The sequence below is a fragment of the Xenopus laevis genome, chromosome 6S (assembly GCF_017654675.1).
Source record: "Xenopus laevis strain J_2021 chromosome 6S, Xenopus_laevis_v10.1, whole genome shotgun sequence".
NCBI classification, from domain to species: Eukaryota; Metazoa; Chordata; class Amphibia; order Anura; family Pipidae; genus Xenopus; species Xenopus laevis.
This window is the reverse complement of record NC_054382.1, coordinates 37,031,096-37,175,274: the sequence shown is the minus strand read 5'-3', so window position 1 is coordinate 37,175,274 and position 144,179 is coordinate 37,031,096. Positions and strand designations below refer to the sequence as shown.

Here is a 144,179-nt window from a genome sequence, read left to right as displayed (position 1 = left end):
TTTAATTATAATCTTTTTACTCCAGGCAAAGTGGCATTCTAGAATTTAAATAATTTACAAAATATGAACTTGCGAAAAACACATGTAATTATCTTTAAAGAAAGAATAGTATATAATTCAGCACTGATTTGTGTATTTTACAGACTACTCCCGATTTAATGCTCCAATCAAATTAATAGCCAATCTTGAATTTGATTGGAATCAGTGATAGTTTACAATCTCTTGCTTTTATGACTCAGCTGTATGCTTTGAATATACAATGAGTTACTTGGATAGATCACCCAGTTCCAAACAGAGAATTAAATTTTAAATGAAAGTCACTTATGTCCAAATTTGCAGGATGTTGCTTGCTAATAGTAAATTCTTATTAATTAAGTCTTGCTCTATTTTAAGGTTTTTACAGTATATCTCTTGCATGAAAGCTACATTTTAGATATTGTGATAATTATATTTCTTAATTAAAAATTCAGCTTTACAATCAGTTGCTGAACCTTTATCATATTATTATCAGTTTATTTTTAGGCCTATGGCACACAACGCTTATTCTCTGTCAGTGTTTTCCAGCCAGCGGAGACGCTTTCGATTGTGGCCATTCAGTTCAGTGAAATACACCTGTCAGTAGCTTGCATCATCCAGAAAATGGACCTTAATTTGCAGTCAAACCCCCTTGCAGATCAGAAAGGAACTTAGGAGACTACATTGAGGCCTAAAGCACTAGTGCTGTATTTTAAACAATACTAAAAAATGAATTTATTTGTCTCATACCTAGAATTTAAAAATGGTAACAAGGTTCAGTAACAACAAAAAATTAAAGTGTTTTAAAGGACTAATGTACAGTTTTCCTGCCATAGTAAAACTATACACAACTAAACAAAACTGCTGTGTAGCCATGGGGGCAGCCATTCAAATGCAGGATACACAGTAGATAACAAGTAGTTCTAAAGTACTAACACTTTATATCACACCAGGTACTTTTGTGTTGGCTTAAAAACACCAGCTAATCCCCCCCTTTTTTTTCCATATATTACTTTCAAATTGGGTTAATTGAATTTTTTTTTACATAATCAGGTAAGGCTTAAAACTAAATATTCAAATATAAATGACACTATGCCATACTTCCCCTTTTGCAGTGCCTATACCCAGGCGTACCCACCTCACATTTACTTATTTTGGCATGAAAATATTCAAGTGCCATTTTTGGGCCAACTTCCACCTTTATGGATTTCCATTATACTCTGCAATAAGCAGCACAACATGGTCTGGGTGTTTCCACAAGCGTTACTAATTTCAAAAATAACAATTGGTGGATTCTAATAGCGTTATTCTAAGAATGCATCTCTACAGTAAAAATGTTCATCTGTAACCCTAATTCTGATGATAAAGGATTGAACATGTAGCCAGACATCCTACAGAGTCTAATTGTGTGAAACCAAGAGTCAAGTTCACTTTAAATGCAAAAAGTCTATTAGGATATCTCTTTAAATTTCCACTGAAGCCTTTGGGTATTATAGAACTGAATCTGCGTGTAAATGTTTACATGGAAACAGATCTGATCAATAAGGACACTTGGTTGTGGACCAAAGGTTTTGGGTTTTATTCAGCTCTTGTTCAAGTGATGGAGTTTGATTCATATGTGCAAGCTCCTCTTTTCAGAGCTTGGGGCATCTCTTTCCTATTAATATAGCCAGTACTGTACATAATGTGGTATGGATAAGGGCTCATGGATGTAGATGTTTTTGTCTTTCTTAACTGCAAGAACCTTTGGATGTAGATGTTTTTGTCTTCCTGGACCAACATCAAGGAAATTCTCCCTGATGACAAACAAGGTAGCCTCACAAAGGATGTTATTCCTTTTTGTTGTTTCTAAACTACAGGTAATGCCCTGGTCGAAATCAGACCAACAACTTAAGCAATGCTCATTATTGTATCTATTGCCCATACACAGTTAAGGTTTTTTCTCTCTGTACTTAGGAAAAAATGACTATCCCCTATTTTGGGGTCCTTGGTTTTTCAATAGAATCTATTGGTCAATTGATGATATTCAAACAGCTACATCTATATTTTATTCTTTCTATAGATCAATGTAAAAGTTATATTCAGAAATGATAAGATGTATTGTGACATTTTTAGCAAAAGACCCCTCAAGACAGGGGTCCCCAACCTTGTGTTGCTTGTGAGGAGAAACACAAGCATGAAGAAGTCTTAGGGGATGCCAAATAAGGGCTGTGATTGGCTATTTAGTAATCCCTGCATGGCCTGGCAGCCTACAGGAGGCTTTACTTGAGAGTACACCTGTTTTTTATGTAATTAAAACTTGCCTCCAAGCCAGGCCTCAAACTGTTTGGAGCAACATCCAAGGGATTGGTGAGCAACATGTTGCTTGCAAGCCACTGGCTGGAGATCACTGTATTAAGGGCTTGTTTACAAGATCTATATAATTATACCTCATGCCAGACACTCCCCTTATTTTTTTTATCATTTTATTGGTACCTAGCAGGCCAAAGTCACTTATATTGGGTGTACCCCTTGCACTAACAGGTACCCACTAGGTACCCACCAGGCACCCACCAGGTACCCACCAAGCATCCATGAGAAACTGAGACAATATTGCCTGAGTTTGGATCTTTGAAATCTGAGATCTCATATGACCAAGCAATAAATATGCTTGCAGCCAGGAAATTATTTCCTGGCATATGTACAAGGAATTAATGATTTAAAAAAAAAAAGTAAAAAGTCAATTATCCTGTTTAAAATATTTTATTGATCATCTAATTTTATTAATGAGCTTTATTCTGTACAGTAATGCTTCCTACGACCAGGCGACCTCAAGTCTGAACAGAAAGAGAGGCAAATAATTTTAATGTGTTTAAATATATTTTTTGGACTGTGGCCTGAAAATAATTGAGCTCAAATTTAATAATAATGCATCAGCTACAGTAATAGTATGAGGTAGATTCTCAGTAATACAAAGCAAAGCCTTGCAAGTGCCGTATTAACACAGAAATAGGGTTCTGGAAAACTGTATTATGGTTACAGAGAGAATACTTGAAAGACAATGAATGCTCTGCTAATAGGACCGCTATGAGAGGAATGACAATTTTATCTTTTTTTGTGTAACCTTGCTTATCATGTGGATGATGCCAGTCATACCTAATGACAGTAATGTTATAATATATGTTCTGTTAAAGGTGGACCTGTCACTGCCATCAACACCTCTTAACTAGTAAAACAGAAAGATCTTTTATATTCAAGTGTCCTTCTCCCTGATTCTTCCTATAGAAAATATTACAGTGATTACACATCATAAAGCCTAACTGTAATAAAACGCATCAGCTGGCCAAGGTTTTCATCGCTCACTCAATAATCCATTAATACAGCGATTCTGCCCAGGCGTCTTTATAATACCAACTCAGAGGTAATTTTAATCAGCTGCACCAGCTGGTATTTAACAGCAGCTGCTGGAGTTGCCACAAATATACTCAATAGCTGGCATCTTAATTTGCAGCATTTCACGGGAGTAGCGATCCCCATGTGGTTACTTGTGTTATATGTGGCACATTTGAAAAGAAAAAAAAAGCAATTTTAAGTGTGCATTTATTTTTATTTTGTATCTTTTCTCAATCTTTATTCTGAAGTGTCCCTAACTTGTTTTCCTGGTTGATATGATACAAAGTGGAATGCTGGGTTTTGAAATCTACACTCATTTGCACAGCAATGCAGGGGTCATATTAAACTCATTATGTTACTTACTGTGTACCGGTAATAAACAAGAGAATGTTTTGGTAGTGATCCGATGATATTGCCAGGACATGACCCATGGAGGGGCATAAGCTGCAATACTCATCTTCCATCTTTATGCAGATCAATGTGTTAAGAACAGCATGCATGGAATATAGGCTGATGTCAGGAGTTTAGATAATACGATAAAGTCATTATAATTAGTAATGTTTAGACCTACACCAACCCCTCAAATGTCCTCCCTACAAGACATTGTTGGTATATCATCTGAATCCTTTTGCTTTCACAATAAATTAAAGGGATAACGTCATGGGAAAAAGATTTTTTTTTTCAAAATGAATCAGTTAATAGTGCTGCTCCAGCAGAATTCTGCACTGAAATCCATTTCTCAAAAGAGCCAACAGATTTTTTTATATTCAATTCTGAAATCTGACATTTCAAAATTTCCCAGCTGCCCCTGGTCATGTGACTTGTGCCTGAAATGCTTTCTGGCAGGCTGCTATTTTTCCTTCTCAATGTAACTGAAAGTGTCTCAGTGGGACATGGGTTTTTACTATTGAGTGTTGTTCTTAGATCTACCAGGCAGCTGTTATCTTGTGTTAGGGAGCTGTTATCTGGTTACCTTCCCATTGTTCTTTTGTTTGGCTGCTGGGGGGAAAGGGAGGGGGTGATATCACTCCAACTTGCAGTACAGCAGTAAAGAGTGATTGAAGTTTATCAGAGCACAAGTCACATGACTTGGGGCAGCTGGGAAACTGACAATATGTCTAGCCCCATGTCAGATTTCAAAATTGAATATAAAAAAATCTGTTTGCTCTTTTGAGAAATGGATTTCAGTGCAGAATTCTGCTGGAGCAGCACTATTAACTGATTTATTTTGAAAAAAATCTTTTTTCCCATGACAGTATCCCTTTAAATTAAAGGTTACATTTTTGCATATTTAACTGGACCATACTCCTTGCTTTCCTCTATCCATGGAATCAATGCATGCAAACACACCTTTAAATTTATTGGGGTGCATTTATTAAGGGTACACAGGTTGAGAGCTAGAACCCTCTGAGTGCAGGCCAGATAGACATGACAAGATGCCCAGGGAATATGGGATGCCTAGTACACAGAATTAATGTCTATCATGGTACATCATTATGTACACTGAAAGAAAAATATACAAAATACCATTTACATTATGTGTAATGTTACTTACAGAACGAATTATGTGAAACAAAATTGGGCAGAATTTATAATGGTGTAACTAACTAGTACAGGCCAAGATAGATTTTAATGACTTTTATTTCATAGTATATAAACACATGGACAAGGTACAGTAGGTTTCTTAGTTTGTTATTGAAACTGGAAGCCTCCAGGTAATGCAAGAAGATCAAAAACAGATGAAAATGAATACAGATACATATCGGCATACAACCTAGCTATAAATACACACAATAAATTGGCTTAAATCTGAGAGCACAAACATAAACACTAAATGAGCTCACTGATAACACCAGCCCATATAAATTAGCTGACATAAATTTAAGCACAATGTGTTAAAGTGCACGTATAAACACATAAATTAACCTAACCTAAAAATTATAACTCACACACTAAATTGACTGTGCTCTAATTCAAATCTTTATCCCTGATATAAATTAGTATGTAAATATGTTTATATAGGTTCTGCACTAATTTAGCCTGGATTTAAAAAAAAAAATCCTATATACAAATTAATCAACAGCAATAGAAAGGAAAACACATAAAAATAAAATTCTCATGGCAGGATGTTCTGTATATAAACCTTGGTATTGCACTTGCATTTCTCTTCCTTATACAGGTATAGGATCCTATCTCCCATAGACTTCATTTTATCCAAATAATCCAAATTTTTAAAAATTTGGATAAAATGGAGTCTATGGGAGACAGCCATGCCTTAATTAATTTTTCTCTGTTATAATAAAACAGTAGCTTGTACTTGATCCCAACTAAGATATAATTAATCCTTATGGGAAGCAAAACCAGCCTATTGGGTTTATTTCATGTTTAAATGAATTTCTAGTAGACTTAAGGCATGAAGACCTAAATTATGGAAAAGATCCATTATCTGGAAACCCCCATTCTGGATAACAGGTCCCATACCTGTATTGTACCTACAATACAAATTCAGTCTTATGTTTGCCTCATTTCATGTTTTTTTGTGGCCCTCTGAAAAATGTAAAATGGGTTTCTATTGTATTTATTTCATCCCAGGTATCATATTTACATACATATGGACTAAAGCTGCTATAGTAGTAAGTAAACTAAGAAAATACTGGGGCTCATTTATAAACTTTGCGCTGGGCAGAATGGTCTGCTCAGTGAATATAGTGAATTTGCTCTGCGCTTGGTTATATTTATAATGCTGCATAAGAGTTCTGTATTTAATGTGCAAACAGAATTGTGATTTTTTTTTTCACATTGCAAATGTAAATTAAAGCTTTCTAAATATGGCAAAAATTGCAAATATCTAATATTTATGCGTACACTCTGGGGCAGATTTATCAAAGGTCGAGGTGAATATTTGAATTTAAAAAAAAATAAATTTTCAAGCTATTTATTGTGTACTTCGACTAGGGAATAGTCCAAATTCGATTTGAATTTGGAAAAAATGTGAAAATTCGAATATCGAAAATTTATCATGTACTGTCTTTTTAAAAATTCAACTTCGAACATTCGCCATCTAAAACCTGCGGAATTGCTGTTTTAGCCTATGGGGGACCTCCTAAAACCCTTTTGGAGTCAATTGGTGGACTTTGAAAAGTTTTTTTGGAAAAATGCGCTATTATTCCGATTCATACGATTCAAATTCGAACACGGACCTATTTGGCCAAAAAAAAACTTTGACTTCATTTCAGTTGGTCTTTTTGAATTAGAATTTCTCAGTTTTTCAAATTCGAAATTCGACCCTTGATTAATATGCCCCACTGAGTTTTGACTTACTGTCAATGCTGTTTTCCCCTACAACAACCTTGCACAGTGGTTAGTCTATAGTAGTGGTTCCCAAACTGTAGCGCTGGTTGGAGCAGTTGCAGGAGGAGGTTCAACCAAAAGGCTAACTAGGGTGTGATTTGGGTCAGTTTGCGTCTCTAGAGTCACCTGAAAGCCAAGCTTAAAAGTCATTTAGGCAGAGATTTGGGGGTCAACATTTATTCACTTTCCTAGTTCTTCTTGCAGTTATGGCTGACTGGCCAATGATTTGCTTTATCTGTAACTTTGTTATGAAAAGTTGGACCTCTATGGGGGGGCAAGAACTGCAAAAGTCTGGCAACCACTGGCCTAGAAGTATATATTGAAAACACAAAAACCCTTAAATGCTGTTCTAAGCAAGGACAGGTACATATTTATACACTTAATGGACCAGCAATCTTAAAAAGTGAAAATATTTTATTTATATTTAAAGTGTAGAACGTTTTCATCTAGCAACTACAACTGCTGTTTTGACTATAGTGTGAAGTAACATTTCTGTTATTCTGTATAATACATTCCTAATTCATCTAAAAGTTACAGTCAAACCTGTTGTTTTGTGTTGTAAAATGTTTTTCTAAGCTTCAACCAAATATGGATGTCTCGGCTTTGGACTGTGATTGAGTATATACAGTTCAATCTGGCTACAAAATGAATTACAAGAATAGCGATTTGAATATAAAAATTACAAAGCAAGCACTTTTCAAGTTATTTCTAGTGAAAACAGGCTGTTAAAGTTTGTTTAGTGTGTTTGACAACAGACAGTTTGATGTATTGCTGGGCACAGCAGTAGGTTGGACTTGAGTGGGATTAACTCTGTTTTGATTAATGGTAATTGTTTCGACAAAAAAAGCATGTTTTACATACAACTCATAGTTGTGGAAAGCAGAAGTTGACTTGCGAGATACATAATTGGCGCTCCGTGTTAGCATATAAAAAGATCATGTCGGCATAATATGCTTGTGCTTCTATTGTCTGGTATTGTGCTGCTTATAAACTATTCCTTATATAAAATTAAACCTGGTTATTTATCTTTTGTTTCAGTTAGCATGTGATTTATGAGCTGCAGTCAAAACGTAAAGTATAAAAGAAACAAATAATTGAAATTGTACCTGTTAGGAGGAGACTAAAAGATAATCACATTCAGGAAAGTGTGGGGAAAAGAGCAGGCTATGCAAAAATAAAACCTGGAAAATCACATATTTTTGCATGTAATATTTAATAGTGACAGCGTCAGTATGGATTTTTGAGCCATATTGTCGTCACATAATTTCCATAGTAATTTTGTTTAAATGGATATAAGCACTAGGGTGTTAAAAATCACTGATCTGTTTCAGAGTAGCAGATTGAAAGATAAGTCTGGGGTTGCATTTGCTGCTCCCTGGTGAGCTCTATGGCTGAGCTTTTTGCCCAACACTGTCTCAGAGCAGCACTGACTTGGCGCTATGTTCTAAATATACCTATCGGTAAGGCCATTTGTTAGTATATTCATTCCGTTTCTGGGGCACGGCAGAGCTTATAATAATGGCTGAAGCTTAATCAGTGCTGCTCCAGGCCAATGTTAGGAAGCAAACTATCCATAGGGGTCAGCTTATTCCTGTTTATGCAGCTATCTGGGGGCACCAAGGGTAAACCATGAGGTGACTTTTCCTCACTTAAGGAGTGTAGATTTGTAGTAAGGAATAGTTTGTTGGCATACAATTATTTGTAATAAATGTTCTCTTGGCTACTATTTTTTTTAACTTTTCTTATGTCTTACACTTTTTTGCTTAAACTCTTTTTATTGTCCATCTCTCTCTCTCTCTCTCTCTCTCTCTAGTCTATAGTCATATTGTAGCATTATATGGTCTTCATATTCTGTTAATGACAATTATGACAAACATACGACCAAGCTTTACTAATGAAACATTGCAGCTCCAGTATGTAATGTTCATACTTTATGTGTCCCTTTTAACCGTCTCAGTAAGATTAACAGGTACACTTGGGGGCACATTTACTTAGCTCAAGTGAAGGAATAGAATAAAAAAACTTTGAATTTCGAATGTTTTTTTTGGCTACTTCGACCATCGAATTGGCTACTTCGACCTTCGACTACGACTTTGACTTTGAATCGAACGATTCAAACTAAAAATCGTTTGAATATTCGACCATTCGATAGTTGAAGTACTGTCTCTTTAAAAAAAACTTTGACCCTATTTCGCCAAATAAAACCTACCGAACCTCAATGTTAGCCTATGGGGAAGGTCAATGGATTAAAATCCTTCGAATCGAACTAATCGATTTTATTGTTCGATCGTTCAATTGAACTATTTGCGGTAAATCCTTCGACTTCGATATTCGAAGTCGAGGGATTTACCTTCGCCAGTCAAATATCGAGGGTTAATTAACCCCTTGATATTCGACCCTGTGTAACTCTGCCCCTTGGTATACAGTATAACAGAGGAACACAAATGACATACCATCATCTATTGATAATTTCTTATATACTGTATTACAGTATATAAGAAATTATCAATAGATGATGGTATGTCATTTGTGTTCCTCTGTTATACTGTATACCAAGGGGCAGATTTTGTAAATCTATTTATCAAAAGATTGATTGATTGATTGATACTGCTATGGAAACTGTTATCCAGAATTCTTGGTACTTGAGGTTTTCTAGATAAAGGATCTTTCTATAATTTGGATCACCATACCAAAAGTCTGCTAAAATAAAACATTTAAACTTTAAATAAATCAATTTGGTTTCTTTTGCCTCCAATAGGGTTTATTATATCTGAGTTTGCATCAAGTAAATGGTATTGTTTTATTACAGAAAAAAAGTAAATAATTTCAAAAAAACATTAAATGATTTGGTTAAAATTGACTCTATAGGAGATGGCCTTACAGTAATACTGAGCTTTCTTGATAATGGATCCAATATATATATGAAGCTCAAAGCTTGTGCACTCAAAAACACGTATAGTGAATGCCTGGGTGCAGGTTATAAGGATAAACAACAAACGAACCTCACTCACAGGTCTCTTTTAAACAAAAAGAAGTGTTTTTTATTCCAACCTTTCGGGCCTTCATAAGGGAATCCCCACCACCAGGATGTTGTTTGTGTGGTGGGGATTCCCTGATGACGGGTCGAGTTTAGGAGCCAAAATGTTAGAATAAAAAACATATTTTTTATTCTTTTTGTTTAAAAGAGACCAATGAGTGCGGTTCGTTTGTTGTTTTGTTTTATATATATATATATATATATATATATATATATATATATATATATATATATATATATATATATATATATATATATATATATATATATACAGCAAAAAAAAAATGAAACCAGCAACACTAGGAATTTTGGTGAAACAAGTAAAAAAAATTTATATTGTTAAGTGCATATACATATATACCAAATATCTTCACGTTGCTATTTAAAAATAGCATATAATAAATAATACTCTAACTTTTTTCCTGGGAAAAGTCTACAATTTTCAATTGTTCTATTAACTTTTCCCTTTAGGATCCCAATGTCACATTCAATTTTTTCCTATCAGGTGTTTGGCTTCAACAACAGTTCGATTTTTTACAGTTCTCTTCTATGGCGGCCCTACTGCAATAGATGCAATGATTTGTAAAGCTGAAGCTATTGTTATATTTTATGAGCAGCAACTTTGAAGGAAATGAGATGATACACTGTAAATCTGCCCCTTGCATGAAATGCCCATGAGGATTAATGAAATGAGTTGTGGCCAGGGCACAGGGCTAGGAGTGCTGTGGGTAAATGGGTATGCAAACTGAACTTGTCTAGGGAGGCAAAAAAAAACTTGTGTGCAAAGTCTGCTTACTACAGAAAAGTTTAAAAAAAATATGCCTGTTTGTATTTACTGTTTTTATGGAAGTGTTACTGTTTTTATGGAAGTAGCATTATGTAAGTAGCATGAACTTGTAAAATTATCTCCAGTTAAGTGATGATGAGTTAATTTGTAAATGTACAGAGAATGACTTGTGGTGCATCTGTTTGTTCATCAATAGACCATTACTGAGCAGCATTAGTGCGTGATTGTAAAAAAAACTGGCAATCATTAGAAGCAAAAAGCACATATTCACTCACATCTGACCTTGTGCCTCAAAAGCATCAAATATGAAATAATAGAGGAATTGTGATTTGAATTCAAGCTATAAATGTGTAAATATAACCCTCATTAATGACCAATACATTTGCATTAAAAGTGACAAAGCCTGAAACAGTACAACTGATTAGTGTAGGTGTATTTAGACAGGGTCGGACTGGGGGTCCTGGGGCCCACCGGGACTGCTGTGCAGGGCCCCGTCTGGCCCCCTGCTACCTACTTGAGGCGAATCGCTGCTCTGCATACCTGCCCAGTCGGTGCATCACGCATGCGCAAAGATCACTAGGAGCGCATGCGCAAATGGCACTGCGATAAGCTGAAAGTTTTTTTTTGAAAAACTGTTTGGGAGAGGGGGTCTGGCCCGACACTGTATTAAGAAGGCAAATTAGAAACATTGTTTGACCTCCCATAAGCTTTTAAAAAGAATGCTTGTTCTTTTCATTAATAAAGTCACACCACAAATATTGTTACATAATTGGATAATGCATAATTAATGCTTGGTCCATCTTATCTCTTGCTTAACTTTTTATTTGTATTATCCTTTTTGTAAGTTTGCTTGCTACGTAATGACAAAGAAAAGAATAGTGCTAATAGATAAGCCTCCTTAGCCTTTCATTATATTAAAGGGGTGGTTCACCTCCAAATTAACTTTTAGTATATTATAGAATGGCCAGTTCTACACAACTTTTCAATTGGTCTTCATTATTTTTTACAGTTTTTTTTTTTAATGATTTGCCCTTTTCTTCTGACTCTTTCCAGCTTTCAAATGGGGGTCACTGACCCCATCTTAAAACAAATACTCTATAAGGCTACAAATGTATTTTTGTTGCTACTTTGTATTACTCATCTCATACCAGAACTCAAAGAGAGCACACTGCAATAAAATGTGGGACAGATTCTTTAAAGATAATGTTAACCCCTGTGGAATGGATAGTTTTCATCAAAGAAAAACATTTACAGATAGAGAGTCCATCCTCAGATGCATGTCACTCTTGTTAAAGTGCCAGCTCTGCACCCAACTATTATACATGATGTTGGCATTTGTACAAACTGAGGTCCTGTTGGGTACCTTAGCCACAGAAAGTGTGTTTTGTTAAATTTCTTTTATAGATTTATGAATTAAGATCGGCAGCTCACCAAATAGTTTCACAGAATGCTAGTTTCACATACTTGACATTTGTCCCCAGTCAGACCAGATGTAAAATTAAAAATGTACTCGAGCAAGTGTCTTAGGAATGAACAAATCTCTAGTGTCGCTCACAGGGGATTCTGCAAGGTGAGCAGAACTTCAGCTTGTCACGGATGCCCTGTTCTGACAATCATAAGTATATGCTAATGGCTAAATCGTGACAGAATCCAGTCCCTCCACCATATGGCTAATTGCCACAACAATATCTTCAGTGTTATTAATCAAGTTTTCCTAGTGTGCCATGATAATTGGAATAATTAGAAACATAGATTCCTTGCCTCTCCCACACGCACTGTGCAAAGAGGGATCAGGAACAAGTTCAGCCATTTGTACACCAATGCATTGCTTTCATGTTTTCTGAGTTTTTTTACAAAGTGGAAATAATAAATTAACCAGTTTCTAGAAACACATCTGCACTCAGCTAGAAACTCGACATGGATTCCTATGTCACCAAATTCTTTTGATTGCTCTTATCTTGCAAAACACTTGTTTTTCATAATTTATCTGTTTCACCTCTTTTAAACCTTCTCTCAGTTGTATTGTCAGGGCCCAAAGGCTCCAGTTGGGAATTACAGACCGAGGAGGAAGTAGAAGGCACAAAACACAGTTCGAGGTATCCAAGGGGTTAAGAAGTTCAGTGTAGTCACGTTGAGGTAAAGGGTTAGTTCAGGCAGCAAGAGTTCAATAAACGATGAAACAGGCTGAGGTCAAGATCAGGAATCAATAGAATTAGTAATATAGGAACACACAAGGTAGAACCTATAATGGGCAAAGTCTGTAGGGCTCCTTATAGGCCTATTTTCACGCCAAAATGAGTGTGATGACTTCATGCGCTGACGTTTGCCATTGACACTGCATGTTTAACGCCACGCACGTTTTGACGCATTGGTCTTAGAACATCACGGCATGCCACATGTATCCCCTGGACGCCGTCATCTTGCAGGTGGAGCTGAAGAAGGAAGCAGCACCAGTGGGTGCTCCATACATGTATTATGAAAACCATATCTATCCAAAAGTATTCAGGTTGAATAAATAAAACAGATCTCTAGATGGTTGCTATGGGTTATTACACTGGGTCAGAATGGACCTTTTTTAATGAATGAGCCATTATATCTCTGTCAGAAGCCTCAGCAAAATTGCGCCCCACAGCAAAGTCCGAACACTGCTTCAATTGTTCAGTAAGTGCAGTAAGGTGGTGCAGTGGTTACACCGGGATCCTAGGTTTTCTAGAGTTGATTCAAGCCATCTGCAAGGAGTTTGTATCTTCAAGGAGTTTGTATGATCTCCCCATGTCTGTGGGTTTCCTTCGGGTGTTCTGGTTTCCTCAAACACTCCAAAAACATACAGGGGTCAATCCTGATAAAAGCAAATTGTGTTTGTGAATGTGATATGAACCTTACTTTGTAAGCTCCACTGAGGCAGGGACTGATGTGAATGATGTTTTGTTTCTTCAAAACACTGGGTAATATGTCAGCACTATACAGGTATGGGACCTGTTATCCATTATGCTCCGGTCCTGGGGTTTTCCAGATCTTTTTCCAATTTGGATCTTCATACCTTAAGTCTACTAAATCATAAATTAAACCCAATAGGATTGTTTTTTCTCCAATAAAAATTATTTACAGTATCTTATTCAGGATAAAGTACAAGGTGCTGTTTTATTATTACAGAGAAAAGGAAATAATTTTTAAAAATGTTAATTATTTGATTACAATGAGGTCTATGGGACATGGCCTCACTTTAATTTAGAACATTCTGGATAACGGATTTCCAGATAACAGATCTAATACCTGGATAAATAAAGTTTAATACAGGTATGGGACCTGTTATACAGAATGCTCGGGACCTGGGGTTTTCCGGATAATGAATCTTTCTGTAATTTGGATCTTCATACCTTTAATCCACTAGAAAATCGTGTAAATAAACCCAATAGATGTTTCTGCTTCTAATACGGATTAATGATATCTTAGTTTGGATCAAGTACAAGGTACTGTTTTATTATTAAGGAGAAAAAAAAATAAATTTTTTTTAAAAATTTGGATTATTGGAGTCTATGGGAGACAGTCTTTCTGGATAATGGGTTACGGATAATGGATCCCATACCTGTAGTAGTAACCACTGAATCTGTTCCTATACTTATCCCCTAATCAATGGTAAAAATACATTGCTGCAGTTGCAATTCTCCTAGAGAAAATTAAAATATAGAATATAATGAATTTGGTTTAAGTGAGTGCACAATGCCCTCACTTAAATGCGCTGGTGCTAACAGATATGACTGCTAATAAAAAAAAAACTGTTGCACAGACACACACATACTATCTTGCTCATCTTGCCAAATGAAAACCACTGCAATCTCTAGAATCGAGGTCTTTGTACAGATTATAATTGTGAGAATTGTAGCAATGGTCTCTGTGCTCTTTCTTATAGTTATTGGTCCAACCTGTTTCACACCTGGGTACTTGGTTTTGATTTGCATCATTTTATACGTATCTTTATATGGGGTGAGAAACTAAGGCCTGTCTGATATCTGCCTATTTTTTTGTACCCTGCAAAATACTCGGCTATATGCAACCAACTATCATCTTAGGCGCATGTCTAATGGAGCCTTCTGTCTCATTTCCTTATTATCAGAAATAACCTGGATCTGCAGACTTCTGGGGGAAAATTCTGTCATCTGTTTGTTTTTTAAATGTTGTTAGTCCATGGATCCTGTCAATGTCTGGATGGTTTAAATTATATATTGTTTGTATATAACCAATTTCAATTTAAAATAAGGTGCAGTTTATCATAGCTGGAGAGATTTAACCTTGATTAAAGTCACCATAGTGGGCTAGGTGGTCTAAGCATTAATTTGAGAATGAAAGGTACAAAAGCACAGTGAAGAATAAAAGGGAGATTATGGGTTACCTTTCCCTATAGTGGGAATTCCCTTGATGAGTGTGTGCTGAATTGTGACAAAGCTACATTAATTTCTCCCCACCTAACACATACATTAAGTCTAGGGTTTTTGTTCCTCAGATAAAACTAAAAAGAGCACACAAACCTAGTAAATAACTGTTATCTGTACTAGAAACCTGTCATTATGTCACCAGGCATGGATCAAAGTTTCTTAACTGTTTCTTGGTTTCTTCCCCTAGGAGGAGAGAAGTTTTTTTTTGAATACCTTTTGATTCATATTGTTCAGGACTTAATTGTTTTTACATCTTCTTGAATCTTCAACTAAGAAGGCCATAGTAAAGAAAAGCCCTGAGATAAGAAAGATAACCTCAGTGGAACTTTGGAAGTGGGACTCTGTGATTAAACATTAGTAGAGTGTAGCTCCTGTTATAACATGTACTATAGGAAAGCTTAGAAGTTTAATTTTATGCTCCAAAGGAAAAAGGAAGCGGATGCAAATTTCCCAGCATTGAGAAGGCCATCGGGGTTTATTATCTCTGAGGAACCCTTCAAAGGGCCCAAGCTGGATACCTGTGGATGAGACTAATCCATAAAGGTAACGGATGTGTCCTTATATGGGATGAGCAAGTGATTTACTGAAGCCATTTCTGAACAAAGTATCTTTCCTGAAGAATTTTTCAGCAATGAGGTTCAAACGTTTTGAAAGACTGCAGTCACCCAAATCCATCTGAAAAAATGTCAAGTGTTTGTGCATCAGTGTCAGAGATACTTTTTCCCCCCAATATTACAGGGAGTGTCCAGCCGCGAAGAGTCACATTCATTGGTTTGAAGATACTTAACTTTAGAGTTGAGGTGAATTCTAGATTTTTAGTTGTTTATGGTAAACACTGGAGAACCCGTTCAGTCTACAGAGGTTGAATCCCAAAGAATATCTCATCGTAATTGGCTGTTTAGGCAAAAAAAGTCTTACCTTGGTTTAAAAAAAGAAATAAGGTGAAATTTCTTCTCTGTTAAAATAATCTCTCTCCGTTGGGGCCAGAAAACTTTCCTATATGTTTTGATGATTTCTGTTAAATTTAAGACTTGCTTTTCCCTTTCTACCATATAACCATGTGGGCTTGCATATATATAGTTGTGTTAAATGGGTGTAAAATATCATTGAAGTTGTTTGTTTAGTCATTTATGTGAAGGTTTACTTTTTTGGAATTAGGAAGTCCGATTAGAATGAATTTGCTATTAACATTTTATTAAAAGAGTATTTATGTGATTCTTTATCTTGCAAAAAAAATAAAAAATCTCTTTTTATTTGCAGGATATAATTGCCAAGAAAGACTGGTAAAATATGAATTATTATATTATTGCTAGTTATAAAATGCGATGCTATGAATGTTTCTTTGTGCAGGTGTAACAGATGCAAAACAAGATTAATAGGACAGAGCAATAATTAAACCAAAGCCAGCTGTCTCCAAAAGAATGGGTTTATCTTGTCCCTTTCTATAATTCAGGGATATCTGATACTTTGGAATGTCAATGAGTTGAAGAATCGTTATCTAATGCAGTAGACTTTACTGCTTAAAGAAACATGGAAATCAGCGGTATTGCTTTTATACCAATGAAATTGCAGCTTGTATGCAGAATCATGTTGACTTGATCTTTATTTGGGCATTAGTGATTTGGCTGTAGCTATATGGTTAGACATTTACACAAATTAAAGGAAACAAAAGTTAGTTGTTGGAGTATCTGTGGTGCAAGCTTGGGACAAGTGATTTATAAGAAGGGAATAGAAAGGCTACAAGTTAGAGGGGATATGCATAGTTAAGAACTTAAAATAACTGCTCTAAAGTAGTAAGGCAACAAAAAACAAGGAATTAATGGCTTTATAGCCCAATTTAACATATATAATATATCAGCATTACCAAAAATGCAGATTTGGATTGTGGATACGTTAAAAATGGAAATATTTTGCTTATATACAGTAGGAATATGACTCACACTGTAGTAGACAAATACAAATACAAGATTCCTCTGCACTCAACCCATTATCAATATATTTAAGACAGCGACATTTTGTGCATACTGCTACTGAAAAATGCCTTACCCTTTAAACAAAACACTGTAGTAGTACAGGCTTAACCCATCCTAATTGTAAGGACACAGGTGAATTAATATGAACCAAGTTTGAGGGCTAATTGAATGTGTAAAGAGATTAGTTTTAGCCAAGCCTTTATATCTGATCTTTACCTCTGGCTCTCTTTTATCTGCTATGGTAGCAATTCATTAAAGTAAATCCGGTGAATTTCTAATATATAAACATTTCCAAACTCAAATTGGCAATTTATAGGCCTGTTTGTTTGATGACTTTACGTAGTAACCAGCATGGTTTTATAAAGGACAGATCACGCCAAGGAAGTTTTTTTTGGCTTTTAAAGACACTGGACATAAATGTTTGATTTCTAAACGAAAGCCTTGTGCTTCTATTTGTCCAAAAACAGAGAACATGCTGAAGTATTCTGTACAGATAGCGGCTGCCAATGGTGCATTCTCTAACTGGACTAGGCTTCTAAAGCTGGCCATAGACGCAAAGATCCGATCGTACGAATCAACGTACGATCGGACTTTCCCATCTCCCGACCCTCCACTAACCATTCAGATCAAAGTCTTTACCATTCCGATCAAATAAGAACAGATCACCCAATGTTCTGCCCCTGACAGCAATCGTACGATACTTATGTCTGACAACACTAGTGACAGTCTCCCTCTGAAAATCGTACGATCGGCAATACACGCAGAGATATTATCGGCAGGCGACAGAAATTTTCTAACCTGTCTGATCGACCAAACGACCGATCTCCGACGGACGAAAAATGTCGGGACTCTCCACACATGGTCCGAAAATCGTACGAATCCACGATTCGTACGATCGGATCTTTGCGTCTATGGCCAGCTTAAGTGGTGTGCAGCATCTGTTTATTAATGATATGAAGAAAGGTATTTTAAGCAACGTGTTTGTCTTTGCTAGTGACAAGAAACTATTCAGAACAATTGTCTCCTGCATATTTCAGGTCTGAAGATCTAAGTGTTTTTAAAAATTTCGCTTTTTTGCATTTTTTGTAATAACGGCAGAACACGGCATATTTTTTGCAAACATATAAGCCCGAAGGTTAGATTTATTATAGGCTGGATTCTGTCTTACTCATGCTCATGGAACAAAATCTGATCAGTTCTCATTTACTATTTAAGAAATGCAGAAAAAAATGTTTATTATTTGCTAACTCTCCCATAGAAGAACACATTGTATTATTATAGGGGATATGGTCCTCTACACATTTTTGCAATATGCATTAATCTTCTAGCTTTAGTTACTAGTTTTATACTGATAATACCAGACTTTCAGCTGACATTGAAGGTTACCATGTCAGTGACTCTAAGGGGCAGATTTATCAAGGGTCGAATTTCGAGGTGATGGGAGTTTTTTTAAAAAAAGACCAACCAAAATGTATTAAAAAATATATATATTTTTTAATTAGAGTGAATAGCCTGTATTCGATCATTCAAATCTAATTCGGATCGTATTCAAACGACTTCAATTCAAAGTATTTTTCAAAATAAACTTCCATTTTTCAGAGTCCACCAAATGACTTCAAGTTGGTTCTAGGAGGTCCCCCATAGGCTAAAACAGCAATTTGCCAGGTTTTAGTTGGTGAATTGTCAATAATTGTATTTTTAAAGAGAAAGACGTACGTTTCGCTTACGCTTTATCAAGGCAAATGATAAAGCGTAAGCGAAACGTACGTCGGCGAGCCTTCAAACCCTTTTTTTTAAAAAAGAAAAAGCTCATTATTGAAATCTTACCTTTTTAAACTTTAATTGAATCTCTGATCCAGAGAAATTTAATGCAATTGTAGTGCTATTAGCGCAGCATTCATTCCTTTTATTCTCTTTTATCTCTAAGGCACTGAGGATTTGTTGGTTTTATAGCAAAGTTAGCTCTCCTTACAAAACAGTTAAACGTAGTAACGAGACCACAGTCCTCAGTGTTCTGCCTTTCTCCCACGTGTGGTGTCCCACGGCTTAGAACAACACAGCCAGTTTCTTCGGGACAACTCCACCTCTTTACTATTTTCTAATTTCTAACTTTTATTCATGAATTGCTGATGCTTTATTTTTAATTGTTTGATACCATGAACTCACTTTAAAATTATAACTACAGCACTAGCACCTTATTTAATTCATATAAGAACCATGAACTTTTAGATTATTCATCAATTGTGTGTAGATACATTTTGTTGAAGGTCGCAGCACCTGATTTGTGGCACTTAGGCACTTTAATCATAATTATTTGTATTAACACAATCGATTGAAATACCATTAATTGTATGTTGGTGCTAAATTGATTGAGAACTAAGCATATGTTTATAATAGCACTAAGCACTTATATAATTAGATCTCAATTAATTTTAGTAAGTTCGAGTGAAGGAATAGAGGAAAAATTGTTTGAATTTCGAATGTTTTTTTTGGCTACTTCGACCATCAAATTGGCTACTTCAACCTTTGACTTCGAATCAAACGATTCGAACTAAAAATCGTTCGAATATTCGACCATTCGATAATCGAAGTACTGTCACCCCCTAGTTCGCCACCTAAAACCTACCAAGGCCAATGTTAGCCTATGGGGAAGGTCCCCATAGGCTTTCCAAGGTTTTTGTGATCGAAGGATAATCCTTCGATCGATGGATTAAAATCTTCTATCGTTCGAACGAATTTCGCAAAATCCTTCGACTCGATATTCTAAGTCGAAGGATTTTAATTCGGCAGTCGAATATCGAGGGTTAATTAACCCTTGATACATCTGCCCCTATGTTTATGTGATTTTATTTTGTTCTTTTTTTCTTATGGCTGTATGTTTAGGGCCAGGAAAAAAATTAAGCAGACTTTTATGGAATGCATATTTGGAATCAGAAGTTTCCTTTGAACCCTATAATTATGAGTAAGAATTAACAAAATGCAGTTGAACTGAGCCATCACAAATTGAAATTTACAAAAATAAAAATATATAGTTCAAAATTGTAACACAATGGGCCATGTATAAAGCTGTGTCCAAAGAAACACAGCCAGTCCGGTAAAATGCTGGCCAGTGGCAACCCTAGGTGCAGGAGGCCTATTCGGGCTGATAAGAAATAAGATGAGTTATTGCCTAGAATTGGAATTAATTTGTACCTTTCTTTTTATTGGTACAATAGTTCTTTTTTTTTTAAAAAAAAAATAATGTGTGATATATTAGCACATAAAATGTCCTGTTTTATCACCTACTTAGAAGTATGCGAAGAGCTACATAAAATTAATAAAATGCAATGTTTTGTGAAAAACTGTACATTTCTATTTTTACTTTGTAGCTGCGAATGTTGTTATTTTAAGGGCTAAACAGAAAGTAGAACTTGTACGCAATTAATAGGCTTGTTAATCACAATTAGTGAGCAAATAACATTTTATTAATAGGCCTGTAAGAGATATTAAAGGCAGATGAATTAGACAATGGAAGGAAGAAATGCCAGGTACTGCTGTTCTGGAGATAATGCTTCATATTTTCCTGGAAATAGAAATAATTAGCGAACATGTAAACTAAAAGCTTGGCATAATACTACTTATCACTTGCTGAGAGTAATTATATGAAAGTGAATCAAACTCTTTTGAGAACAATAAGCAGAAAAGTGTTTTTTTTATTATTTGTCTCGTGCTTTGCTGAACCTTAATGAGTGCCCATTATTGGCCAATGTGCCCCCTGTCAGTGGGTTCAAAGTTAGTCTTTAATATTGGCTGTATAGTGTGCCCCATATTGAGGAAATATCACACAGAGCAAACACTATATACATTTGTAGCAATACATTAAAGGGGTTGTTGTTTTGAGTAAATGTATAGTGTGATGTAGAGCAGGGGTCCCCAACCTTTATTACCCCTGAGTCACACTCAAATGTAAAAAGAGTTGGGGAGCACCACAAGCATGAAAAAGTCCCTTGCGGTGCTAAATAAGGGCTGTGATTGGCCATTAGGTAGCCCCTATGTGGACTGTCAGCCTACAGGAGACTCTATTTTTTAGTTTTACACTTGCATCCAAGCCTAGAATTCAAAAATAAGCACCTGCTTTGAGGCCACTGAGAGACAACATCCAAGGGTTGGTGAGTAACATGTTGCTCATGAGCTACTGGTTGGGGATCACTGATGTAGAGTGATATACAGAGAAAATTTGCAGTTGTTTTTTATTTGTGGCTTTTGAGTTATTTGCCTTTTTATTCAGCAGCTTTCCAATTTGCAATGTCAGCAATCTCTTTGCTAAGTTCCAAAATACACTAGCAACCATGCATTGATTCAACAATATACTGGAACATTAATAGGAGAGGCCTGAATAAAAAGATGAGTAATAAAAAGTAGCCATGGCAATACATTTGAAGCATTAAGAAGCAATTGTTTTTTTAGATGTGTCAGTGGCCCCAATTTGAAAACTGGAAAGACTCACAAGAAGAAGGCAAATAATTTAAAAACCTATAACAAATAAATAATGAAGCCCAATTAAAAAGTTGCTTAAAATTGGCCATAGCATACTAAAGGTTAACTTAAAGGTGAACCACCCCTTTAAGATATATATGGTATTTGTTTAAAATAGTATATTGGATCTGCTTTGTCCAAAACTAGTTTTGTCATGCTCCTTTTAGGGCCAAGTCTGATTTGCAGGAGCAGTACATCTTTATTCCTCACAATAAAGAATTGCTACAAGTCCAGTTTGGAACCGAGGACTTATATTATTGAAAGCTTTATAACGTTACTGTTTTCAAAATTAGCTGATTATAAACAGGATTATCCAATGTTTTTTAGTGAATAATGAAATATTAAAAAGTTGTATCTTTGATGGTTCCTTTTTGTAGCTACAAACCGCTATCATCAGGGGCACTGTGCCAATGAGGCACGTTAAGAAACTTGCCTAAGAAGGAACCCATTAACAAGTTCCAAGGGGCGGCAAAGTGTTGCTCCTAGTAACTTTAAGAGCCAAATTTCCATTTGATTTTGCACTCACTGCCCTAGCAATGCAGCCTCTCATGGACCCCCTCCAGTGCAGGAAAGGTAAGTAAGTGTTTGGGGGGTGGCATCCAAGGACAGGACAGAATCACCGCTGTCTATCATGGCATCCTTTGCTGGTTTCCATGTAGATCTGGTAATTCCTAAACCCTTGACTCACAACATGAAAATCAAGCCTATGCTAATTTTGTCCTCCGTGCTTTTTCAAAGTACTTAAACTTAGTTGTTAAAAGACTATAAGAAAAGAAAATCCTTATTTTGTAGACCCATCTTTTGCAGAACTAACTGCTTAAATGGGGGAATGTAATGAAAGGTAAGATTACAACACCCTTCAAGCATTTCTTAAAAGTGCTCAATTAAAATTTGCAATGCACAATTAAAATTTGAAGTATATTACATTGCGAAATGTGGATTTTTATTCTTAATTGAGAAAATTGTTCTTCTTTTTGCGACTTCTATTACATTTCCCCATACGTCTTTTGGAGTATGTACCAGCTTTTCACACTGAGGTTGCTCCATTTTGTTCAGACATGTTGGATGATGGTTATGCGGTTCAGTTTTCAAGTAGACAGATTAGCAAGACCAGTGCTTTGAACGAGGCATTGTAGGGCATTTATCTTGAGCTAAAGCAGGTGTTACAACAGGAGGTTCAGACCTCTTTCCTTCTTAAACATTATTGTATCATGTAACTTTGAGATTTCAATTTAAATGTTTTTCGGTAGCTATATGCAATAGCATTATTAAAATAAAGTAGCGATCTAATGAACTCAAATACATTTGTTTCTGTGGGCAGCTTTAACAGAAGAACAAAAGCCCCGAAAATTACCAGGGAAACAATTCTTGTTTGCAATGCACTTTCAGATAGTCTTGTTGGAGGTAGTCAATATGGTATACTAAACAAGCATCATTAATAGGCTTTGCTTTGACAACCAGAGCAGATGGATTGCTTGCATTTCGACAGGAGAAAAAAAATGCAGTTTTCATAGACCTGCCTTGAATGATGTGCTTTGCAATTGCTATTGTAAAATGCATGATTTTTTTAGTACACAAAAAAGGAAGGTTTGCATTAAAGGAAATCGGTCACCTAGAAAATGTTATTTAGTTGCTTAAATGTCAACCTTTCAATGAAATGTTTGCGATAATATCTCTATTTTCATTTTATTATTACCAGCATGATATATATATATAACGTTTCTGATTAAACATGTAAACAGCAAATTAATAGTCATATTAAAATTATTGTGAATATAATACACTGGACAAAATAAATGTGTTGCTAAGTTCTTGTTTCATTCGAATCTATACATGAAGGGACAGATTTATTAAGGGTTGGATAGTAAATTAAAATTTCGAATAATCCAAACTCGATTCGAATTCGAGATTTATCAAACCTGTACCGTGGGAATAATTTGAATTTGACTATTCGCCATCTAAAACCTGCCACGTTCATGTATAGGTCAAGAGAAGAGGTCCAGTGACCCATTTAAGGATGTTAATAGCCTTCCTGGCATTCAGGGTTTTTTTTCGGAGAATCAAATTCGAATCGGTAAAATTTGTTCGAGTTTTAGACGTTCCAATTTTTCCTTATAACCTCCCAATCAAATTTATTACAGTAAAAAAAAATTCACATGAATTTGAAATTCGACCTTTAATAATGGGCCTCCCAATATTATTCTGCAAGGTGTCAGTAATTTACATGGTTTTAATTTAAGCAGAACCACTGTATGTGTAAATGAAGTAGTCCAGTCTAAAGAGATCTTGCAAAGTTGTTTTTTCTTTTCACAAAAAACATTTGTTTTCATTGCTTTTATTTTAACCTTTTTTCTTGCATAGAGGACTTTGCTGATTTCCTGAAACATTTGATTGTCAGTTTTGATTTGTTGCAGTGATTCTACTAATACTTTGTCGGTATTAGTGTTCCCAAAAGCAAAGCAGGATCTAGTACTCCTAAACCGCTAGGCTTTGTAATGAGTAGACTACCTAAGCTTGCTTAGGTTTATGGCGTCTTGTAATGGTGTTCTAAATGCAATGGAAGCCATATAGAGGGTGGTAGAGAGCTTGTGGCCTGCATGCCAGTAATAACGTGGCTGCTTAGACATGGTTAAAACAGCAAGCTAGACCAGTAATTAATATCTTTACAGGATTTTGGAAAAACAAAGTAATAACATAACTACAGAGCTAACAGGCACCACTGCAGATTTTGCTCCAGGAATGCACTTTATACCGGGGCCCCTCCTCTCTCTTTCCTCACATCCCAGCAGATCCCAGTGCAGTCACTCTGCACCAAAGTACTCTAGTTAAACCAGTATGACTTTCATCACTGAATGTTTCCATGTTTCAGTTGGGAAAAAAAGATGAAGGTACTGCAGTTTGTTCAGAACAGACATTAAAGACCATATAGATTCTAGGCTGGGGATTGATAATGTTTACATGAGAGAGCACTGCATAAATCAAAAGAACTGAAATACATTAAAGGAACTATCACCAGTGCCTTTGGCAACAATTGCATGGAACCAACAAAACAGTCATGTATGCACTAGTTGTGGTGTTACAGGCCTGAAGAAAGTGAACCTATAAGGCGTACTGAGAGAATAAGAAAACTACCTGCATGGACCAAGGACTATGTGATGTGAAGGATGTATAATATTGCTTTATTATGTATACTGTTTTATTATTGCTGTTTATTACATTTGTCCAAATGCTTTCCTACTATAGGGGGAATATGTGGTGTTTATACAAATGGCCTGCAGGTGTCACTCATCCTCGGCTACCCAAAACATAACACTAGTGATGTACGGGCCAGCCCGATACCTATGGGACCCATGGGCTTACCCGCAGGTCGGACTGGTTCGGGTCCACCTCGCACTCTTCAGAAAATGCCGTCCTCCGACTTCCTGGTTCTTCTTTTATAGACACTGCGCCTGCTCGCCCCGCCCCTTTTGTGATGTCATCAGCGGGTCGGCACGGGTTCAGAAAAGGAAGTCGGGCTCAGGCAGGCACAGGTGGTGGGAGTTTGGTTGGCGGGCGGGGAAATCCTGACCCGCCCATCACCCATCACTAATATGCACCTCAAGCAGGACTCTGGTTAGAAAATAGTCCTGTATCTTGTATCATTGGCATTTTAAGATATACTAACATTTTCCTGATGATTTAGCTGCCACTGTTTTAGCACATAAGCAGTGTTCCCTGTAAATCATGTTCTTGTCTAAAAACATATCATTTTGTACAGATATGGGACCTATTATCAAGAATGCTTGGGATCTGGGGTTTTCCGGATAATGGATCATTCTGTAATTTGGATTTTCACACCTTAAGTCTACTGGAAAAATCATGTAAACAATAAATAAACCCAATAGGCTGGTTCTGCTTCCAATAAGGATTAATTATATCTTAGTTGGGATCAAGTACAAGGTATTGTTTTATTATTACAGAGAAAAAGGAACTCATTTTTAAAAATTTGGATTATTTAATTACATGGGAGACGGTCTTTCTGTAATTCTGAGCTTTCTGGATAACAGGTTTCCCAATAACAGATCCAATACCTGTACTTATTATAATGCATTCACTTCTCTGTGCATACAGTATTTTGTTTTAATTGTGCACTCAGTTTTAAAAAGTGCTAACAATATATTTTTGCACGTGCAGCCAAAAAAAAGAGGGAAATTAGAGGTTTAAAAAAGAAATACAGGGCAACATCTGTGCAAATCACAGTTTTTCCAGCCCAGCGGATGCTATTGAACTATAGCTTCTAACATCCCAACACAGCCATGGCTAGGGAACGGTTGCAATGAGTTCAGAAAATATGAAAAATTTAATTATGATTATATGAAACAGTCTCTTTGAATGCTGAGAATATGTAACATATTTGTATCATTTAATCATGTTGTCTGTACTGTTCTGAGACTGGATGCCCAGGGTGAATGCCCTCTCTGCCAGTCCTAAAACCAGAAATAAACCAAAATAATTATATCTTTTTTTAATCGTAGTAATCTCAAGCAACTACCAGACATGTTTGGGCCTTCTGATGCATTATCCCCCAATTGGTGATGTTCACTCTCTCATTCTCAAGGCTCTGTTTCATCAAGACCCAAAGGTACAGTAAAATGGCATGCTGCTTTCTTCAGCACTTTATTAATATAGCAACTGTACTATCAAAGTGATAAAATGTGTTTTAAGAACAAGGGCTTACTTGGCAGTTAGTATAGACATTAGCATAAAGTTTTGGGACCTCATACAGAGTTTACGTCTGGAGGCTGTCATCTACTATCTGTACTGACAATTGTACATATCATTAATCACTGGTTGGTGGTGAGAGGGGGGAACCTAGATGGTGCATCTAAGCCTTATATTTTTTCATAGCAAACAGTAAAAACCAAACTCTTTTCAAATTATTGCCATTTAAGAAAAAAACATACTACAAATGTGTTAAATAGAATCGTGTAGTGTATGTGGGTGTGTATGTGGCCTTCCCTCTTCTGCTCCTTAGGGATAAAGCACTGAATGCAGGTGGTCATAGGTGTCATAGGTGTAAAATGAAGCATAGAGACCTGTGGCATGTTTAAAAAGGTCCCAAAATTGATCCCATAAATTACAGATTTAAAATTCTGATTATTTAGATAACAATTACTATGAATTTATTACACATTGCTTCATTGATGATGCTTGGAAAGGTGAGATGGTTAATGTGACAACACTGGGGTAAGGAGTGTCAGCTCATATTACAAAAGAAACATACTCTATAATTATATAGTTCTTGGAATTGGTATGGCATATATAAGACGCCATTTCTTAATGTCTGAGTTGTTTTGTGGGTTCTGTTTTTTCCAGAAGAAGAGGCCCCTTAGCTATTGAGTTTTATATTCATTTAGTGGATCTCGTATGTTACTTTTATTTCACCCGTATTTTTTTGACAACATCTGCCTATGTCTTATTTCAGGTATAAAATCTAGCTGACAGTTACCTGAGTCTGCACCAACATTTTATGGTAGAGCATATGGCTTGCGTCATTGTCATTGTAGAGGCTAGAGCAATAAATAAGCATAAAACCCTATTTATTTTAAAGAAAATGTTTTTTCTGCCAGATTCATTAGGTAGGCATTTGGTAACCCAGCTGAATTTAACAAAGTTCACAGGAGTGAATTCCTAAATGAAGATGAATGCGGGAAGAAGGGTTCATATTTTGAAAGTGGAAATATAATTATGGTGCGAAACTCTGAAAGCAGTTGAATCATTTAGCTCATGTCAGAAGGACAGATGTTTTTGTAAAAGTAAAGCTTTACTCAGCAGTAACTGAGAACATTCTCTAGCAGATTTTGCATTGCGAGACGTGAATGGGCAGTTTTTCTTTAAATATGATTTAAAGGAGAAGAAAGGCTTTGTGCACTTGGGGTGTCAAATGTTAGGCACCCCAAGTAATTGTATTGACTTACCTGAAAAACCGGGCCGGTGCTCCTATCAGCAGAAAACTGCACTGGCCCATGGTTATACCGGTGACCACCACGGAGCGCTCTTCCAGCGTCTTCTTGCTTCAAATTTCCTGTGGCAGACACATGCGCATTTTACCAAAATCACCGGCTTTTTATAAGAAACAAGGGAAAGGTGCTCACCACTAATTTCCAAAACCATTAGGCAGGGGTGAACAATGAGGCTGTGAAAGTGTCGGACTGGGACACCAGGAGTCCACCCAAAAACCTTAGACCAGGGGCCCACTCTCAGTACTATTATAATTCCTCTACTCACACAACCTCTATTCTGCTCTATTTTCTTTATTATTCAACCTATTTAGTCTCATTGTTCTCATAGAAATAGGTAATGGCCATGAAATATGCCAAATGTTTTGAAGCAGGAGGGCCCACTGACACCTGGGCCCACCGGGAGTTTTCCTGGTATCCCTGTGGGCCAGTCTGACACTGGGCTGTGTTGATAAATGAGCCCCATTGAGACATTTTGTGCATACAGCTACTAAAAAATGCCTTACCCTTTAAACAAAACAGGGATTGTTTGTCCATATATTGCAATATATTTAAGCTGACCAACTACGTCAAAGTCATCCCATATCTGGCCAGTCCTACACTCAAATTGCATCTGATTCATTAAGAATTCTATCGCTTCATTATACATTTTACAAGTTTTACCCGCAACTTACTTGCTGCTTTCAAAGTAAAACTTGGTTGCCCTTTTATTAGCACCAATGGGATCACCTGACTATAGTTGGGAAGGGTGGGAGCTACAACATGGAGCTGGCCACCGCTCCTTGCAATATATGGACAAACAATCCCTGTTTTGTTTAACGTGTAAAGCATTTTTAGTAGCAGGATGCACAAAATGTCTCAATATCTTAAATATATTGATAATGGGTTGAGTGCAGAGGACTCTTGTATTTGTCTATATGTATTTTGTGGTCACAGCCTCATTGCACCCCCGCCTAATGGTTTTAAAAAATAGTGGTGAGCACAACTTTCCCTTGTTTGTTATAGTTTATGCAGGAGCAGTGGCCAGCTCCATGCTGTAGCTCACACCCTTTCCAGCCGGCTTTTTAGTTGAAGTTCTACTTTAGTTTTCGTTCTACTACGCATGCGCAGCCACGCAAGGAAAGAGGGCGATGGAAGAGGATGTGGTGGCAGGCCAGTGTAATTTTCTGCTGATAGGAGCACCGGCCTGGGGTTTCAGGTAAGTCAATACAATCACTTGGGTGTGCCTAATATTTGGCAACCCCAAGTGCACGAAGCCTTTCCTTCTTCTTTAACTATAGAAATTTTAAATTGCTTAAATTATGGGTTAATATTCCTCTTCTGTAAATTATAAGGATAAAAACTTGCACCTAATGGGGCAAATTCACTAAAGGATGAAGTGACATCACCAATTAACTAACAGGTGTAGATGACAATTTGTTAGCACCCTTTTTTCGCTGAGTCGAACAATCGTTACTCTGCAAATTCACTTGAGTTCAATTTTTCCATTCCTTTTTGCCAGAGTTTCTTTCCCAGGTTATATCTGGCAAACTGATAAAATTAAACTACATCCTCCTCAATCTCAGTGACATCAAATCCTGTATGCTGAAAAGTCATAAAAAAAGTTTTTTCATAATTTAAAGTGTGATTGTTTTTAAAAGTTGTAACTGTTAAATATTTTTGTTTTAATATTTTTTTAACCATGTGAGGGGCATAGCATATTTGTTTGAGGGTGGGCTCATGTCAAGGACATTAATCTGTTGGCCTGTAACCTGATGCTCTCATACAGGTACTATTAGAAAACTGTTATACGCTTTCTTTCTCATACATTGGTCCAGTTTAACACAAGGAAACTTTTCTAATTTTAATTAATTCAGGAGTACTTTTACTAGCATGGTGGAATGCTGTCTCCATGCCCAAGCATAATAATATGTAATTATTTGTTTGCTTGTCTCACATCTTGCCTTTTCATTTTGTTTTACGATGACAGCCATCCTTATCTCCGATAGCCATTTTAAATTTTATTTTTTATTTGTTTTATTCTCTTTTAGAAATGTAAAGTTTAAAAAAAAGTTTTAAATAAAAAACACAACCTGTACAATAGCATTTTCTGCCACTATCAAAAGCTTTAAGTGTTCTCTCCTTCAGTGGTAGAATATATTCACCGAAGCAAAAAAAAAATAAAAATTAGCCTCAATTTTAGTTTTATTTCTGAAAATAAATGAATGTATAGTTGGCCATTAAACATAATATTTATATGTTGTCACCAATTATTAACCATAGTTCCATACTTTACAATATTGATAGTTTTAATCCATATTTGTTGTTTACATTTTGATATTTAAATCATTAGATCATCACCATTGCATACTTACCGGTTTTACTTTTTAAAAAGAATATAAAAAAAACATTTAAAACCTTTAATTAGAAACAAAAAGTCATAGAAGATGTGAACATACTGTTTTTCCTAAATAACCAGATGTTATTTCTTCTCCTGAAGGCAGAAAGGCCTAGGAATAGAAGGTTTAAAACTATTGTTTTACGTTAACTGTGAATTTGGAGAATCAGCATTGTACCCTGTAGCAAACAAAATTTTAATGCAACATCATAGGAAAAGCAATATTAAGGGGAAAAAAAATCACATTGTCTATTTATTGAATTTAAAGTGTTAACCTTAACACATACAGACACACAGCGCTGCTTAATTTCTCTAGAGCATTAACACTGTAGATTTGCTACTAAGAATATTACCATTTACTTTTATAAAGGTGGTCAGAACTGAGCCTATACATTAAATGGGCAGTACATTAAACACAATTTGAACTAACAGTTTGAATGAACCCTTTCCCCACTCCATTGTTCAACCAACCAATGATGTAGAAAAAATCCAGTCTACTACAAGCTCAGGCTGCCACCAGGTTTTGTATATTTATAAGATTGTAACAGAAGACTTAAGGGAGCATTTTGCCAGGAAGTAAATAGGATTGTGAAAGGAAAGAATGCAATGTTTGTAGGATTTAGCTGCCATATGATTTAGCAGAGTGATCCCATAGGAATTATAAGAGCCATCTCAATGAGAATGATAAGCCCTTGCTCCCCCCAAATCTAAAAATGAACTGCAATAAGTTGTAATTCCTTATAGTATTGTCATACATACTTCTGTAGTCATTACAGGGACATAAAGTGCCATACTTTTTCCTCTTGACTAAACCCCTTAATTCACTTGAGTCTATGGTTGGCTTAAAGGATAGGTTCTACCATTACGGAGCATGGGACCTGGGAGTAGATCAACAGTGTATCATAATAGGTGCCTCTGCATTTCTAGCAATCGGGTTACTAGAATCCAATTTACCCTAGCCACAGTATATTGATTTGAAAAATTGATTAGAATATGAATAGAAGAGGGATGAATAGAAAAATGAGTAATAAAAAGTAACAGTAACAATAAATTTGTAGCTTTACAGAGCATTTGTTTTTATGATGGGGTCAGTGACCCCCATCTGAAAGCTGGAAAGAGTCAGAAGAAAAAGACAAATAATTAAAATACAGTAAAAGATAAATAATGAAGACCAATTGAAAAGATGCTTAGAAATGGCCATTCTATTCTACATACTAAAGTTAACTTGAAGGTAAACCACCCCTTTAAGGATTCAGTTTAGCCAGGCACAAGAATTCAGACGATTCCAAATCTTGTTTAAAAGGATCTGGGGTTGGAGTTTTACAGAGACAGATTTATCCAAATCCCCCCTAATAATTTGATTAATTATTGCTCAGAACCCACTGCTTGCAAAGCTGTTTTCCTCTATATACTCAATCTCATTTATTTAAGAGTAAAAACCAAGAAAAACACCACTTTGCCATCTAAAACCTATCAAGGTCATGTAGAAGTCAATGGAAGTTGTCAGTTGTAACATTTTTCTGTTTTTAGAGGTTTTTGCAATTTTTTTTTTTTGCATTTGTAATTGCGTGAGGTTTTCATATTGCTTGGACTCATACATTTACTTGTTCGTGCTTTTTATTTTAGGATTTTTTAATAAATATCATGAAAATGTTCATTTTATGTTTTAAAATTTTGAAATGGTGAGAAATTTTGACAGATTTTGATAAATGTGCCTGCCAGTGGCGGTGTTGCAAGTATAGTGTTTACTTTCTCACTTTAACAATACTTGCAATACTTTTAATGCAGACTGAGGATAGGGATAATAGGTCTAAGATGGATCCCTAAGGATGAAATTAACAAATCAAAAACTTTTAAATAGTTTGCTAAGCTACTGCGTTCCACCTCAGAGAAATGCAGCACATGGTATTGGGTTTGTGTGGCAAGCACAGAATGAAGATGGAGCCTGTGCCAAAATGAGTACAACTATATAGTTAATGCAGACCTGTGTTTCTTCCTGTGCTGGAACGCATGAAAGATCCACTGTAGGGAAACGCAAGTAAAAAAGTTCACCTTAGTATAAAGGTCTATCACTTCTGGTGTTACGGCAGTGTTGTGTGTAACATGAGGCATGTGAATATCTTCTGTTTTCATATACAGCCAACCTAAACATTAGCTACATAGTTAAATTGGGTTGAAAAAAGACAAAGTCCATCAAGTTCAACCCCTCCAAATGAAAACCCAGCATCCATACACACACCCCTCCCTACTTTTAATTAAATTCTATATATCCATACCTATACTAACTATAGAGCTTAGTATCACAATAGCCTTTGATATTCTGTCTGTCCAAGAAATCATCCAAGCCATTCTTAAAGGCATTAACTGAATCAGCCATCACAATATCACCTCCATTATAGTTCTACTATCACTTTCAGCAATGCACTCAGTGCTAATAATCTGTCATTCCAATACTAGGTATCAGGCAGTATTTACCTTATAGGCACTCAAGGGCCTATGGGCGGCAGATTTAAGGGGCAGCCCTTGGATTCCTATACGGTAGAATTAGCAACAGCAAAAAAACTTCTTCCCCTGCTGTCAGATACTTTCCCTTGAAATCCAGCAGCAGAGGAGGAGGGGAGAGTAAGGGGTACCTGTTGCGGAAGTGACATCACATTGTGTAGTGACCTCACATCCGCTGACATCACTGCACGTGTGCAGACGGGTGCAAAGAGGTCTGTTGTCTAGTGTGGCACCGGACCAAAATACAGTTTTGCTAGGCATACTAGGTTTGGGATTAAAGACACATTTTATTCCTTCCTTTTGCCTTCCTTATTTCTTATTAAAATGCTTCATCTGTTTTTAAAAATGCAAGTGAAGCTTTTCCCCCTTCTTTGTTTCCTATTACTTACAATAGCAATTACTGAACCATTTTTGCATATAGATGTAGTCACTGTACCATCTGTTGGGAAAGATCACATTAAAAAAGTACATTCATTGGACTTGAGGAGCCGTCATGTTTTAAATATCTCTTTGGGTGGCATCAGTGTGATACAGTAGTATAATATGTCCTGTACCATCAACAACGCTGCTTTGTAGAGAAAGCAATGCGCTTCTGAGCTGTAATACACAATAAAATATTCACAATGCAGCTTCATGCTTTACCATTTAAGTAGCACTTCTAAAACAATTGCAGGGGTAATTTGCAACGATATAAGTGATATATAACATTAGAGAAAATTGGACAGCAGCCTCAAGATCAGTTAGCTGGCGCTGGCAAGACTTTGCGAGGTGCCTGAGAGTTGACCATCTTCAGATCTGACAGCAACTGAAAAATAAGAGGATAAATTAGCATTTTCATTTAGAAATATCACAGGCTTTAGAAGAATTAAGATGGATCTACCATTACAAAGGAGACCAAGGAGGGTATCTGTACAAGCTGTCTTTTGTAGAAATATTTGTTTAAATAAGGCTAATTTAGTTAATCCTTAACAGTTTTGTGGTAATTGCAGCTATATCAGGCTGTTTGTTCCAGCTTTAAAATACTGCAGCATTTTATGATCCAAAAACAGAAAGAAAAAAATCTGTTTGCTTGGCAGCAGAGAGACAAATATTTTCCTGACAGTTTCACTTTGCATATACTGGTAACTACTGCAATGTATCTTAATCATGCGCATGCATTTATCTTATTTCATTTCCGTTATGTTCCACTAAATCCCTTTTAGTGACTGTGGTTTGCCCACCTGCCTCCTCTGAAACACCTGCAACATATGTTTGTGTAACCCTAGTATGCATTTCCTTTTGGGGCCTATGATTTTCCCCTAGAGCTTTTTGCTTATAAACAGCTGAGTAATTTTGTTTTCTAATGACAGTTGCTTTTTTCCCATGGCAATGAGGCAATAACATACTCTCTAAGTGTCATTTTCACCAAAGCCACAATTTTTTTTCGCATCTGAAGTATAGATGTGTTCATTTTAATAGCAAGATTTAATAGGTTTGAATGCTTTTCTTTTGCAGTTTTTTGCTGCAGGAGCAGTTTGGTTGTCAATGGTTAATCAAAGAGTTTGACCGATCAGTCTAAAAGCTTTTAAAATACTTTCTACAAACATGTTTGTCAGTGATTTACCAAAACTGTTAAGGTGTATTCTTATTGCACAGTTGGTGTCATGAAGCAAAGCAATCATTTAGAAGCTTTATCACAATAAAGTATTCAAATCTAAATTTTATTTAAATCTGCAATTTACTGTGCATATAAAAAATCTTGAGAAATAGCATGCCTCTAATAATAACTGACTTAGTGCAGTGTGTATTGCAAGCAGTGACATATTTTTTTTCACACACTTTTATTTCACACACAGGGTTAGACTCAAGGGCCCATGGGGGCTGACCTCAAGGGCCCTTCAGCAACCCACTATCCCTGCGCCCCCCTATACCTTGTTATCTTACTTTTCACCTATGATCAGGTGGTCTGGGCAAGGAGAGGGGATGGTCCAGACGGAGGTGGTTGAGCAGGCCTGGATCCGGGCTGTGGAGCGGGCTTGTATCCCGACAGTGGAGCAGGCCTGGATCCGGACAGTGGAGCGGGACTGGATCCGGGCAGTGGATCGGGACTGGATCCAGACGGTGGAGTGGGGAGCGGAGCAGCCGGGATCCGGGCGGTGGGTCAACAGGGCCTCCTGTTTTTTTCACCTGTGTCCCACCGTCTAAGTCTTGCACTGTTCACACACAATATATTAAATTGTATTAGGCAGCAGATTACCTGCTTGTAAGATTTTGGAATGTGAGAGGAAATCGGAGTACCCAGAGGAAATACATGCAAGCATGGGCAGAATATATAGACTCCTTGCAGAAAGTACCCTGGCTGGAATCAAACTGAGAACCCCCAGTGCTGCAAGGCAGTAGTGCTAGTCACAGCTCTGCCCACTTAAAGATCTCATTTGCATCTCTATATACTGAGCTGAATGTGTAATACTTTTGATCTGAAACATAATGTATGTTCTGAAAGCTTGCTGGGATTATCATCATAGTTTGCTAATACAGGTATCATCTGCTAACATTTTTGTTATGTTTTATATCAAGTATTGCTCTGTAACTTTTTAGCGGACTACCCTTTTTTTTTTAAACATCTTTTTTATATTGATGAACAGTCAGGCTGTTCATATCATAGGCATTGCAGGTTCATACATCTAGCAGCATAATAATAACACTGTATATATTAATTAACATCCCTATGGGATTTTGTAAGATTGTATACATAAAGCAATGGAGAACCTCATCATGACACAGACAGCATACATTATGAATAAAATAATACAGTTTTTATAAAATATTTTACTATTACATACAATTTATGCCAATTTCCATCTTTTGTTTTAATGATTTTTCAATGGTACATGGTGTAAACTATTATAGTATAATTGGTAGATCCTGGAGGATTATTCTCTTCATATACTATGAGGTTCCCTGGAAGCAACGAGACAGCACATGTTGTTTTTCTTTAGGTAGTGTTGTGATGTAGCTCTACCATATTTCAAAAAAAATGTTTGCCCATCTTTTCCTTTTGCATTGAGGCTTCAATCCAGTCCATGTTAAACATGATAGACAGTTTTAAAATAAAGAGAGAAATGGATGGGGGCTGCGGTTTGATCCAACCCTAAAGAACAGGTTTTTTTTCCTACTGCTGAGATTATAAATAGTAGTCTTTTAGTCTTGTTGTGAGGCCTAATGTGGCCCATTCTGGGAAGATTAGGGTATAGATTAGGAGATTTGCATTAGAGAAATCTCTCACCTCTCTCCAGAATTTCTTGATTAATGGGCAACTCCAGAGTGCATGGAATATATCAGCACTCTCTTGGTTGCATTATGGGCATTTGCTGTGTTGCCACAATTTTAAGTTTATATAATTTTTGAGGGGAGTAGTATGAACAGTGACAATTTCTCTGTTAGAAGACATGGGAGTACCTTTATGCTTCTGCGCAGTGCCTCCAGAACGTCCTCCATATCTTAGTCTGGCAACCATTGTGTCCATTTTCCCTCCTTTCCTTTGATATAGTCGTATAGATCAAAGTTTCTCTTATAATATTGTGAAATTGCTCTCTTGCCTATACCTCCCTTTTCCAAAGGGATTGTCCCAGTCTAAATCCGATAAATGCGGACTACCCTTAAAGTTCTGTATTTGATGTTCCTCAATATTAACAATATTTACATTAATAAAAACGTAGAGATTGCAGATTTTAGACATTATCTTTTGTAGATACACTCAAATGAAATATTATTGGGAAATCACATCTCTTAAAAAACCAGAATCATTAGCGGAATCACGTCCAGTATCGGGATAATCCTTCATGTATAACACCAATGTATTACCGTTTTTCAGAGTACAGTCCACCATCCACATCAGTTCCTGCCATAGTAGAGTGTATTCTGGAGCTACTATTGAAGTTGTGAAATATTACGTTTAAATGAATCAGTGTTTTCAAGAAAAGCTGGTGTCAGCTGAGATCTTCTGTAGCCGTGTCACTCCACTAGCAATGTGCTTCCGATGGAATAGTTCCTTGTGTTTATTTATATTTTATTTATTTTTATTTTGTGTACACCCTTGCATTAAAGGATAATGTATGCATGTGTATATAAATTTAATGGTGCCATGCCATTATCTTAGACATTGCCTGTTAAGTGCTAAACAGTCATTACAGCCCAGTAATAAATATATCAGCTTTCTCTGTCTATAAATTATACAGAGTTCTGCTTGACATCACACTGTGACATGGTTAGTGCAAAAAACTGTGATTTCAACATATTGCCTCAAATTACAGTATAAAACATGACAACAACATGTAATGCAATGTAATTCCTGACAACAACATGTAATGCAGGGGTTAAGATAAGAGGGGTCATTCTGAAAGCCCCTGGACTCAAGTGCAAGAGTAATAAGAGGCGCAGAGTACTAAGGGGTGCAAGAATTACTATGTGCCTCTTCTCGCCTGACCCTTTTGAATCTAGTACAACCTAATGCAGCTTGCTGGTCTCTCTGCTCTTAAAGGAGAATTCAACCCTAAAGTGAAAAAATTATTTCATTTTTCCCTGTATTAAAGGAGAAATAAAACCCTCTTAAAAACAAGAGCTCCCGTTAACTACCCTCCTTCTGGCCCCTCTTTTCTCTCCCTCCATGCACAGTCTATTATGTAAAAAAGTGCCCTATTTGAGAACCTGAGCTAAAAATGCAGAGCAGCAGAGCAGGAATTCCCAGACGCCGTCTTCTGTTCATTACTATACATGGGGCAGATTTATCAATGTGAGATTAGAACTCACCACAGAAAAACTCACTCGCACCCGGCAGACACATGAACAATAAGAGCTAGTCAGGAATCCTCTTCAACTGTGTATGTGCCTGCAGGGTCCATGTCACCAAAGAGTTTACAAGTGGAAAGAAGATGGTGCCTGGGACCTTGCTGCAATGCTCTGATTTTTTAACTCAGAATTTTAAACATGGTCATTTTTTTTTTAATAAATAACTTTCTATTATTTTCAGGGTCATTTTTTTTACATAACAAACGGGAAGGGAGAGCTGAGGGGGGAGGGGCGATGGAGGGTAGTTGAAGGGGGCTTTTGTACCTGGGGAGGGTTAAGTTCTCCTTTAATAAAGCTGTAGCTTGTACTTGATCCTAAGATATTATTAATCCTTATTAGAGCCATATTGGGTTTATTTAATGTTTACATTCTTTTTTAGTAGATTTAAAGGAGAAGGAAAGATTAAAACTAAGTAAGGTAAACTAAGAAAGGTCCACCTAAATATACCAGTAAACCCTCAAAGTAGTGCTGCTTTGAGTCCTCTGTCAAAAGAAACACTACATTTCTTTCCTTCTATTGTGTACACATGGGCTTCTGTACCAGACTTCCTGCCTTCATCTTAAATCTCTTTGCCCCAGGTGTGAGCATGCTCAGTTTGTTCCTCTCCCCCCCTCCATTCTGTGCTGTAATCTGAGCCCAGTACTATGAGTGAGCAGGGAGAGACTCCGGCAGGAAGTGATGTCACACCAAGCTAATATTGCAGCTGCTATCCTAAACAAACAGAGAGTTTTTAGAGCTTTTTACTCAGGTATGGTAAAGCATTCTACAGAATAAATATCAAGCTTGCACTATTGCAGCTAATCTATTGGCAATAAAATGCCTCCGTAGCTTTCCCTCTCTATTAAGGTACAGTATAGTGATTCAAATTACAGAAAGACTCCTTATCTCGAAAACCCCAGGTCTCGAACAGGTCCGTCCCTGTATAGTATGCATATATTATACAGTGGATACCATGTACCTGCATTTAGTTTGTTTACTACAACGCAGAAGTAAATATCTGAGTAGGACACAGAATTTTACCCCTTGGGCAGAGGCAGTATGTGCCCAGGCCCCATTCCACAAAAAGATATCATGGCAAGAAGAATGTTAGTTTTTGCTCTCTGTTTCTTTTATGAAGACTTCTCAGTGTTCTTGTTTGTATTTGTATAGTGTGCAGTTATAATATAAATGTTCTATGCATTCAGTTTTCATTTCTGTTTGTTATTGTTAACCATTCATGTGTAATAGACAAACACTGTAGGTTTTGTTATGTGCCGAGCCTGATACTGCAGGAACGGGACTCTTCTGTCTCTGTCTTAAATTTCTCAAATGTTATTCTTCAATTTTGTTCTCACGTTTTCCATTATATCTTCAAAATTGCATTTCAAGTGCACTTTTAATCTGCCAGTACTGTAAACAGCTCATTTTCATACTTGCAAACCTCACAGGAATGTAAATTGCCCTGCTGAAGGAATACTTGCATCTTATTCATATATTCAGGTAGGATCATTATTCCTAATAATGGATGTAAGTACTTAGATGCCAGATCTGTGTTTCTTGCCTTGAATTGCTTGTCAATCCTTTGAAAACACATGCGCGCCATATGATCTATCTCCTCATTGTTTTCAATAACAAGGAGCTTAATCGAGCCTTTATTTTGTTAGAAGTAAAAATAAAATAGAAGAAAGGAAAGAGAAACAAAATAGTTGTGCGGTTTCAAACTACCTCAATATTATTGTTGTTTCCATTTTGTAGACTAAAATGTTAATGTTTGGTCTCTAATTGGAGTTGGCTGTTTATTATTAGTAAAACAAAATATCTATGAGTTGGATCTGTGCCAGCTGCATTCTGCATACTTTATACTGTGCTGCCTATAATAGATACAGCTGCCAAACCAAGACTGAGGTTTAGCAAATGACCATCATTTCTGACAATTCTGCCTGTGTATTAGTGCCTGTATATTAGTACCTGTGTATAAGTGCCTGTGTATTAGTGCCTGTATATCAGGTCAATGCCTCCTGTATCCTTTATCACACTGACCCCAATATATATATATATATATATATATATATATATATATATATATATATATATATATATATATATATATATATATATATATATATATCACAGGGATTTCTCAAAGCAGGTACCGTAAATGTCTTCTTATAAATAAGGTCACTAACCCACTGCTTTCTGAATAGCACACTATGGTGTAAAAATCCCAGGACCAAAACATTACCTTCAATGATCTGATGCCAAGCCAGGTCTGCTGTATACACATTATAGAACTGCTCTTGCTTTTGACCCTTCAATAAAGTTTAATTTATCACTTATCCAGAATATAATTTGTTAATTTCAGATTTTGCTCATCTACTAAGTACTTTGTGGGATGGACAAGAAATATGGGGAATATTTAGAAGATGCCTCTCACTTGTGAAGGTGATTGAGATCTCATTTAAAGGAATATCTTCCACTTTTAGGGGGTTATTTACTAAACTCCGAATGCAAAAATCACGAAAAACTCACACATTTTTCGGAATTTATTAAACCCCGAGGATGGAAAAGTCAGAATCTGAAAATCCGGCATCTCTGACCTGTCGAGGTTGCATATAAGTCAATGGGATACGTCCCAATGATTTTTTGATGTGCGCTGGGTTTTGGGCAATACCCCAAAGTTTTCAGAGTTTTCGGGTGAAAATTATGAAAAAATCGTGAAAATTGGATGAAAAAGTCCGAAAGATTCATGAAAATCAGATTTTTCCCGCAAAGCAAGTTTCCGGAAAAATGTAATAATAAATAAGCCTGAAAAACCCAATCGGATTTCATCGGAGTTTGTAGCAGAAAATATTGAGATAAATTCGGACTTTGATAAATAATCCCCATAGTATTTTAAATGGCACAATTATACTTGAAATGTAAACAGGGCTCCTAAACATTTCTGTTACAGGTATGGGATCCGTTACCCAGAATCCTATATCCAGAAAGCTCCGAATTATAGAATGGCCATCTCCCATCGACTCCATTTAATCCAAATAATCCAAATATACCTTGAATAAACTTCCAATACAAGTGGGAATCTCAAACGTATGCTTCACTACTACTTTAAGCAGATCAGCTATTTCTCTGAATTATCACATGGAGGAAAAACAGTGACTCTGCTTATTGTGCTGTAGCACAGGTTAGTGTGTGCTGTGTCTATTAAAAATATTTACATTGCAAAAGAATTTCCCCTTGCTTTACTTTCACTTTTCACTGTAGGAAACACAACTGAAGAACCTGTTTAACCATCTGGAGCTTTGGGCACCAAAGAAATACTCTTAGGTGACGGTCCTTCTGTATATGCAAAAATATGTCCGTGCAATTTCTTATATCCTAAGCTGTGCCTCACCGTGAAGCATCAATAAATCTGTGAAATGTATCATTTGTAAGACATGAGCAACTTATTTCTCTTTTTGTCTCTTTAATGCAAGTGTGCTTTAGTACTTACACCATAGGTTGTGCCTGCCATCTAGTGGCCATAGATTATATGCGCAGGTAGCCCAGTAATATTTTTTTTCTAATCTGTAATCAGTCAATAATGTTACTATTTACTTGTGACTGCATGCGTTTTATTAATTATACGTAGATCTTCAAAATTAATGCATGATTGATGTTTTAAAGGGCTCAACTTTATTAAAGTTTAATTCGCTATGCTATTCATAATTCAGTAGGAATAACAAGAAATAATCTTATTCTTTTTCATCATGCAGCACATTCTATTGGGTAGAAACACAGCTATATGTAGAAGAAAAGTTTGGGGGTTTTGTTTCTTTTTTATTCTTTTATTTAAGCATATAATTAAGATGAAGGCAAGGATGAGTGAACTTTCAGCTGCTGGGAAACTAGTCTACAGATCTGAGATTGTATATAAATATTACCCTTCATTAAATGGTACACTTGATAAAGAACAATTTTGCTCAAAACATGTAGTGTTTAATAAAAGGATAATCTGCAGCAAAGCACTGCGCCTCTCCTAATATTTATGTAATTCCCACATTGAGTACCTTGGACAGGGTACAGGAACAGACTCCCAGGAGTAAAAGCAAATTTGGGAAAAATAACAAATAAAAAAACAAACAAAAACAAAAAGTATTGTAGAAGTGATACCTATATTGGCTAACAAAAAAAAAAAATACATTGCAAGCTTTCGGAGCACCAAGGCCCCTTTTTCAGGCAAAATACAAATGAAAGCTAGAAAGGCACCCTAATTCATTGTATTATCTCTGCATTTGATCTCTATCTATCTGTAACTTCCTAATTTATTGCCCATGAATACCTTTCACTGATCTAACAGAATATATGCCGTGCCTTTTTAGCTTTCATTTATATTTTGCCTGACGAAGGGGCCTTGGTGCTCCGAAAGCTTGCAATGGATTTTTTTTATTGTTAGCCAATATAGGTATCACTTCTACAATACTTTTTGTTTTTGTTTGTTTTTTTATTTGTTATTTTTCCCAAATTTGCTTTTACTCCTGGGAGTCTGTTCCTGTACTCTGGTTTTTTTTTTTTTTTGCTACTGGCTAACACAGTACCACAGTTTTTGGTTTTTAATTTTAATCAGGCAATATAACCATTTTAGTTGAACACACTGTCCATCAAACGCTAGTAAATTAGCTGCCTAATTCTTTGTCTTAAAGAAAAGTATACCCCTCAAACAATGTAGGTCTCGATAAAAAATATATTGCATGAAACAGCTCACATGTTAAAACCTGCTTCATGTAAATAAACCATTTTCTTAATAATATACTTTTTTAGTAGTATGTGCCATTAGGTAATCATAAATAGAAAACTGCCATTTTAAAAGAAATGGAATTTGAATTTCAAGCTATTTGTGTACTTCGACTATCGAATAGGCAAAATTAGATACGAATTTGAAAAAAATTCAACTATTCGAATATCGAAATTTATCATGTATAGTCACTTTAAAACTACGACTTTGACCGTTCGCCATCTTAACCTTCCATATTGCTATTTTTTGCCTATGTGGGACCTCCTAGAACCCATTTGGAGTAATTTGGTGGATTTTGAAAAATCAAAGTTTTTTGAGGCAAATCCTTCGATTCGAATTCGATCGAATGCGCTAAAACTTTGATTCAAAAGATTCAAATACATTTATTTTTTTTAAATAAATTGGTCTTTTTTTATTTGCATTTCGAAGTTATGGGAGTTCAAAAAAAAGCTCCCATTACTTTGAAATTCGACCCTTGATAAATCTGCCCCATAGAGTTGTATTTCTGGTAAGGTGATATCTGAAGTATTCATTTTGTGGGTATAGTTTTCCTTTAACACATCCAGTGCAACAGTTTGCTCTTTCTTGGGCCAGCGATATATATTGTAGGGACTTATTGCAGATTTTTAATTTAACCAATAAAGAATTATCAGTATGAGAACGTCCATTACCACATTTTGTGTTTCAACCCCTTCTCCCTTTAGATTGTATAGATAGGACCCTCTTCACCTTTTGTATTCGTTACTGGTTGCTATGTCCTCCCAACATTTGAGAACAGGAAAGAGGGACAGAAAAAGTTGCATTAAACACATTATGTTAAAGTTAAAAAATTAAACTGTTATGATATGTCATGGTGTCAGCGCTTCATGACACCCTCTACCCCACCAATAACCCTGCTCAGTAATTGCTCCCCTAATTGCATTAAAAAATTATAAATGACACTAACTCAGTTATGATTAAACTTTAAATAGTGTTTATAAATATCATAACAGTTTAATTTTTTAACTTTAACATAATGTGTTTAATGTAATGTCTCTTCAGAGTATTCCTTACCCATGTGTCTCCCAGTAGCTCATAAGAAATGATTTCCAATGGCGCATTCCCCATGTACCCCAATGCTCCGGCCCAATAACCCACATAACCCGGCAGATACCCCGCAACCCGTGCGTTACAGGATTAATAAAGGGATTGCGAGGGTGACTGGTGCCTCTTGGCTGCCCTACAACCCCACCAGTACCTCGGAACTTAAGCTCGTGCTGGGGATCCAGCTGAGGGATCTGCTCCACCTTGGCAATGTCTCCCGTGTGGGCTGGGGGTTCTGGGGCCTGTCCCGGCGGCGGTGGCGGCTGCAGGAGTGGGTGATGCAGCAAAGCGGCGGAGGGCGGAGGCTGCTGTGACGTCACGGCCCCTGCAAGGTAAAGGAAATGCGCATGCGCAGGGACTGGGGGCTGGATGGCCGCTGCGCAGTGGGACTACAGAGCCAACATGGCAGTGCCTTAGGGGTGGGGCGATTGAATGCTGGCACCGTATGTGAGGACCTTATTCGCCCTGTGTAATGTCAAAGTGATATATGAGAACAAAAGCCTACAGCATATTCCTTCACTGGCACCTTGTGGGATTGTAGCATTCTGCACGTCAGTGTTGTCAATTCTAGCTCGGCCCGCGGGACATCTCTCCTTGCTATCCGGGACCGCGGGACAGGCAAATAAAAGCGGGACTGTCCCGCTTAATGCGGGACAGTTGGGAGGTATGCTTTGTATGTAATTCTGTACGTTCTTTGTATAAACCCATTTATTGTAAAGTGCTGTGGAATATGTTTAAAAATAGAAGTTGTTAATAATAATAATAACGTAGAACATAGATAGTTCTTTGTATATTTGTTTTGTATGAATCAGAGTGTCTGTATTAATTGAATGACAATGGGCATTCCCACCGACAGCCAAAGCCACAACATTATTTGCCTACAAAGCTTGTAAATGTGCTTTTCTGTTAAGCGAGGGAAGAATAAGTAAACAGAGTCATGCCATATATTATTTCATATTATGTCCATGTTATTTCAAATTTAAAGAAAGGACTTAGTGAAATTTGACACTTCAAAACAACTACAGGTATGGGACCTGTTATCAAGAATGCTCGGGACCTGGGCTTTTCCAGATAATAGATCTTTCTGTAATATGGATCTTCATACCTTAAGTCTACTAGAAAATCATGTAAACATTAAATAACCCCAATAGGCTGGTTTTGCTTCCAATAAGGGCTAATTATATTTTAGTTGGGATCAAGTACAAGTACTGTTTTATTATTACAGAGAAAAAGTAAATCAGTTTTATTTGGATTATTTGGATAAAATGGAGTCTAAGGGAGACAGACTTTTTCTGTAATTCGGAGCTTTCTGGATGATGGTTTTTCGGATAACAAATCCCATACCTGTAGTACGTTCCATGTTCCAGATCTGTTTACTGTATAGCAGCACCTTGAATTTTGGCGTCGAAACAACAATGAGAAATTGAGAAATCAGAAATAGTTCTGAGCTGTGGGAGGATGCCTGGAAATATATCATATACCTGTACATTATTTTGCTACAGTGCTTGCTTCCCTAGGACAGATTACAATGTGATAAAGAGACAAGCAAGTGCAGGCAGCCTACAGAAGCTCAGCCATGAACAGAGATATAAATGCCAGAGTGGTTCCTGCTAGTTGACTTGATAAATGATGATTTATCAAAGATCCACTGGGGAATCCTGCACGATTCAAATTAATAAATTGATAGGCCCACTTGATCAATTTGATCAAAACCATTATTTACCGTTGCTCATAGCTTTCACTGTTTTCCTGTCTCAGAACCAAACAGAATAGTCTGAACTGACAAATTTCATAGTAAGCTATGGGCAAATGGTTACATTGAATAGAAATGTCATTTCTCTTTGCATGATCATTATAAGGTTTTATATTCTCTAAATATTGGTCAAATGTTATTATATTCTCCTAATAACACTACAGATAACTCAGCGGGGATCATTTATAAAGTGCGTGCAGCGCATATTTATTGGCAAATGGTTGTTTTGCCCGTGCTTTTTCCTGAGCGCTAAAATATTGCACTGCTCTGCCCGTCTTTCCGGTCTTTGCGAATTCGCATTGTGACTACATTTTCGCAAATGAGACAGGTCTGTGCGTGAGTACAGGCACTTTGCGAGGTTGTTGTGCCAGAAAATAGCGTTGACAGCAACTTAAATTTGCAATTTGCAAAGCTGTTTTGTGAACATTTTTTCCTCCACAGACATTGTGGCCTAATTCAAACGCAGATTGTGTGCGCATAAATATTCGCAATTTGTGGTTTTTGCCATATTTAAAAAGTTTTTATAGACATTCGCAGTGTGAAAAACAAATTCGCAACTCTCTTTGCACACTCTTATTCAACTTTATAAATATAACCAGAAGTTTATAAATGAGCCCCAGTAACTCATTCACTGTTGCCAGAACCCAGACATGTGAAGACTCATAATCTGCCCCCTCCTCTAATGTTCATAATAAGATTTTAGTTAAGGGGAGGCTATAAAAGGTTACCTATCACTGTGAGTGTTAATAAAGGGAACACCCACTACTATTGCAGTTATTTATCAAAGTCCAGTTTTATCTCGACATTTTCTGCTACACTTTGCTACACAAGTTTTTTACACTTATTTATTATTTAATTATCCCAAAAATTTGCTTTGCGGGAAAAAATCTGATTTTCATGTTTTTTTCGGATTTTTCACCCGAAAATTCAGATTTCTTATGCATTTTTGCCTGAAAAATCCGAAAACTTTGGGGTATTGCAAGAAACCCAGCTCACATCAAAAAATCATTGGGACTTCTCCCATTGACTTATATGCAACCTCAACAGGTCTGAGATGCCAAGTTCTCTGATTCTGACTTTTCCATCCTTAGGGTTTAATAAATTCTGAAAAATTAGCGATTTGTTAAAAATCTAATTTTATAAAAAAAAAAATACGAATTTTTCTGAGTTTTTTTAGTAAATAGCCCCTTTAGGGGCAAATTTACTTACCTGCGAATATTCGCCAGCGCTCATCGCAACACTTCACCAGGCGTAAATGCACATTGACAAATCTAATTTACGAAGACCTGAAGTTGCGCACAGGGTACAGAAAGCTTGCGAAGTTGCGCTAGCGAAAATACGATTAGCAGTTCCAAGTTACGCTAGCGTTGGCTAATTTGCATACGGCGTGCAGTTAAAGTACAATGGACGTATATGTAGCAGCAAATACATTACACTACACAAGGCCAGGGAACCCTAATAAAATTAGATAGAGTTGTTATATTGCCCTACGCATGTGCCCACTGTATAGTTTAGGTGCCATATGTTATCAAATGTAGGGGGGGAGGAGGGTACCCCCAAGAAAAAATTCGATCTTTTTCAGCCTATCACCCTGTAAAAAGGAAAAGGCGCCAGCATTTTTTGGGACTTAGAAAAATTTTCAACAAAATTCCAAGTAAGTCCTATCTACTCCATTGCACTTCGTCTGGTCTTAGGTGGTGAAGGCAAGTCTGGCGATAGAGGAAACGGTCAGTAAAATCAAAACTTAGTGAATTTGCTTAGTAAAGTTCTTTCACCAGAGCGAAAATTCGCCTGGCGTTAGAGTGTGAAGTTGCGTCAGAGTCTATCTCCTTCGCTAGTGAAATTACGCCAGCAACCATTAGTAAATCGGCGAAGTGCTGTAATGACGTCACACTAGTGAATTTTCGCCAGCGTTAGCCGTTTCGCCCTTTAGTAAATTTGCCCCCATGTATCTGTACTAGATGCCTTGGCTTTACTTTTGCCCTGACAGCTAGGTGTTAAGTCCCTGGGCAATTCACATGACATTTTCTCTGCACAATCACCTCCTTCGGTAGCTTGTCTAGACATTTTCATTTTTTAATGGATGCAAATATGCTCTGAGCTGATGGAAAATTAGTTTGACAGTGACAAATAAAATGACAGATGTATTTATCACACAAGATGTAAAATGTTAATTAAAGTAATAGGAGATCATTGCCAAACTATATGCGTCCATTGTTCAATTCCTATTTATATATTTGTCTCTGCTCAAATCATTCCAGTCACATTTCCATCTCACAATTAATCAGACAGAACTTTTATCTCCCTGAGCACTTCATTTTAGCTTAAAAAGTCTGTTCTGTGAAGAAGACTTTTCAAATATTAAACTGATTTATATTGGCATTACTAGTGGTTTGCACAATCTTTATCGATTATATATATATATATATATATATATATTCATGATGAAAGCTGACGCACACTGGGATTTATCAAAAATAAAACTTATTTTATTGGATCGACGTTTCGGTCCACACACGGACCTTTATCAAGATGATCTTGATAAAGGTCCGTGTGTGGACCGAAACGTCGATCCAATAAAATAAGTTTTATTTTTGATAAATCCCAGTGTGCGTCAGCTTTCATCATGAATATATGGTTTTTTTCTGACTAGCACCTGGGTTTTTTGACTCAGTAAGTGTGTGCCACAGCCCTTCTACATATATATATATATATATATATATATATATATATATATATATATATATATATATATATATATATATATATATATAAATAAATCTGGTGAAGCTGCTCCCAAATTAGCTCCGCTAACAATTGTGAAACCAAGGCTTGTCTTTATTTAAAACTGCAGCATTTTTTTACTTGATTCTATTTTTTTCTTTAATTCAAGTGTCACAAACTCCAATTTTTAAGATTTACCAATTGAAAAAAAGTGCTGGAATTTCAAATGAAAAAAATCTGGAAGTTAAAACTTTTTAACTACTATTTTCAACAGTCAAGCTTATTTAGCTTTTTATTTTGTTCCTCTTTTTTGCAGTATATATCCGTATCTTCCCTGCTAAATGGTTGAGGTTGCTTTGGGATGGAACAGAGTCTCGAAACATAATTTGCAGCATTTCTACTCTACATCTTTGTTACTCTTTCCTTCTTTAAGATATAAAAGCACAGCATATGTCAGTTATTCTACAGTAAAGTTCCCATAAGACCTGTCCCCAGGAATTGTGTCCCCAATGACTTTGTCATGACAAGTCCCCATGTAGTGTAGTGTAGTAGGGGAAATGTGCTGTTTCTATATATGTTATCATATGAGGACTAGGAAATACTCTGCAAGCAAATCATCTCAGGGGAAATATGCAGAATGCAATTTTGTTTTCATAAGACAAATTAAAAAATATCTAGCTATGACCTTGTCTGGGTGGGGTTTAGCTGGAGAGTGGTGAAATAGTGGGTGTTAGCAGTACTTTTTTGCCCAACTTCCCTCTTTGTGTCCCTGGATTTCAATTTGAAATTGTATTATATTTACATTTACGTGTACTGTTTTAGGATAAAACCGTTAATCAGGGCCAGAGCCACAAGTCTCTTATATTAAAAATATCTATCTGTAAACAGGTTGGCTGCCTCTGGAGTTCTACACTGAATCCTATGGCTCAATACATAAACTTCCATAACTTAAAATATCTAAGGTTCCAACAATCATTCTGCTTACAATTCAGTCTGGAAACCGCATAGATAATGTTTATTTTCCAGATTTTATGTTTATATTTATATATTTTCTTGCGTAATTAAATGTAACATTCTGATTGTGTTGTCTTTTCTTTCTTTGTTGTTAATTCAACTTGAATAAAACCGTTGTTGCTTTTTCAGCATAAGGGCAAGGCCAGACGTGGGGTTTTTGCAGCGTTTTTACATTGCGTTTTTAAAAAAGAACAGCCATTTTTTAAAATGATTTCCTTTTTCTCTGTAATAATAAAACAGCAGGTTGTACTTTAGCCCAACTAAGATATACTGTAATTAATACTTATTGGTATCAAAACCAGCCTATTCGGTTTCTTTAATGCTTACATGATTTTCTAGTAGATGTAAGGTATGAAGATCCAAATTACGGAAAGATCCGTTATCTAGAAAGCCCCAGGTCCCGAACATTCTGGATAACAGGTCCCATACCTGTAATATGTTTTTTTTATTTCCAAGCTACTGTAAGCAATAAAGAGGGGGGGGTACATTATGCAAGTTACTTCTAGGCATTCGTGCTAAATGGAACAGTAACACCAAAAAAAAATGCTTCAAAATGTAAATATTATGCACTGCCGCCCTGCACAAGTAAAACAGGTTGCTTCAGAAACAGTTTATGCACTAATTTATATAAATAGGCTGTGGAGGCAATTGAAATTGGGATAAATGGCACAGGTTAAATAGCAGATAAAGATTTACTCTGTAGAACACCATTATATTCAACAGAGCTATCTGCTATGTAATGTTCTTTGAATGACTGAGCACATGGCTTACACGGCAGCTTGTTTATATACTACTGTATAACTAAAGTAGTGTTTCTAAAGCAAACACACCAAGGCACAGAAACAGTACATTATATTTAAATTAATTTAAAACACTAATTTTTTAGCGTTACTGTAGCTAAGATTAGAAGAAAGTGGGTTGCACTGCACTACACTATAGTCAAAAATTCAACAAATCACTATAAAAAAAAACAGTATCTCTAAGGGGCTGATTTATCAAAGGTCGAATATTAGAGTTTTTTAACCTCGAATGACTACGAAATTGTATAGTATCTTATTTAAGTAAAAACTCAAATATCTAAAACAAATATTACCAACCCAAAAACTCAAATTGAATTCAGCTAAGCTTGAATCAAAAAACCTTGAATGTCAGGAAGGCTATTAACATTTTCAAATGGGTCACTGGACCTCTCCTATTGACTTCTACATAAACTCGGCAGGTTTTAGGTGGCGAATATCCAAATTTGAGTTGTTCCCAGGGTCTAGGTATGATAAATCTTGAATTCGAATTCAAGTTTTGATTATTCCAAACTCGAATTTGCTTGTTTTGACCAAAAATTCAACTCGAAAATTTGAACATACAATTCGAACCTTAATAAATCTGCCCCTAAATGTTGAATTTTGCTGCAATTCATTGGAACAGGGGTTCCTTTCTGGTACATGGGCACATACAAAAGATCAGACAAAAATTGCTGGTTCACTTCTTTTACTGTTATTACAGTAATATGTTTTCAACAACATATAGGTACATGAACACAGTTTTAAAATGCTTGTTCTATTCTTAATATGTTTGTTATTTTTAGCGTCAACTCCAAGCCTGGTTCATCGGCCATGATCAAAGTATCTAGTAGTTTGATGAGCTTTGGTCAGAAACTGATGGGCCCAACAGTCCCTACTGGAGGTGCAATAAGCCCAATGTTGTCTGCCCACAACAGCAATGGAAGCAGCTTTCAGCAGCAGCTAAGGTCTTAATAAATCTCTCCCAAACCAGTCTGTGGCTGAGCCATCACACCCTACCCATCCATGCAGCAAATGCAACAAACCCAGTGCCTGATGAAATCCGAGAGCATGCCATACAACTCAGTAAAGGTGAATGGAAAGGCAAATTGTATAAACAATGCACTGGAAAGAAGGAGAAGAGTAATATAAAGGCATATTTTAACGATAAAAAACTTAAAGGTGTATAGTATCGCTTTTTACTAAAAATGATAGATCGAGCTTCGTTTAGCAGATTAAATTTAGGGGTCTGTTTAGCAGCAAGTAGTCAGCATAACTTAAAAGTCTATTTATTGCATAAATTAAAAGTTTCTCTATTGCATTATTTTCCAGGCATTACAGCTACGTTTCAGGCGCTTCCTTGGCCCTTTATCAAGCTTGATGCCAAGGAAGTGCCAGAAACGTAGCTGTAATGCCCGAAAAATAATGCAATAAAGGCACTTTTAATTTGAAGATATTAAGTAGTGCTGTTCCATATCGAATGCTAAACTTAGGGGTCTGCCATTTATGGAGATGATTTTATTTTTAATGATTCTGTTTTTCAAGATCACAGAGCCAGGACAAAGCTGAACGGTACCCAAGGCAGACCCCAGCCATCATCCCTCCTGCTCCCCACCTGCTCAGAAACTTTCCCCTATCCCAGTGGCATAACTAGATGTTACTGGGCCCCACAGCAGATTTATTTTAGGGCCCCCAACATATTCAGAGGTAGTCCTGTTTTACCAATATTTATTAAAATTGCTCAATAATTAGGGTTTCATGGGGCGCCATATACCTCCTGGGCCCCCTGCAACCACAGGGTCTGCTTCATCTGTAGTTACACCCCTGCCCTATCCCCTCAGCAACTTCCCATCCTATACTTGTCAATGGCTAATGAATCACATATGCTGAACAAAGAATACAATTATGTGCCTTCACTTATGCCTATTCGCAAAACTTATACCTCCAATCACTGAAACTCCTTTCTGCCTTTTTATAAGTTGACAGAAGGATGTTGTCATCTCATTTGCCTCTTCTCTTAAATTCAGTGCTCCGTTTTCTTCTGCCTCCGCCCCTCTATAGTGTCAGGACTGCCAGAAGTACGCGACCCAGAAGTACTCGACGGCGCTGTTTACATTCCCGGCAGTCACAGTGAAGATCCAAGATGGCGGCGCCCATGCTGCGTCGCTGCATGATGATGTCATCACTGGTGCCGGGATCTCGTCAAAACACTGTGACGGCGCCCATGAATAGGATTTGCTGCCATTAATCCTGGGTTCCTGTTTGTTTCCTGATTCCAGCCTGATTCCAGCCTGATTCCAGTCTGATTCCAGCCTGATCCCAGCCTGATCCCAGCCTGATCCCAGCCTGTTTCCAGCTCCCAGTCTGTTTCTAGCTCCTGCCTTGGTTCTGACCCCCTGCCTGAACTCTTGATATTTAATTCTGATCTGCCTGCCCTCGTTAACTCCTGCCTGTGACCACTACTACTGATTCTGCTTAACCCTTTGGATACCGAGACCTTGCTCCCTCAAGAGGGCTTCCTCCTTGATCCTGACTACCTCCCTGGAGGGAGCTCCCGGCTCCCTGACATATAGTCACATATTCTTTTACAATGACATCAAACGTAAATAACTCAAGCTCATCTGCTCTTATTTCATTTGGATTACCCCATGTATTTGGGTATGGGGAGAAGAGTGCTTCATTTGAGGCTGAACAGTAGCCTTTGATCAGGTATATGTAACTTTGTTGACCAGCTGTTCATGTCGGACCTAAGTTGAAGACACAAACTTAGGGTTTAGGGTACCCATCATGTTTCAACTTCCCACAATACCATATGGGTTGTGTCTAACAGCATTTGTATTCCATAGCTATATGTAACTATACAGTATATTATTACGTTAATGAACCTCATGCAGTTTACACTTTAGTCCTGGGTTCAATGAATATGTGACCCAATGTAATATGTATTTATCATATGCACATAGAGTATTTGAATAATTGCCTGTGTTGCCTACAGAACATAAGTGCATTATGACTTTGTGTACGGTGCTTTATTATTCTCACCTTCCTACATTCTCTTTTTAATAGTGACACCTGCTGTTAGCTGTGCGTGTATATGTTGTATATCCAGATTTCCATTTCATTCAAAATTATCAGGCGTCTGCTTCTGTATTTTATTTAACGAATGTATAGCCTAGTCTGAGGCATCTAGTTTTATTCAAAACTCCTAAAATGTTACACATTTTAGGAAGAATTAATACATTCATTACCCTGTCTTTGAGGTTACCCTTTAAATGCTGTACTGTATATGCAGTGTATAATACACCATCCCCTTTTGTTTGCTTATTTCTAAATATAAAAGATAGTATGATAGCAGCAGATGTGGGTATTGCATATCTGCGTGGTTGCATGAACCATAAATTAGGCCCTGTTGGTGCTATAAATATAGGCTGCTGATTTTGCTTAACTGCAATATGGCAGCTCTCTCTCATTTAAATAGCAAACTAAGCTATGTCTTTATAATTTAAAGGGGTTGTTAACCTTTACATTCACTTTTAGTATGATGCAGTGTCGGACTGGCCCCCTCTCCTGTTGCTCGTTTTTTTTTTTTGTTTGCATGCGTGCCAATGGGGCACCTTGTGCGCATGCGTGCCGATGGGGCGGCTTGAGCGCATATGCACCGGGGGGCCGAGTGCGCATGCGCGCCAAGGGGGTGGTGCACAGCAGCGCACAGTGCAACACGGTGCACACAGTAGGGGATGGGAGGCCTGTAGGGGGCCCTGGACAGCAGTCCTGGTGGGCCCCCGGGCCCCCCAGTCTGACCCTGGTATGATGTAGAGAGTGATATTCTGAAACAATATGCAGTTTGTTCTAAATTTTTATTATTTGGGTTTTTTTTTGCATTATTTAGCTTATTATTCAGCAGCTCTTCAGTTTGCAGTTCCAACACCTGGTTGGTAGGATCCAAATTACCCTAGCAACCCTACATTGATTTGAATCAGAGACTGGAATATAAAAAGGAATAGAAAGATTATTAAAACAAAGTATCAATAACAATAAATGTGTAGTTTTAAAGAGCACTGATTTTTATTAAAAAAATAAACCCCTCCCCCCATTTGAAAGCTGGAAAGGCAAATATTTCAAAAACTATAAAGCAAGGAAAAATGAAGACCAACTGAAAAGTTGCTTAGGATTGGAAATTCTATAATGTACTGAAAGTTATCTTAAAGGTGAACCACCCCTTTACTTAGTTTAAAGAGACTGACACCAGAAAATAACATTGTTTTATATCTAAACATTATCTTTACAAAGCTTGGCAGGTAGCCCTTAAAACTTTGGGCCATGCTCCTCTGCTACTGTCCCCAAACCTACCTTTGTGGGGTAACTCATACTTACCTCACTTCAGATACCTCCCGGATTTCATATTTTGGCCTAACAGGGACGTTAAGTGCTTAAAAGATCTTCTTGATCCCCAGGTGTTTCCCACATATTGTGCTCTTCAGCGTAAGACCCACCCGACGCCACTTTTGTTATTTCAATACCTTCAGCTTCGACATGCTTTTTACTCCCAATTTGGTACCCTTGCCCCCCAACAGTCCTCCCTGGCCATAGAAGAAACCCTCCATGACCCTAGCCCTTCCAAATTGGTGTCCCGGCTATACCACCGGCTTCTACTATCTGGACCTAAACCCTTCCTGATTACTCAAGAATGGTGGACTAATAAAATTACAGGTCTTACACAGGAGGACTGGGAGGAGGCGATAGATAATGTGTACGCCGGCCTTATCTCTCTTAAAGATAAGTTGATTCAGTATAAAATTTTACACCATGTGTATATAACCCCAGTACGTCTTAAGCAAATGGGCCAAATCCCCCTTGACATTTGTCCGAGGTGTCAGCAACCAGGCGCGGACTTCTTCCACCTACTATGGGAATGTCGACTGATTTTAAGCTTCTGGACGCGAGTGGTTAACTTTCTAGCTGATAACCTTGACTTCCCGAGGGTTATCACCCCGTCCGTTTGTCTGTTGGGGGTCTTAGAAGAACTGGTCCCGGCCAAATACCCCAGAATTGCCTTTCGTATCCTCCTTTTCTACGCAAAGAAAACCGTTGCAATGCACTGGATGGGCAACCTACCACCTTCTCTTAGAGCGTGGGTGCAACTAGTTAATAATGTCTTACCCCTTTACAAACTTACCTATGAATCCAGGGGCTCACCTACAGAATTTGACAACATATGGGGCTCGTGGGCTGACATAGATCCGAACCTCCCTGACTGAACGTTAGTTGTGTAGACTGTCTGGGTCGTACTAGTGGTGGTTCCACCCATCCTGTATTCCCTGTAAGGTCCCTCGGGTGTTCGATTATCCCAGAAGTCCATTATTGTCTCATAGCGATGTTTATTTTATCGTGCTTGTAGTCGACTTGTACGTCCAGCCATTTTTTGTACCTATGTATAATCTATATGAATCGGTCTGCTTGACTGTCTGTTCTGTGTGTATGTTTTGTGTTCAAAACTAAATAAAACGTACCTTTTAAAAAAAAAAAACATTATCTTTGAATGCTAATTAGAATTTTGCCATAACAGTATTTACCTGATGCTTTTGTATTACCTTTCTTACCCACATGTTCCTCTATGAGGGGGCTGCCATATTTGTGCTGCAGTAGTTCATTAGCATTAGAAACTCTTACTGACAGGCTGAGAAGGGACAGTCAAGTTGGCAAAACAGTCAGGTTTAGGAACTTCAAGTGACAATTACTTATAATAGCAGGCCTATCAGCAAAAAACAATCAACATGACCTATAGGTAACTTTTAATGTAAATTAATATTTTAAAAAGAACATTTTTTGTGTCCGTATCACTTTAATAAAGTAGGTTAAACCATGCTTAGGATTTATTTTGTCTTTAGGTGTTCCTAATAAAACACTGTAAGTAACACTGGCCTCTAGCAATTTGTATTATATGCGTAACTGATTATGTTTCTGTATGTACATATTAAAAATCTACATTTACATTACCTTAGAAACGGCAGCCTCTCCTTAATAAGGGCTTTCAGTTAGGCAGCACAAATTTGATAAAGCCTCTATTTGTAAACCTTTCTTAAAATTAATTGTACTTATATACACTCGCACTAGTGAAGCAGCTGGTAGAAATAAGTTTAATATGGCTGCAGTCGTTTCATTCCAGGCAATATTTTTAAGCACCGGCACTTAAAGTCGATCATCCCACGGTGCAGGCTGCCCAAGGAAGCACTTTTATACCAAAACAGGAACAACATTATGGTTTCTTGCTTTGCTGTCCAAAATGATATTGAAATTTAATTTGATAGGCCAATAAACAACCCGATTCTGTTAAAGTACCGTACAGGAACTGGGATGCGTTCTCAAAATAAGCACATCTTTGCCTGGAGACACTTTTATGGAAATGAATATGTGACGGCTTTGTTTATCCTCTTCAGACACAATTTTTTTTTTATTATTGACAAATGAAGAGAAGAAAAGAAAAAAGCTTACACTTTGCAAAAGAAATCTGGTGAAATGTTTAATATGCAGATTTCAGCAAGTGATTAAGACTTCCTGCACATGTGGGCCCTTCTAGGCAGGAACTCACACTGATTATATTGTCTGCTGGGAATTGTGCTTGGCTGGCCATGGGCATCCACCCTTCTGTGCTGTGAGGGCTTATTATCTGTCTCTGAGTGTGCCCAAATCTTCCCGATTACCTTCTCCCCATCATTCACTATTGTAGTCTAGCTAAACCCTCCAACAGTATTGGATACTGTGTCCACCTACACCACCATTTTCTATTGCACCTACTAACTAGGGCCATCCTTTGGTAGGACAGTCCACCCTTACTTAGAAGCAAGATACTGTACATGGATTAGTGATGGGAAAGGCTCCTGATAATTCCTTAATATACATATAAGTACACCTGAATGCAGTCTTTCATATTTGTGGCCCTTTTGCAGCAGTGAGGCATGTAGTCACTTGTCTTTAGGCTCATTCATATCTTTGTTATAACTCCAATTGTATTGACCTATCAGAGTATGTTTGTATTTAGTAGGAGAAAGTGTTTTGCACATTTTAGTACTGGTACAAGGATCTGTTAGTGGCACCAGTGTATGCACAGATATATATATATATATATATATACTGTACATTTAAGGGGTCATTTAAAACTCCAGGCACAATTACGCACTTGCAAATTACCCCGCTGCTAGTTGTGCATAAAACCCCATTCATTAAAGGTATTTGTGTCAAAATGCTCTCTTTGCACATTTGTTGTGTTCGGTGCCTTCTCTTCCAAATTGAAAGCAGTTGCACCTATTGATGCCGGAAAAAGATCAAATTATGTTTTGACACACTCCGAAAGGTTGAAATTACACACAGAAATCCAAACTTTATACCTCATCTCGTGAGAAAAAACAGTCTATTGGGTTTATTTAATGTTTGCATCATTATTTTAGGAATGAAGATCCAAATTACAGAAATATCCGTTATTCGGAAAACCCCAGGTCCCGAGCATTCTGGATAATAGGTCTCATACCTGTACTAGGAGCTTCCATAATCAACATGTTAATAACTTATTAGAGCCAATGCTCATGGATCAAATTATATTAGTATATAGATTTTATCAATAAGCTACAAATAATAGTAGCCTTGCCCACAGTGGGTCTATTTACACATAATGATAGATTAATTAATTTTGTAGCCAGTGCATGGCATGGGCATCAGGTTCCCAATTTTTGGTGCATAAACAAGATTTTGGCATGATTTGGCTAGATTTTAACTTGCCTTAATAACAGTGTCTACAAAATGGCTGCTGCCTGTTTGATTTTATTGTGATTTACAAGATTAAAAGAAAGAAGTTTGAAATCATGTATATAGTGTAAGTGAAGTTTATTTTGCTTGACTGACATCATAACACTGGCTTTGGAATTATTTTTTAGGGTGACAGGTCCCCTTTAATTACTGCAATGTTTATGTGGAATCCATGCTGGTCATATCAATTGGCAGGCACAGCAACCCACAAAGTTTAAATGCAAGTAAGAAAAGTAATATTCATACAGGATAGCATAAAATATTAAAGGAATTGTTCAGTGTAAAAATAAAAACTGGGTAAATAGATAGGCTGTGCACAATAAAAAATGTTTCTAATATAGTTAGTTAGCCAAAAATGTAATGTATAAAGGCTGGAGTGATTTTATGTATAACAAGTCAGTCAGAACACTACTTCCTGCTTTTCAGCTCTCTTGGTTTACACTGACTGGTTACCCTGGCTACCAGACAGTAACCAATCAGAGACTTGAGGGGGGGCCACATGGGTCATATCTGTTGCTTTTGAATCTGAGCTGAATGCTGAGGATCAATTACAAACTCACTGAACAGAAATGTACCATGTGGCCCCCCTTCAAGTCGCTGACTAACTCAGAGTTATAGAGCTGAAAAGCAGGAAGTTGGATTCTGGCTGTTTTATTAGAGATCTGTTCACTCCAGCCTTTATACATTACATTTTTGGCTAACTAACTATATTAGAAACATTTTTTATTTTGCACAGCCTATCTATTTACACAGTTTTTATTTTCACACTGAACTATTCCTTTAAGTAAATGACTCGTAAGTTCATCCACTATAGAGAGGAGTTTTGGGACACAATATTAAATGATCAATAACTATACTTAGCCACTGCATCTGAATATATGCTGCCTTTTAGAGTGATGATGTAAAGAAGAGCGAATAATTGGGAAATGCCTGTTCCACCGATAATGAACATGAATTTGTTACAGCAATACAGGATAAATGGCTTATATTTAAATCGACAATACCTAGGGGCAGATTTACTAAGCTCGAGTGATGGTTCGAATTTCAAAAAGTTCGAATTTCGAAGTAAATTTTTGGGTACTTCGACCATAGAATAGGCTATATTCGACCATTCGACTTCGATTTGAACGATTCGAAGTAAAAATCGTTTGACTATTCGGTAATCGAAGTACCGTCTCTTTAAAAAAAAAAATTCGACTTCATACTTCGCCAAATTAAAGCTATCCAATGGCTATGTTAGCCTATGGGGACCTTCCAGAAGTCGAGAGATATCAATTTGAGGGTCGAATTTCAAAGTTTTTTCACTTTGAAATTCGACCCTTAGTAAATCTGCCCCCTAATGTTTTTGATCATAGAATATAAAACACGCATGGTTTCTTTTAGAACTACTTATCAATGGCACAATGATTTAGCATGCAACAGTGTTTGTGCATTTTAGTATGAGCATCTCTGAGTGGCACAATGTATGTGTATATATAAGGGGTTATTTATGACCCGGGGGTCACTCGCGTCAATTTTGTCGCTGGCATTAAAGTCAATGGGTGTCCGAATAGTGTTGACGCGCGGTGATTTTGACGGGATCGATTTTTCTGACGACTGTCCAAATATATTTTTGACGCAGGCGAATTTTCGCTAGAGATTTGCAAATTTATTCACCGGTGTCGAAATGTGGAAATTCGCCGAATTTATTCGCCCATCACTATTTATTTATTTATAATAATCTAAAAGAAATTCACTGAGCATTTTGATTAATTTTTTAACCATAATGACATGTTTTATTTTCATACTCTTTAATACCTTGGCATTTAGTAAAATCCAATACCAAGTTATATGCGTATTGTCAGCGCTCTAATGTTGTGATATTTTTAAATACTGACTCTTGCTCACTAGAATATCAGGAGATATGGTAAACAATTCTGTAGTGATAACTGTAAATGGCACGGTAATTATTAGAAGTAGTTAATCACTATTTAATGCAATGTGATTAAACAGAATTATTGATCACATCTAATTTTCATAAAAGCCCATTGTACTTGACATTTTCTGCTGTTTTTTCGGCATTAGTTTAGAGCATGTATCCTTTAATATTTATACAGGTATGGGACCTGTTAGCCAGAATGCTCGGGATCTGGGGGTTTCCGGATAATGGATCTTTCCATAATTTGGAACTTCATACTTTAAATCTACTAGAAAATCATTTAAACATTAAATGCACCCAATAGGCTGGTTTTGCTTCCAATAAGGATTAACTATATCTTAGTTGGGATCAAGTACACAGTACTGTTTTATTATTACAGAAAAAAAGGAAACCATTTTTAACCATGGATTATTTGGATAAAATGGGGTCTATGCGGGATGGCCTTTCTGTAATTCGGAGCTTTCTGGATAACAGGTTTCCAAATAACGGATCCTATACTGGCAAATTATTATTTAGACAGCAGCAATTGTTTTCTAATACTTTTATCATTGGGTAAAACACAGCTAATACCATGTCTCAGAGAGGCTTCCAAAGCAAATAAGCAATGCGCACATGATAAGGAGGGAGGTGAGTTTTGTTTTATTGGGGTCTTTAGATGAAGTTCATTTTAGCAGAAAAATTGTGATTTACATTAATCCTGATATCGGATATTTTGTTGGATGAGATTAAGGGGGTTATTTATATATTTTTTTTTACTCTAATAAATTTGAATGTACTCACAACTTGAAAGGGAGGTTATTTATGAAAAAACTTGAACGTCTAACATTTGTTCGAATAGTCCTGACCGAAAATTCGAATTGAGTTTACCCCAAAAAAACTTGAGTATCTGGAAGGCAATTAACATTTTCAAATGGCTTAACGGACCTCTGCCATTTGACTTTTGACTAAATGAACTCGGCAGGTTTTAGGTGGCGAATATTTTAAGTAAAACTTTTCTACGGTCGAGATGTGATAAATCTCACATTCAAATTTACATTCAATGTGATGCTTTTAAATTCGAATTTGTGAGTTTTGACACAAAAAAAAAATTTAATTGGAATTGACCATTCGAACCTTAATAAATCTTCCACTAAGTACGGGTGTCGGGTTGTCTAGGTTCAAGTACCCTAGTACTGTTGGAGTGAAAGATAATTAGTAGAGGACCAGAGCAGAAAGATATGCAATTAAAAAAAAATGAACACTTAAACATTTTTAGCCCTTCTGTGTTTTGATTCAATGGGACAGTCACCCACATTTGTAGGTCAAAAAAGTAAAATAGGAAATCAAATAATTTAAAATAGGAAGGCAAAAAAAATATCTATTTATATAATATGCTAATGGTATGTGTCCTTTGCAAGACTAAAATAGAGCAACAACCAAGCTGGTATATAATGTTTGAATAAAGTCACCAAACCAATACTGTAGATGCATAAGATACTGATAGTACTATAGTGATATCTTTGTGCGACCACCATTTAATTTTAGAGCAGATTTGCACAGCCTCTTTATTATACACACTCAAATGCACATTCTCCAACAGGGAAGACTTTAATGTCAGACTCATTCCTGTAAATCCAATTCAATGCCCTGAACTGGAAATAGTGAACAGGTAAATGCCATTAGTCCTTGAGATAGAACAGAAGTTGTTACTGATGAAGGTGCTTTGTTGCTGAGTAGCTACTACAACAGTTACATAACATTTCTCAAAAGGTAATTAAAGATCACAGTAGAAGGTATATTGACCTGCACAACTTGACATATAGACATGTAGTTGCATATAACCAACAGCAGTCTGATGGATCAGGAATAAATCGTTACAGTACTTTTCCTGGAAAAGTCAATAAAGGACAGTTTCAAGAAGTCCTCTCATCAAAACTAGCCAGCCTATTTTTATTTGTTTAACTTTATTCTACGTTTTTCAAGAAATGTTCAAAATATAGACTGCATTGTCAGCTACGTGTGAAACAATGAACACAAGTGCACATTGAAAGCTGCAAAACAGAAAAAGGAGAACCATATGGCTGTATTTACACCCAAGGCAGCCAGATCTTCTCCATCATAGTGGCACCCTCATACTGTACTAGTGTTAGATGCATCCGGTGTGTTGTGTAGCGTCAGCGACATGGCTTGCTTAATAGTGTCTGAACTGCTCAAAACAACTATATGTCAGAACTATTGATAACCACATTAAATCACAATGTTTTTTTTCAACTTTGATACAATCACACTAGAAATTGATTGGCCGGAGTGATTGTTTTGAAGCACATAATACCCACAGAATCGTTGACTAGGGAATTCATCAAATCATTTTTTAAAAACTCTTACAAGTGCCATATTTAATCATTGTTATTAATATATTTCTAGTTAAGCTCCTGCTTGCAAGGTTGTTTGATAATACAGCCCTAATAAGACCGATTAATAAGACCTATAAAAATGGTACAATATGTCATCAATATTATGGTCATACAAGTTGACTTGCATTAACAGTGTTGAGTCACTTTGGAAACTAGCCACAAGGGGACAGTATTGCTCAGTAAATAAGTCTTTTCTCCTTTGTATTAGAGGAGGCTGCTGCAATATTTGATTCTTAAGTTAGATTTTCCCTCAAATGACACAAAACTAAAGCTGAAATGAAATATAACTGGAACTTTTTCTGATACGTAGCCAGATGGAGCCATTTCTAACTTATTGCAGACTTGCTTGATTTTAGTGTATTTTTTATCTCTTTGTTAACTGGTATTAGTTATTATATTTACCATATTTCTATAGTCATGTCACATATAATTCCATCAAAGGCTTCTTAGCATGAGTAAGTGTCCTTGGGACATGAAACACATAGGGCGGATGGATATGGGAATTTTTTAATGCCACTTTGAATAACTTTACTTTACTTTTATATTTTTTGTGATCCTTTGTGGAATATTTTTTTTGAGTGCCCGACTACCCATGTTGTTGCTGATTATGTTTTACTGCTCACTATGCTGAGGGTTGAGGGCTGGTCCACCCAGGCCACTTTCACTACTCAATGAGGGTGTCTCCATATTGTCCTTTGTGAGCTCATTGGGATTCAATTTTGTTTTGCAATTCTCCCACCATTCAGCCCTAATAAGACCAATAAGCATCTGGTAATATTTGTTCTTCCCTAGGTTTCTGTTTACTCAATGTAATATGGCTACTGTGGTGTTCCTTAGGTTGAATGTTAATTAAGACAAACACCAGTATTAAAGTTAAGGTGGCCATAGACACACTTATAATATCGTACAAAAAGAATTTTTGTACGATATTCGGTGTATCGATTGGGCCAACTGGAAAATTTGATCAGGTGCCTTTGAAGGCACTTGAACATTGCCCATAGTTAATGCTGAATAGTCAGATACAGGTAGAATTCTATTGTTTCTACCTGTATATCTGAAGACTCAGCTCTACACGTGTGTATTGAAAGGAACAATCTTTCTTGGAAAGATCTTTTCCAAGAAAGATCGTAGTTGTAACGTCTATGGCCACCTTTAGAGTAGAATTACAATTAAAGCAGTGATTTAGGATTAAAGTTTGACTATGGGCAAAACATTTTTGTCCATGGATAATTATCGTAGGAAAGCCAGCAGCATGTCAGCTTTTCATATTTTTTCACCCAGCCTTGGAATAAGTGACTACCCAGGTGCTGATTTATCATGGTTAAAAACTCGGGCCAGACCCTTCTCCAGATCTCTGCAAAAAAGTTATTTTCCGGCAAATCTATCAGTGCAGCGCCTTCTGCTCATGCGCTAGGCACCAAACACACAGTCGCCCAGTCGCCCTCACGCAGGTGCAGGCGAGCGGCGCCTTCGTGTGGGCGCACTCAGCGTGTCACAGTAGGGGGCAGGGGGTCGGACGGGGGCCCTGGACAGTAATCCCGGTGGGCCCCGGGCCACCCAGTCTGACCCTGTATTAAATATATCTATAGGTTTTTTCTGTAGGCATTTCTGGAGCAGTTCATAACAGGATAAAAATAAAGAATATGACACATCAACTGAATATTTTTTTCTTTTTAGTGTTACCACTCCTTTAATTAATATCCAATTTTTGTGCCTCCTGTTAGCCAGGGCAGCCATCAGGGGGGGACAGGGGGGAGAGTTGTAGGGGGCCTCGAGGGTAAGGGGGCCCGGCCACGCCACACTTACTTGATTAGCCAGGCCCCCCATCTTTCTGAGAGCTGCTGACTTCGGGAAGGCATGGACGTTTAAGGGGCCCTGGCCACCAATTTTCTTATAATGTGGGGGGGGGGCTGGCCACCAATTTTGGCCACCAATTTTTTTTCTCATGTGGGGTCCTAGCCACCAATATTTTTTAATGGGGAGGCCTGGCCACAATTTTTTTTATGGGGGGCCCTGACCACCAATATCTTTTTATTTTTTATTAACATGTGGGAACCCTAGCCACCAATATTTTTTTTGTTTTTTTTACTGTGTGGTGTGGGGGCGGACCTGTGGGGTGGGGAGGGCGGACCTGTAGGTGGGGCTTGCGGTGGGCGCAGCCCAGGGGGCCCAGGAAATTTTGTCGTATGGGGCCCTGTGATTTCTGATGGCAATCCTGCTGTTTGCTCTCTGTCTGTTGGTTTGCTGGCATCTCCCATAGGCTCTATTTTATCCAAATAATCCAAATTTTTAAAAGTGATTTTCTTTTTCTCTGTAATAATAAAACAGTACCTTGTACTTGATCCCAACTAAGATATAATTAATCCTTACAGGAAGCAAAACCAGCCTTATTTAATGCTTACTTGAGTTTCTAGACTTAAGACTTATGATATGAAGATCCAAATTACAGAACGATCCATTATCCAGAAAACCTGAGGTCTTGGATAACAAACCCCAGCATTCTGGATAATTGGTCTAATACCAGTAATGTAAATTTTGTTTTGTTTTCTGTCTATTTAATATCTGGGGTCATGTACCTTATAAGGGCTAAGCTGTCTGAGGCTTTTAAAGGTACGCTTTCTTGCCAGGATCTTAATATAAAGATAGCGCTGGAAACAGTACATATTTCAATGTTTGAGTAGAATCCAAAATGCTTAAATCCTGGGGTTTTCCAGATTATGGAAATTTCTATAATTTGGATCACAATTTATATTCAGACTTTGCTTTGCTTTATTATTTGCCTATAATGGACTCCCCTTTCAGGATAATGGGGGTTCCAGATAAGTGATCCCATACCTGTATCTATAAGTTGCATTTTGATACTTTTGAAGTATGGTGAAAGAATGTCACACGACAAGAGTTACACATTAGGGGGCAGATTTATCAAGGGTCAAATTTCAAAGTGAAAAAACTTCGAAATTAAACCATCGAATAGGTGTAGTACGATAGTTGAAGTCGAAGGCTTTTTCCTCTAAATTGAAATCGTACGATCGTACGATTAAATCCTTCGAATCGTTTGATTCATTCGATTGAAATGTAGGATTTTACAAAAAAAACCTTCGACTTCTCAATACTTAGCCAATGGCTTATATAGGTTATAGGAGGTTCCCCCATAGGCTAAACAGCAATTCGGCAGGTTTAAGGTGGCAAAGTGTCGAAGTCAAAGTTTTTTTTAAAGAGACAGTACTTCGATTTTCAAATGGTCGAATTTGTGAAGTATTTTCAATTTGAATCGAAGTAGAGGTCGAATTTAGCCTATTCGATGGTCGAAGTACCCAAAAATGACTTCGAAATTCGAAGTTTTTGAATTCGAAAATTCACTTTGACCCTTAGTAAATGGGCCCCTAGGAGTAGCAGAACTAATTATCTATAGACTTTTTTAGATTTCAGCTCCTGTGGACTGTCTTTTTTTTTTTTACTGGAATTTGCCATATCCAGCATGACTTTGCTGCATGGCTATATGCTATATAATGTACTTATGGAACATTGGGGGGTTATTTACTAAAACTCAAAATCTTCTCATTATTTTATTGATTTTATACAATTTTGACCAAACTCCCATCCACAATTTTACCTTAGTTATCAATAAAATAATTTGAAAACTTCAGTGTGGGAAAAGACTCGATAAAACTGTAAAAAAAATGCAAGACCAATGCATACATTTTGCCTAGTTGTCTTGGATATCAGTACCATAAGCAACTCATTTATAGTTAGGCTCCTGCAATTTATAACATTGTGATGAAGACTGCACTGTCTGCATCAAGTTTTTTCTCCCATATCTTCCTACCATTTCTCTTTTCATTTAGCAAGAGGATTCCACTTTATTTTAAACTGTTAGGAGGCAGGGGCTAAATTACAGAGGAAACAGATAGTTATACCACTGTTAGGAGCTGGGTATCATGAATTGTATGGAAAAATATGGCCTGTCTTCCAGGGATGGACTCATTTGCATTTCCTTAATGCAATTTAGGAATTCCAATCCAGGCTGTACGTACGGTTGCCACCTTTTCTGGAAAAAAATACTGGCCTTCCTATATATTTATCTTTTTTCCCTATTAATAACTTTGGGCTCAACCATCATTTTTACCAGCCAGGTCGGTAAAATACCGGGCAGGTGGCAACCCTAGCTGTATGTCAGGGGTGCCCAAAAGCTAGATCGGGATCTACCAGTAGACCTTTAGCTGGTGATCAGTAGATTTCAATACACTTTCAACAAACTAAATATCACCCTCCTGTTTCATTCTTTTTACTCAGATATAAATGTTAAGGTTACATAAGAAATATAGGTTTGTTAAATATAGCATGCTCTGTACACAGGGCTTTCCGGATAAGGGGTCTTTCTAATTTGTATCTCCATACCTTAAGTCTACTAAAAAGTAATTCAAACACGAATTAAACCCAACAGGATTGTTTTGTCTCAATAAGGATTAATTATATCTTAGTTTGGATAAAGTACAAGATACGGTTTTATTATTACGGAGAAAAAGGAAAGCATATTTAAAAATTTGAATTATTTGATAAAAAAAAGGAGTCTATGGGAGACGACCTTTCTGTCATTTGGAGCTTTCTGGATAATGAGTTTCTGTATAATGGATCCCATACCTGTATTCAGGTATAAGGGATAACTTTCTGATAAGGGTGCTCTCCCTGGCATCTCAAAGACCTGCATGGCAGAACCCTACAATGATTTTGTTTACCCCTCAAGTATATTTAATAGATGTTTATGCCACATACTTTCAGAACTCTAGGTCATTGCTGCATTAAATGGGTCATTTTGTCACGCAAAAGAAAAAGCATTCTTTATTTGGTGCTATTTTCCCATTCAGTCCTTTCCAGGGCTTTGTCAGTGAGAACTGATTTAAGAGACACTTGGAGCCATTTATATTGGCGTTAGAAATATTACAGCTGCACCAGGCAGATTGCGGAAATATGATATGGACGAAACAATGGGGGAGGTTGGAAATCAGCAGTTTCTATTGAGCTCATAAACATTTTGATTCATGTTGCCTGAATATATGTTAGTGAACCAGTGCAAGGTAATGTATAACCTATATATGTACTTTTAATTTAATTTGTCTGTTGTCATTCAGTGTCTCTGTCTGTAGTCACTGTAATGCCCAGGCTGAATCCACACGTACTACTTACTACTTAAAGAAGCACAGAGTGTTTTTAAATTCTAGGAGTATCACACTTTAGATAATGTTATTATCCTGCCAGCAAGACAAGACCTTTGTACAGTAGTTCTATTGTGCAGGACTGCTTATAGCATACCTCCCAACATTCAAAAAATAAAAAGAGGGACAAAAAGATATGCCGAGCTATGCATGGTGAAAAAATACATGTACATTTTACAAAATTTGGCAGGTTATGAAAGTTTGAACATATTTCTGGGAGATTTAGGGCATCTATTTTATGTTATAACAATTTTGCGAATGAAGGTGAAATTGCCCTTTAAGCTGCAAGTCTGTTTCCCCAAGAGACCTGCTTATCTTAAATAGTTACTATTATATCTTTGCTTATCTTAAAGTATTACAAATGTATCAAAGTTCACATCAAAGTGCTGAGTGTTCTGGGCTCTCTGCCGAAAAGCATCTTATTTTAATTAAGTTTCAGAAGCTTTGTATCTTTTTCTGCTTCAGTGCAGAAGAGTAAAGAGAAACTCTAGACGTTTTTTTTTTTATATATAAGTTTTTATTTATGCATTTTCAAATTTTCAACCATTAAATCAAAAGAAAGAAAATGAATAAATCATAGATAATACAGTCTAAGGTCCATGTGTAGGGCAAATAAAGCAGAAGGATAGTGTCACATTGTCAATCATTGAACTCTGGACTGTTTAATAAAAAGTCAGGACTGCAGATTGAACCGTGAAAATCTGGACTGTCCCGCATAAAAAGGGACAGTTGGGAGGTATGTTACAGTAACCAGATTTGCATAGTCATGTTCATCAAAACACCCAAACTGGATTGTTTTGGTTGTTTATGGTTTCAAATCATGAACTAGAGATGTGCTCTTTTAAAAATTTGTTCAGGTTAATGAAAGGTAAAGGTAAAACAAAGCACAACAGCCAAAAAAAACTGAAAAACATTAAACTAAAAAAATTCCTATTTCCCCCAAAAAAGATACAGCAGTCCAGGTACCCCAAACTGCCAAAAACTTGGGAACCTAATGCATCAAAGCCTTTATTGCCCAATTCTACACACACCTGAAAGATATCTGCACATGAAATACAGGTATTGGGCCTGTTAATCAGAATTCTTAGGACCTGAGAGGACCTGGGAGATGGCCTTCCCGCAATTCAGGATTTCTGGATAACAGGTTTCCAGATAACAGATTCCATACCCATAATTGCATCTGTCTAAAACAGTATTATCTGTGACGGTTTAATTTACCTTTAATATTGGCAGCAAGCCCTGCTACCAGCTGCAATGTGATGGCACTTTTGCATACACACTGGCAGTGTTCTGTGCTTGAAATGTTTGCTAAGAGAGGTAAATATATTGCTTTATACCCAAGCCATCCAACTTTATCCACTGAGTAGGTTGATTACACAATATATCACAAGTCATCAAGCAGGAACCTTTGTACTAAGAAATCTATGTTGGCCTTGGGCAGACTGGATTCTGTATGTAGATGAAGATGTAATGCCATTATTACTTATTATTGCTATTATTACTTATGTTATTACTTGCTTTATTAATTCAAATATTATGCGACGGTTAGGAATTACACTGGAATAATTTAATTGCCTTGCTGAAAAATTCAATAATTGCCCAAAGCAAGCCAGAAGCCGGTATTGTTTTTAAATATATTTTCTGAAGGTTGTGTTATTTTCATTTTAGGCCAAAGCTCAAAAACCATCAGTTCATCTCGCAGCATTGAGCGTTTGCCTGGGGGCCGTGACAACACAGAATCGCCTCCTACAGTTGGAAAGAAAGATTCCTTTTTCAGCAAATCCCAAGGCAAAAAGTTTGTCACTAATAATGATGCTTTCCATTTATGTTTCAAGGCAAATAGCAAATGCAACTTATCTTCTCCCTCACATATACTTAAATAATGCACATGCAGATCACTGAGTAGTGCTCAGGGCATACAGGCCTTTGACAATTTTTTTTTTTTTTTTAAAAAGGGGGGGCTATGCAAAAGAAATTCTAAATATTTAAGTTAAAATGAAAATATTATCAGTTTTTTTTTTCTTGAAATAATAACAAGTGCATAGAAATTAACTTTCTGTCTCTGTATAAATAAATAATGATAATTATAATAGTATTTATTGTAAATCTACCAGATGTCATCTACTCTGTTATCTATAGTCAGCTCAGGCCCGGACTAGCAATCTGTGGGTTCTGGCAAAAGCCAGAGGGGCTGCTGTAGGGCTGGTGGAGGCTGTTTGGACCTCTGTGTACTTGGAATGCCAGGGCCTATTTTGAATCCCAGTCCAGGCCTGGCTCAGAATGTTCTGTTTCAGTTCTGTGTACAGAAAAAAAACATGAAAATAGAACCTAAGAGAATAGTGGTCCTAAGAGAAAACGCAGAAAGGCTTTACATGTACATCAGAATCATTTAAAGCGATACTGACATGTTCCTATAAAAATAGTAGTTGCTGGACTCGCAATAGTTCCCCTCAAAGCTGCCCCAAACCCCACGAACCTCCATTGACCCGACCCTCCGACACAATGATCTTCTGCGCAGTTTCAGTGACGCTAGGCTGGGGGGCGGTGCAATCTTTCCATAGGCTAATTACAAATGAAAACAGGACTTCAGCCTATGGAAGGATCGTGCCGCCCCCAGTCCAGCATCACGGAAGCAAAGCAGAAGATCAGTTAGCTGTGTCAGCAGGGCTGGGGGCGGCTTTCAGGGAAACTATTGCAGGTGCAGCAACTACTTGATAATGACATGTTCCTGTGATTTTTATAGGAACATGTCAGTATCGCTTTAAGGATCTCAGCAGAACTTTGCATCTGTTAGTGTTTAGAAAGCTGCAAAAAAAAAAAAAAAAACCTTCTGCTGCCTTTAACATATTCCAGAATTCCCCCAATAGTGTTGATGTAACAGAAGCTCCCCCAGTTCCCAATGTAGAATCTAAAACAGCATGTTTGTGCATATTTATAGACACTGACATAATGGAGTACATGGAGTGCAACAGTGTTATGCTCCACAGATCCAAATCAAGAACTGTTTAAAGATATATTGTCTAGCAGATGTCTTCTGTGTGGTTCAAGGCCACCAAGCGGTGGATTAAGGAATAAATAGATGTCATGCCTTGAGTCTGTGCTCATGGTTCATTTGTTCCTATAATGAATAGGCACGTTGTTATATTGCTGCTATAATGAATTTACTCTCCAGATCAAATCACCACTCATTGAAACTTCTCAATTTCCCACTAGTTATCGCTGCCTATGTACAATGTATATTGTGTTGGCCTCCTATGTGATTAAAGGAGAAGGAAAGCTACCAAGGCAGTTTATTGCCAATAGATTAAAGGGATACTGTCATGGAAAAACATGTTTTTTACAAAATGCATCAGTTAATAGTGCTACTACAGCAGAATCCTGCATTGAAATCCGTTTTTCAAAACAAGAAATGGATTTTTTTTATATCTAATTTTAAAATTTGCTATGGGGCTAGACATTTTGACATTTCCCAGCTGCCCTCAGGTCATGTGACTTGTGCTCTGATAAACTTCAGTCACACTTTACTGCTGCACTGCAAGTTGGAGTGATGTCATTACCCCTCCCTCCTACAAGCTGCTGTAATGTAAATAGAGCCTTGTCTGCTGAGCCTGTCAATTGAACAATAGGCAGGTATCAAGATAAGCTCCCACTGACACCACTTCAGAAGGACTGAAATAAGATAGTCCTGTGATCACTGCCCCCACTTACGTTTAAAAAATAAATATATATACACACACACACAATTCATTTTGGGCACTGGAAAAAATATTTTATATAGATAGTTTATTATATTTGTTTACACAAAAATGAATGGCAGAAACAGAGGAGTACACTCCCAGGACTGATGACAGGGAATAGAAAAAAAGGATAAAATAAGGAGGACATACTTGAAAACCAGGAAAACTTAGGAGGAAGTCTAGGAAGGGTTAAAATAGCTCAGGAGAAAGGAGGCAGTAAGTAGTTAATGAAAAAAGAAGTATTGCAGGCAGGAAAGGAGCAAGGTCTGTGTGAGGTGGATATCAGAGGGAACTCACAGCTCCTTTACCTCATCTAGTAACCAGTAAAACTAACTAGGAAGGCAGCAAGGAGAGAAAGTTCCCCCCTCCAAAGGAAAGCAGAGAACAAACTTACAGAGCGGCAGGAGCTTTGATAGTGTCTGTGGGAGGAGGGGCTGCTAGTGCAGCTGTAGAGCAGAACGTAGGAAAGTGAAAGTAATTGCTTCCCTGCAAACCATGTGACCTCTCTCCTCCAAACATCACACGCATGGGCAGAGAGGGCAGGGGGAGTGTCCAGTAAGATTCTCATGTCGTAGTGCAACTTGGCTTTTCATTACAGAGTGGCTGCCTCCAAGCACACAGGTAATGCTGTGCCTGCTGTTAGAGCAGCACAGGATGAATGTGTAATGAGCAGAAATGGAAGCCCCCATGACAAAATACAAACTAAAATAACTTATGCATGTATTTGTGGATTAACATTTTATTTTGCCAGACAGTGTTTATGGATGTGTGTTTTTTATAAAAATGCAAAAAAAAAAAAAAGTTTAAAATGACGACAGATTCCCTTTAACCCCAATAGTGTCAGCAAACATGTTTTATTTTTTCTTTTGAATGCTTTACCATACTTGAGTAAACAGCTCTAGAAGCTCTCTGTTTGTTTAGGATAGCAGCTGCCATATTAGCTTGGTGTGACATCATTTCCTGCCTGAGCCTCTCGATGCTCACTCATAGCTCTGGGCTCAAATTACATCTGGTAAGGGAGGAAGGAGAGAGCAAACTGAGCATGCTCAAGCCCTAGCCCTGGAGGTTTAGGCTGAAAAAAGGAAGAATTGTGACTGACAGAGAGCAGCATTACTTTGAAGGTTTACTGGTTATTTATATAGACCTTTCTGATAATGCTTACTTAATTTTCGCCTATACTTCTCCTTTAAGTAAAATAAATTGTGGTATTTTTTTTCCTGATGTGCGTTCTGTCCCTATTACATCTGTTACATGCTGCATGACTGTGAACTTCTATTGTGTACTTGGAAGGAGTGTGACCTTGTGTGTGTATGTGTATATATATATATATATATATATATATATATATATATATATATATATATATATATATATATATATATATATATATATATATATATTTGTATAACATAGGTTACTGTTACACTGTTTGCATATTTTTGCTTTATCCAGAACACCTTGTGAAATCAATTCATTTTGTTGTCTGTAAGAGAATAAACTCCCATGTGTTTGTTCAGAGTTCCTATTCACTCCATTGTGTGTTGTTTGGCTATGAGCCCAGAATCCTATCATTGGAGTCTTCCTATTTTCAAAATTATTCAACCTTGCTCAAAATGACTGCATATATTACGGCGTTAAATAATTATTTGTTAGTATGAGGTTAAGTCACATTGACGTGTCTGAAATTGTAGTAAGTAAATAGGCAGTAGTTAAATGTGTGTTAAACAAATACATTCAGCATGGGTGCCCTGCACTCTATTATGCGTTTCTTGAGAAATTAAACATCCAAGCGTATGAATATCAATATTGTTAGACATCTACCCCTCTTCAACCTCACAGATCCCTATATTCTCCAATGATATAATGTCAAGTGGTAACTAGATTATTCACTTTTGTTTTGCTTAGAAAGTTTTGATTATTTAATCAGTTACATGAAAAGTGTACGACTGATAGTTTGTCTGTTTGTATTAAACCTCCTATGACAGCATTCTGCCCTGTACACTTGTGTGCCTGATTTGATTGTTGGGTAAATCAAAGAAAAATTGTGTCAGAGTGAAGAACAGAAGAAAATTGCAACGTTTATAGAATAGGGGAGAACATATAAGAAAGAGATGAGACAATCGCAGGGAAGATAAAAAAATAAAGCGCAATGTGTAAGGAAAAGCAAAAAGAGAATTTCATTGGGTAAAGGATGGGAAATGGGAATAAAAACCAATGGCAGAAGGAAAAAGAAATATGGAGGAATGGAGCAGCTGAAAAAGAAACAGAAGAATTTAAAAGAACAAAAAATGTATGTATGCGTGTGTCGTGGGCTGGGGGGGTAAATAAATGATAAACGTCAGAAGGAGGCCTTAACGAATAAGTTTAGTAACCTCTTATGCTAAGTAAAATACATGAGGTCATTAAACATTCTTCCCTTTATAAATGAATAATATTACCTAAATGTTTGGAATTTTTCTGTTTGGACCAATTTAACAGCTGAGCTGTTTGTAATTGAATGAAGAAATGATTGTTCATTAAATAAGTGTAAATTGATAGCAAGCAGCGATAGCAAGTCAGATTTGGGATTGCTGTATCATTTATGAGTGATTTGGAAATTGACAGAGAAATGGGCAAGTCACATGCATACGTCTGCCAATAAGTGGATAATCTGGATAAAAAATATTTATTGTGTTACATGGGCTCTTGGGATACAACTGATTGCATTTGTATATGTAATCAACTTTTGGTGTTATGCAAATATGAAAGGTCATTTTATAACTGAGAGTAGCCTACAGATCTGGGGCCCTTATATGCTGCTACTTAATGGTTGTGACACCAGGGAATTGGTGTAGAAACACCTTATTTTGTTGTCAGTTGATGTTGTTGTGCTGGTTCCTTGACATCAGTCAAACATTACAATTAGTGCAGTGAGAACCATCCACAGTTAGGGCTAATGTATGTGTTTGCTTGGCATTGAATGAAGAAGAAGCTACACATATAATTAACACACAAGGCTCCTTATACAGTAGCACACACGAGAAACTCCATTGTGAAAAATGAATGTGGAAAGCTACAACCATCTATTAGTCTCCCAAGCACACATACTGAAATTGCCATTATCTGTAAGTCACTGTAAGCACCTTCAGATAACGATCAGTGATACCCTAAAGCTTACCTACTGGTACATCCCTAAATCAAAGATATGGGAATAGAGAAAAACTGTAAATGTTGAATCTCTTGAGAGCACTCTCTTATCCACTAAATAAAACTATGGAAAAAGCAAAGGAAAATGTATTTTAGATGTATCTTGCTATACTTAACAGTTTTGTCTGTGTATCACATACTTAGCTATAGTAGAACCCAATACAGAGAATTAGGAGAAGGAAAACTACCAAGGCATTTTATTGCCAATAGATTAGCAATAACATGCAAACTAGAACTACATTTTTATTCTTTAGAATGCTTTTCCATACCTGAATAAACAGCTCTAGGCACTGTCTCTGTTTAGGGTAGCAGCTGCCATATTAGCTTGCTGTGACATCACTTCCTGTCTGAGTTGCGCCTTGCTCACTCATAGCTCTGGGCTCAGATTACAGCATGAAGGGAGAGGGGGGGAGAGGAGCAAACTGAGCATGCTCAAGTCCATGCCCTGGAGATTTATGCTGAAAACAAGAAGTCTGATACAGAAACCCATTTGTACACAATAGAAGGACTCAGAGCAGCATTACTTTGAGGGTTTACTAGTGTATTCATATAATAGACCTTTCTGATAAAGCTTACTTAGTTTTAAACTTTAAAGGAGAATTCAACCCTAAACTTAAAAAAAACCCTACCCCTCTACCCTACATAGACCCCCCTCCCTCCTGTCTAAGTGTTACACCACTTATGTTTTATTTACCCCTCGGTGCAGATTCAGGCATCGGAGTTCACGGGCGCCATCTTCATAGTGAGACCGGCGCTTCTGCATTTTTCATGAGTTTTGGCATATGTGTAGTTGACTTACCGGTCTCATTCCGAAGATTTCCGAAGAGAAGATGATGGCGCCCATGAACTTCGATTCCTGAATCTGCACCAAGGGTTAAGTAAAACGTTAGGGGCATTTGCCTGGGGTAACACTTATGCTGGGAGAGGAGGGAGGGGGTCTATGTAGGGTAGAGGGTTAGGGTTTTTTTAAGTTTAGGGTTGAATTCTCCTTTAAAAATCAAGAATGTTTATCCCACTTCAGGTCCTTTCCATCTTGTGCTCTTCTGTTAGAGGGGCTTGGAAATCAAATAGAAAATACATGAAATTAGAGCTAAAAGCAAGGTAGTAGTGGATACATGGCTGGCAACAAGTGGAATATTGTTAAAAATGGCTTAGTAGTGAGAAATGCAAACATTGTCCTGATTATGCTGAACACAAAGCTCAGTGGCAGGTAGGAAAAATAATATCAACTGTAAAGCTTCCTCTTCTTCTTTTGCAAAACCTCCATAAGCCATCTGCTTCATTGGTGCAACCCAATAATGGCAATATATGGGAAAATATTTGGATCTGAAGCAGTGTAATGTAGTTTAATGTGAGCCTACCAAAAGACTTTTGTACTTTCATCATCTTTGTTAACTTATTCCAGAATGTCACAGTAATACTGTATCATTTTTACTATGTACTCCATTATTAACTCTTTGTTCTGTATCCCTTCCTTGTAAATGCTTCATATCATCGCTTTTTGGTTTTTTTAACAAGATAACGATATAAAGATTGCGGAGCATCACCATCTTCAAAAAGCACATTCCTGTTTGCAAGATGGAAAGTCTTATCACATGAAGAGTGGGGGTCCATTTATTGGGATTCCATGGTAACAATCGTTTAATAAGTACTCAAAAGGCCAAATACCATATAAAACTATCTATAGGGTAGAATTAATATTCAGTAATATATTATAGTGCCATGTACATGAGTATATGACCAGTCTCACCATCAGCACTGTGCCATCTAAATTGGGCCGATCAGGTGGTAGTACATGATCAATGGCAATAAAGACTTCTCTTTTTTCTTTGCAAATATTGGTCCTTTATTGAATGATTAGAGTACTAAGTGAACATAAAGTAACTCCAGCACACGTAGCATGCTCAAGGGATTGCTCCCGTGTTTAATGTCAATCCAACAATACAACGTTTCGAGGGCGTGCCCCTTCGTCAGGGGGGCACGCCCCCGAAACGTTGTATTGTTGGATTGACATTAAACACGGGAGCAATCCCTTGAGCATGCTACGTTTGCTGGAGTTACTTTATGTTCACTAATGTTGGAGGGGCCGTCCTCCTATACCCCAGGCACCGTACGTAATTATTGGGAGAGGCCAGGTGTGCGTGTGCGACTCTTTTGCCTAATAGAGTACTAAGTGACCATTAGAAAGAATGGATCACCATACATTTGAAGCTTGTCAAGTGTTTACTATGACAACCAGTCATTGCTAAATACATAAATAATATATTTGGTTATTTTTTTAATAAACACAATATTCATGTCATGGGAAAAAAAATTTTTTTCAAATTGAATCAGTTAATAGTGCTGCTCCAGCAAAATTCTGCACTGAAATCCATTTCTCAAAAGAGCAAACAGATTTTTTTATATTCAATTTTGAAATCTGACATGGGGCTAGACATATTGTCAATTTCCCAGCTGCCCCAAGTCATGTGACTTGTGCTCTGATAAACTTCAATCACTCTTTACTGCTGTACTGCAAGTTAGAGTGATATCACCCTCCTCCCTTTCATCAGCAGCAGCCAAACAAAAGAACAATGGGAAGGTAACCAGATAACAGCTCCCTAACACAAGATAACAGCTGCCTGGTAGATCTAAGAACAACACTCAATAGTAAAAACCCATGTCCCACTGAGACACATTCAGTTACATTGAGAAGGAAAAACAGCATCCTGCCAGAAAGCATTTCTCTCCTGAAGTGCAGGCACAAGTCACATGACCAGGGGAAGTCACAAGTCACATGACCAGCTGGGAAATTGACAAAATGTCTAGCCCCATGTCAGATTTCAAAATTGAATATAAAAAAATCTGTTTGCTCTTTTGAGAAATGGATTTCAGTGCAGAATTCTGCTGGAGCAGCACTATTAAAAGATTCATTTTGAAAAAAAAATTTTTTCCCATGACAGTATCCCTTTAAGTAAACCTTAAAAAAACATTTTAATGTAACAATTGCTCAGGGTGCTTTTCTAAGCACTTTTTGAGATTTACCTTACTTTTTCGGTTTCATGGGGAGATTTTCTTTATATTTAATTTTGAAATCTGACATGGGGACTAGACATATTGTCAGTTTCCCAACTGCCCCAGTCATGTGACTTGTGCTCTGATAAACTTCAGTCACTCTTTACTGCTGTACTGCAAGTTGGAGTGATATCAGACCGCCTTCCTCCCCCCCCCCCCCAGCAGCCCATCAGCAGAGCAATGGGAAGGTAGCCAGATAGCAGCTCCCTAACACAAGATAACAGCTGCCTGGTAGCTCTAAGAACACTCAATAGTAAAATCCAGGTCCCACTGCAACACATCCAGTTACATTGAGTAGGAGAAACAACAGCCCGCCAGAAAGCAGTTTCATCCTAAAGTGCTTGCTCTTTCTGAAAGCACATGACCAGGCAAAATGACCAGAGATGGCTGCCTATTCACCAATATTACAACTTGAAAAAAAATACAGTTGCTGGTTCAGGAATGACATTTTATATTGTAGAGTGGATTATTTGCAGTATAAACAGTGTAATTTAGAAATAAAAACAACATCATAAAAATCACGACAGAATACCTATAAGATTTTATTAACTGCCAGTATAATTAATTATTTAACACTAGTGCCACCTGCTGGTCTGTACCTGTAACTTTAAGGTCAGAGAGAACTGTGTTAAAAAGGAATACAGAGAAGTGTTTTTTATGATTCTTCTCATGAAAGAGATCAAAAACCTCAGATGCCCTTTCCCATCTCCTTCCTGAGCAGAACATCACGAAAACACTTGTCTGTTTTGCTTCAGAAGGTATTATCGGTTTGACTGTGCTGCTTTAACAAAATTCATCATATTGGCTTTTAAAATGAAATAGATCTGAAACTGAAAAAATACCTATATTGCAGAAGTGCTTAGAAAAGCAATGTTACATTTGTTTTTTTTAAGGTTTACGTATCCTTTAAAAGAAATGCTATTGGACTTTGTTTTCTGGCATTTTTCCGAGGAATATTGTTACGTTTATAATGTGTGATAACGTTATACTCAAAGCAATTCCTTTTTATTTTATCATTGTTTATAAGGAGACACTATAAATGTCTGGTTCTTATCAGCAACACGTTGGATTGTTAAGCAATATTAGAGAATTCTAACCATTGCCTATTACTTGCAATAACAGACATTTACCCCTGGACACCAGCATTATCGTTTCCAATCACAGCTTAGTGATTGTTCTATTAGACCAAGTTTTTGGCACTGTAATTGTTAGATTGCATTTTCTTTGCTTATTGCCCTATTTGTTAACTACATGCCAGATAAAATATTGCTGTATAAGGCCTAAAACATAATGTGATCACCTTGCCTTTTCATTAGGACTGATAAAAACAATGATCTTTAAACTATAGCCAAATGAAAATTTAACATAAGCTTTGTCATACTGAAATAAGAACCTTTCTAAATAAAATCAATTAAAAATTCTGCATTGTTTCTGAAATAATCAAGTTTATCTTCACTATTCCTCTCTCAGCATCTGTTTATCCTCATTCTGTCTTCATTCAGGAGTTGGGTGTCAGATGAATGATCCAGTATAATATATAGGGGTGTTGCTTTTGCCTAGAAGATCACCAGAAATTCAGTCTCTCTACATGTAGAATTTGCACAAAACGTAGTTATTATGTTAGATTTAGTTTGTACTGGAATCAGTTATTTGAGTGAGCTCTAATTCATCTGCTAGGAAAGGAGCCCCCTTATAAGATATATTGGTTCATTCATAGTGATGGTTGCATACTGGCGCAATTTGCCGCCAGCGAATAAATTTGCGAAACTGCTGCGAAAATTCACCAACGTAAAAAAAAAATGGACGCCGGCATCAAGGGTCGAATTTCAAATTTGAAGAACTTCAAAATTCGAATTCAAAAAGACTAACTGAAATTAAGTTGAAAGGTTTTTTTTGGCCGAACAGGTCCATTTTCGATCTAATAGGTCTGTATTTGGTGGAATTCAAATCATACGAATTGAATTAATAGCGCATTCGATCTAATTCGAATTGAAAAAAACGATTTTTCAAAGTCCACCAATTGACTCCAAATAGGTTCAAGGGGTCCCCCATAGGCTAAAATAGCAATTCGGCAGGTTTTAAATGGCAAATGGTTGAAGTCGAATTTTTAAAGAGATAGTACATGATAAATTTCGATATTAGAATTTTCGAATTTTTTTCAAATTCAAATCGAATTTGGATTATTCCCTAGTCGAAGTACACAAAAAATAACTCGAAATTCTAATTTTTTGAATTGGAAAATTCACCTCGACCTTTGATAAATCTGCCCCATACTGTTTCTGTTTGCCCTGTAAGTAGTCCTGGTCAGTTGTTAATTGCCTCTACCCTACCCTCCCCATGCTGCACCTGAGTTGAGTATCTCACCCAAGCAATAGTATGTAGCATTGGTTTTCTTTCGTAAAAAATATTTTTTTCTGTATTTTATTAAAAGCAGTGCTCTTTCATCTCACTAACATCCCATTGGCAGTTAGATCCAACACCTATAACATATAAGTGAAACTTTCATGATCATGAAACAGTATTTTTACCCGTTAACCTAAACATTTAACCTAAGCTGATGGCATCAAGGCAGTACAGGTATGGGACCTGCTATCCAGAATGCTCGGGACTGGGGGTTTTCCGGATAAGGGATCTTTCTGTAATTTGGATATCCACATTTTAAGTCTAATAATACATCCTTTAAACTTTAACTAAACCCAATAGAATTGTTTTGCCTCCAATAAGGATAAATTATATTTTAGTTTTGATCAAGTACAAGGTACTGTTTTATTATTACAGAGAAAAAGAAAATCATTTTTATAAATCAGAATCATTTGCTTATAATAAAGTCTATGGGAGATGGTCATTCCGTAATTCTTAGCTTGCTGGATAATGGATCCCATATCTGTACTAATATTTAATTGTGTCCAGTTAAATTCATATTTTGTTACAGTTCTTGCTACAAAGTGATGCAGGTGGTATGACAAGCATTACGTGTCTTTGTGTGTATTTGTATTGATGTATTGTTTTAACAAATGAACCAACATTATGGCTCACATACCCTTTCCTGGCAGCTGCCTTGTTTCTTATTTAATCCTGCTTTATTAATGCTGGACACTATAGCACAGCAGTTGCCCAATAAGTACAACATTATAACGGATCAGCAGGCATCCTGCAGTAATGTGCACAAACATTAAACCATATAATAATAATTTACAGCAGCATTTCAGCGCAATACATATTCAGTGCTGGCAGCAAGGAATGGTTCTGATCATAGTTCCTATAAATTGTAACTGCTGAAGAATAATCGGTAGTGGCAGCCTTGTGCAGGACACAGTACAACATCCACATACTGTATGTGCTCTCATTCTGTAGGCTAGTGTTTTTTTTAGACTTTTGGGATTCAGTTTCCACTTTGCAGTATAGCATTTTCTGTGCATCCTCATAATAGCATTACTATCACTCTAACTGGCCAATGGCTCCACTGGGTACCACACCAGAATCTGTTATCAGCCCACACAACTTCAGTAATGCTAACTTACGTTGCAAACATAAAATAAAGATTGCACAAAAGTATCTGCAGGGACCATTTATGCTCTTTTGCCCAATTAGTAGTCACAGGCTCTGCTTCCTTTATACCAGCTCAACACATTGGATTTCACTCCTTCAGGCCACAAGGAGCACCAACTGGCTGTATATAGTTCTGTCTCTTCTAGGGATGCACAGAATCCACATTTTTTATTTCCTTGTTTTGTGACAAAAAGCCACACAATTTGCTTCCCCGGCCCTAATTTGCATATGCAAATTAGGATTCGGATTCGGTTAGGCCAGGCAGAAGGATTTGGCCGAATCCGAATTCTGCTAAAAAAGGGGCGAATACGACGAATCCTGGATTCGGTGCATCCCTAGGGGCAAATTCCCTAAGCGACGCAAATTCACTAGCAACCACTTCACCTACTTCGCAACACTTCGGCAGGCGTAAATTCGCTAGGAAACCATTAATTCCCTAAAATGCGAAGTTTTGCTAGCATTAATTCAGCAAGCAAAGAGAAGGTGCGCTAGCGTTGGCTAATTTGCATACGGTAGGAAGTTAAAGTTGAATGTACGTATATGTTGCAGCAAATACATTACATTACACAAGCCCAAGGAACCTTAATAAAATAAAATAAAGTTGTTAAAATGCCCTACGCATGAGCCCAGTGTATAGTTTGTGTGCCACATGTTAGGAAATGTATGGGGGAAGCTGTTTCCCCCCAAAAAAATTTACGGTCTTTAGCAGGGTGTCACCCTGGAAAAAGTAAATTATGTTAGCGTTTTTTAGGACTTTTTTCAACAAAAAATTGAGGAAGTCCTATCCACTCCATTGCACTTCGCCTGGTCCGAGGTGGCGAAGGCAAGTCTGGCGCAAGAGGTAATGTTCAGAAAAATCCGCATCTTAGTGAGTTTGCAGAGTTACGTCTCTTCGCCAGAGTGAAAATTCGTCTGGCTATAGAGTGCGAATAATCGATAGTGCGTGTCTCTTTCGCTAGCAAAGTTACGCCTGCACCCGTTAAGGATATGGTAAAGTACCGAAATGACGTCACTCTGGCAAATTTTCACTAGCGTTAGTCACTTCACCCTTTCGGGAATCTGCCCCCTAGTCTCTTCCTTGTTCCCCCCTGGGAATCCACGGCAAAAACATAGACTCTTTATAAGACTGAGACTGTCTTTGTCCTGTTGTTGTTCTATTCATCAGGATATTTGGCCAGTGGACTGGGGGGGTTCTATATGAATGTAATTTTATTGTAATGTTAGTCTAAATTATGTTCATATTTTGTTGTAAAGTTTTCAGTAAAAAAGATAAAAGCCCTATTTTGGTTTGGCCCTGCTTCTGTAATACAATGCTATGTACTCCACCTTCACAATCTGGAAACGTCTGCTTTAGTTCATCTCTCTATGGGAACCATAGTCCTGGGATGCCTGTCCTAGCACTGATTTCTCTTACTGAATATATGAGCATCTAATTCAACAAATTTTTTTCCATTTAGGAATAAGATATGGAAGCTCAGATTTCATTCCTACAAGGGCAGTTATATGATCTGGATGCAATGTGCAAATATTGCGCAAAACTAATGAATACACATCTTGGTAAGTAGATATTTTGTATTCTCACTCTTAAGTAGTGATGGGCGAATTTCTACTGTTTTGCTTCTCCGATAAATTTGCGAATTTCCTGCGAAATGGCGGAAAATTAGCAGAACTAGAATTTTGACGCCTGCGTCAGTTACCATCAATTTGACGCCAGTTTTAAAGTCAATGGGCATCTGAATAGTGTTGTGCGTGATGGTTTTGACGCAAGCAACTTTTCCAACGTGCTTTCAAATTTTTTTGATGCTGGCGCCAATTCACGGGAGTTTTACCAGTGGCAAAACGTGGAAATTCGCCGCAAATTCATACAAAGGCGAATTTATTCACCCATCACTACAAGCAAGAATATGTCTATTGAGGTTCCTTTATGATTGGAAAGGTGAATGTATTTTATTGAAACATAGACTGAATCCAAATGCAAAAAGAGATAAATGGCACAGAATGCCTAAAATAATCAATAATAATAATAATAATAATAAAATAATCAGTAATGGGGCATTCACTCATAGGCCTGTTTAAATAGGTCAGTATAACTGACTGGGTATAGCTGCTCATATAAAATAATTGCCGTTCTGTGATTTTGTTTTTTGTTCCTTTGGCATTTACGGTTGACTTGTTTTTAGCTGTCGTCTGTTTCAGGAGCAAACTAGTCACCCGAAGCCAAAACTGGCCAAAATACCATAACAATGACATCGTAAACTTTCTCTTAATGGGCGCATGTTGATAATATAAAGTTGGCACTGATAAAATGGGCTTTTCATTCAAGCTATTTTACAAGTTGAGATTTGTACAGCTGAAGGCAGTTCAGGCTATGTTTTTTATACTTGGGAAGTCCTTCTAAAGGTAGAATTTCCGATTAATTGCCAAAAGCTAATGTAAACCTAAAAAAAAGGAGCCGTTTATTCTGTGTATTACGTATGGGTCAAATTCTGAATGTGCCAGTCTAATCAGGGCCGGATTTACATAATTGGCAACCCTAGGCCCACTGCCGTTTGTCGCCCCTGCCCCCTCCCCTTTATTTCATTTTTCATTATCTGGACCAGAGCAATGGGGATTGGTGCATGGGAAATTTAAAAAATTATTGTATCCCTAATTTTTTTGAACCAATGTGGGTGTGGTTGAGCAGCATGCCACCCCCTAAAATCCTGCCGCCCTAGGCCCGGGCCTAGGTGGCCTTTCCACAAATCCGGGCATGAGTCGAATACAATTTTGTATGTACTTAAAAGAAAGACTTGCTAATAGGTGACACTGACATTGTTTGCTATATAGTTAAAACTACAAAAAAAGAAAATTGGGTTTAGCAATTTATCCACATGTGCTCCTTGTCTTTATTACTTGTTCTCTCATTTCTGTTTGGAAAAATCTTAATTGTTACCATGGGAGTATGTTGTATAAAATTGTGTAAACAAGCTGCAAATGAATACAACTAATGGGACCTTCCTGGATACAAATTCATTAAGAATAATATGTTTAAGCAGTGCCACCTTAGTAATAGTGGGTAGATGTATATGTGTAAGTGGGCACATAAGCTTTTAGGGGTAGAATTATTTATTTGAGTGATGCCAAAGTAGTAGTAGGGGGTTTACATTTCAGCTGCTTCATGGCTGAAGTTAGACAATAATAATGTATCACTTGCTCTTTATTTTTCTGCTTTGCACAATGTTGGTGATATGTAGATTTCCCTATCCCCACAGAGGGGAATTGTGCAGTACAGCCACATTTATACTGTATGTTGTGCTTTATATGGGCTCCAAAGCAGTATTAATTGACTGCACCTAATACCGGACTACAGGCTTATGAAAGGACTATGCTGAAGCCAACGGTGCAAATATTTGTAGGCAGAATTGTATCTCCAGACTGCCCAGGGGTCCAGCTAACAGCACACTGTGTCACATATGCTGAATCAATATGAAGAGGGAGTGTAAAATACATATATTTACATATAATGTTTAAGCAGAAACTCATTACAGCTGAGAGATAATGGCTTTATCAAGGACTCTGTGTTTGCTTCAAGGCAGAGAGGCAGCTTCACTTGGCTAATCAAGGTCGTTCAGTGAACATATTCATTTTCCTTTGTGAGTGCATGTCTATGCCTTTCTGAAGGTCACTGAACAAGAAATATTACTCTGTGGGAAGATTCTTATTGTTTTACTGTTCCCTTGATAAAGAGTGTGATCTGACTGACTGAAAGGCTGTTTGGCTTCTCACCTTAGTTTTAGGCCATCACTTGTTTTTCGTTCCTATTACTTACTGTTCATACATACAACATATGTACAGCTTTGTAGGCACACATTAATGCACAGGCACCAGATACATCAGCTATGCACAGGCACCAGATACACACAGACACAGGCGCCAGATACACACAGACACAGGAGCCAGATACACACAGACCCTGGCGCCAGATACACACAGACACAGGAGCCAGATACACACAGACACAGGCGCCAGATACACACAGACACAGGAGCCAGATACACACAGACACAGGCGCCAGATACACACAGACACAGGCACCAGATACACACAGACACAGGCAGGGCCGCCATTAGAAATCACGGGGCCCCGTACAACAAAATTTTTGGGGCCCCCTGGGCCCCGCCCACACTGACGACCAAGCTCCACCCCATATCCCGCCCACTCCACATCGCAGTTAAAAGACCACACAGACATCAGCGCTAAAAAAGTAAACCCCCCCCCACACAAGTTGTAAAAAGTTATTGATGGTCAGGGCCCCCTTATAAAAAATTGGGGCCCCAAAAAAAAAAAATTACATTTTTTTTTTAAAACATTGGTGGCAGGGGCCCCCTTATAAGTTAAAAACAAATTGGGGTCCCAAAAAAAAAATTATTTTTTTTTGAAAAAAAAAAACATTGGTGGCAGGGGCCCCCTTACAAGTTAAAAACAAATTGGGGCCCCAAAAAAAAATTTGAAAAAAAAAAATTTTTTTTTTTTGAAAAAAAAAACCAAACATTGGCGGCAGGGGCCCCCTTATAAGTTAAAAACAAATTGGGGCCCCAAAAAAAATTTGAAAAAAAAATTTTTTTTTGAGAAAAAAAAACTGGTGGCAGGGGCCCCCTTACAAGTTAAGAAAATTAATTTTATATAAAAAAAAAAAAAAAAAAAAAAATACAATGGTGGCAAGGGGCCCCTTACGAGTTAAAAAAAAAATTGGGGCCCCAAAAAAAAGTTTTAAAAAAAAGATTGGTGGCAGGGGCCTATAGAATATTAAAATAAAACATTGGTGGCCAGGGGATTAAAAAAAAAAAAAACACAAACTGGTGTTCAGTAGGATTGAACTCATGGCTTCAGTACTTCAACTTCGCCTCCTTTCGTGACTTCGGGTCTTTTCACCGCTTCAGGACTTCAATTTCGGCTGTTTTCGTGACTTCGGGTCTTTGCGGCGCTTCGTGACTTCGGCTTCGGCTGTTTTCGTGACTTCGGGTCTTTTCGGCGCTTCGTGACTTCGGCTTTTTCCGTGACTTCGGGTCTTTTCGGCGCATCGGCTTCGGCTTTTCGGCACTTCCGCATTCGGCACGCAAGAGGCAAGACGTACGGCTCGGGCGCTCGTAAGGGGGGCCCGGATCTTCAAAAAATGCAGCGCTGCCGGGCCCCCCTTCATGCCCGGGCCCGGTACGCTTGTCCCCCCTGTCCCCCCCTGATGGCGGCCCTGGACACAGGCGCCAGATACACACAGACACAGGCGCCAGATACACACAGACACAGGAGCCAGATACACACAGACACAGGGGCCAGATACACACAGACACAGGCACCTGATACATACAGACACAGGCGCCAGATACACACAGACACAGGCGCCAGATACACACAGGCACCAGATACACACAGACACAAGTGCCAGATACACACAGGCACCAGATACACACAGACACAGGCGCCAGATACAGACAGGCACTAGATACACACAGACACAAGCGCCAGATACACACAGAAACAAGTACCAGATACACACAGACAGGCTCCTGATACACAGAAGCAAGTGTAGTTGGGATAGTTGGTGTCTCTACGGTTCATCCATCCAAGAAGAATTGTGCTATGTGAAATATAGTATAACTATGATGTTCGCAATTCATTCACTTCCTAGGACACTGTGTGTAGGTAATGCACACACAAAGAACATGAAATTTTCTAGGGCAAACACGAGAAGGAATAACCTCAAGAAAGGTCTGCTCTTGACCTCTGACTAAAACGCACGTACCAGTAGAATACTTAAAAGTAGCGGACCCCCGAAACCACGCGGCCTGGCAAACTTCCAGTATGTGATATGCCTGCTGACTGTATTGGATGGAGAAGAAGCAGAGAAGAGCTGTGTGATCATGATTGGCATTCATAAAATATGGTAAAGGTACTACATTCACACAGTATTCATCTTCCCCTCCGGCCCATCACCCCCTGAACATCAGCCAGCCCCAGGGTAGCAGTAGCACTATGCCTCCTCCATCCAGCAATTCTCTCTGGCCCCCCTATGATTGTGGGGTCTGCTTCTTCTCTAGTTACTCCAGTGCAATAGATTTCTTCCCATATTAGAAATGCTGATGTACTACTGGCCTTCATTGGTTAGTTTTCTTCCAGGTGCAACTGCAGTAAAGCTATTACCTTTCCTTTCACCCACTGTTAAGTTTTGTAGAGCTTGATTCTTTTTTAGCTATTTATCAGTGGGGAAATGTTCTTCAAGAGGAGTCAGCTGGGGTTACATTTTGAGGATCAACCAAATCCACCTTTTTAAATATGTCACCTTATATATTTTAAGTATAAAAACAAAACAAGTTCATATTTATTTAGGAGGTAGTTCCATTGAGAAGTGCTCTCTCATGCTTAAGACAACTCCAAATATGTTTCTCTACACACGTAAGGGGTTTGTATCCTTCTGTGTTTAATTGTACTGGAATATGGTTTACACTGTGTAAATGCAACTGTCAGGGTATACATACAGTATGCATACAAAGAAACAAATAACATACTCTTCAAGGAAAACAATGTTTATTCCAAATTTCCAACTGCAACATTTACAATCACTGAGCAAACCTAGAGGCACTATGTACATGAATATATATTCCCTAGTCTGCAAATAGGTGGCAGAACACTAGCATGAAATACAAAGTGATACTAAGAATTAATCAATATTACCAGTGCCCTAGCACTAGCATACAAGCTTTGAAATATGAATGTCTGCTGGTAGTGGAGAGCTTTTCTTTCAACGATGTGTCCCAGTTATTGTCTCAAGGCTTGTGGGTATATTATCTGATTTTGACCCATTTCATTTCACAACACATGTACTGAGTACCAGGAAGAAGCACAAGAGTACTAAGGGACTCAAGGGAGCACCCATCAGTGCTTATTCTAAACGCACTTTAAGTGCCAGGCCAAACTGGCCATCCCCCTCACCCCCTGCTAGAGTCATCGCAACCTCAAGGACAGGAGTTCTCAACCTTTTTTTACATGTGAGCAACATTTAAATGTAAAAATAAGTTGGCGAGCAATACAAGCATGCAAAAAGTTCCTGCGGATGCCAAATATGGGTTGTGATTAGCTGTTGGTAGCCCTTATGTGGACTGACAGCCTACAGGAGGCTCTGTTTGGCGGTACCCAAGGTATTTATGTAACTAGAACTTGCCTTCAAGCCAGGAAATTAAAAAATAAGCACCTGCTTTGATGCCACATCCAAGGGGTCGGAGAGTAACACGTTTCTCAGGAGCCACTGGTAGGGGATCACTGCTCTAGGGCATAAGTCTAAAGAAAGGAACCATTTCTCTCTTTCTCTGGCATAATATTCCAGTCAAGATATACGTTCTCCCTTGTTCTCCCTTATCTGAGTTTTAATAGAGGTTTCGATATATTTATGTATCCATAAATTTTAATAGAGTTTTAATAGAGGTTTCAATATATTTATTTTTTCCAATTCCATTAGTCTATATCTGTAAATTAATTTAGCCTGTGCTCCCATCTTTACACTTGGTTAGTCTTTTCAGCCTTAATCTCACATTTCATGAAGTCTGAATAGCTAATACTGATTTTCCCTTTTTCTCAGAGGGATATTGACTCTATGTGAAAATTTCGGCTGCTTTTGTTCCTGTTTTTCATGATGCATAATGTAAAAGTTGTATTTGAAATTTTCTTTGTTTTTTGTGATTTGATGGGGTGGTCGGCCCTTGAATCAGGTACCCAGTGGGCCCCCAAGTACTCCTGTTCAACGCTGGGCACCTCTCCTAAAAATGTATCAGAACTCAATTTATGGTAATAATCATGGGCTTAGATCTATTGTGGATATTGGCAGCTTCCAGTGAGAAGCTGTGGCCATAAACAAAAATATGGTGCCTATAGCTGCTGGAAGCACAAGTAAAGATGGACTCACAAATGTCTTCCCTTGCTGGCATGATTGAAATGCTAAGACTTTAGGGACTGACTGGGGCACCCTGTTATTCAGTTTAGTACCTCCACCACACAGGCCAGGAATATTAATGGCAACCCCCCCGCAATTACTAACCCCCTATCCAATCACTGCATATGTACTGTAGAGTTGTATAGTAATCCCCCCAGAGGGACTTGAGGACCACCAATTGTATTTCACTCTTTAACATTTCAGTTTCGTGCATGCATGTTCATGCAAAGCATTTCACTTGCCTTTTCTGTTTCTTTTCTCTATTGGTGGCAGAACTGTAGCACCTGCTTGTAGCGGGTATCAGGCCATAATGGATTTGCAAGATTCCCATTGCGTAAAAAATTCTGCTAAACCCTTTGTGTGTTTTTAAGTAGAGCGCATGATTTGCTATACGGTTTCTTAAACATGTATTTGGAAGTCTGCAGTTGCCCAGAAGCTGAAATACAATTTAACCCCATTGTGTCGACTGAAATCAGCTGGAAAGCTTTGCAATTGATGTTCATTTTTTATTTTTGTTAGCTATTTACCTTAATATCCCTCCGTCTTTTTACCAGAAGATTCTTCTGTTTACACACAGTACTCAGGAGTGGCTGCTCATATAACCTACACATCATAGTATACAGAATGCGTGGTGCGCATGATCAGTCCCAAGTCTCTGACTAAAGCTATTATGTAGTATTTGAACTATAGCTAAGCACATTATTAAGAGACTACTACAAGCTAATTAGTGCAAGATTACAGCTAGGAGGAGACATTGGAGTCTAACTATCATATACAAAACGTATAACTGTCTCTGAGAGTCAGGCAAAGCAGCCAGACAAGCACAGTAACTTCTGGTACATTTAATAGAAGATGACAGGTGGGTGTGGCCTGTCCCATTATTGCTCTCAGCTTAGACAGGAAGAGGAACAGGAGTGAGTCATAAGATAATGGCAAAACAGCCCTTAACCAAAATGGCCACACAAGCAGGTTACTACAATAAGAATAGCCATATCACCTAAAATGATCATATTTATGTTTTGCATACTTTTCTTTTTCTACAATCATTATAAGTGCAGCATTATATTTCTCAGCCATTTGTAAAAATTTCCATTTATGAAGCTGTAGTGTTTAACAGCAGCTCTTTTAGGAAAGGTTTGTTCATGTTTATTACTATGCAACACAGGGGACATTAGAGAGCGCCCTCTATAGCAGGTCAGATACTTTGCCTTAGCCATGTGGAGCAGAGCTGGCAACTTCTCACCTTGTTTGTATATGGCAATAAGCTTTGTTCTTATTGGTTCAGGAATGTGACTGACAGTGTTGCTTCACAGAATGGTTATTTTATCTGTTTTGTGAAACAAAACTGTCATTTTGTGGAAAGAATGAATCCTGTGCTATAAAATCTTGCTTTCTGTCGCAGATATCTATTTTGTCATTCAAATCTAGCTTGACAAGCACTAGTTAGTTAAACTATTATATATTATGTCCAACTTTGTTTTTACATAATTCATTCTGTAAGTAACTTTGCACATAAGTGTGTCCATTACATGGAGGTTATACATTTGTGAGACAGATTGCTTGTTAAACTGTACAGAATAGAGTTTGTGATATAATGACATCCATTTGTGCACTAACCAGATTTTGTTTTCATTCTTTAATAGAAATAAGTCTTTTGTATATTTTTTTTCTCTGTGTATGGTCACAAATTCTTATATAACATGAGAGACATTCATTATGTGTATTAGGGATAGTTTTGTATACAGAATGTATTAAGGACAAACGGCACCCCATAAACACAGTAAATTAGCTTTTCCCATAGTAATGAAATAACTACAGTGCGGCTAAATTGCACCTCTGCAGTTGCCAATAATAACAAGCAAACAACAAGCAAAAGACCTGATTGGTTGCTATTTGGCAATTGCACTTTGGAAGTAATTTCTCAAAAATAAGCCCTACTAGCCACGTACTGAGCAGTTCTCTCAAGTTGCAGATCTGTGTAGCAGAAATGCAGGAGAAAATGTTGCTGTTTCCATTTGGTATCCTTCTGCTTGTATTCTGTTCAATTGCAAATTCCATACATCTACATACATTGCTACCAATGTTTCCTAGCTATATATTGTTACCAGAGCAGTGAACACAACTGTACTATGTATTATTATTATTATTATTATTATTAAACTTGGAGGTGCTTTCAGTTCAGGCAGCTGTATCTTTTAGAACAGGTGCTTGCCCATTGTTTTGATTATAGGCTGCTGGGTAGTGGATGACATCATTCCAAATTTCATTGCTGCAGTAAAGAGAGACCGAAGCTTATCAGAGCACAAGTCACATCGTTGAGGGCACTTGGAAAAGTAAGAACGTGGCTAGTCCCACATCATATTTCAAAATTAAATATAAAAACTTGTTTGCTCTTTTGAAAAACAGATTTAGGATTCTGCTGGAAAAGCTTACATGTTTTCCTGTGACAGAATCCCTTTAACTGAGTGCATTTGTGTATTATTGGAAAAGCTGTAGTGTATTGTATTGTGTAATTTTCCATAAAATTCTGCCTATAGCTGAATCCTACTTTTAACAACCACCGAGCATGTTATATCTTCATATAATCCCATGGCCATTTGGGGAACTGCTGGCAGTGATGGGGACTTTGGCAAATATTTATTGTGAAGAAACGTCAAACTGTCGAGTATATGTGACGCCTGGCTTTGGTTTTCTTTATTACTCCTTCATTTTAACCATTTTTTTTAGCTCAAACAATGAAATGTTCCTTTGGCCCTTTGAGGTCTACAAAAATATATTTACTTGGCTCTATATTTATTTTCCCTATGTATATAAGCTCAATATATTGCTCAATATAAAGCTGAAAAAGGCAGATAAAATCCAGGTGTCTCTTGCGGTACTGAAGCAGCTACAAACTGCAACAAGATTTATGGAACTATATAATAAAATTAAAAAGCTACTGAATGGCAGGTTCTAATGCAGGGAAGATAGAATGAAGGCCCTTAATCAAAGCTTATTAACATGATTAATTGCATTGCAAATTACCTATTGTGAATAACCAGGACTGATTGTAGTCATCACAATAGATTTACATTTGCATTGTTACTAAAACATGAATTCTTCTGTAATAGAATGTTGGAATAAATACAAGGTAAAAAGGGCAGATTATAATGAATGTTTATATCCTACCAACAAATAAAAGACATTTTGAAAGGAACGCTGAGCTTCAACCAGTCTCTCCTTGAAGCTGAAGAGAATGACGAGATTGCAATCATGGATGATCATTACTGCTCTAACCTGCTCAGAAAGAGTGATGAGACGAGAGGAACCCAGGAGCAGCCCAGGCACAAGCAGGTACAGTCCACATTCACTTTATCCGGCTGCTTCTTTATAATTATGCATCTTGTTTACAAATTTTAGAAGAAAATAATGAAACCATTTGTGTAAGTGGGCTTTTGTGCAGCCTGCCAATGCTACTGTAATATCCAAGGGATTTTGAATATTTTTACAAACACTTTCTAAAGAAATCTGGGACATATTAAATGAACCATATGTAATATGTACAGTAAATTGCCTTGTATGGGAAGTTATAGGGCTTATTTATGACTGTAAGCACAATTCCCCACAGTCAACCGTGTAAAATATGGTTGCCATCTGTCCGGAGTTCATCCAGACAGCGCGCAGTAGAGCAGAAAGCCGAACTTTAACTAAAAAGTCGTCTATTTCGCTCAACTGCGCATGTGTTTGCCCCAGGAAATTTGAAGAAAGAAGAAGCCGGAAGAAGATCGCTCTGTGATGCTCGCTGGAAGAACCCCGGGCCGGTGCAGTTTTCTGCTGATAGGAGCACCAGCCCGGGGTTCCAGGTAAGTAAATACAATCACTTGGGCTAGCTAACATTTGGCACCGCCAAGTGGAAGAAGACTACCCTTCTCCTTTAAATGCACAGTACTTGCATCAAAATATGTTCTTTGCACTTCTGTTTCAAATCAAGTGCAGTTTATTTACACAGACCACTTGAAGACCAGGAGGTTGCTCCAGTGTTCCCTCAGTGCCCTGTATCAATGCCATGTTTTTTAATTTTTTATTATTTGTTGTTATGTTTTGGTAGCAACACCACATTTGTGTTTTTTGAGTTATTTATCCTAGCAACCATGCATTGTTTGAATAAAAGACTGGAATATGAGTAGGAGCGGGACTGAACAGAGAGACGAGTAATAAAAAATAGCAGTAACCATACATTCGTAGCCTTACAGAACATTTGTTTTTAAATGATTGATGTATTTTTAAAAAAGGCTAATTGGAAAGTTGCTTAGAATTAATCATTCTATATCATATTAAAAGTTAACTTAAAGGTGAACCACCCCTTTAACATGGCTAGAGCAATTTATAGAATATATAACCCTATTTCCCTGTAATAAAGAACTCTCAAATGGCTCAAGTCTAAACAGAAGGAAAAAGAAAGAACTGTGATCACGCAGAGACTGAGACCAGGCACATACAGTATATATTTAAGCATTCCGAATATATTTTTATGTCCCAGAAAAAATATGTAAACTCTAGCTATTTTAGTTCTCCATTTGCTTCCTAGGAAATCTCATCCACTGCTTTAATCATGTTCCAAAAATAGTAATGGCCTGCGCCTACAGTATCATAAGCCAAGGTATATCTTGCATAATGCTCCCTGGCTCAGCTGTAATTGTAGCAATTATGTTGTGAATTCCCCCATATTCCAATGGCAATTTTATACTCTACATATAAAAAGAAAAGTCGATCAGCTGAGATGTCAGACTTGCATTTATTTATTTTTTTATTTTGCATATTTATGTCTGGAGCAATGGCATCTGCCATATCTGCCATAACTAACACTGCTCCACTGATTTGCAGGGAATGCTTTCAGGGTCGGACTGGACATTGGGGGCCCACCGGGTAACTATACTCCAGGCCCCCTGAGCGCATGTGCGAATGTCTGGGCGCACACCGATGCGCATGCCATACTGGGGCCCCGATTCATTTTCATTTGGGGGCCCCGGACATCGTCAGAGGGGGCCAGGACATCGGGGGAGGGGGGCTGGGCCAGGGCCCACCGGGTTTTTTCCTGGCTTCCCGCCAACCCAGTCCAATGCTGAATGCTTTCCAGTGATTTTAGCTACACAGTTGCTCCACTTTTGTCTTATGGCCATTCTACAGCATATTATTTTCTTATATCTGTCCAAAACATTTCAAAGCTCTTTAAAAAACAGCAGTGATGTGTTGGACAGTTACACTTATGTTTCGTTTATGTAAAGACCCCCCTGCTTGCATTTTCAGCGGGACAGTGCCGCTTTTGACAGCTCAACCCACAGTCCCGCTTTTCTACTGAAAAGTCCCGACTTTCTCTGCACTGAACAGCCATAAAAAGAAACAAAGTTTCTAACTTAATTGGCTTTTGGCAGAGAGCCCAGAACAGCCTCCAGTTGCAACTAAGATAGTTTGTAACAATTTTGAGACATGCAAATAAGTAATTGTAACAATTTAGATAAGGAAGTCCCTTGGGAAAAGTAAGACTCACAGCTTAAGGGCAATTCACCTTCATTAGCAAAACTATAATAACTGAAAAAAAACAGAAATATGTTCAAACTTTCATAACCTGGAAATTAGGGGGTGTGGCCACAAAAATGATCGTGGTCAAAAAAAATTCTACGCACAGCAAATTTTTTTGTCCCTCTTTATATCTCCAAAATGTTATGAGGTATGCTTTAGTATTGTTTCACATAGAGCTTCTGGGTCTGTCAATGGATTAGGGGCCATGTTGAAAGCAAATGGGAAAGCAGTCCTGTGTATTAGACTGACCACTAGTCACATAACTACTTTAACTGCTTCATCAAAAGACATAAAAACAATCAGTTCCAGATCTTTGTAGGAATGCTGGAAAGTACCTGACACATAGGGGATTATTTATTAAAGTCTGAATGCTAAAAACTTGACATTTTTGAGTTTTTATACTATAGAATCCAAATTTTTTGTGGTAAAAAAAACCTTAAATTTTTCGAGATTTATTATAACCAGAGGCTGCAAAAAGTTTGATTCTGAAAATACTCCATCTTCAACCTGTCGAGGTCCTGTAGAAGTCAGTGGCAAAGGTCCTATTTGGAATTTGAAGATATTATTGTCTGTGCTGGGGTTTCGTACGATAATCCAAAAATGTCAGGCTTTTCCACAGATTTCACGAAAAATGTGGACTTTTCAGGCGTCAAATCCAAAAACAAATGTAATTTTTCGCGCGACAATCCGAGAAATTCGGATATGACAATACGAAAAGGTTTTTGTTGCTCCAATTGTTTTTTTTTTTATGATAAATAAAGGTAAATTGTGGATTCTAGTTTGGTCGGATTTTTTTTACTTAATTAATCAGAAACATTGGATATTAGTAAATAACCCCATTAATGTGCTGTTATTACTGGTAATACCCATTAAGATATACATAATATATAGATGTATGACTAAACCAGCAACAATATCTAGTCCGTCATTTGTTATTCTCTTGTTTAGGTCAATAATAGAGTCCACAGACTTGGGGGGTAATACCTTTTTAATCCAGAGAAAGTTCTTTGTACAACACCAAATATAAGTTAAAAATGTCTTTATTGAAAATGACATGGCAAAACAACCTGGTCTGCAACGTTTCAGGCCCCTTACGGCCTTTTATCAAGCTTGAAACTTTGCAGACCAGGTTGGTTTGCCATGTAATTTTCAGTTATATTTAACTTATTTTTGGTGCTGTGCAAAGAACTTTCTCTGGATTAAAGGACAAGGAAAGTCTAAAATAGAATAAGGCTAGAAATGCTGTATTTTATATACTAAATATAAATATGAACTTACTGCACCACAAGCCTAATGAAACAAATCATTTATGCTTTTAAAGTTGGCCACAGGGGGCTGTCATCTTGTAACTTTGTTAAACAACTAAGGGGCACATTTACTTAGGGATGAATATCGAGGGTTAATTAACCCTCGATATTCGACTGTCGAAGTTAAATCCTTCGAATATCAAAGTCAAAGGATTTACCGCAATTCGTTCGATCGAACGATCGAAGGAAAAATCGTTTGATCGACCGATTATATCCTTCGAATAGAATTATTCGAAGGATTTTAATCCATCGATCGAACGATTTTTCTTCAACCACAAATGGGCTAACAACCACAAAATATTGTTTGCAAGTAAATCCTCAATGTTGTGTCTATTGTAGCAATTGACACTTGACTTTGCAAATCTGAGGTTCAATAGCAAGTTGAATGTCAAAGTCAGGGTTGAATTTATTGGATTCCTTCATTTCTTGTGGCATGTTCTGTTTCTAAAGATAGTTCTCATAAGTGCCAGGGCAATAGTTTCTAGGTGATAGTTGTGCAAGTGGAATTCAACCCACTGTACATGATCCTGAGTGATCGTCTTAAAGCTACACAATCTTTATTCAATCAGAGTTTCTTAAAGCTGATTAATATTCAACTCAATAATCCAAAGGATAAGCATTCTGTAAATCCAATGGTAATCATGTCATCTGTTCTTTATTAGGCTGCGGCAGAAAGCTCTGGAAATGCTGCAGCAAGTGTGAAGATTACATTTTGATCCCCCAGAGAGATGATGGAAATGCTGTGGCCTCTGACTTGCAATTTAAACAGGGCAATATGGTAAAAGAAGACAAAGAACCAGCAGAGACCAATCAAACTCCATCTTGTTCTTCATTGGCCTTCACAGATCCTCTTATTGGTGGAAGTACATCTTGCAGTTCTAGTCCTGATGATGAAAGCAGCAACAACAGCAAAGCTTCCGCTAGACATTTAACTGTAGTATCTTTAGTTCCCTTTATTTCTTTTTATATGATGTTTTCTTACATCACACCTTAACCTACCAATATAATAGCATACCTACGGAATAACGGTTTCTCAGATGGGGTTTAGTAATTTGTGTATTTCGGAGCACAAACGTTAGTACATGAAAAATAGCCATTACTGTAATTTGCCTTACCTCTATATTACTGATGTGTCTTCATGCATGTGTATATTGCACAAAAAACAGAGGTACCAAGTGTCCACGTTGTTCTCCCTCCAGGAATTCCATTTAGAACCTGATCAAATACCAGTAGGTTGGTTATATGATGTACTACATGGAATTCCAATGACTGAAGTCTTGCCAAACAGGTTTCTTCCATCAAACTGCACACACATCCTTTTGAATTATTTTTGAAGCATCACATAATAGTTTTACTGTTTTTTTTTTTTAACTCAGATTAAATAAAAAAATAAAATAATAAAAAATAAAATAAAAAATCAGATTTGTGAAAGAAATGTAAGAAAAATCAATGTTGCCATGTGTTAATGTTTTGTAAGTGGATATCTATAGCTCCCTAACTGGTAATATGGATTCCGTTACATATTTAGCCCTGGTGTTGGCTTTTCTGCAGCGGCTTGTACAGGAACCAAGAGAATTCGCCTTCGTTTACTCCCAACCTAACATTGTTAACTTCATATTGGACATTGTTCTCTAGTTTTTCTTGGAGAAATAATGATGATTGATTTCTTTTCTTATCTGTTCCCATGGACTTTTTCATGAGCCATAGAAACTGTAGGATGTTGCATCAAATCCACTATTTTGGATTCGGCCGAACCCCTGAATCCATCGCGAAAGATTTGGCCGAATACCAAACCGAATCCTAGAAAACATGTTTTACTTGCGTGTTTTGTGACAAAAAGTCACACAATTTCCCTCCCACCTCTAATTTGCATATGCAAATTAGGATACGGGTTCGGTTCGGCAGAAGGATTCGGCCGAATCTGAATCCTCCTGCAAAAGACCGAATGAAGGCTGAATCACGAACCCAATCCTGGATTCAGTGCATCCATACTATAAACTACTGGCATTATAAGAACCTGTAGAAGCCAACGTCCATTACTTATATCTGCACTATTGTCTATTACGTACAATTCATTCCCAACACAGCTAATTCTACCATACTAATGGGGCATATTGGAACCGAATTCCGACATGAATTATCTGTTCTGATAGTATAATGATATATATATATATATATCTAGATTAATATTGACTGATACCCTACAAGAGAGCTCCTGACTGCTAACCTTAGCACAACACACTCAGTCTAGGGTGAGAGAACTAAAAATAGGGTTACAACTTTCCAAGTGCATTCTTTCCCACAAATTAATTTTGAACTCCCGTTAAAAATCTGCCAAGATTTAGGCATCAATAACAATATTTATCATAGAAATCCAATATACTGCAGCACACTATAACTTGTGTAAAATTTGAAGGTGTACTTTATTTGGCTCAAATGTGAGCAGACATGTGGCAACGTTTCGGGCCTCGCAGGACCCTTTCTCAAGCCTGTGAAATCACATACTGTTCTGTGTTAAATAGGGTAAAAATGGGTGGGGGAACCTTGAAAATAGTGGGCGGGAACATCCGTGTTCATTAGTGATCCCTAATTGTTTAACAATTATCACAATATAGTTATAGTATAATTATATCCACTTAAAATCACACATTTAATACATCAAAACTCCACAGTGTCCATATCTGTGATAATGTCCAAAAAAGAGTTACAAAGTTTCTTTCCCATCAGTGTCCCTGTAATTTTGTAACCATCTCCAGTGATAAAAAGCAATTGCTTAAAAAGAGAAATAAAGTATAAAAACAATATCATTACATTCAGAGGATCTGAGACGCTTTAACTTTACCTTGTATGCACATTGTATTCTGTGTTTCATTCTGTGACTGCTTACTTTGTGCAGAAGGTAGTTTCAGCACTCAGAATATTCTGATATCTATTCATTATTCAGTAACCTTGAGAAAAAAGGCATACATATGTTTTACTTCAATTGACAGTTCTCAATACATTTGTACATTCCAAATCAATAACAGTAAGATCTATTTCACAATGTCTGTTCACCTACTGGTATATAAACATAGCTGGAGTATAATCTTTATTTAAACCCCTGGGCCAGACCGTATCTAATCTGTGGATCCATTGCATTTCAAGTTTATGCAATAACATTAGTCTATTCCCTCCTCTCCTAGGTGGCTCAGCCGAATCGATCACCTGAAACCTCAGTTGACTCACTGAGTGTCCTGCCTGTTTAAAATGTGCAGGAACAGGCAATGTGGTTAGTCCCTTTCGTATGGTTGACTTATGTTTGGATATTCTATCTTTGATCTTTTGTGTTGTTTCCCCCATGTAAAGCAAACCACACGGACACTTAAGTAAATAACTTACAAAGGTTGAATCACAGGTGTAATATTGTTTGATTGCATATTTCTTTCCAGAATGTGGGTGATAGAAATTTTCCCCTTTAATCACCGAATTGCATTGTATGCAGTGTAAACATGGAAAAGTCCCAAATTTGGGTTTATTAAGGAAACGTGTGCGTTCCTTCTTCAAGCCCCCTATGTCTTTTATAAGCCATCATTGGTCGTGTCTGGAACTCGGGTACATCCAGTAAACAGGACTGTAATAAGTGCCAATGATTCTGATATTCATCAGTGATGGGTAACTGGTACTGTGTTATCATGGCATGGGCTCGACAGAAGAGCAAAAAAAGCATTTCTGTGGAACATGGTATAAACTTCTGTTTCCAGTTATGAAAACAGAATTCAAATTTTTGCACTAGTAATAAAACAGCTTTATGGGCAGTGGAATATAGAAAAGAACTTGCTTAAGAACCTTAGATGTAAGTGTAACACGTTCCATTCTTGTGATGGGTCATGGCATTGTAGGCAGCCAAAGTCTTGGGGGCACATTTACTATGGGTCGAATATCGAGGGTTAATTAACCCTCGATATTCGACCATCGAAGGAAAATCCTTCAACTTCGAATACAGTACTTTGACTATTAAATGGTTGAATAGTTTAACGATTTTTAGTTTGAATCGTTCGATTCAAAGTCGTAGTCAAAGGTCGAAGTAGCCAATTCGATGGTCAAAGTAGCCAAAAAAAACGTTGAAATGTGAAGGTTTTTCATTTTATTTCTTCACTCGAGCTAAGTAAATGTGCCCCTTGGTGTACAGTATATAGTGAGGGACAACTTTATTGGAGTCCCAGGCATTTTTATAAGAGCAGTTGATGCTACAAGCAAAACTTAGTGTGGAATTTTTGTTTTAAGTAGGGATGCACCGTATCCAGGAGTCAGTTCGGTATTTGGCCAGGATTTGGCCATTTTCAGCTGTATTCGGACGAATCCTTGAGCCTGGCCGAACCGAATCCGAATCCTTAAAATCATGTGACATATCGTCACAAAACATGGAAGTAAAATTTTTTTTAGCCTGCGCACTTTGGGGTACATTTACTTAGGGTCGAATATCAAGGGTTAATTAACCCTCGATATTCGACTGTCGAACTTAAATCCTTCGAATATCGAAGTCGAAGGATTTACCGCAATTTGTTCGATAGAACAATTAAATCCTTCAAATCGAACGATTCGAAGGATTTTAATCCATTGATCAAACGATTTTTCTTCGACCAGAAAATTGTTAGAAAGCCTATGGGGACCTTTCCCATAGGCTAACATTGCACCTCGGTAGGTTTTACTTGCCGAACTAGGGGGTCGAAGTTTTTTTTAAAAGACGGTACTTCAACTATCGAATGGACGAATAGTCAAACGATTTTTAGTTCGAATCGTTCGATTCGAAGTCAAAGGTCGAAGTAGCCAATTCGATGGTCGAAGTAGCCAAAAAAATCATTAGAAATTCGAAGTTTTTTTTATTCTATTCCTTCCATATGTGTCACCTTGTGTGAGTTCCCATAAAATTTTAGGGTCACGTTTGGGCTGAAAGGGCCTGTGTTGGGCTCCAACAAACTGGTTTTAGTAAAAGCAACAATTTACATATATCTACAGTGTCGTCATCATTATACTAGCAGCTTTGGGAGAAATGTGCAAGCAATGTGTGACCATTAAAGTAACATTAAAAAATGAAATAGTTTTTATAGAACGAATAGATAATGCAGTGTAAAACTGGGGGTTTTGCTTCAGAAACACAACTATAGTTTATATAAAGAAGTTGCTGTGTAGCCATGGGGGCTGCCATTCAAGCACAGGATACACAGTAGATAACAGATAAGTCTTGTAGTTCACAATGGGATTCTACATAGATTATCTGTTATCAGCTGTGTATCGTGTGCCTTTTCTCCTTTTCAGCTTTGAATGGCTACACAGCAGCTTTTAATATAAACCACAGTAGAGGTTCTGAAGCAAACACACCAGTTTTACCAGTGCAGAGCAACAGTACATTATATTTTCATTACTTTAAAAAACTTAAATTTTTTTGTGTTACTCTTCCTTTAAGATGTTGTTGATCTACTCACCCATTGTCCCCCTAAAAGCCAGCTGACTAAAATGAAGTGTATCCTGATGCTTCAGTCTTCTAGGCACCCATACATGAATTAGCAAAGTAAATATGGCCACACAATTGGTGGCATCTCCAAAGAACTGCTGTAGCATTTTGTGCTGGTAAATCTTCTCATCACCAAATGATAGGATGGTTTGCCCACCTGAATAACTGAGCTTACCAAATAAACACAATTACCTTTCTCATTTTTTGGTCATTAAGCACTAGTTGAACACCTGGGGTTGCCTGTGGCTTCTCTGCTCTACTGTAACTCTTACACTTACCTCTCACTCTCTAGAAATGGCTTCTCCTCTTCATGGTGCTGTCCATTTTTATATGTGCCACGCTCAGAAACGTAAGCCATAGCTGGCACAGACTTGTGTCAATCAAACCCATTAAGTCAGCGGTTGTCAGATTTTCAAATTTTCCTTTGAACATTTGGTCAGGGCCTCTTTTGCTCATAACAAGGTATTAACTATTCTACTATAGTCCCATAAACATCCAAACAAGTGTATACCCCATGTTTTGTGCTAACAGATCTTTAGTCTGGACTTCCTAATATATGTAAAAAATAGTCTTTCTTCTTGAATCTCAGCCCAAATGGTCCCCAGGCAGGGCCCTACAACCAATGCTTAAAGCTCTTTTGAGGAGCCAGCTCTATAATTTTGGAACCAATGTTTTAAGTGTTTATTGCATGTTATACTGTCTCTAGAAGAAGCACAATGTATTAGCAGACACAACAGTGACTATATCATATACCATAAACACCTGCCTGTCGCATCTCTGCTTCTGGTCCTTGTGGTTATTGCCAGAACTCCCCTTACACATTTTATAGATTAAGGTACAAAGAGGGACAAATCAATAGACCTCATATATTCTGAAAGACGTGCCAACTCCTTTTCGGAATAAAAAAGTAAATGTGCATAATATTTTCCAAGATTATAAAATGCTGTGTAATGTAATGAAATTCTAGCACAATTATGGATGAGCAAGAGAGATCAAAGGACAATGGAATATACAGGTGCAGTAAGGAATTAGGATACATGTAGAATGAAAGAAAACTTAATTTCCCAGCATGCAAAGCAACTGCACAAGGAAGCTGTAGTTTAAACGATGCTGATGTTTTTGCTAGTCAATAAATTAGGGCCCAAAGTCTTCTAGATGCCACAACAAAACATTTGGTACCCTGGGAAAAGCAAGGACTGTACTTCTAGAGCCCCATATGTCCTAGGGATGGCACTTCTGTTTCAATCAAAGGTTTGCTTTAGATTACTGACCATTGTTGGTAAACGAGGGCCACCGAAAGGAGTTTCTGGGTGGTCCTGTAGCACTCTTGCCAGTATCTTCAGCACTCATGCTCAATTCAGCACCCATGAACTCATGGCCACTGCACTTACTAAGTGTGAACGTCTCTCCAAAATTCTCTAGGCTAAAAAAATCATAACTATAACTACAATGTCTTCTAGTTTAGCACCTGACTCCTATAACACCTTTTGTATGTTGCCCAATGTATCCCATACTGTTTATACCGTAAAGTCAAATTGCACTGGCCATATCCCTGTTCATATTTTACTGTTATATAATAATGCCTATACAGTGAAAAGGTTCCAAACATCTCCTGTAAAGCTTCAAACAGAATTCTGCTTGGGGAATTGATGACGTGGGTGTATGTGCCAAGGACCTGTACGTATAATGGCGTTTGTTTCTTTTCTGTTACTGACGGCTGTAGCCTTAACCTGATGTACAATATGAATAAACATGGCAATCTCTTTCCAGCACATGTTTGTGTGTTTGTATGGGTGTTCTACTCATTCAGTCGCCTCTGCTCATTCAATTTGTTCTGCTGCATGTGACAATGGATCTGTTTGCTGCTGGAAAAAAGACTTTTCATATATCATTATATGCTTAAATATGTGTCTGCTGAGAGAATTCAGCTTCTAGGCAACTCAATAAATACTGTACATTTGAAATACCCATTTGCTTGTGTTTTTTATATCTAGTAATATTGCAGAGCAGCTCTGTTTGATTATTCTATGGATTTATCAATAGGCTGCTTATAAAACTATATACATAGGTATATTTACAGAAATTATAATAAAAATAAAAAGTGCAGGTTAAATAACATCTATATCCTGCCTGGTGCATTATAGCGTCTATCTCAGCACAGATGCTGCACATTCGGAATGACGCACAATCTGGGGGTGAGCCAGGCGATCCCCATGACCCATCTTGTATACTGAACTAGGGGAAAAAAAGAAGATGCACTCATCCGGTTCAAAACAGTGTACTTAAGGTACCTCCAATGCTTTATTGGCCGGAAAAATCAAATGTTTCTGGGGCTTCCTGCCCCCTTCGTCAGTGAACTTCAATTTCAACTTCAATTTCAAACTTACAATTTCAACTAATCGTGAGTAAATTGAACCCAATTTACTTTGATCATCTTGTATACTGCACTACTGCGGGTAGGACTTGACAAGGGATTTTGTCACGATCCAACGCGCAGCTGCGTCTGCAACCGACAGTCGGATCACGTTGGATCAAGGCTGCGACACCATCCGACAATTCTATCTCTTGCCTTAATTTTGTCGCATGCGACAATTCGCATGCGTTTTGTCGCAGTGCGTCGGATCGCGAAAAAATCACTCATGGAGTCCTACCCTGAGGGTACAGAAATAGACACAGATCGCTAAGATCCATAATAGGATTGTGAAGAGTTTCACATCAGGTCACAAGGTGGAAATCCAGGGCCACAAACTGTATTTATAGTAAAAACATGTCGGTTTGCTCATTTGGTAAATTGGCCCTATTGTGTTACATTTGATATACTGGTTATTGTTAATAAGCTGGACAATTGTATTAAGAAAGTCGAGAGTACAGCATTTATGCAAGTTTTGCACTTTGTGCTCAATAAGCTTAGTCTGTAAATGTAATATAAACCTTCCCCACAAACATAATATATAATACAAGGAATGGGAGCCAATGATGCAGCAGGAGTGGGAATGCGCGCGGGTATCGCCGAATGATTTCTAAACCAGTAAGCTGTATAAATAAATAAATAGGCTCACAAGCAGACTGTACTGGTGCTTCATGTATACAAAGCCTTTATTCATGGACATGCTATAAAGTGAGAAGAAAACCCAAACAATGATAAATAAATCAGTAGTCATACTGCTAGCGTTTGCCTCTTTAAGTAAACATTCAGCTGACTGGTGAAGAACTTTAAGGACAAGGAAAGGCAAAAAAATACAATCCCATTTTTACTTTCTTTAATGAAAAAGAAACCTATCTCCAATATACTTTAATTAAAAAATGTGTACCGTTTTTATAAGAAACCTGACTGTATGCAGTGAAATTCTCCCTTCATTTACTGCTCCCTAACTGCTGAGCAGAGAAGCAATCATACTTATGAACAGCGGGGGAGCCCCTGCCTTATTTACCAGTCATGCAGAAACAAGCAGCTTTGTTTATTATGATCCCTAAGCAGCCCAGACCACACTGAGCATGTGCACAGTCTTAGTCTTGCAAAGATGTTTAACAAAGTTACAAGATGACAGCCCCCTGTGGCCAAATTTAAAAGCATAAATCATTTGTTTGATTAGGCTTGTGGTGCAGTAAGTTCATGTTTATGTTTAGTATAAAAAATACAGCATTTCTAGCCTTATTCTATTTTAGACTTGTATTGGCTGCCAGTTGTGGTTCTGCATCTGAAACATGTTGTGCTTGGCATCTACTGCAACATAAAGCCAAGCAACCGTGCTGCCATTCTTATCAGTGTCTTGATATTGGGGCCCTTTATGTCTACAGTGTTTTACCTTGGCAGAGGAAATACTATGGCAATGTTATTTACAAAATATGTATGCACAATGGCAGGTAAAGAAAACTCTATGATCTACTGTAGTGCTGGATGTCATAGGCCTTGAGATCCATCCACACCTACAATGTGCAACCACCAGTGCAGGGCACTAATATAGGCTGCTGCTCAACTGGTATAGCAAGCCAGGGAATATATATAGATATAACTATATTCCTGTGTATAAGACTGATGCAAGGTTTCTGTGCAGTCACTTTTAGACCCGAGATATTTAAACGGAGAGGAAATCGAAACCATGGACTGACCCTGGAATATTTGGATACTTGGCAACTATAATGCTGTTTAGTTGTTTAGACACAATCTGGTGCCATACAGAAGATTCCTGCCTAAGTTCTTAATTAAGTTCTGGGAACTTTCATGTACCAGCACATACAGTGCACTCAATATTTGCCAAGACCACGTTTAGCCCTAGATTCTCTTTTTAGTGATCCCTTACCAGAAATCTCCATCATGGAGTGGATCTTGAACCTATTCTCCATGCTGGAATCTTGTCTGGTATAATATTTAACCTATACTAGGGGCTCTCACTTTCACTATTATAAATCACAGAGCAGGCTCTTGTGTTTTTAACCTTCCCTTCCCTTTCTGTTTAATGGAATATTGAATTTATTAGGTTCAGTAAATTCAGCTCAGTATTCTGCTATAGTTCTATATGTTGGTGAATTAATGACATGTTGCGGGGCCCATGATCTAGATTATTTTTTCAATTATAATTTATATTTTCTATTCATTTGTATCTGTGCTGCTGGCCCTAGGTCTGGTTGGGATGGGTGAGTGGTTGGTACCTGTGGGAGAAGTTTAGGCAGCCAGACTAGACAAGGTGTGTGTGTGCATGGAATATGACTCAGCTCTGTATGACATGTTTGATTTGGCACCTGCTAGTAACATCCAACGTGCTCCAAACCCGATGCGTCGTAGAGAGCTCACACACATGCCTTGTCTTGTCTGGCTTCCTAATCTTCTCCCAACAGGCACCATGTACCCATCCCAGCTGGACCCAGGCCCTGCAGCACATAAAAAATTTATTTAAAGAAAAGAAAAATAATAATTGAAAAAACTAGATTGGCTCCTAATCACTCTTGGCCTATAGGCTAAAGCCTTCATTAATCTGCCACTAACAGGTACCTACTAAATGAATGCTAATTACTGCCATTATTTACTCTTTTTAGCAGATCCTTGTGTGGTCCTAAACTTCCCTTATTAGTCATTTTACCATTTTGACTAGGGAACTTTTTTTGGGATTACTCTTGACTGCTTTAGCATTCAGTCCTTTATTTTGTTTTTATAGAGCTGAGGCTGAAAAAGAGTGATCCTTTTTCCTTAAAGGGATACTGTCATGGGGAAAAAATTTTTTTTCAAAATGAATCAGTTAATAGTGCTGCTCCAGCAGAATTCTGCACTGAAATCCATTTCTCAAAAGAGCAAACAGATTTTTTTTATATTCAATTTTGAAATCTGACATGGGGCTAGACATTTTGTCAATTTCCCAGCTGCCCCTGGTCATGTGACTTGTGCCTGCACTTTAGGAGAGAAATGCTTTCTGGCAGGCTGCTGTTTTTCCTTCTCAATGTAACTGAATGTGTCTCAGTGGGACATGGGTTTTTACTATAGAATGCTGTTCTCAGATCTACCAAGCAGCTGTTATCTTGTGTTAGAGAGCTGTTATCTGGTTACCTTCCCATTGTTCTTTTGTTTGGCTGCTGGGGGGGAAAGGGAGGGGGTGATATCACTTGCAGTACAGCAGTAAAGAGTGATTGAAGTTTATCAGGGCACAAGTCACATGACTTGGGGCAGCTGGGAAATTGACAATATGTCTAGCCCCATGTCAGATTTTAAAAATGAATATAAAAAATTTGTTTGCTCTTTTGAGAAATGGATTTCAGTGCAGAATTCTGCTGGAGCAGCACTATTAACTGATTCATTTTGAAAAAAATGTTTTTTCCCATGACAGTTTCCCTTTAAAGCAATTCCACTTGTCTTGGAGGATAGAATGTGCAAGAATTCAACCTTACGGGCAAGATCTCATCCTCCCATGGAATCTTTGTTTGCCAGTAAGATTCAATTCTTTCACATATTTCACTCTGGTGTCAGACGTGGCTTCTGGAGGAGATTAGTCGCTCAGTGACAAATCGCCTCTTCTTCGTGCGACTAATCTCCCCTAAATGCCTTCTCACCGGCTAGAATGTAAATCGCTGGTGGGTTGGCACCCGGAATGCTTCATTTTCCGAAATCGCCCGAAGTTGCCTCACGTGGAAACTCAGGCAACTTCGGAAAGCCACCATACAGTAGGATAAGAGTGAGTCTAAACCAGTCTGAATCCTTAATAGGTCAATGAGCAATTTTGCTTTAGCATTTTGTAAGATCTATTGTTGAACTGGTTGTTTTTCATTTGGTTTAAATACAGTGTTTAAATGTAATAGCTGAAGCTATTTAAACTATGATTTGCATGAATGTAGTTACTTTTTTCTTTTCAATGAATGGCTTTCAATAGATACTCCCTATTCTGGTACATGCATATATGGAAGCTGTTCTTATAAATCACCGGCATGTGCAGCAGTTTGATAGGTTCCTGATCCTGAAGATACAAATCATTCCTGGGGATTGTAATGCTTTCACTAAAGGAAAAGAATAGAGAATGCAGTTTATTTTCTGGCTAAATGGATGTAGGAACAAAAACAAAGACAAGTGCTAATAGCTGTTGCTATTAAATACTCCCACTGGCAAAAAAAGCATTATCCCTTTGTCACAGAGCTTTCTCTGACATTACTGAGAGCACAAGCCATGCTAAAAGAAACCAGGCCTTTTTAAAGACGTATTCCGTGTTCATTGTGTGTTTCTGTGCCATGGCTCTCTAATCCACTACAACTGCTTTATAGTACAGTAAAATAAATATGGAAAGGGATACAACTGGTTGTAACCTTTTGTTATAGGTTTGAATAGAAAGAAGTACATTTGTTTATTTATTTATTTTGTTTATACTGCTTTTATTAACCTTTTATTTAAGATTTGAGGAAGTAAAGGCTGAATCTGCTGTACCAGCCCAGAGGCTCAACAGCCCTATAAGAACAACGATCTTGGGTCTGGTTAGGCCATCATTTGCATGCCAGAGGCACTGCACATGCTCAGTGGGGTCTGGGCTGCTTTTGAGAAGCTAAGCTAAGGGTATGCATGAAAATCATCCTTACATTAGCAGTGAGGTTACATCTGTCATAGAAGCTGATTATTGATAAATTCTTTCTATGCTGCCAAGGAACGTCAGTAGGGATGGGTGATTTTAAACTGTTTCGCCTCGCCAAAAATTTGCCGCCAGCAAAAATTTGGTGAAATGCATTAAAGTCTATGGGCGACAATTTTTTTTGACACACCACATTTTTTTTCTCTCCCATTGAAGTCTATGGGTGTCATTTCCACGGCGAAAAACGGCGTCTAAATGAAAGGGAGAGTTCACCTTTAAGTAAACTTTTAGTATATTACAGAATGGACAATTCTAAGCAAGTTCTTAATTGGTCTTCATTTCTATTTTTATATAGTTTTGAATTATTTTCCCCCTTCTCCTGACTCTTTCCAGCTTTTATTTTTTTTTCAATTTGTCTTTTTATTGAGAAATTTTTCAGCACATAAAACAACAGCACAGTAGTACACAATGACACAATAAGAAATAAAAACATAATAGTCCATAGTCAATAGTAGGAATAGGGGGGTGCTGATGGAATCCTTAGTGGCATACACGGTAGGGAATGTTAGGTTCCTGAAGTAGCGGTTGCAAGGGGCAGCTACAGCCCTACAAAGTAAATCCAGGAAGTATAGGTAAATCACCATTCCCCCAGCTTCAAAAGAGAGAAAAAAAAAAGAAAAAGGGAAAACAACCTTGTGTCTACTATGTATGAAACCTGGTTAGAGCCAGGAAAGAAAAGAAAAAAAAGAGGGGGAAGAAAGATAGAGAGGGAATAGGGGGTTCCCAACACGGATCAGTGGGCTTTGCAAATGGTAAGTAAAGGTACATACCTGATTATCTCTCATAAGGCGAGACAGGGGGGAGGAAGAGCCAGCTCCGGAGGTGAGGTATCTCAGAAAGACATTGACCCTGAATAAGCGAGGAGTCCAAGTGTTGCTTAACAATATGAGTGTAGAAGGTTGCCTGAACACCCTGAAGGTCTGGTTTGAGCCCACACCACTCAGAGGTCATTGAGTCCCTAACCACATGGTTTTAAATTGGTCCGTTTCCATAAATTGGAACCAATAGTACCATTTCTTTGTAAACTGAGACGTATCTTTTTCTGAGTTAGACTTAAGCTCCTCAAATTTCTGGATCTCTTTTACCTTGACCAGCCAGTCTTTGACAGTTGGGCTTGAGGTGGATTTCCAGTGGAGGGGAATTAGGGTTTTCGCTGTGTCCAATAGAATAGGTGTGAGGGATTTCCGATAGCCTTTCAGTAAATGAGTAGTGTCGTGAAGTAAAAGAGCTAGTGCAGTGTTGGGAATGGTATCGCCCGTAAGTGTTTCAATAGTATCCCGGATAGAAGTCCAATAGCCACTAAGGAAAGGGCAGGAGTGGAAGATATGAGTGAGCGTCCCAGGGTGTTGCTTACATCTCCAACATAAAGGTGAAGCGGAGGGAAATATCTTGTCCAGTTTAGTTGGAGTACGGTACCATTGTGTTAGCAATTTGTAATTAAGTTCCTGAAGCTTTGTACATCTGGAGGTTTTATGAGTAAATTTCATTATTCTACTCCAGGTCTCGGTCGCTATGGGTGTGCCCAATTCCCTTTCCCATTTGTCCTTCAATTTTGGTGATGGGTCTGGATGCAAGTGCTGGATGAATTTATATAGAGTAGATAGGCCTCTCGGGGGCGCCGTTTCAGAGAGCCATATACGTTCGATAGGTGTCGGGTCTGGCCTTACAATGTTATGGGGGAAATAGGAGTGTATGAAATGTGAAATTTGTCTGTGTTTAAATCGGTCTAGGTCTGTAATCGGGCGGTTTTGGTATCAGTGCTTCCAAAGTTTTAAGAGTGTTGCCATTATAGAAGGAGGAGGCGCCTTGGTGAAGGTCAATAGCCCATCCCTTGTAGTAGCTAAGATCTAAACCTGGGGTAAAAGAGGGGTTACCGATGACTGGGGTATGTAACGTTGGACTGTTCAGCCATTTACCAGTTTTGGTGAGAGAGTCCCAAATCTGAAGGGTGTATGTAAGCTTGGTATCGCCTTTATCGAGAATCACTCTAGTTTGTGGCGAAAGCCATTGGAGAGCCCAAAGGGGGGAAACTGCTGAATTTTGTTCAACTCTCACCCATAGTTTATCGCGTCTATGGAATGCCCAGTCCAAGCATCTAATCACCATTGTAGCTTTATGGTAGGCTGCCCAATCTGGGAGACTCAGACCGCCTTGGTCTTTGGGGGCTGTAAGCGTTGATCTAGCTGTCCTCGGTGTTTTATTGGCCCAGATAAATTTGGTAGTGAGTGCCGTCAGTTCCTTAAGCATGCCAGGGGGTGGGGGATATGGCAAAGACTGAGAGATATATAGGAAACGTGGTAAAACATTCATTTTAAGAATATTAACCTTGCCTATCCAAGAGAATGATGGTCGCTGCCATGTTTTAAGGTCCTGTTTAACTGCTAACAGGAAGTCTGAGTAATTCCGTTTCACCGTAGTTTTTAAATCAGAAAATATCTTCATACCTAGGTAGGTAAATGCGGACGATGTGCTTTTTATGGGAAAGTTAGTCATCAGATCAGTGTATTCTAGGTTAGGGATCGATACATTTTGGGCTACTGACTTGGACAAATTGACTTTGAAATCACTCACCGAGTTAAAGAGCCGAAGTTCAGCCATAAGATTGGGGAGGGAGATTCTGGGTTGCAAAAAATGAGCAGGTCATCAGCAAATGCTGCAGTTTTGTGTATTGTTTTACCACTTTGTATTCCTTGAATATTGGGATTCAAGCGTATCCTGTTAAGAAGGCTTTCTATCGAGAGAACAAATAGGATTGGGGAGAGGGGGCAGCCCTGACGCGTTCCGTTTTTTATTTGTATGGAGTCTGAGAGGTGACCGTTGACTAATAATTTGGCAGAGGGCTGGGTGTACAAAGCAGAAATCCAATTGCGAAGATTAGGGCCTAAGTTGATGTCTACAAGAGTGGCGTGTAAGAATGACCAGTCCAGCCGGTCAAAGGCTTTTTCTGCATCCAGGGAGAGAAGCATGAGAGGGGTGTTGTTTCGCTTACAGTAGTGTGTGATACTGAAAAGTCTATTAAGATTATCTCTTGCCTCTCTCCCTGGAATAAAGCCCACTTGTTCTGGAGAAATTATTGTAGGAGCTATCTGTATGAGACGGTTGGCAAGTACTTTTGCGTAGAGTTTAATGTCAGTGTTCAGAAGAGAAATGGGCCTGTAGCTACCAGGGTCTGCAGGGTCCTTGCCTTTTTTATGTATAAGAGAGATATGGGCCTTTAAATCCTCGGGGGGGACTACTATCATAGGGGAGATGGAGTTAGCCGCTTCTAGGAAATGGGGTAAGAGTTGATCACTCAGTTCTTTGTAGTATGAAATAGTAAGGCCGTCCGGGCCTGGGGCTTTACCAGATTTAGTGGTTTTGAGGGCCAGCAGAAATTCCTCTAAGGACAAAGGGGAATCCAAAATACGTTTTTCATAGTCTGTGATCTTGGGCAAGGCAGCCTCTGCAATATAGTCTTTGCATGCTTTGATATGAGGTGGTGGGAATTTGGGGGGAGAGTGAAGTTGGTAGAGCTTAGTATAATAGTGTGTGAAGGTATCAGCTATATCTACAGTAGAGGTCGCTAAAGAACCTCCAGGTTTTCTCAGTTTGGTAATGTGATTCCTGAGCTGTTTCGTCCTAAGCGCAGAGGCAAGTATACGGCTACATTTGTTACCATGTTCAAAGTATAGCGATTTGCATAATTCTATGGCTCTATTGTGGTAAGAAGAGTGGAGGTCTCGTAATTGTTGTCTAGCTATAGTGAGGTCCTCAAGGACTCGGTTGAGGCGGGATTGTTTATGCTGGCTCTCTAGATTATGAATTTTCGTTATGAGATCTTGAGTTTTGGCTAGGTGGCTAGCTTTTTTCCTGGCACCGTGTTTGATCAGTTCCCCTCGAATGACACATTTATGGGCCATCCAGATCGTCCAGGGGGAGAGGCCTTCAGTTTTATTCTCAGCAAAATAGTGTTGGAGGGATTGGGTAACGAGTTGTTTAATGGGCGGATCTCTAAGGAGGGATTCATTTAACTTCCAGCGTGTAGTTTTCCTTAGTGAAGTATGACTTTTGAGGGTACAAGTTATGGGAGCGTGGTCGGACCAGGAGATTACGTCGATGTGTGCTTTTTGAAGGTTAGGGATTTCTTGATGGTTAATCATAATATAATCTAGTCTACTATACACTTGGTGGGGGGGTTGAGAGTAGTAAGTATAGTCACGGCCAGTAGGGTTGATCAGCCGCCATGTATCCATAAGAGTATGTTTTCTAAGTTGGGACTTGATTGCCTCTAGGTTCCTATGGGACATGCTGGAGCGACCTGACGAAGAATCAAGGGTGGGTTCTAAGGTAACATTCAGGTCGCCTCTGATTATTACTGTACCTGCCGCTATCTCAGAGAGGGCCTGGAGGGTTGCAAGGAGAGCTTGGTGTTGATCAGTAGGCGGAAGGTACACTGAAGCTAGTGTGTAGGTTACATTCTGTATGTGGCCTTTAATTATAATAAACCTGCCGAGTGAGTCCGATTTAGTGTCCTGTATAGAGAAACCTAGAGAGTCAGCAATTAAAATCATGGTCCCTCTGGTTTTGGAGGTCAAAGGCAGGCTATGTCTAAGCAGTTGGAAACCCCGAAATTTGAGGAGTGGAACATTTTGTCTTTTGAAATGGGTTTCTTGCACAAACATAATGTTTACCTTTAGGCGTTTCATATCTCTGAGTAGATTGTGGCGTTTGAGTGGTGTGTTCAGGCCCCTGACGTTCAAGGATCCAACGGTTAAATCACACATTGGTGTGGAGAGGTAGTGTCCGGCTCAGAAGGTCTCGTCTCCGGAGATGCTCCCCCGTATGGTATATCTGTTTGAGGTAAAAGGAGTAATCAGAGAGAGCCGTGGTGGGAGAAGGAACAGAAGAGAGAGTAGGTAGTGGAGAGTAGAAAAGTGTAGAAACAGAGACATGAGAATATAACCAAAACACAATTTCAGCTAAAACCCTAGCTGGTCGTGGTAGCCCCATTGGTGCAATCGTGGGGTTGCGGGCGAAAGCGCCGCCGTGGGAAAAAACAGTAATAAACTTCTGCCCTCCCGGGACAGAGCCTTTCACAGAGAGCAAAACGCTATCTGGGGAAAATGGTTGAGTAAACTGTTCAGAACAACTAAAACTGTGATGGAACAGTGGAGCTCCCAGTGCCAAAATAGGAAGTGAGTGCGGGGAGAAGGGTGGGATAGCAAAAAGAGGAGCCATATGGTAAGTGTTACCCCCTTTGGTCCGGATTTTTTATAATTTTTTGTTCGTCTCTGCCGTTCCCTTTTTTTCTTTTTTTTTTTTCTTCTTCCCCCTTCCCCTTTGTCTTTCTTTTTTCCTTTCTTTTTCCCTTCCTTCCTATCCCTTCCCTTCCTTTCCCTTTTGTTCTTTTTTTTTTTTTTTCCCTATTTCCTCCTTTTTTGGTTTTAAATTGTCAAATTGTTATAGTGTGGTTCCGTAATTCAATTTTCTTCTTTACTTTTTTTTTTTTTTTTTTCCCCCCCTTTCCCCTTCCTTCTTCCCTTTCCTTCCTTCCTCCTCCCCCCTTTCCCCTTCCCCTTTCTTTCTGTCTCCTGAGGGGGGGTAAGGAATCTTCCACGTTAGACTGCGATCGCCTAGTGCCAACTAACGCTATACTGTAAATAATGCATAAATGGAAATTAAAACACAAGATCAGTAACAGGAAGGCAAAATATATAGGGGAGAAAGGAACAGGGGCGACGAGTCTCATCAAAAAAAAAAAAAAAAAAAAAAACGGACAGGGCGATAGGGCAGATGATGGGAATCTTGAAGAATCTCAGTCGAGGTTGCGGAGTGTCAATAGTTTGCCTTTGAACTCTCGACAATCGCAGAGTAAACAATGCCTTCACCAGGATAGCGATGCAAAGTCTCCATCTGTACAGAAATACGGATCTCAGTCGTCCAGTCAGGGGAGTCACCTGTAGGAGGAAAATAATTAAGGATGCTTCCAGTCACCGTCCTACAGTTGGATCTTCCAAAAGTTGCATCTTCTAGTTGTTTTCTCGTTTTGTGAAAAAGTTGCCAAAATTATGAGGGAAGTAAGTCCAGAGAATCTCCAATATAAGCCAGCACTCAGTCTTCCAGGCAAGGGAGCCACCTGTGGGAGGAAAATGAGCAGGGATGGTTCCAGTCACTGTCCTTCAGTTAGATCTATCAGAAGCTGCATCTTCTAGTTGTTTACGTTTTTTGTGAGAAAGTTGCCAAGATTGCAAAGGAAGTGGGTCCAGAAAATCGCCATTATAAGCCAGCTCTCTCCAGCCTTGCAAATCAGGCAACGGTAAGTCCAGTGAGGCGCAGAATGCCTCAGCTTCATCTGGTTCCCGCAAGCTATACTGTTTGCCATTCTTGGTGGCTAGGAGAGCAAAGGTGAAGCCCCATCTGTATGCGATGTTTTTGTTCCGAAGAACCACGGTGAGTGGTTTCAGTAGTCGTCTTTGCTGAATAGTGAGCCAGGCCAAGTCCTGAAAGATGGACACCTCATAGTCCTCAAACTTGAAGGTCTCGGTGTTGCGCATTTTCCGTATTATTGCTTCCTTGGTCGTATGTTTGTGGACGCAGCAGATAACATCCCTGGGTTTGTCGGACCTGTTGTTGAAGGACCCCAAAGATCTGTGGGCCCTGTCCAGTTCCAAGGGGGTGTCTGCGTCGACCTCAAGAATAGCGTTAAAGAGGGTGCGCAGGGTATTAGGTAAGTCCGCAGCTGAGACCGATTCAGGAATGCCCCGAATACGCAAATTATTGCGCCGACCCGTTATCCAAATCCTCCATGTGCTTGCGTAGGAGATAGATAAATTTGTGGTGGTCGTTAACCCTATGGATGAGGGTATTGTGGGCCTTCTCTGTTACTTCAAGCCTATTTTCAAACATACCTTGGGCTTCTCCTATGGCCCGAATGTCGGCCTTGATCTCAGCCAGGTCCGCCTTGTGTGCCTCTTGGATAGTCTTGGCCATGGCCCTGAAGTCCTCCTTAGTGGGAAGAGCAGCCAGTATAGCTTGCAAGTCTGGCGGGACCGACGCCGTGCTGTATTCCGAGGCCACGGAGCCAGATGGGCTGCGGCCTGCGCCCTCCGCCATCTTGGGCGCATGTTTAGCCGTTCTGGAGCTGTGGCGTTTGTGGAGAAATGGCGACATAGAGCTTTGGCTGTTCTGTGCAGTCGCGTGGGTGCTTAGTTCTGCTTTTTTGTAATGTTTCCCCATCGTGCAGGCTGTCGGGAAGCTGAGAAATAGCTAAAGATGTCGGCTCTGCCCGGGAGAGATCAGTTAGTGCGTCCTCTCAGCACGCCATCAGACCACGCCCCCTCTTTCCAGCTTTTAAATGGAAAATGGGGTCACTGACCCCCATCTAAAAAGCAATGCTCTGTAAGGCACCGCACTTATTGTTATTGCTACTTTTTATTACTTATCTTTGTATTCAGGCCTCTCCTATTCATATTCCAGTCTCTTATGCAAATCAGTTCATCGTTGCTAGGGCAATTTGGAACCTAGCAACCAGATTGCTTAAATTGAAAACCGAAAAGCTGCTGAATACAAAGATAAATAACAATAAAAACAATTGCAAATTGCAAATTGTCTCAGAATATGATCTTACATCCTAAAAGTTAATTTAAAGATGAAAGCAGGGATTAAGCAGGAAGGTCCTACATCCCACCGCCTGCCTTCAGCCCTGTCTGTTCATTTATTTTCCCTGGGTGGCCCAGGAGTAGGAAGCAGAGGCAGGACTTGTAGTTGCAATGTTCTTGCTCTGCTGAATGAGAAGAGGACGAAGCATAAGCATGAGAAAAACATCATATTCAAATATGTACTTTAGGCTACTAATTATTCCCGATTATTTATTCTGGCTGCCTTCATAAGACTCCTCAAATATTTTCTCTGCAAAAATAGAATGTGCACATTTATTAAGTTCAACTAAATTTAGTCTCCTGCGCTGATGGAGGAATGCTTGCTTGTGATGTGCTAATTATGTGCAATTTGCTGTCTTGTCAGTCACTTTGCAAATAAAATAATTCCTTCCAGAAAGCTTGTGTTTTCCCTCTCATTGTGTTCATTTACCATGAAGAGCATCTTGTGCCAGACACTGTGTTTGTAGTATTCAACACTGCACACTAATGGACTTGCTACAAGAACAACTGACCCATATTCTTCTACATTGTCATTTTATTTTCCCCCAATCCTAATCAGCCGCAAGCAGCCATTCTTAGAGGGAAGCTCAACCAATCAGCATCAATCATGTCTAAAAAGACTTCACTCATTGGCCCTTGATATTTAGAGCTCTCGTTTTCCAGACTGTGGCATTGGACCCCAGAGAGCATAAATAATATTTAGGGTAATATTTAGAAAACATTTGTGATATTTCTAAAAGCCCAATTTAAATGTCAGTTACAGTAAGGGGGTGATTTATCAACACTCAGTTAAAATTTTCATTTTTGGTACAATTTTGTTGCTAATAGACTATCAGTGAGAAAGAGGAGAGCACTCGAACGCAGATTAATTGCTTGTGATTAATATTTATTTAAGCTGCTGTACACGAGTGTACAGCAGCTTAAATAAATATTAATCACAAGCAGTTAATCTGCGTTCGAGTGCTCTCCTCTTTCTCACTGATAGTCTAATAGTTTTGGATGTTCGGTACATCTACTTAAGAGGATTGATGCATTCATCTACAAAGAGTTAATTGGCTGAGCGAAGATTCCCTCTCCCTCTACAGAATTTTGTTGCTAACACTCATGAATCTGTTTCAAAAATGACATTTGAAAGCTTGCGAGGTCATGTACAAAGTGTAGAAAATTTTTTCAGTTTAGGGTTTTTACCCTTTTTTTTGAGAGCTTGTAGACAAATTCATGAGTAGATTTTGAGACGAATTTGAGTTTTTCTTTTTAACGGTTTTGTTTGGTTGAGCTTTTTTTACATTGATAAAAATTTGAGTTTATTCAAACTGAAAAGACCTCGAAAATTCACACATTTTGATAAATAGTCCTTTAAGGGTTGGTGTGAGCTTTTATTTGCTGACATGAGAATATTGCAACCATGGTTGTATTGGGCCAGTGGGACACTGGAAAAAAAAAAAAAACGGCAGGTCTCGGCCCTTGTAGGCCCAGAACTGTTCCCTGTGCTTCTCCCTGACCTCCCCTACTGGCCAGACCTCCTCGTGTCTCATAGGAAGAAAGGTATGTGCAAAGTGGGGGGCCATCAAAGGTGGTTGAGTCTGGGAAGGGGAGCGCGGGGAGGCTGTGGGAGCCCCTGACACAGCCACCCAATGGGCCCTGGACCCCCAGTTTGACGCTGATTGGAACTATGATTGAGTGGCTCTTATAGCAAGGCACTTGGGTATGATAAAGCTATTTCATAATATGCTCGCCTACCATTATTGTAAGGAATGAATATCCATAAATGGATGTTATTCTTAAGTCTCCTTCCATGGCTAATATTAAAAGGAGAATGCAAATAGCTCTTCTTTGTAAACTGGCAAAATCAACTGTACCAAAGTGAATCGCGAGCAAATGAAAATAGTTTCCAGGCCAGACCATTGGCATATGGTCTCCTGCTTCTATAAGAAACTTTAAGACCTTTTTGTGGTTTGTTGGTTCCTAGAAGTTCTTGACTGATGTGTATAAATAGAAACTGTAATCTACTGCATTCAGATCTCTCTGTTAAACACCAAGGAAATAGGTGTAATGTAAACCCTTTCTGTTTGCCTTTAATTACAGCCTCTGTCAGAACTTGCCTTGCCAATAAACCAGCCCATCAATCAAAGTGAGCAAGGAGATGTTAAATTAAAGGCCTCTGTTTCCAAGAGTATGACTGTGGTTACTATGGAGTGAAGCGAGGCAGAATGTGACAGCCAAGTGGTTAATAATTATGATTCTTCAGTTGCAAGGCTGGGATTATAGGAAGGAAATTAAAAATGCCCCAGTTTCTATCCCAGTGTTTGGGGTTTTCTACATGTAAGAAATGCAGCAGAAATATCTTGTAAGTGGTATGATGATATGTTTTGTAGTAATGGCTGCATTATCCCTTTAGGTAACCCTTTACAGGAAAGGAGAACTTGTAGTTGGACAATAAACTGGGGGTTGATAGGATGCTGAACACAGTAACAGCTTTATTGTCAGTCACTAGCAAGGCTTCTCCACTTCTCATTCCAGTAATGATAATACAAAAAACAGTACAAGAATTCCCAGGGCACTTGGTCGTCTCCTGTCACCTACCTTCATGATTTTTCAGCCCATTTACATCTGCAGGCTAAGGACAAGGAAAAAGGTATGCAATGCAGCCCAGTATAGGGGGGTGGATGCCAAAAGGAGAGCCTTTGAGGCTGCAGCCCTGGTGGGCCCCAGACACCCCAATCCAATGCTGGACCCCCTCTCCTATCTCAAGGTTCGCTGCTCTCCACAAACTAATGGCAGCAGGCAGGCATGAGAGGGCTGTGGGGAGAGCATGGGGTTGCTGTCTGTGCACACGGCTCCTTCTTTCAAGTTATGCCACTGACACAGTATAAGGCTTGTGGTTGGGGTGCCCTCCCTGAAGAAATAGGAGCTTTCTGGACCTTGCTCCCTCTACACTATGTCCCTGACTGACCCCTTCCCCTTTGTGAACTCATTTAGTCTTATCATCTTACATCAGCCAAAGAAGAAGTGAACGGCTGCTCTGCCCGTTATATACACTACTTGGGGCAATTCCCTTCACTCCTGAGTGACATTGAGTAGAACCTCCTCTACGGAATACACTGCTTCACATCTTCTTCTAGACAATAGAAGTAATAACATCTAACAGAAAAAAATGAAATTAACCCCTTAAATCTCTACTGTCAGTTTCTCTGCATACAATGGCACAGTTACAGTAAATAGAGTCAGACTCTTTGATTCCAGCCAGTGTAGATTTCACAGTACTGTAGGGAGAGAGCTGGGGGCCAAAACCACTATGTACTGTAGGTCCTACACGGTGTGTGGGGAGTATGAGTAACAGAAATAACTAAGAGTACGTTATTATACAGTGTACTAATTTAGTTTAAATGCCTATAAATGTGGGTAATATTACAGTACAGTATTACAGTACATATCTATTTAGAGACATATAAATATCTGATACTGCCTAAGGTCTCTTTACAATATCAGAGATCAGTCTATAGTTCATTTGCTGACTCCTGCCTTATTTTTCTGTATCGCCTGACATATCCGTACTATATTTCCTGTTGTATCCATACTATATTGCCTGGCGTATCCCTACTATACTGCCTGGCTTAATCCTACTGTATTGCCTGGCATATTCCTACTGTATTGCCTGGCATATCCCTACTGTATTGCCTGGCATATCCCTACTGTATTGCCTGGCATATCCCTACTGTATTGCCTGGCATATCCCTACTGTATTGCCTGGCATATCCCTACTGTATTGACTGGCATATCCCTACTGTATTGACTGGCATATCCCTACTGTATTGCCTGGCATATCCCTGCTTTATTATCTGGGGTATCCCTACCGTATTGCCTGGCATATCCCTGCTGTATTGCCTGGCGTATCCCTGCTGTGTTGCCTGGCATATCCCTACTGTATTGCCTGGCATATCCCTACTGTATTGCCTGGCATATCCCTACTGTATTGCCTCGCATATCCTTACTGTATTGCCTGTCATATCCCTACTGTATTGCCTCGCATATCCCTACTGTATTGCCTCGCATATCCCTACACATTATTGTAACTGCTGTAACAGGATTTAGGGCTATGCAGATTCCAACCATTGCCAGAATAGAATAATCACACAAGCACACCAGTAATATTTTCAGCCGTAGTGCTATGTTTGCATAATAATGTTGTGCCTTAAAAAAGTTGCCAACTTGAGCCTGCAGTAGCTGTCTCTGTTCAATCACTGTTTGCTAAACTGCAACGGGGAATATTCTAGTGACTCACTGGGGATTGTATCTCCTCTACATTAACTATAATACTGACTGACTATCTTTGCCAATGCCCACTAGACTGGATAGTAGTGACCAGGATCACACACAATGGGGCAGGAGAGATAGTAATCTGGCTTCCATTGAGGATGCTCTTGGTTGATTATCGCTGCAAGGCAACATGGCAATAGGCTGGATAGCTCTTCAGTGCAGGAGTTGCTTTAAGGGTGATGAGGTTGGGGAGGTTGGGGAGGAGGCACAAAGGTCTGTGCACTGGCCCTAAAAGTTCTGAATGACCATGGGTTTAATGCCCCTTAAATCACCCAAGATAAATGATCCCTATATTTGGGTTGTCTAGAATAAGCCAGGAGAGACATAATATACATTCCCTAAACAGTTGCGAGCTCTGGCCCGTCTGAAGGTTCCTTGGAATTTCTTTTCTGTGGTTTTCCCTTACTCTCTAACTCCTGTGGTATTGTCATCCTTTAGGCCTTCTATTCTGAGTTTTTTTCCCCTTGTATCTGCTCTTTCATTCATCTCTCTCTCTCATAAAGATACTGGAATCTCTTCCTCACCAACCTCTTGTTCCTTTGCATGGCTCTCCCCTTTGCTATTGTTAAGTATGTTCCACACAACAACAAAACATTGGCCTTTAGGGCCCTTACACACGGGCGTTTTTACCTGCGCTCCCCTGCGTTGTGCTTTCTTCTGTTCAACCGCAGGGGAGCGCAGAAGTAGACGCACTGAATTATTGTCAATGGGGTTGTACTTAGACGCATTTAAGCGACAAACGCAGGTTGGGACGCCGCATGTTGCATTTCACCTGTGTTCAGTGCATTCATGTGTCTGTGTGAGTACAGCCCCCTTCAAAATAATTGACTGCGTCTACTCCTGCGCTCCCCTGCAGCTGAATGGAAGAAAGTGCAACGCAGGAGAGCGTAGGTAAAAACGCTTGTGTGTAAGGGCCCTTACTCGGGGTGGTTACTAGGCAACTGCTCAAAGCACCTTGCAGTTATGAGCTCAGGTCAATCACATTTAACTGCTGTAGCTTTTTTTTCTTTTTTTGTAATGAAGATACTAATAAGGCAGCACAAAATACACAAAATACACTAGGATTAGATGGAATACACTGGCCTGAAGTGAAGATCTGTATTTAATATGTACACTGGGAGGAAGTTAATAAAAGATGTACTATGTAGTAAATGGCAATTTCCTGTTCTGCCACGGAGTTTTTAATGAATGACAGCAGCTTATTGTAGTTTAGGAAGGGTCACGGCTTACAAAACACAGGATACTCAATACCCGGGTCTAATTGCTCTCATCACGCAAGAGGCAGGTGCAAGTTATTCTTGGGTTCAATAAGTATTTCCTAATCGTGCTGAACTGCAGCTTCCATATTGCACCCCGCCTGCATAGTTTGGCCATGCAGCTATGGTTTGTACCATGTCAGTAGCTCCATCCTGCACATTATGACCTTAAACAGGACTGTCTCATCATGTATCACCTGCTCCAAAATCCCATATGATGTCACATCTTTAGGTTAACGTGACACGGGGCATATCTCAGCCAACTCCCTGCTCCCATTCAGCTTAACGGAAAACCCTGGCAAGTGCTCACTTTGCACACAGATTTGCCTTTTTGGAATTTACACATCTCTTGTAGATTCTTCTCATAGTCAGGCTTTGGGGGTGTTTCATCTGCACGGTCACACAGGAGACTATAAGAAAATGGTTCCATTATTATTTTATTTAACCACTCTATACATACACATATTCTATTTTAATGTATCAATCTGATAATAAGCTGAGATAGTATAAGGTAAAGGGGCCACTGTACTGTTTACACTGCTTTTCAAACTGTGTGGCAGCCACTGCATTCTTTTGCACAGGATACAATTAACCCTACAGCCAATGGCACACCAGACTTGTCCTGGTTATGTTTCTCTACTGAAAACCATCAAGTCCTTTGCAACATCATCACTCCGTGACATCATGACCCCCCCATGACATTGTCTCCACATCATCTGTAAACAGGAACGGGGAAAGGTGGCAACCGTAGATGGCCCTGATCCTTAATAAACTAGTTAAATAAACACTCCTACTGCATATTAACTTGCTATCCTAACTCACACTGTATGTAGAAGCCAAGAAGTAAGTGTAGCAGCAGAAAGTCCAGGGCCAGGGCAGCGATAAACACTTCTCAACTCTTCCAGTTTGGTAGGGCCAGTAAAAGCTGATAATGCTGGGCCTATAGGGACCATTTGGTGACCCATTTAAGGGGTACATTTATCAAAGAGTGAAGTTCCGCCACTAGAGTGAAATTCCGCAGCTTTCCATTCTTTCTATGGGATTTTGAAAGGCGTATTTATCAATGGGTGAAAATGAAATTTCACCCTTTGATAAATACGCCTTTAAAAACCCCATAGAAATGAATGGGAAGTGGCGGAATTTCACTCTAGTGGCGGAGCTTCACTATTAACTTCACTCTTTGATAAATATAGTCCTTAGTCTGTATGTAGGATTCAGACAATGTCCACATACAGGTAGCAGGAGTCTATTACCTGGGAGAAAGGATGTGAATGAAGGCTGGCTATAACCTTTATTAATCTATGCATCCGAATATTCGAATTTTCATAATGATGCCCACAACAGTTACTGTATGTAGGCATAAGAGCAGCACAATCAAGTATAAAAAAAAAAGTATATTCTGAACCAGAGTTACTGCTACATCTCTGTAAACGAGAGATGCTGGATGTGTAGTTAGCAACGGAACAAAAGCTAACTTATTTTATAACGTTTTTTTTTTTAATAAAATCAAGTCTAAGGTATTCAGGATACTTGGCTGTCAAATGAAAACCAACCTGCAAAATGACTACATTGACAATGGTTAACGGAATAACAGATCACTTCTGAGAAATGCAAGTGCTTTATAGACAAAGGCACCACAATAAGAGAAACCACTAAAAAATGCTGCAGAAACAGGCGTGTCGTCAACTGTTCCACTTGCACTAGAGCTTGATGCTATTTCAGGCAGCCTAGTGGTTAGTCAGACTAAATAGTATATACGTGTGATATTCTCAGCACTCTGTAACCAGTTTGCTTCTCTTTCATACCAACCATAGCCAGATCTATTTCTGTTTAAGACAAGCAACGAGCTGTATATGGAAGGCTCACGTAGCTCAGTTCATTCTTTAGTACTAGTGCCAGCTCTGCTTATAACTCAAAATGAGCAAAAGGGCAGGAAAGGGAATTCTATGGTATATACTCTGTCCGTCATCTAGATATACAATAAGGTGGCCATAGACGAAAAGATCCGCCAAACGAGCCAATCTTTACCCGATATGCCACTAACGGGCATGGCTATATCGGGGGTAATCTGAACGTTCGGGCCGATGAGAGCGCAATGGGCTCCAGCGGGATCGGTCGGGACAAAATCATACCTGTCCGATCGACCAAACGACCAATCTCCGCCGGACGAAAAATGTTGGGACTCTCCACACACGGTCCGAAAATCGTACGAATCCTCGATTCGTACGATAGGATCTTTGCGACTATGGCCACCTTTAGTTGGGGTCAACATAATGAGAACAATAATTTCCTGGTAAACAAAATTGTTTTTCCCTTGCTGATACCTTATAGATTCAGAGCTAAAAATACCCAATTAACTATACATAACTTTTTCAAGGCCTCCAAATACAGCAAATCCGTTGATTCTAATTCTAGATGGGTTAGAAACCAAACTGAAAAGGCTAATGAGGAGTATGAAAGAAGGTGCTGAAAAACCTGCAGTCTTATGAATGATTAGCAGCAGACTGAACTGACAGCAAATGCATGGAAAAGGCTTCTCTGCCTTGTGTTTTGGCCACTGGTATTTGTCTAATGGAATTATAAAATTGTGACTGTATACATTTTGTTTTTTTATTTATTTTTTCCTAGTTTTTTTTGTTTCTGGATTAACAGAATGTTCTCAGGCTGGCTGGTCAAATCCTTCTTTACCACTAACCAGGGCTGTATTTAGGTCCCATGCTGCCCTAGGCATCGGATCTAAACACGCCCCACGTTGTGATCGCTGACATCACGCAAAGTACAGTATGCAGCGGAAGTGACATCAGAGCGCATTGTGCGTGACGTCACTTCAGCATTCTTCGTCGGCCCCCCTACCCCTCAGCTCCGTCACCGGATTTCCTATGGAAAACTGTGCCACCCTAGGGCCTTTATATAAATATGACCTTGCCACCAACCTCTTGTGTTTCCCGATCTTCTATGATAAATCCAGAATGGAGAGTGCTATTGTCTGCTGCCCATAGAAAGTATGACTCTGTAGGTTTCTCATAGCCTCTGCAAAGAGATTAAATTAAATTAAAGGGGTGGTTCACCCTTAAATTATGTTTTAGAATATTATAAAATTCCTAACTCCAATCAACTTTTTAATTGGACTTTATTTTTTATTTCTTTATAGTTTTATTATATAGAATTACTTGCATTCTTCTGACTCTTTCTAGCTTTTAAATGGGGTTCACTGACACCATCCAAAAAACCAAGGCTACACATTTATTTGTTATTGCTACTTTCTATTACTCATCTTTCTATTCAGGCCTCTCCTATTCACATTCTTTTCAAATTAATGAGTGGATGGTTGCTAGGGTAGTTTGGGCCCTTGCAACCAGACTGCAGTGAGAAGTTTAAAGTTAGGAAAAGAGCAGCAGAAGTTCAAAACCTCTGAGACTTTGGAAGCAGGTTGATAAATTTGATAAAGTTCAAACTGTCTGGAATAGTGATGGGTGAATGAATTCGCCAGACACTAATTTGCAGCGAAAGTCCACGTTTCGCCGCAAGCTAATCAATTGAAACTGTGGGGAAACGCCATTAGACTTTACATGCCCTTTAAGCAGTGGGTGTTGTTACTAACTGCTGCTGGGCTGAGCACTAACACCTTAAAGGGCATGTAAAGTCTAAAATAGAATAAAGCTAGAAATGCTGTATTTTGTAAATTAAATATAAACCTGAACTTACTGCACCACAAGCCTAATCAAATGAATAATTTATGCTTTCAAAGTTGGCTACAGGGGGTCACCATCTTGTAACTTTGTTAAACATCTTTGCAAGACTAAGACTAAGTGCACATGCTCAGTGTGATCTGGGCTGCTTAGGGATCGTCATAAACAAAGCTGCTTGGGTTCTGCATGGCTGGTAAGTAAGGTGGGGGCTCCCCCTGCTGTTCATAAGTATGATTGTTTCCCTGCTCAGCAGTTAGGGACCGTCTGACAATTCCTATCCACAGCAGTAAATGAAGGGAGAATTTCACTGCATACATTCAGGTTTCTTATAAAAACGGTACACATTTTTTAATTAAAGTATATTGGAGATAGGTTTCTTTTTCATTAAAGAAAGTAAAAATGGGATTTTTTTTTTTTTTGCCTTTACGTGCCCTTTAAGCAAATTGCACGCTCAGAGAAAAGATCTGGGCAATCATTCTCCACTCTGGAATAAAACACACAATGTTACTAAATGACTATGAATCATAAACCAGACACTAAATTAGTTTTTGACAGTAAATGCCAAGATAACGAAGTATAGCAATATTTCATATTTAAACGAATGTGCAGCAGTTTATTTGCACATGCATTTATTATTATGGAAAATATGTTTATATTCCCGAAGCAAAGGAAAAAATAAAGGCATTTTAGTCACGGACAAATAAAGCCAAATAAACCGCAGAAAAGATTTATTGCTAGTGATACTGAGTGTTAATTAAACTGCAACCACCATCAAATTCAAAGCCGATTACTGTGACTTTTATGTACTGCCAAAGATTAACAGAAATCCTATTGATCCATAGGTGTCAGCAGCATTTATCTTCAACATGTTTTTCTAATTGAAACTGTAATTACTCTCAGGGATTTCTGAGAGTTTCTGGGGAAAGACAATTGTCACCTTTAGTGACCTGTTTTCTATATAAATCTTTTACAATTGCTAGCAGTAAAACATGTGACTAATGAGTTCTGTTAGGAGCTCTGTTCCACCAGCTCATTGCTGGGTCCATCTGAATGATGATATTTGGATGGACTGAAGGGTCTCTCTGGCCTTGGCACCCATGGACTTTTTGCACCATATACTTACAACTTCCTTTTGTCAAGGAGGCACCTGCACTGCTGCAGAACATGTTGGAGCCTTCTGGCATTTCCATTGGCTATTGATGTTACTCATGTATGTCCTGAATGTATGCAGATGGAACATTTAATAAGCTTGTCAGTGGTGTGATGGGACTGACATAAGACCTGAGAAATGAAATGTCACTGCTTTCTTTATCCATATGTTTTTTTCCTATAAAGCTCACCAGAGCCAGGGGTGCTTCGCCAATGAGGCGAGTTGAGGCTGTCGCCTCAGGCGGAGGGGCCAGGATCGCCCCTGACCAGAGCTCCTCATAGCATTGTCTTTGCTATGTAACACTATTGCTATCCTCTTAAATAAAGACGATAACTAATAAAATATTGCAATAACTATAACCCACCATGATTATATACTGTATGTAATTATATGAGATGATACCTTCTACATTTCTACAGCATAGGTAGGTTAAAGGAAAAATTGAGACATTATTATCTATACAGGGCAAGGAATAGCTTCTCTACCAAAAACTTCTCCAAATGATTAAGGGTATGTGATTCAAAGGACATGTTGGTGGAACAATTCCCATGCACCCACATGAATTGACCCCTTGGGATATCTCTAATGACATGGGAAGGCTGACAGCTTTTGCTGTGTCATATTGTGTCCCTTAGGGAAGATTACATTAATGGTGCCTTCGATGAAATTGATTACACCAGGATGCCAAGTCATTGTAGAGGCCTACATAACATTATTGAAATCACGTGTGCAGAGAATTGTGGGGTTTGGAGGATGCAGTCTAAGGAGAGCTGGCTGTTGATACAAAGTAACAGTAGTCAGCCAGCTCAGCAAAGTAGTCAGACAGATCAGCAGGAGAGCAGGCTTAGGGAACTGTCAGAAACCATTACATGGTCATGAAAAGTCTGCATATTTTTTAATCAATGTATATTGCAAAGTTGCTTGAAATTATGTTTACTTTTCAAAAAGCTTAAGTTATGTTTGTTTGGCGTTCAGCTTTAATATTTATCTAACTCAGTCCTCAGATGAAGAAGGCCCAGATTTCCATTGAGTAGAAGGTCGACAATTGACCTGCTATATAAAACTATTCGATCATGGTGGTGGTTCTCCCATGTGGAGGTTTGTATACACAGGAGCAAATGTCACATCCATGGATGTCCCATGTCTTTGGAGTTCGATGACCCCACCCAAAAGAAAGAAATTATGTGTTAGTAAAAAATCTACACTAATAACTATAAAACCTTGTAACTCGGTGGACAAAAATAAGAAATGTGTTATAAAGTATCACATGGATTCAATTCCATTCTTAAATACGTTCCACACTGTAATAAGTATTTGCATTAGTATGTCCATGAGGCACTGAGACAAAACAATATCTTAAAAAGGCCGTAATGTTTGTGTCCCATACAGTATATGTGTCTTATCTGCTGTCTCGAAACAATTCTAGCCATTGTGCTGCCATTTTTTGTTGTCTAAGACAAAGTCAAGTGAAAAATGCTTTAAAAGAAGCATGAAATTCTATGGGGCAAATTCACTAAGCCCCGAAAATACGCTAGCGATGCCTTCGACGCACTTCGCCAGGGCGCCGCTAAATCTACTCTATTGCACTTCGCCTGGTCTGAGATGGTGAAGTCAAGTCTGGCGCAAGAGGTAACGTTCAGTAAAATGCGCAAGTTAGTGAATTAGCGTAGTTACGCCCTTCGCCATTGCGCAGGGACGCTTTAGTGAATTTACCCCCATGAATCAACGAGAATAAGACATAAATTTGAGTGAATATGCTGATCTGTTGCTGGATAGTATACTAACCAGTATGTGCTAATTGAATTACTGCCTGCTCATTGCTTTATATGGATTATTTAACATGGGTAAATGTTGCACTTATTATTTCATTAGCTCTATGGGGCAAATTCACTAAAGCACGAAGAAGCTAATGCTAGTGCAAATTCGCCAGTGTGACGTCATTTCATTACTTCACCGATTTACTAACGGGTGCTGGCGTAAATTCGCTAGCAAAGTGGACCTACTCTAATGCTACTTCGCACCCTTACGCCAGACGAAGTTGCGCTATGGCGAAGGGACGTAACTACTAATTCACTAACTTGCAGATTTTACTGAACGTTACCTCTTGTGCCAGACTTGCCTTCGCCACCTCAGACCAGGCGAAGTGCAAAAGAGTAGATAGGACTTGCTTCAAAAAAAGCTGACATTTTTTCTAAGTCCCAAAAAACGCTGGCGTCTTTTACTTCTTTAAGGGTGATAGACTGAAAAAGATCGTAAATTCTTTTGGGGTACCCTCCTTCCCACCTAAATTTCCTAACATATGGCACCTAAACTATACAGTGGGCACATGTGAAGGGCAAAATAACAACTTTATTTTATTTTATGAAGGTTTCCAAGGCTTGTGTAATGTAATGTATTTGCTGCTACATCTACGTCTATTGTACTTTAACTTGGCGCCGTTTGCAAATTAGGCATCGCTAGCGTAACTTTGCTTTGCTTGACAAATTAACAGTAGCTCAACTTCGCTACCTTTCGTCTCCCTGAGCGCAACTTTGGATTTTAGTGAATTAGCAGCTCCCTGGCGAAGTGCGGCGAAGGCGCGCTAGCGTATTTTCGGCGCTTAGTGAATTTGCTTCAGTTGCATTTCACAGTGATTCTAAAGGCAGCAACACTATATGATGATTTGGAATGACTGTTCATAGTGATTGGGGCTGTACTCACTCAGGCGCGTGTAGGCGCCGAACGCAGGTTGAGACGCAACATGCTGCATTTTTCCTGCGTTTGGCGCCTACACGCGCCTGAGTGAGTACAGCCCCATTTAAAAAAAATGACATGCGTCTATTCCTGCGCTCCCCTGCGGTTGAACGCCAAAAAACGGAACGCAGGGGAGCGCAGGTCAGAACGCCAGTGAGTAAGGGCCCTAATGGCTATTTAGAGTCACCTTGGTGTTTATTGGCACAAATGCACATGCCAAATACCTTCTACAGGTCATGGATCACATCAGATATCTATACACATAACATTACACCAAGGTCATAGTATATAATACACACATTTATATCAGAGCCAGTTTACAAAGTCTAGTAAGAAGGAAAGGTAATTTGTTTGTTTGATGTGTAATCAGAAAGGTAAATTGTTTTTTAATTTTGACATTAATGATATAAAATATATATTTTCATTTGTTTTTTTAGCAGTATGTGTGAGTATGCAGAAAGAGATGATTTGCAGTAGGCAAAGCTCAGGTGGAATTTGATGGGAGGTTTTGACAGCAGCAGTTGATCTCAGGCGGCTGAAATGTTTATGACTTGTGGCTGTTACACCTGGTGAGCCATCTGAACTAAATATTTACAAGTCTCTGCTTAGAATTCTGTGCTCATTTGGCCTACAGTTTTGTACAGGTCACAGACTTCCAAGAGGTCTCCTTACACCTGACCAGTGTGTGATTTCACAGCTGCTGCTGAACAGAACCAGAACATTTAAACTGAATTTATTAGGCAAGTGCTAGCAGGGCCATTCCCATTCATTGGCATTTGGTGATATGTTTGGATAAAAAACAGAAAGGGAGGAGAAGAAAGGGCTGAGGATGGAAAGCAGGACAGAATATCAGGGAGGAGGCTGATAAACAGCAGATAAAAGTGAGTGTGACAGTGGGAAAGTGGCACAGAATTAGTGAGCCAAGAACTGTGCAATGCACCAGCTGTGTCTGAATGATATACACAGGGGGTTATCAAAGTCCAAATTTATCTCATTGACCTTTTAAAGGGTTAAAACATAATTGTTTTCGTGGAAAAAGACCCCTCTAATTTGCCTTTAAAGAGTCCGAATAAAAAAGTATTCCAACTCAGACCTGCCGAGCTCATGTAGAAGTCAATGGGAGAAATCCTAAAGATACTCCGATCTGCGCTTAGTTTCATGCAATAATCTGAAAATCTAGAGGTTTTCGGGCGTCAAATCCGAAAAAGTTGCCGTTTTCGACGACAAATCCGAAAAATTCACAGAATTCAGATTTTCGTTAACTATTTTATCGAGTTTTTATCTGATCAAGAAATTTTTTCGGGAAAATGTATTGATAAATAAGGGGAAAAACCCGTGCGGATTTGGTCGGAGTAGCTTGCAGAAAACAAGATATTTTTGGATCTTGATAAATAATCCCCCCAGAGATACTATAGGCCAGCTCATTATTTATTATCATTCACACGTTGTGAAACTGTATAATATGAATGCAATTTAGAACTGAAATGCTGGAATTCTCCCTCTGATTTCATTGTCTCGTTGTTCCACTGGAAACCACACTCGTATCCTCCATAGGCACAAAGCATCTCGTTGTTTGTGTTCTGTTCAGTTTAATGATGTTAATCAAGAGGCGCTCGTTTATAGAGTTATACCATTCTGCTAATTAAATCTAATAACATTGCCATGAGGACTCTGTTCTTGTTGCCCCAATAATTACATTGCACAAAACCAATTACTAGAAGAAAAAAACAACAACAGTTTGGCGAGTGAGGAACTGGCATCCTCCGGCAGCTACAGAACTACAACTCCCATCATTGTAATATTTGATTCTGTCATCTGGAGGGTAAGGGGTACATTTTCTTAGCGGCGAAAATTCGCCAGTGAAGGCTTTGCAGCCATCGCAACTCTTCGCCAGGCGAAAATTCTCTCAGACAATGCTGATTTACTAAAATACAAAGTTGCGTCCAGGGCCCGAACGCTGGCGAATTTTCGCTACCGTTACTTCAGCAATGCGAGCAAATCAAAGTGAAGATGTGCTAACGTTCGCTTATGCCTAGCACAACTTCGTTGCTCAGGCTAATTTGTATACGGCGGGAAATTTATAGTTGAATGGACGTATACGTTGCAGCAAATACATTACATTACACAAGTCCAGGGAACCGTAATAAAGAAAATGGAGTTGTTATAATGCCCTACACATGAGCCCACTGTATAATGTTCCAAATGTTAGAAAATGTATGGGGGAACCCAGTTACCCAAAAAAAAAAGGAAAAGACGCCAGGGTTTTTTGTACTTTTAACTTTTTCCACTAAAAAATATGATGTAAGTAACAGAAGATTGAGGAAGATCTATGCACTCCAGTGCAATTCGCTTGGTCTGAGCTGGTGAAGGCAAGTCTGGTGAAAGAGGTAACGTTCAGTAAAATCCTTATCTTATTGAATTTGCAGAGTAACGTCCATTCGCCAGAGCGTAAATTCACCTGGCGACAGAGTGCGAATCACCACTATCGTCTGTCTCCTTCACAAACGAAGTGACACCTGTGCCCGAGGGAGAAGGGGAAGCCGGCTCTTCAACTCCCATTACAGAAACAACTGGGCAACCTGCGCAAAACAGCTTTTTTACTTTGGATATGTGTATAAAGGACTTTGAAAATGTGAGTGAACCTTTTTAAAATAAATTTGATATGTTTTAGTAAAGCAATATTACACGATACAAGTCTTTTTTATATATATATGGGAGTGGACAAGAAGCAACGGAGGAGGAACGGAGCGTGGACACCATTACGGGCAAACTAACAATCAGGGTCTTGTAAGTAGGCATTGCTACAGGTTATCGGTGGAAGGATTCACACTGGGAAAACTTAAAGGGCACAGGAGGAGTGGTTTAAGCACGATACAGAAACACGCGAAACACCTGAGTTTAAAGGGAAGTAACACAATAGAAACATTTCCCGATGTTGAAATATAAGTTTACGAAAATACTACACTATATTTTTTTTCTCTCTCTCTCTTTTTTCCTGATGTTTATTTGTCTCCGATGCCAGGGGCGCTGATCTATTTTTCTATACATTGTGAAGTATTCTACAGTTGGGAGGACTGAAGTAGGATCGGCAGGAGCAGATTAAACGAAAAGACTGACTTTTCCATTTATTTTGCAACTTGTTGCGGTTTTGCATCTAGTTGGGAAATTTTTGAACTTTTTCTGTGTGCCCGTTAGGAAATCTGCAAAGTCCCTAGGTCACTTCACCCTTTAGTAAATATGCCCCTAAAATGGTATAATCTGGTATTAAAAATAAATATGAATCACGTGAGTAAAGCGTTAAGTTTGATGGGTATGTGACCCATGTTTTTTTTTAGACAAAAAAAATCTTCTTTATGAAGATTTCTAAGTCTAAATAAATCTAAGATCCCTTGATTGAATAGCTAGGAGATGAAAAATAAAATTGTATTCTAATCCAGGGTTCCTTATGCATGAAATGTAATGTACAGTGGTGGGTTTACCGTAGGTTTTCTGCATTCCTTAAGGCATTTCCAGATATACAGCTACACAAAGCCATTATCCTGTTAAATACACTGGTGCTAATGAGTAAAATTTCTCCTTTACCCCCAATGACCTATTTAATATGTGGCATATGCCCCGGTCAATGAGGTGTCATGAGAATGGAATGGATGTAATTGGATGCTTATGGCCCAGGGCACTTGCAATTGACAAGCAATCTTTGCATATTCAGAAAAGGATTCATTCTGGAGAGCCATTATATTTCAGGGGAGGCTGCCAAATGCCCCAGTAGTTATTTCCTTGTTTTCTTGTTTCATCCTGCTCCAACAACAGGTTTACTGTCATCACTTTATTAGCCATAACAATATGGATTATATTCATCACAATACCATAGCAGGCTCCATTCCTATAGTGATTTTCTTTTAAATACATTCTATATTTATGCATTTTTTATCCATTTTAAAGAGGGGACACAGAAAGAAAACTGTAAGGGAGAATAAATGTGAATCCCAGACAATAATTGTACAATGGAGGTATCATGTATGAACATTCTAAACATACAGTAAATTAGAATGAAAAGGACGTAGCATTGCATATATTTATTGTATATTAAGTCATCCTTTGGGGCAGATTTACTTAAGGGCATCGCTAGTAAAAATTTACTAACAGGCATAGTCGAAAATTCGAAAGAGACTGCCGCTAGCATAGTTTCACAAGCTATCTCCAGGCAGATTATCGCTCAGGCAAACGACTGTTACTCCTCAAAATGCTGCCCCCCTCGCTGGCTTACCCGTCTGCAGGGGAGGCATCCGAGGCAGGAACACTAGTGCGGGGAGCGCAACTGCGCTCTCCCGCACTAGTAAATCCGAATTTCCGGTTTCAAAACCAGAAATTCGGCTCTTAAAAGTACAGGAGCTGCTTTTTGCCGCCCCTGGAAATGTATCTGGTGCTGCCCCGAGGTGAGCGCCTCAGGCTGCCTCATTGGCCGAGCACCCCTGCATATCCTGTATGCTGAAAAGTCATAGAAATTTTAAAAAAAACCACTGGTGATTTTCATATTTTCAATCTCCCGATCTGCCTTCCTCTAACTTCCCACCGGCTATAATGGCATTCGCAGCGCTTCATTTTCCGAAGTCGCCCCACGAGGAAACTTCGGACGACTTTGGAAAACTAAGCGCTGCGTGAAGTTAGGGGAAGGCAGATCGGGGAGATTGTCGTCCAGAAGAAGATTAGTTGTCAAGCAATTAAATCTCCCTGAATCTCCCTATATGCCCTTACCCAAAAGGGGTCTTCCACAATAAAATAAGATGCTATTTTACGCAACTTTCCATTAAACATTCAATTAACATTCTGAAAGTTCTGTCAAAATAGGGATGCACAGAATCCACTATTTGGGATTCGGCTGGTTATATTAAGAACAAAAAGACTGCCCAGAACCATGTGAATATAAATGATATAAAACTATTTAAAAAGTGGAGAAGGTGTGGAATTTGGAATCCCTGGATGAGCTGCAGAGTGTTTAGAAAATGACAGATACAATGGTGCTTGAAAGATTGTGAACCCTTTGAAATGTTTTATATATTAATATGAATGTGACCTAAATCATCATCTGATTTTCCTAAGTCCTAAAAGAAAACCTAGTTGAACAAATGAAACAAAAGTTATTTTATTTGTTAATGTATTTATTAAAAAAAATGATCCCATAACATTTCTACGTGTGGCAAAAGTAAGTGAATCCTTAGGAGTATCATATAATTTGAAGGTAAAATCAAAGTGTGGTGTTTTCAGTCAATGGGATGACAATCAGGTGTGAGTGAGAGACCCTGTTTTATTTTATTTTAAGAACGGGGATCCAGCAAAGCCTGATAACACATCCAACACATTCGTGGATATGTATCATGGCTAAAAGAAAGGAGGTGTGTGAGGACACAGAAAAAGAGTTGTTGATGCCCATAAAGCTGTAAACGGCTACAAGACTATCTCTAAAGAGTTTGGATTCCACCAATCAACAGTCAGACAGATTGTTTACAAATGGAGGAAATTCAAGAGAGTTGTTACAAGCTGGATCAGGGTGTAAATCTGTGGTATCATCTCATTAGCTCCTATGTCAGTTGAGTTCAGCAAAGATCTGTCATTGGGACCCACAAGGAAATTGTAGAAGCAATAAAAGCTAAAGACTGTGGATTAAGGGTAAGGCCACACAGGGCATTTTGGGGTGATTTGGTCGCCTGGCGACTAACTGCCTCATTTTTGCGGCGATCAATCTCCCTAAACGCCTTCCGTGAATCTGTGCTGGCTAAAATGAAAAAAACACCGGCGCTAACCACAGGTGGCGATTCATTTTCCGAAGTCGCCCAAAGTTTCCTCGTGAGGCAACTTCGGAAAATGAACCGCTGCGTGTGATTATCGTTTTTCATTTTAGCTGGCGCAGAGTCAGGGAAGGCGTTTGGGGAGATTGGTCGCCGCAAAAACGAGGCGATTAGTCGCCAAGTTACCAAATCTCCCCAAAACGCCCTGTGTGGCCTGACCCTAACTGTGTAAATAGTTACAGAACACCCATATTGGCCATCAGATGTCTGAAGTTATACAGGTCAGGTTGGTCATTAGACTTGTATTCTGTGACTTTAGTTTTGCCCGATGCAAAATGGGGCCAATGGGGGAATCGCATTGTCTGTGAATTTCAAAAAACAGAAAAATATCCAAACATTTTACAATACAATGCAAGGATTGTGCAATACGAGTTACACCTTAGCAGGAAAGAGAGTTATTTCATAAAACTTTAGCTCCCCTTTGATTTATGGGTGAGGTACTTATGTTGTAAACGGCATGTTTTCAAATCAGAAAGTGACATTTATATTATTATGTACATGCATATTATTAATTTTACGTAGCTCTTCACATAATTCTAAGTAGGTGATAAAACAGGACATTTTATGTGCTAATATATCACACATTATTTTTATATATATTTATAAATATATTTATATACATAAAAAACTGTTTTTATTAAATATTTCAGTAAAGCCATGAATGTCTGTAAAAGGTATCCTTAGAAATGGCATAATTTGTAATTGTCCGTAGTGATGTCACATGATTAAATAAAATGTGTGTATCTTGCACAGTATTATAATAGTAGGAAAGAACAAGAGGTTTATGCTCAGACTGCAGCATGGGGCATTTATATTGCCACAGCACCGTGTCAATAAACTCTAGTCTGATTGTTTTGGGATGAATGCTGATTCATATTATTTTAGTTTACATAAGTTAGAAGGCACAGCTATTATTATATAGGAAAAGTGAGCTTTATGGATAACACAAACTTGAATAAATGCAAATATCTGGGTATCTGTAGTTACTCCCCTGGCTACATACCCGCTTCATCCACTGTTCTCAGCTTATTTTAAATTGTTTCAGACAAATGTTCTCCTGGAGCTGTATTTCACCTTCCTTTTACACCATACTTTCTTACTTCTCCTTCAGACTCTGCTGATAAAGAGCAAAAATGCTATTCATTCACTGTATTGTTTTTATTAGGGTAAGAGCACAAATTGCTTTGAAGTTTGGCCAGCAAGCTCTGTCCTGGGGGCAAATTCACTAACCTCCGAAAAGTCGCCAGCGACGGCTTCGCTCACATTGCAACACTTCGCCAGGCGTAGAATTAGGACAACGCTAATTCACTAAAATCCAAAGTTGTGTCCAGGGCGCCGAACTCTGGCGAAGTTGCATACGGCGGGAAGTTAAAGTTGTACGGACCTATATGTACAGGCCAATACATTACACTACACAAGCCCAGGAAACCTTATTAAAAGAAAATAAAGTTGTTATATTGCCCTACACATGAGCCCAGTGTATAGTTTATGTGCCATATGTTAGGAAATGTAGGGGGGAAGCCGGTTACAAAAAAAAATGACGCTCCTTTACAGCCTATCACCCCGAAAAATGAAAAATCGCCAGCGTTTTTTGGGACTTAGAAAAATTTTCAACTATTTTTTGAGGAAGTCCTATCTACTCTATTGCACTTCGCCTGGTCTGAGGTGGCGAAGGCGAGTCTGGCACAAGAAGTAACGTTCAGTAAAATCTGTATCTTAGTGAATTTGCGTAGTTACGTCCATTCGCCAGAGTGCAAATTCGCCAGGCGTTAGGGGGCGAAGTACTGCTAGAGTCTATCTCCTTCTCTAGCGAAGTTACGCCAGCAACCGTTAGTAAATTGGCGAATTACCGAAATGATGTCACGCTGGCGAATTCAATGTTATTCAATTCGCCGTTTAGTAAATTTGTCCCCTGGTCTCATCTGACCACAAACAATTTCTTACATTGCAACTGGGTTGCTCTTGAGTTTTTGGCAAATTTCATTTATCCTGGTTCTTATGCTTCAAATATGCAACACTTTACAGTCTATTGTTATCCTCCACTTTTAAAGGGGTGGTTCGCCATTAGCTCAACTTTTAGTATGTTATAGAATAGCTCATTCTAAGCAACTTTTCAATCGCCCTTTATTATTTATTTGATATCGTTTGTGCATTATTTGCCTTCTTCTTCTGACTCCTTCCAACTTTCAAATAAGGGTCCTTGATCCCATCTAAAAAACAAATGCTCTGTAAGGCTACAAATGTATTGTTATTGCGACTTTTAAGGCCCTCCCCTATTTATATCTGTAGAAATAAGTCAAATAAACTGGTTTTACTGTGTTTTTTCTTGAAGAATTGAGAATTTCTGAAATGAAAATTGGATGACTGCTGAATCAAACGTATTTCTAAAGCTATACCATGACCTGGATGAATGATAATATTTACAAATTCCCCTATTTATATTCCAGTGTCGTATTCAAATCAATGAATGGTTACTATGGCAATTTGGACCCCAGCAACCAGATTGCTGAAACTGCAAACTGGAGAGCGGCTGCATAAAAAGCTAAATAACTCAAAAGACAAAAAAATGAAAACCAACTGTAAATTGTCTCAGAATATCACTCTCTACATCATATAAACAGTTAGCATCTTGTTAAAATAGAATGAAAGATGGATGGTATAAATACAGATAAAATACTGCATTCTTCTGAAAAATAACATCTGACCGCCCTGAACAACATGGAAAACAAATGATGAAATTGTGTAAATGAAATGGTGAAAATCCCAAATAAATCAATTAAATTCCACATTGTAACACAATAAAATTAATAGGAGGGCTGAATAGTAATGGGAATCCCTGTACATATCCCGCACTGCTTGTATAAACAATTGCTGCATATACGTATATATGTTTTGTCCTGCCATGATCCATTGACAATTATTTTATAGATCAAACTATCCCCAAACACATGTGATTCATTGCGGTACATGTAGTGCAAACCTCACGCCTTAATAAAAAAAACGACTCCAGTTCTGTGTTTCACATTTATCGTGTTATGGGATGTGACTTTATTTAAAAAAATATAGGCATAAAAGGATGCTGTGCTGGTTTTATACATACAGTTCAAGAGAATCTTTCCCATTGGAAAACAGATGTCAAAGATTCAAATGACATTGAAACGGTAGAATTTGCAACACACATTGCACTTTTTTCTTTTTTCTTTTCTTTTCCTTCTATTGCCCCTTCATTAAATTAGAACTGTAATATCTGTTTAACTGCACGGCAATAAAATATGATTTCATATGGACACATCACAAAATAAAAATGAGTAATATATTTACAATATTTTCTTCATCAAATTTGGTCACTTTGACATTAGCTCTGAACATTGCTAAGGTTTTACATAATGTATTTTGGCTGGAGTTCACATTTGACTGATTATCCTATATGGCACCAGAATTCCACCCGTCTTATTGCATCCTCTTGCATTTATATACATTATGGCTCAATGAAAGCACATGACAAGCTCATCGTTTCTCAGTGCTGTGTATTCTTGTGCGGCGTCATCACTCACTAGCTCACAACAAGCACACACTTATGTATCTGAAATATGACAATTCCTTGGTTTCATTTAAATATACTGAATAAAATCTAATTAAAAAAACAACTGCTTGAAGTGTCTGTCGATATATTCTGCTCTAAAATTGTTTTTTCCACACACACTCCAGTGGTCGGTTTTGGCCAGCAACCCACTTCTGCTTCCTGCCTGTTTATTTCCTTCATGTAAAAACATCCTGAACTTTCACAGATCAACAACCGGGTGACAGCTTCTCCAGTTGTGCTTTAAAGAAAAGGTTCAGCAAGTGCAAAGCAAACATCTTGTGCAGCTACACTGGTCCTAGAGCTAAGAACTCCAATACAAATAGCACAAGGCCTTGGGCTTTAGATACAATCAATCTCCAGTTTCATCTCCTGCTTTTTCCGGGATGGCCTCCAAACTGCGCTGGGGCTTGGACGCTTCTGCGTTTCCAGTATTTGCCTTGTTTAGTCCGCATGATACAGCAGCATAGTGAATTTGCTTCAGGTTCTCCAAGGCCTCGGTTTTAGCATATTTGAGAAGATCAGCTTGACCCTGGAAAGAGGCAAAGTAAGAATAACTTTATATTTGAGTAAGGCTCCTATCTAAATCACTGGTTATATGGACAGGAGGCGTCCGTGCATCCATTCTAAATGGGTTACTGATCCTGATGCAGTCGGACAATGTAACATTTGTTTATGTTTGTTACTACATGTCTACGTTGTACACAAAGGCATTCAGGTAAAAGCTCTTGCATATAAGTCAACAAAAAGTACAATTTCTCAAGCTCTGGCCCGTGACTTATGTGTTATTTATTAAACCTCAAACTGGGGAATCCAGCAGTATTATTGTTTTTTTTTTCCAATTAGCAACACTTTTCTGACTGTCAGGAAAGTGTTGGCAAGTTGACACATAATGTGTCAATTGCATACAATGTATTTGCCTTTGACCATAACACATTCAGATTCAGTGAGTGTCAGTAGCCAGGGCAGGTCAGTAGCAGTACTGAGTACTAACACCCAACTGAATCCTTTACTCTTGTTAAAGGAGAAGGAAAGGTTAAAAGTAAGTAAGATTTACCAGAAAGGCCTATGTAAACACAACAGCAAACCCTCAAAGTAATGCTGCTCTGAGTCCTCTGTTAAAACAAACACTGCATTTCTTTCATTCTATTGTGTACACATGGGCTTCTGTATCAGACTTCCTGTTTTCAGATTAATCCTCCAGGGCACGGCTTGAGCATGCTCAGTTTGCTCCTCTCCCCCCTCCCCCCGTAACGTGAGCTGAAAGCTATGAGCAAGCAGGGACAGACTCAGGCAGGAAGTGATGTCACACCAATCTAATATGACAGCTGCTATCCTAAACAAGCATAGAGCTTCTAGAGCTGTTTACTCAGGTATGGTAAAGTATTCTGCAGAATACATATAGTGGTATAGCTGGCACTATTGTGGCTAATCTATTGACAATAAACTGCTTCGGTAGCTTTCCTTTTCCTTTAAAAACACTACGGGAGAGAAAGGCTTCAGGAAGCAATCAGTATTAAGATCTGATTAGTATTGTTGATTATTGAAAATTCTGCCCCAATGTGTATTTTCTAAAGTTGAAGTTTAAAATAATTATGGCTAGGAATGCTGTTTTTTTTTTTTTTAAAGTATGTTGTATATAACTTTAATAACCTAGGCCTTCAGTGCAGCAGCTGCCCATCATGTATGTTGCCAAGCCATCTTTTGAGTGCCAGTGATATTGCACATGCTCAGTGTGTTCTGGGCTGCAGAGAAGCTTTGGTTACAGGGTGTATAGAATCATCTACACAATGTCATAGATGCTGATAGTACAGGGCTGATTCTTAAATTCTGGTGAAGAGAGCATTGGCTTATAAGTTGCCTTGACTAGTTAGTCTTACATTGTTACTCATATACAGTATATTATGAGTCAGTCCCTAAGCTTAGTTAGTGACAGCAGCACAGAGCATGTGCAGTGAATCAGCAGAAAAGAAGATGGGGAGCTACTGGGGCATCTTTGGAGACACAGGTCTTTACTGATAAAGGACTGTGGTTGCCTTGGGTTGGTACAGAAGTCCAGAATATAATGTACAATATTTCTAGCATTTTTTTAACTTTTCATTCAAAATAACAGGGGATCACTATCATGGCTACTTGAAGGGCATTCAAGCGACTTTGTGGGCTTTGCCCATGCCAGTAACATTTTAGATGTTAAACTGTGGAGTCTGCAGTTCACTAGCATTGCACACATATATACACATTTCTGACCGTTACCCAAATAGGCAGTTATTAGGGCATGCATTGTTTCATATGTTCTGTATGCTTGTTAAAAGGCATGTAAAAAAATTAAATCCCATTTTTACTTTCTTTAATGAAAAATAAAGCTATCTCAAATATACTTTAATTAGAAAATGTGTATCGTTTTTATAAGAAACCTGACTGTATGCAGTGAAATTCTCCCTTCATTTACTGCTGTGGATAGGAATTGTCAGATGGTCCCTAACTGCTGAGCAGGGAAACAATCATACTTATGAACAGCAGGGGGAGCCCTCGCCTTACTTCCCAGCCATGCAGAATTCAAGCAGCTTTGTTTATGACGATCCCTAAGCAGCCCAGACCACACTGAGCATGTGTACAGTCTTGGTCTTGCAAATATGTTGAACAAAGTTACAAGATGGTGACCCCCTGTAGCCAACTTTGAAAGCATAAATTATTTGTTTGATTAGGCTTGTGGTGCAGTAAGTTCATGTTTATGTTTGGTATACAAAATACAGCATTTCTAGCATTATTCTATTTTAGACTTTACATGCCCTTTAAATTCTATGTATTTTCTTTTATTTCTTTACCACTTGCGAATAAGGTTAAATACAATATTAAACACAGAAATTACATGTTAAGCAAAATCTCAATTTCATCGGCAACATATGGAAACATATTAAAGTACTCTCATTTATTGGGGGAAGTAAATATTAATATTCTCTTGCATCTTCCAGCAGGAGGAAAAGGCAGAGGATTGTAGAGGAAAACCTGATCCAGGGTGGCTTTGTACTTATTGCAGATTAAAGCCACATACTGGGGAAGGATTTAACACTAGCATATTGATTAAGGTTTGCATTGGTGCAGAAACACTCTCTGAGTGACAGTTGTATAATCCAAGAAGCAGAAGATTTAGTCCAATACATTGAAACTGATTTAAAGTTCTTTGCATGTATTTTTTGTTGGTATAAAGGCTGTTGAATTACTATGTACAGTGAATTACACAAAACTAAATTGCTTGCTAATTACCTTGACAAGAGACCTTTGGGGTCATTTCCTACCCCAGGGGTGCAAGTGCAAGAGCATGGCCCCTTATAGCTCAACAGTCAGACCAATAATGCACATTGACACTGTTAATTAATACTGAAACCTGATTGATAAATGACTCTCCATTTTAAGTGCCAGATAGTTCCCTTTGGATCAGAAGTGTTGAATGCAATTAGAATGTGATGATGCTGTGTCTGCACAAGGACCTCTCCACTGCTCCCTCAATCTCAATCAAAGCTTTGCTTAATAGTTTAACATATATTTGTATAAGTGAACAATCATCTCCCTCACACGACTGTTCCGTTGTTGGAATGGGCAAACATTCTCTCTCTAGCTCTGCTGTAATAATACACATGGAGCCTGGTAAGCACACAAAGTATTTTTTGGAGAGGAACATGTAAACAGAATCTTTCTCTCATTTCAAACTGAAAAGCTATTCCTTGATAGTGATCGAGTCACTGGTGTTGCTTCTTTGTCATTAAATAAAATAAATTAAAAGGGCCACTTAGACTTCTGAAACAGAAGTAAATACATCAGGTAGGCTGTGTACTTAAATTGTCCAATCATTGCTCCACATGCCCCTGTTCTTCAATTTAGACAAGGTGCAATCCAATCAAAATGCAGTCAATGTCCTTTATATATATATATATATTATATATATATATATATATATATATATATATATATATATATATATATATATATATATATATATATATATATATAAAACAGTCTTGAAAAAAACCGCACTCACAGGGCTTGTAAAGATGAAAAAAAAGAAAAAATTTATTACGACGTTTCGGCTCTAATACTAGAGCCTTCCTCAGGTGAAATACACAGTGCCAGTAACAATCTATTTAAACATAAAAAGGCGCCAAACATCAGCTTGTGACGTCATCAGAGCTTGGATGCGTCACTAATTAGTGGTGCATAAAACAGTTTTACTCAACAGCCGCTATTTCTATGTAAGTGGATATTTGAGTGCATATGTGACTTACTATGCGGCCATGTGGGTGCTCTTATACTACTCAAACAGTGCTGTGATGTAGTGGTGCTGTTTTAAAATCATATCGCCACTTACCCAGGGAGAACCGTGGATAGCAGAGAGAAAGGAGCGCTCACTCTGTCGCCTCTGAAGACAGGAGGCGTGTTCCATTGAGCGAAGCTGAGACCCCTTCACCTGTCCTTCCAATGCGCCGCTTAGCTCCGGCGCCAGCTCACTACCGGTGTATACCGATCTCCCCGTGCGTGTCATAAGGAGGCCCCGCCTCCATGCGGTGCGGATGTCACTCACAGGGCTATATTATTATATATATATAATTTGGCGACTCCTCTGCCATCCCAAAGCCCATCCAATCAACTCTCTGCCACATTATGGTCATTTCTATGTATCATTAACTCCCCACCTTCCTCATATTTACCAATTTTGAGTGCCTGAGAGAGCTGCCCTTGAAAGTAGGTCGTTCCCCTCCCAAATACACTTCTGATAGCTTATCATACTCTTTTTTTGGCTTCATATCAAGCAGCTGAGAAAACACACAGATACCAAATTACAGCATAGTTTGAAAGAAAAAAGAATAACAATTGTAGATAGATCACAATTGTTTAAAGGAGAACTAAAACATACAAATTAATATGGCTAAAAATTCCTTATTTTATATACTAAACTTATTTCACCTGCCTAAAGTTTCAGCTTGTCAATAGCAGCAATGATCCAGGACTTCAAACTTGTCACAGGGGGTCACCATCTTGGAAAGTGTCTGCGATACTCACATGCTCAGTGGGCTGACAGCAGCACAGAGCATGTGCAGTGAATCAGCAGAAAAGAAGATGGGGAGCTACAGGGGCATCTTTGGAGGCTTGAATGGATCTTCACCTCTGTATGTAAATACATAATTTCAGCGGATTGTCCTGCTATACCATCACAAAGGGAAAGATCTTTCTTCCATTCTGCTAATAATTCCCTTTGACAGTCAAATGTGTCATCATACTCAAAAATTTAGCTTGAGTACCAATCAGTTAGATAATTACAGTGATGGTTTATCACCATTCCACTCAAAAGTCAGTTCTAAATAACAGCAAGCAATGCAATGTAATTTATTTTGTATGGATTTGGCTGCCATACAGTAGGTCAAGAAAGAGCTACTCCACTTCTCTTCCCTCGGTAGGAAATGGTTACTGTGACATATTTATATCATTATTGCTGAGAATAAAAGTGTGTTTATGCGATGGGGAATGGCAGAATAAGCTCATAGTGCTAATGATTCAGGATCATGTTATCTTTGGAATTCTTTGTACTTTGTGTACCCTGTTATACTAATAAAGGCAGGCACACATTGACTGTATCTCAGTACATTTTAGAGTAAGGGTCCCCAACCATTTTTTACTTGAGCCACATTCAAATGCAAACAGGCATGCCACCCAGCCGCTTCGTGGTGAGCACCGGGGAGCCGACGCACGCGTGCCTGTGAATGCGCACGTCCGCGCAGGGGTGAGGGAGGAGCACTATGAAGGAGGCGGGATATAGGACCTGGTGACCTAAGGTCGCCAGACAAGGAAGTCCGGGACTGAATGTTAAAAGAGTTGGGGTCGGAGCAACACAAGCATGAAAAATTTTCCTGGGTAGTGTAAAATAAGTGATGTGATTGGCTATTGGTAGCCCCTATGAGGACTGGCAGCCTACAGGAGGTTCTGTTTTGTGGTACATCTGGTTTTTATGAAACCAAAACTTGGCTCCAAGCCTGGAATTCAAAAATAAACACCTGCTTTGAAACCACTGGGAGCATATTCCAAGGGGTTCGGTGAGTAACATGTTGCTCACATCCCACTGGCTGCAGATCACTGCCCTAAACAATGACAACAGATTCTACTCTTTTCTTTCAGTTTATAAATGAGCCCCCAACATGAGCTATAAAATATTTAAAGATCAATGAACTCCTTAATCTCACAGCTGCAGTGCATTATACTTCGCTAAGCATGGAAGGAATGTGCTTTAAAAAGTGTTTTGGCCGATTTGTTGAAAATTTCCCCCAAAACCCTACCAGTCCCACCCATCTGTTCCAATTTCTGCTGACTCCTTTTCCAGGCTGTGCAGGGGAGCCTGTGACACTCAGCGTTCTGCACTGTAGGATAGC

At 38.4% G+C, this 144,179-nt stretch overlaps 1 protein-coding gene and 1 pseudogene across 3 annotated transcripts in view; one reads left to right on the top strand and one right to left on the bottom strand.

The window, feature by feature from the left end:
- The first annotated feature begins 34,323 nt into the window (after positions 1 to 34,323).
- LOC108719948 lies at positions 34,324 to 96,291 on the top strand (annotated as a pseudogene).
- A 40,909-nt stretch (positions 96,292 to 137,200) lies between these two features.
- Positions 137,201 to 144,179, bottom strand: part of LOC108719946 (inactive phospholipase C-like protein 2) — a 130,511-nt gene continuing 123,532 nt past the window's right edge. For all 3 annotated transcript variants that reach the window (XM_018269261.2, XM_018269262.2, XM_041567520.1), the window contains one exon: positions 137,201 to 138,295. In XM_018269261.2, coding sequence (XP_018124750.1) covers positions 138,116 to 138,295 — 180 coding nt within the window. In that variant the 3' untranslated portion in view covers positions 137,201 to 138,115. The remainder of the gene's footprint in view (positions 138,296 to 144,179) is intronic.